The sequence below is a fragment of the Oncorhynchus masou genome, chromosome 13 (assembly GCF_036934945.1).
Source record: "Oncorhynchus masou masou isolate Uvic2021 chromosome 13, UVic_Omas_1.1, whole genome shotgun sequence".
NCBI lineage: Eukaryota > Metazoa > Chordata > Actinopteri > Salmoniformes > Salmonidae > Oncorhynchus > Oncorhynchus masou.
The window spans coordinates 23,689,741-23,832,066 of NC_088224.1; the positions used below are offsets into that span (position 1 = coordinate 23,689,741).

The 142,326-nt window shown below is 45.2% G+C and overlaps 8 protein-coding genes and 1 long non-coding RNA gene across 11 annotated transcripts in view; 2 read left to right on the top strand and 7 right to left on the bottom strand.

Moving 5' to 3' along the window:
* Nucleotides 1–3,502: 3,502 nt before the first annotated feature.
* On the bottom strand, nucleotides 3,503–23,887 carry LOC135551941 (SH3 domain-binding protein 5-like). Its single transcript, XM_064983234.1, has 9 exons — nucleotides 23,261–23,887; nucleotides 22,703–22,765; nucleotides 20,171–20,299; nucleotides 10,923–11,087; nucleotides 7,587–7,717; nucleotides 5,397–5,439; nucleotides 5,088–5,304; nucleotides 4,670–4,999; nucleotides 3,503–4,434 (listed from the first exon to the last, which is right to left on the bottom strand). The coding sequence occupies exons 1-9, from the start codon at nucleotides 23,339–23,341 to the stop codon at nucleotides 4,253–4,255; spliced, it is 1,341 nt and encodes a 446-aa protein (XP_064839306.1). The 5' UTR covers nucleotides 23,342–23,887; the 3' UTR covers nucleotides 3,503–4,252.
* Nucleotides 23,888–27,571: 3,684 nt separating this feature from the next.
* mturn (maturin, neural progenitor differentiation regulator homolog (Xenopus)) lies at nucleotides 27,572–35,768 on the top strand. Its single transcript, XM_064983235.1, has 3 exons — nucleotides 27,572–28,100; nucleotides 34,128–34,250; nucleotides 34,436–35,768. Exons 1-3 carry the CDS (start codon nucleotides 27,930–27,932, stop codon nucleotides 34,541–34,543), a joined length of 402 nt encoding a protein of 133 aa, XP_064839307.1. The 5' UTR covers nucleotides 27,572–27,929; the 3' UTR covers nucleotides 34,544–35,768.
* A 487-nt stretch (nucleotides 35,769–36,255) lies between these two features.
* LOC135551944 (E3 ubiquitin-protein ligase znrf2-like) lies at nucleotides 36,256–40,681 on the top strand. The gene is made up of 5 exons (XM_064983238.1): nucleotides 36,256–37,079; nucleotides 37,298–37,430; nucleotides 38,132–38,227; nucleotides 38,370–38,475; nucleotides 38,574–40,681. Exons 1-5 carry the CDS (start codon nucleotides 36,912–36,914, stop codon nucleotides 38,629–38,631), a joined length of 561 nt encoding a protein of 186 aa, XP_064839310.1. The 5' UTR covers nucleotides 36,256–36,911; the 3' UTR covers nucleotides 38,632–40,681.
* ggcta (gamma-glutamylcyclotransferase a) lies at nucleotides 40,463–42,615 on the bottom strand. Of its 2 annotated transcripts, none has more exons than XM_064983236.1 (4): nucleotides 42,305–42,615; nucleotides 41,775–41,923; nucleotides 41,507–41,639; nucleotides 40,463–41,333 (listed from the first exon to the last, which is right to left on the bottom strand). In XM_064983236.1, exons 1-4 carry the CDS (start codon nucleotides 42,461–42,463, stop codon nucleotides 41,208–41,210), a joined length of 567 nt encoding a protein of 188 aa, XP_064839308.1. In that variant the 5' UTR covers nucleotides 42,464–42,615; the 3' UTR covers nucleotides 40,463–41,207. The 2 variants fall into 2 exon arrangements, with proteins under 2 accessions (XP_064839308.1, XP_064839309.1); XM_064983237.1 differs by having other exon boundaries at nucleotides 41,775–41,920; nucleotides 42,305–42,614.
* Nucleotides 42,616–44,783: 2,168 nt separating this feature from the next.
* LOC135551945 (small nuclear ribonucleoprotein Sm D1) lies at nucleotides 44,784–48,078 on the bottom strand. Its single transcript, XM_064983239.1, has 4 exons — nucleotides 47,963–48,078; nucleotides 47,205–47,281; nucleotides 45,948–46,139; nucleotides 44,784–45,006 (listed from the first exon to the last, which is right to left on the bottom strand). Exons 1-4 carry the CDS (start codon nucleotides 47,974–47,976, stop codon nucleotides 44,930–44,932), a joined length of 360 nt encoding a protein of 119 aa, XP_064839311.1. The 5' UTR covers nucleotides 47,977–48,078; the 3' UTR covers nucleotides 44,784–44,929.
* A 4,771-nt stretch (nucleotides 48,079–52,849) lies between these two features.
* LOC135551946 (ankyrin repeat and IBR domain-containing protein 1-like) lies at nucleotides 52,850–73,944 on the bottom strand. Its single transcript, XM_064983240.1, has 21 exons — nucleotides 73,823–73,944; nucleotides 72,473–72,586; nucleotides 70,490–70,701; nucleotides 69,547–69,718; nucleotides 69,321–69,452; nucleotides 68,113–68,292; nucleotides 63,942–64,059; nucleotides 63,224–63,435; nucleotides 62,727–62,815; nucleotides 62,350–62,494; nucleotides 62,002–62,159; nucleotides 60,247–60,335; nucleotides 59,965–60,095; nucleotides 59,661–59,795; nucleotides 59,328–59,414; nucleotides 59,127–59,193; nucleotides 58,485–58,630; nucleotides 58,099–58,277; nucleotides 57,891–57,942; nucleotides 56,577–56,700; nucleotides 52,850–56,483 (listed from the first exon to the last, which is right to left on the bottom strand). Exons 3-21 carry the CDS (start codon nucleotides 70,675–70,677, stop codon nucleotides 54,466–54,468), a joined length of 4,422 nt encoding a protein of 1,473 aa, XP_064839312.1. The 5' UTR covers nucleotides 70,678–70,701; nucleotides 72,473–72,586; nucleotides 73,823–73,944; the 3' UTR covers nucleotides 52,850–54,465.
* A 205-nt stretch (nucleotides 73,945–74,149) lies between these two features.
* On the bottom strand, nucleotides 74,150–76,485 carry LOC135551377 (receptor-transporting protein 3-like). Its single transcript, XM_064982597.1, has 3 exons — nucleotides 76,260–76,485; nucleotides 75,903–76,068; nucleotides 74,150–74,790 (listed from the first exon to the last, which is right to left on the bottom strand). Exons 1-3 carry the CDS (start codon nucleotides 76,267–76,269, stop codon nucleotides 74,442–74,444), a joined length of 525 nt encoding a protein of 174 aa, XP_064838669.1. The 5' UTR covers nucleotides 76,270–76,485; the 3' UTR covers nucleotides 74,150–74,441.
* Nucleotides 76,486–104,359: 27,874 nt separating this feature from the next.
* LOC135551948 (uncharacterized) lies at nucleotides 104,360–117,203 on the bottom strand. Its single transcript, XR_010457393.1, has 6 exons — nucleotides 117,064–117,203; nucleotides 114,474–114,562; nucleotides 110,974–111,098; nucleotides 110,254–110,316; nucleotides 109,547–109,601; nucleotides 104,360–109,368 (listed from the first exon to the last, which is right to left on the bottom strand). It is a non-coding gene; the product is annotated as an uncharacterized LOC135551948 (long non-coding RNA).
* Nucleotides 117,204–117,479: 276 nt separating this feature from the next.
* The window catches only part of LOC135551949 (protein FAM83H-like), a 39,288-nt gene continuing 14,441 nt past the window's right edge, over nucleotides 117,480–142,326 (bottom strand). For both annotated transcript variants that reach the window (XM_064983242.1, XM_064983241.1), the window contains exons 2-13: nucleotides 141,035–141,191; nucleotides 140,803–140,937; nucleotides 134,482–134,679; nucleotides 128,649–128,813; nucleotides 128,055–128,179; nucleotides 127,526–127,927; nucleotides 126,992–127,129; nucleotides 126,518–126,766; nucleotides 125,699–126,323; nucleotides 124,630–125,596; nucleotides 123,944–124,452; nucleotides 117,480–123,243 (exon numbers count right to left, since the gene is read on the bottom strand). In XM_064983242.1, coding sequence (XP_064839314.1) covers nucleotides 123,223–123,243; nucleotides 123,944–124,452; nucleotides 124,630–125,596; nucleotides 125,699–126,323; nucleotides 126,518–126,766; nucleotides 126,992–127,129; nucleotides 127,526–127,927; nucleotides 128,055–128,179; nucleotides 128,649–128,813; nucleotides 134,482–134,679; nucleotides 140,803–140,937; nucleotides 141,035–141,157 — 3,657 coding nt within the window. In that variant the 5' untranslated portion in view covers nucleotides 141,158–141,191 and the 3' untranslated portion in view covers nucleotides 117,480–123,222. The remainder of the gene's footprint in view (nucleotides 123,244–123,943; nucleotides 124,453–124,629; nucleotides 125,597–125,698; nucleotides 126,324–126,517; nucleotides 126,767–126,991; nucleotides 127,130–127,525; nucleotides 127,928–128,054; nucleotides 128,180–128,648; nucleotides 128,814–134,481; nucleotides 134,680–140,802; nucleotides 140,938–141,034; nucleotides 141,192–142,326) is intronic.

The following is a 142,326-nucleotide window of genomic DNA, read 5'->3' on the forward strand; positions in this document are numbered from 1 at the left end:
TTGATGTTCAGTTGGGGTATGTACTGAGTAGAGGAGTTGAGTAGGGTATTGATGTGCAGTTGGGGTATGTACTGAGTAGAGGAGTTGAGTAGGGTATTGATGTTCAGATGGGGTATGTACTGAGTAGAGGAGTTGAGTAGGGGTCTTGATGTTCAGTTGGGGTATGTACTGAGTAGAGGAGTTGAGTATGGGTCTTAATGTTCAGTTGGGGTATGTACTGAGTAGAGGAGTTGAGTAGGGGCATTAATGTTTAGTTGGGGTATGTACTGAGTAGAGGAGTTGAGTAGGGGTATTGATGTTCAGTTGGGGAATGTACTGAGTAGAGGAGTTGAGTAGGGTATTGATGTTCAGTTGGGGTATGTACTGAGTAGAGGAGTTGAGTAGGGTATTGATGTTCAGTTGGAGTATGTACTGAGTAGACGAGTTGAGTAGGGGTATTGATGTTCAGTTGGGGTATGTACTGAGTAGAGGAGTTTAGTAGGGGTATTGATGTTCAGTTGGGGTATGTACTGAGTAGAGGAGTTGAGTAGGGGTATTGATGTTCAGTTGGGGTATGTACTGAGTAGAGGAGTTGAGTAGGGGTATTGATGTTCAGTTGGGGTATGTACTGAGTAGAGGAGTTGAGTAGGGGTATTGATGTTCAGTTGGGGTATGTACTGAGTAGAGGAGTTGAGTAGGGGTATTGATGTTCAGTTGGGGTATGTACTGAGTAGAGGAGTTGAGTAGGGGTATTGATGTTCAGTTGGGGTATGTACTGAGTAGAGGAGTTTAGTAGGGGGATTGATGTTCAGTTGGGGTATGTACTGAGTAGAGGAGTTGAGTAGGGGTATTGATGTTCAGTTGGGGTATGTACTGAGTAGAGGAGTTGAGTAGGGTATTGATGTTCAGTTGGAGTATGTACTGAGTAGAGGAGTTGAGTAGGGGTCTTGATGTTCAGTTGGGGTATGTACTGAGTAGAGGAGTTGAGTAGGGTATTGATGTGCAGTTGGGGTATGTACTGAGTAGAGGAGTTGAGTAGGGGTATTGATGTTCAGATGGGGTATGTACTGAGTAGAGGAGTTGAGTAGGGGTATTGATGTTCAGTTGGGGTATGTACTGAGTAGAGGAGTTGAGTAGGGGTATTGATGTTCAGTTGGGGTATGTACTGAGTAGAGGAGTTGAGTAGGGTATTGATGTTCAGTTGGAGTATGTACTGAGTAGAGGAGTTGAGTAGGGGTCTTGATGTTCAGTTGGGGTATGTACTGAGTAGAGGAGTTGAGTAGGGTATTGATGTTCAGTTGGGGTATGTACTGAGTAGAGGAGTTGAGTAGGGGTAGGACTGCCCGTTCCATGATCTCGCCATCACGGTTGACAACTCCATTGTGTCCTCCTCCCAGAGCGCTAAGAACCTTGGCGTGATCCTGGACAACACCCTGTCGTTCTCAACCAACATCATGGCGGTGGCCCGTTCCTGTAGGTTCATGCTCTACAACATGAGTACGACCCTGCCTCACACAGGAAGCGGCGCAGGTCCTAATCCAGGCACTTGTCATCTCCCGTCTGGATTACTGCAACTCGCTGTTGGCTGGGCTCCCTGCCTGTGCCATTAAACCCCTACAACTCATCCAGAACGCCGCAGCCCGTCTGGTGTTCAACCTTCCCAAGTTCTCTCACGTCACCCCGCTCCTCCGCTCTCTCCACTGGCTTCCAGTCGCATCCGCTACAAGACCATGGTGCTTGCCTACGGAGCTGTGAGGGGAACGGCACCGCAGTACCTCCAGGCTCTGATCAGGCCCTACACCCAAGCAAGGGCACTGCGTTCATCCACCTCTGGCCTGCTCGCCTCCCTACCATTGAGGAAGTACAGTTCCCGCTCAGCCCAGTCAAAACTGTTCGCTGCTCTGGCCCCCAATGGTGGAACAAACTCCCTCACGACGCCAGGACAGCGGAGTCAATCACCACCTTCCGGAGACACCTGAAACCCCACCTCTTCAAGGAATACCTAGGATAAGATAAGTAATCCTTTCACCACCCCCCTTAATGATTTAGATGCACTATTGTAAAGTGGCTGTTCCACTGGATGTCAGAAGGTGAATTCACCAATTTGTAAGTCGCTCTGGATAAGAGCGTCTGCTAAATGACTTAAATGTATTGATGTTCAGTTGGGGTATGTACTGAGTAGAGGAGTTGAGTAGGGGTCTTGATGTTCAGTTGGAGTATGTACTGAGTAGAGGAGTTGAGTAGGGGTATTGATGTTCAGTTGGAGTAATTAGCTGTTATTGAAGACTGATTTTTTTAACCATTCTTTTTCTATTATTGTAGTTGTATGATTAGAGTTTTTTAACCACATATATATTTGTATTTATTTATTACATGTTTCACCTTTTAGAAACATTTAGAAACTATTGTATTGTTTTATGAAGTTAAGACTACTTTTTCTTGTTATTAAAAGTGTTTCTCATAAAATGATATAGACATAGTGAAGCCCGAAGGAGGTTTAGGTGAAAGCCCCGAGGGTATCTTGAATTTACATTTATAATGCTGGCATGAATTTTTATAATAAACGAGAACTTGAATAAACTTTGCCTTGATGTTCCAAACCTGGAGTCATCAAAGTGCATGTTGTTGACTTACTTCTAATTCATTTGATCAATTGAGGATTTTGAGAATCTGATTAATTAATTGGAAATCATACATTTTGGAATAAAGGGACATAGTACATAGACATACATAGTACATAGACATACATAGTACATAGACATAGTACATAGACATACATAGTACATAGACATACATAGTACATAGACATAGTACATAGACATACATAGTGCATATTACATAGACATACATAGTACATAGACATACATAGTACATAGACATACATAGTACATAGACATACATAGTACATAGACATAGTACAGACTATAGTACTAGGACATTGGTTGGAGTCTGTGAAGGATTTAATCTAGGCCTTGCCAGACAGGAGAGATTATCCTTATAATGTCTAAAGTGAAAGCTCTGACCTGAACAGCAGGAAGCATGTTAGGTTGAGGAGTTAGACAGCATAGGCACTAGGCTCTGGGAATTGCCCGCTAAGGCCCTTATCGCCTAGGTTGAGATATAGTTCCTAGCTGTGGCCAGCCTGTTGATGAGGTTGTGCAGCCTCTATCAGGCCTTTAAGGACTGGGACAAGGTGTAACTGACTGATTTGGGATAGGCAGATCCGGGTTGGATTCTGGCCCAGAAAAGGGCACAAACACACAGACAGGGAGTCTCAGAGCTCTGACGCAAGTCATGAGATAACACTGCACCAGCTGAGAGTAGCAGGAAGAAAACACTCTCGCCAGTGTGTGTGTGTCAGGTAGTGTTTGTTTACATCCATTAGCATTGAGGGAGAGACACAATGGTGACTTTGGGGTTAAAGTGTGTGAGTGTGTTGGGGGGCAGGTTCCTGTTTGTGAGGCTACAGTGCGTCAGTGTCAGACACACACAGACACACACAGACACACACAGACACACACAATGAAGTGCCAGGACGTGTTTTATTCTAAGAACAGATACATAGTGTAGGTCAGAGACACAGAGCATAAACATAGACTCTCTCTACTGGAGTCAGGCTGTACTCTCCCCATACACCATACAGGAGTCATACACCAACACTACAACTGCACTGAAACAGTCTCTACACACACTGTCGCCCTACCTACCACGCATAGCGACACACACAAACTCGTACAACACATAGTAATTGCAAACAACCCCGGTCAGTCTATGTGAGGGAGAAAAACTGCAGTAACAACCCCAGTCACACACACACACACGCGCGCGCTGAGACCACAGTAACCTCTGCCCCTCACACACGTTGTGGGATCAGGGGAGCCGGGGGGCTCAACAGCCATATTTACATATCTCTTTCCAGGATCATTCCAACATGTCACAATAGTAGAAACTCCCCCCAGCTTACACCAATCAATAGCTTTTAAATCCATGACAGTGATTGTGCAAGTCCACCCTTTTTGGAAGATTGGGACACAGCCATAGCAATGTCTCTTTCCCCTTCCAGGTTATTCCAGATCAGTTCTGGGCAAGATCAAAAATGGCACCCTATTGCCACTATTCCTTATTTCCTATGCATGGAATAGGTTGTGATTTCAGATTTGTCCCTGGAGTGAATAAAACACATTGTAATGTTACTGAAGTTCATAGAAACGCTCAGTTAGAGTTTAGGCTTAAAGGTCATGAGTCAAGGGTAAGAGGTGAAGTTGTCTGTCCGTTAGGCGCTGTTGGTCTGGAGGATGGTAAGGTTGGGAATATGTGTTGTAGTGGCGGAGCTGGAGGTTGTCTTGGGGTCATCCTTGGAGTCGTCGTTCCCTGGATGAAGTGGGTGTGTTAGTGTTAGGGTCAGCTTACTTAGACCTGCCTCCAACTTCTGCTCCGCGCCCTCTGCTCTGTCCCCTACACACACACACACACACACACACACACACACACACACACACACACACACACACACACACACACACACACACACACACACACACACACACACACACACACACACACACAGAGTTAAAGGTGAATAAACTTATTTTCTAACATACAATCCTATAAACAGTAGCCCAACAATAATCCAAACAATTAACACATTTATAGACACAATGTCACTGGAAAAACACATACACACACACACCTCTTTCCTGGTCGCAGTCTGGGGAGGAGGCTCCACTGCACTGGGAGCGGGGACCGAGGAGAGGAGAACCACACCTCGACTCTGGGCTTAGCCAGCCGCCTGGACTGTGTCCCTCCATGGCATTGGGACAGGACGAGGACATAAGGGATGGACAGGGGGAGAGGTAGGCAGAGGGGGTGGAGAATGAGGAGGAGGGCAGGTCCAGGGGGGTGGAGGGGTAGGCATGGAGAGAAGAGGAGGGCATATCGAGGGGAGCGGAAGTGGAGTGTGTTTTTGTCTCTTCCTCTGATCCACCACAGTTTCCGCCTTCATCAAACGTCACAGATGCCACTGGAAAACACACACAAATTAACATACACACAAAGATACACACATTAAAACCTGGCTGTGTGCACGTATGTGTGTGTGTGACACTCACAGGACAGTCCGTCTGACTCCATCTTGAAGTTGGTGATGTCCTCATTTCCCCCCTCCCCCTCAGCCCCCACGCCCCTCCCTCTGGTTCCCATGGTGATGGAGTGTCGCCGGGAGTGGATCTCCTCGGAGATGGTCTCTAGGTTATGTAGCGTTGTGCTGTAGTCTGCCTTGGCAGCGGTCAGCTTGGCCTGAAACTTGTCTACATGTTGTCTTAGTTGCTGAGAGAGAAGAAGAGACGTTACAACACAGGGTGTTACAACACACAAACAACTTATTGTGTATCTATGGCAACAATAAACACTGTACATACCTCAAGTTGTAGGTAGTATTTTGCCTTCAGTTCAAAATATGGCCTGCAGGTGGAGAGAGAGGGAGCGGGGGAGAGAGAGAGAGGGCGGGGGAGAGAGAGGGAGCGGGGGAGAGAGAGAGAGTGGGGGAGAGAGAGGGAGCGGGGGAGAGAGAGGGAGCGGGGGGAGAGAGAGAGAGCGGGGGAGAGAGAGAGAGCGGGGGAGAGAGAGAGTGGGGGGGAGAGAGAGGGAGCGGGGAGAGAGAGGGAGCGGGGGGAGAGAGGGAGGGGGGGAGAGAGAGAGCGGGGGGGAGAGAGAGAGAGCGGGGGGAGAGAGAGAGGCGGGGGGAGAGAGAGAGGGCGGGGGAGAGAGAGGGAGCGGGGGAGAGAGAGAGAGAGAGAGGGAGCGGGGGGAGAGAGAGAGAGGGCGGGGGGGAGAGAGAGGGAGCGGGGGGAGAGAGGGAGCGGGGGAGAGAGAGGAGCGGGGGGAGAGAGAGCGGGGGAGAGAGAGAGAGGGAGAGGGCGGGGGGAGAGAGAGAGGCGGGGGGAGAGAGTGGGGGAGAGAGAGGGAGCGGGGGGGAGAGGGAGGGATGGCGGGGGGGGAGGAGAGAGAGAGAGGGGGGGAGAGAGAGAGGGCGTGGGAGAGGAGAGTGGGGGAGAGAGAGAGAGAGGGCATGGGAGAGAGAGAGTGGGGGAGAGAGAGAGAGAGGGCGTGGGAGAGAGAGAGTGGGGAGAGAGAGAGAGAGGGCGTGGGAGAGAGAGAGCGGGGAGAGAGAGAGAGAGGGCGGGGGAGAGAGAGCGGGGGGAGAGAGAGAGGGCGTGGGAGAGAGAGTGGGGGAGAGAGAGGGGGGGGGGGAGAGGGAGGGAGGGGGGAGAGAGAGGGCGGGGGGGAGAGAGAGGGAGCGGGGGGGAGAGAGTGGAGTGGGGGAGAGAGGGGGAGGGGGGGGAGAGAGAGAGCGGGGGAGAGAGAGAGAGGGCGGGGGGGAGAGAGGGGGGGGGGAGAGAGAGGGAGCGGGGGAGAGAGAGGGAGCGGGGGAGAGAGAGAGGGCGGGGGAGAGAGAGAGCGGGGGAGAGAGAGAGGGCGGGGGAGAGAGAGGGAGCGGGGGGAGAGAGAGAGTGGGGGGAGAGAGGGAGCAGAGGGAGAGAGAGAGAGAGAGCGGGGGGAGAGAGAGAGCGGGGGGAGAGAGAGGGAGCGGGGGGAGAGAGAGAGAGCGGGGGGAGAGAGAGAGCGGGGGTGAGAGAGAGAGATGGAGCGGGGGAGAGAGAGAGAGATGGAGCGGGGGAGAGAGAGAGAGCGGGGGAGAGAGAGAGCGGGGGGGAGAGGGAGAGATCAGAGGAGAGAACAGGGGGAGAGAGGGAAGGCGAGAGAGAGAGAGAGAGAGAGAAGAGAGAGAGAGAGAAGAGAGAGAGAGAGAGAGAGAGAGAGAGAGAAGGCGAGAGAGGAGAGAGAGAGAGAAGGCGAGAGAGAGAGAGGAGAGAGAGAGAGAGGCGAGAGAGGGAGAGAGGAGAGAGAGAGAGAGCAGGGGGAGAGAGGAGCGGGGGGGGAGAGGGAGAGATCAGAGGAGAGAACAGGGGAGAGAGGGAAGGCGAGAGAGAGAGAGAAGGCGAGAGAGAGAAGGCGAGAGAGAGAGAGAAGGCGAGAGAGAGAGGAGAGAGAGAGAAGGCGAGAGAGAGAGGAGAGAGAGAGAAGGCGAGAGAGGAGAGAGAGAGAGAAGGCGAGAGAGAGAAGGCGAGAGAGAGAGAGAAGGCGAGAGAGAGAGGAGAGAGAGAGAGAGATAGAGATTTGAATCACTAGTTCTTTCAGAGCGCTGTATAGTCGTTATAGCAACCATGAACCTCTGGAAAAATAACACTCCACCTCCAACAGCTGCTACATTCCACAGGCCCTTAAGGGAAACACACACTTCGCCCCCAAACTCACACACACACACACTACTCCAAAACTCACACATAGTACAAACACACACACACTACCCCCAAAAATCTCAAACACACACATACAATCACACACACATATACCTACACTATGCCCAAACTCATACACAACAGGCACAGGCCTTCCCGGCCAACATCTGCAGGTCATCACATTCAGCACTGAGGGGCCCAAGATAGGGGCGGCTGAGTGTGTGTATCGTTCCTTTATCTTCTCAGCTTGTCAGTCACATTAACAGGACCAAAACACACACACACACACACACACACACACACACACACCTGGACTTGTTGATGGTGCGTTTTAGTTTCTTCTCCAGCTGTCTCATATGACTGATACAGGCGTTATAGTGGTTCGCCGTCTTTCTGTGCTCTAATTCGCTACGAGTCCTCACCGTCTCCGCCTCCATCACCTGCAACAGCCAATAGGGTGACAGAGTCAGTCTAGCAGAGTCAGTCTTTGGTGTTTGTGCGTTGATCTATTCCACCAAGATCAAGCTACTACTACTACTAATAGTGACGCGCCTCTCACCATGAGGATCAGTCTTTTTCAGACATTCATTTCCTGTGTTTGAGGGGAGCAAAATCTACTTGTCTCTTATATCTTGCTGGATTGATTGCTTTCATTTTTCTCTGGCAATTCTTTCCCACTCTTCCTTGTGCCATTTGTTTTTCCCCGTTAACGTTACGATCACAGAAACGTTTGTAATGACCTGTCAAACACACTGGTAATGGCTAAAATGGGCTCAGTGGAATACATTGTCATTCCGCTGCATCTATATAAGAACGGAAAAGCTTAGTTGGGGATTTAACGCATCGTCTCTACACTTACATCACAAGAAAGAGAAGAAAGATCACTTTATTTTGGTGGCCGTTTTTTGTGCAATTAAAAAAAGTCCTAATTTAATGGAGTTGAAATGTTCACAAATGAGATGCGCTGAAATGAAAGCAACTTCCTGAAATGAACACTCAGGTTATAGTAGTATTATGTCTGATCTTGCAGACAATGTAAAGAATGTTTAGATAGGTGTAATCTAGAGCTAAGCCTGTTGATTTTTCATCTGAGGGTATCCTGCTTTTGACACACTTGTTGAATAATGCAACAGAACGTGACAACAAGAGTAATTAATGAGGCAGTCGAGACGGCGCTTGTGGGTGCAGGTAGGCCGAGACAGCGCTTGTGGGTGCAGGTAGGCCGAGACAGCGCTTGTGGGTGCAGGTAGGCCGAGACAGCGCTTGTGGGTGCAGGTAGGCCGAGACAGCGCTTGTGGGTGCAGGTAGGCCGAGACAGCGCTTGTGGGTGCAGGTAGGCCGAGACAGCGCTTGTGGGTGCAGGTAGGCCGAGACAGCGCTTGTGGGTGCAGGTAGGCCGAGACAGCGCTTGTGGGTGCAGGTAGGCCGAGACAGCGCTTGTGGTTGCAGGTAGGCCGAGACAGCGCTTGTGGGTGCAGGTAGGCCGAGACAGCGCTTGTGGGTGCAGGTAGGCCGAGACAGCGCTTGTGGGTGCAGGTAGGCCGAGACAGCGCTTGTGGGTGCAGGTAGGCCGAGACAGCGCTTGTGGGTGCAGGTAGGCCGAGACAGCGCTTGTGGGTGCAGGTAGGCCAAGACAGCGCTTGTGGGTGCAGGTAGGCCGAGACAGTCCAAGACTTTGGTGGCTGCAGCCCTATTTCACCCCTTTAGGTAAATTAACTTATTCATACAGTGCCTTGCGAAAGTATTCGGCCCCCTTGAACTTTGCGACCTTTTGCCACATTTCAGGCTTCAAACATAAAGATATAAAACTGTATTTTTTTGTGAAGAATCAACAACAAGTGGGACACAATCATGAAGTGGAACGACATTTATTGGATATTTCAAACTTTTTTAACAAATCAAAAACTGAAAAATTGGGCGTGCAAAATTATTCAGGCCCTTTACTTTCAGTGCAGCAAACTCTCTCCAGAAGTTCAGTGAGGATCTCTGAATGATCCAATGTTGACATAAATGACTAATGATGATAAATACAATCCACCTGTGTGTAATCAAGTCTCTGTATAAATGCACCTGCACTGTGATAGTCTCAGAGGTCCGTTAAAATCGCAGAGAGCATCATGAAGAACAAGGAACACACCAGGCAGGTCCGAGATACTGTTGTGAAGAAGTTTAAAGCCGGATTTGGATACAAAAAGATTTCCCAAGCTTTAAACATCCCAAGGAGCACTGTGCAAGCGACCGTCCCTCTAAACTTTCAGCTCATACAAGGAGAAGACTGATCAGAGATGCAGCCATGATCACTCTGGATGAACTGCAGAGATCTACAGCTGAGATGGGAGACTCTGTCCATAGGACAACAATCAGCCGTATATTGCACAAATCTGGCCTTTATGGAAGAGTGGCAAGAAGAAAGCCATTTCTGAAAGATGTCCATAAAAAGTGTTGTTTAAAGTTTGCCACAAGCCACCTGGGAGACACACCAAACATGTGGAAGAAGGTGCTCTGGTCAGATGAAACCAAAATTGAACTTTTTGGCAACAATGCAAAACGTTATGTTTGGCGTAAAAGCAACACAGCTCATCACCCTGAACTTACCATACCCACTGTCAAACATGGTGGTGGCAGCATCATGGTTTGGGCCTGCTTTTCTTCAGCAGGGACAGGGAAGATGGTTAAAATTGATGGGAAGATGGATGGAGCCAAATACAGGACCATTCTGGAAGAAAACCTGATGGAGTCTGCAAAAGACCTGAGACTGGGACGGAGATTTGTCTTCAAGCAAGACAATGATCCAAAACATAAAGCAAAATCTACAATGGAATGGTTCAAAAATAAACATATCCAGGTGTTAGAATGGCCAAGTCAAAGTCCAGACCTGAATCCAATCGAGAATCTGTGGAAAGAACTGAAAACTGCTGTTCACAAATGCTCTCCATCCAACCTCACTGAGCTCGAGCTGTTTTGCAAGGAGGAATGGGGAAAAATGTCAGTCTCTCGATGTGCAAAACTGATAGAGACATACCCCAAGCGACTTACAGCTGTAATCGCAGCAAAAGGTGGCGCTACAAAGTATTAACTTAAGGGGGCTGAATAATTTTGCACGCCCAATTTTTCAGTTTTTGATTTGTTCAAAAAGTTTGAAATATCCAATAAATGTCGTTCCACTTCATGATTGTGTCCCACTTGTTGTTGATTCTTCACAAAAAAATACAGTTTTATATCTTTATGTTTGAAGCCTGAAATGTGGCAAAAGGTCGCAAAGTTCAAGGGGGCCGAATACTTTCGCAAGGCACTGTATATACACAAATGAACCCGGTGTGTTTATGCAATTGAGGCACATATAACTTTATTTTAAGACATTTTTTTTAATACCTGAAACCACAAGAAAATGTATATTTGATTGCATTAAAAAAAAGATACATGTGAATTCCCACCAAAAACTCCCTTTCACTATTTGTCTGTGCCAGTAAAATGTTTTTATCTGCAATAATGCCGTCAATATCTGATGTATTTTAAAAATTCTAAAGGTTTTGATGACCATTGCTACTACAAATGCCTAATCAAGCTAAGCAAGCTAACAAACCCAGTCGGTCACAGTCTGCACACACTGTAGCTTTCCAGGACCAAGAGTGTGTGTTTACCCACCCTGTTGGTGGCGTGGTTGAGCATCTCCTGCCAGGCTGAATCAAACTGTCTGCTGTCCTCCTCCAGGAGTCTCTCCTCTGCCAGGGCGATGGTCTCTTTAGCCGCCCCCAGGATCTCCACCGCCCTCTGAAACTCCCCCGTCGCCCTCTGGGCCTCCAGCTGGGCCTGGGGGGGGGGTTATGAATGCTTTAACGTACTTTAATGAATACCTGAATACTTTATTTAAAGGGAAATGTACTTTGCACGATCCCTCTTGCAAAAATAGGTTTCTAACCTTCTGGTTATTATTCCTGGTTAAATAATGGTTATATAAAAAACAGACAGGACGGGGCGGAGAGGGGATGATGTTGGGGAGAAGAGGGGATGATGGTGGGGAGGAGAGGGAACGATTGTGGGGAGGAGAGGGGACGATGGTGGGGAGGAGAGGGGACGATTTTGGGGAGGAGAGGGGACGATGGTGGGGAGGAGAAGGGATATTGGTGGGGAGGAGAGGGGACGATGGTGGGGAGGAGAGGGGACGATGGTGTGGGGAGGAGAGGGGACGATGGTGGGGAGGAGAGAGGATGATGGTGGGGAGGAGAGGGGACAATGGTGGGGAGGAGAGGGGATGATGGTGGGGAGGAGAGGGGACGATGGTGGGGAGGAGAGGGGACGATGGTGGGGAGGAGAGGGGATGATGGTGGGGAGGAGAGGGGACCATGGTGGGGAGGAGAGGGGACGATGGTGGGGAGGAGAGGGGACGATGGTGGGGGGAGAGGGGACCATGGTGGGGAGGAGAGGGGACGATGGTGGGGAGGAGAGGGGACGGACTGGGAGGACTGGGAGGGGGGGAAGCAGAGGAGAGGACAGGGAGGGGGGGGAAGCAGAGGAGAGGACAGGGAGGGGGAAGCAGAGGAGAGGACAGGGAGGGGGAAGCAGAGGAGAGGACAGGGGAGGGGGAAGCAGAGGAGAGGACAGGGAGGGGGAAGCAGAGGAGAGGACAGGGAGGGGGAAGCAGAGGAGAGGACAGGGAGGGGGAGGAAAGCAGAGGAGAGGACAGGGAGGGGGAGGAAAGCAGAGGAGAGGACAGGGAGGGGGGAAGCAGAGGAGAGGACAGGGGGGGGAAGCAGAGGAGAGGACAGGGAGGGGGGGAAGCAGAGGACAGGGAGGGGGAGGGAGGAAAGCAGAGGAGAGGACAGGGAGGGGGAGGAAAGCAGAGGAGAGGACAGGGAGGGGAGGAAAGCAGAGGAGAGGACAGGGAGGGGGAAGCAGGGAGGAGGAGGACAGGGAGGGGGGAAGCAGAGGAGAGGACAGGGAGGGGGAGGAAAGCAGAGGAGAGGACAGGGAGGGGGAGGAAAGCAGAGGAGAAGACAGGGAGGGGGGCAGAGGAGAAGACAGGGAGGGGGGGAGGAAATCAGAGGAGAGGACAGGGAGGGGGGCAGAGGAGAAGACAGGGAGGGGGAGGAAAGCAGAGGAGAGGACAGAGGAGGGGGGGGCAGAGGAGAGGACAGGGAGGGGGAGGAAATCAGAGGAGAGGACAGAGAGGGGGGGGGGGCAGAGGAGAAGACAGGGAGGGGGAGGAAAGCAGAGGAGAGGACAGGAGAGGGGGGGACAGAGGAGAAGACAGGGAGGGGGAGGAAATCAGAGGAGAGGACTGGGAGGGGGGGGCAGAGGAGAAGACAGGGAGGGGGGAAGCAGAGGAGAGGACTGGGAGGGGGAGCACATCAGAGGAGAGGACTGGGAGGGGGAGCACATCAGAGGAGAGGACTGGGAGGGGGAGGAAATCAGAGGAGAGGACTGGGAGGGGAGGAAATCAGAGGAGAGGACTGGGAGGGGGAGGAAATCAGAGGAGAGGACTGGGAGGGGGAATGTGGGAGTAGAAGAAGAAAGACTGAGTACTTTAGTGTTCTGGATTCTCTGAAGCGAGCAGCTTCACTACACAGCTACTGTTGTAATAGGAATAGCTACTGTATTTAGGTCTATATAAACACACACACATACAGAGCAGAGCAGCTTCTCATAATTATTTAAAGTACTTAATCTCTTTCTGAACACAAGACGTTAGAGAGAGAGAGAGAGAGAGAGAGAGAGATGCTCAAGTTCAAACTCATTTCCATCACAAAGACCTGGTTTAATCAACCTCCATTCTTCTCTTTCTCTCCATCCCTGTTTCTCTCAACATCTCTCTCCGTACCTTTCTTTTTGTGTATATACAGAGCCTTCGGAAAGTATTCAGACCCCTTGACTTTTTCCACATTTTGTTAAGTTACAGAATTATTCTAAAATAGATGAAATAGTTGTTTTCCCTTTAATCCATTTTAGAATCAGACTGTAATATAACAAAATGTGGAAAAAGTCAAGGGGTCTGAATACTTTCCGAAGGCTCTGTATATACAAAACAATTCTTATAAAAAATAAATCTGCTGTACCCCCCCACTTCTAAAACCAAAGTTGCGCCCCTGGTGTATTCACTGTCTCAGTCACATTCAAAGGTCTCCTTCAGAGTCAGACACTCACATGTGTCTCGATCTATACCCACTCACCAACAAGAGTTCATACACTCCACCCCAAGCAGGCTGAGGGCCCTAGTGAAGTGCTCTTGAAATATACATACTATAGGAGTGATGGGTGTGTGAGTGAGTGTGTGAGTAGTTCTACAGTGTGAGAGTGCTAGGGTCTAAACAGAGCTTTCAGAGGTCGGGGTTTAAAGGTCAGGGGTTATCCAAACAGATAGCTAAGGAGAGCCATGATAACACTGTATGCCTAGGGGCGGGGACCCTCCAGCACTACCCAGCAGGCCCCCTCTGCCCCTACTCACTACCCCTCCCCAACACTCTAATAGGTGTTTTAACTCACTCACTCTGGGGTTAACAGGTTTAGCTTGAGCTATTTCTCACTCTGGGGTTAACAGGTTTAGCTTGAGCTATCTCTCACTATGGGGTTAACAGGTTTAGCTTGAGCTATCTCTCACACTGGGGTTAACAGGTTTAGCTTGAGCTATCGCTCGCTCTGGGGTTAACAGGTTTAGCTTGAGCTATCTCTCACTCTGGGGTTAACAGGTTTAGCTTGAGCTATCGCTCACTCTGGGGTTAACAGGTTTAGCTTGAGCTATCTCTCACTCTGGGGTTAACAGGTTTAGCTTGAGCTATCTCTCACTCTGGGGTTAACAGGTTTAGCTTGAGCTATCTCTCACTCTGGGGTTAACAGGTTTAGCTTGAGCTATCTCTCACTCTGGGGTTAACAGGTTTAGCTTGAGCTATCTCACTCTGGGGTTAACAGGTTTAGCTTGAGCTATCTCTCACTCTGGGGTTAACAGGTTTAGCTTGAGCTATCTCTCACTCTGGGTTAACAGGTTTAGCTTGAGCTATCTCTCACTCTGGGGTTAACAGGTTTAGCTTGAGCTATCTCTCACTCTGGGGTTAACAGGTTTAGCTTGAGCTATCTCTCACTCTGGGGTTAACAGGTTTAGCTTGAGCTATCTCTCACTCTGGGGTTAACAGGTTTAGCTTGAGCTATCTCTCACTCTGGGGTTAACAGGTTTAGCTTGAGCTATCTCTCACTCTGGGGTTAACAGGTTTAGCTTGAGCTATCTCTCACTCTGGGGTTAACAGGTTTAGCTTGAGCTATCTCTCACTCTGGGGTTAACAGGTTTAGCTTGAGCTATCTCTCACTCTGGGGTTAACAGGTTTAGCTTGAGAAGATATGAGATGGAGGGGGAAAGGATGAAGGGAAGATAGGAGGGATTGAGATGTTTTTCTCCTCTCGTAATTGACTGCGCACTTTCATTTTCTCTCCCCCCTCCCCCTTCTCTCTCTCCCCTTCTCTCGCTCTCCCACTCTGCCTCCCCCTTATCTCTCCCCTCTCCCCCTTCTCCCCCCCTCGCCCCCCTCCCCCTTCTCTCTCTCCCCTTCTCTCGCTCTCCCCCTCCCCCTTATCTCTCCCCTCCCCCTTCTCTCTCTTCCCCTCCCCCTTATCTCTCCCCTCCCCCTTCTCTCTCCCCCCCTCCCCCCTTCTCTCTCCCCCTCCCCTTCTCTCTCTCCCCCTCCCCCTTCTCTCTCTCCCCCCTTCTCTCTCTCCCCCTCCACCCTCCCCCCTTCTCTCTCTCTCCCCCTCCCCCTTCTCTCTCTCCCCCTCCCACTTCTCTCTCTCCCCCACCCCCTTATCCCCCCTTTTCTCTCCCCCTGCTCCCCCTCCTTCTCTCTCTCCTGGACTACTTTATGGTCTCAACTAAAGACACCAGACACACAGTCGTATATTTAACAGAGACTAACCTTCAAACATCACAAATGATAGACCCTAAAACGTTTATGCCTGTGTGTGTGTGTGTGTGTGTGTGTGTGTGTGTGTGTGTGTGTGTGTGTGTGTGTGTGTGTGTGTGTGTGTGTGTGTGTGTGTGTGTGTGTGTGTGTGTGTGTGTGTGTGTGTGTGTGTGTGTGTGTGTGTGTGTGTGTTGGGTAAAACACAAGCAAAGCATTCTCTCCCTAAACCACTGAAACTTTGTTAAGACAAATCTCACAAGCACAAATCCCACAATCTCCCAGCACAGGCACAGGAAGGGGCCAGGAACTCCCGCCTCTCTTGCTCTTACCTCAGGAAGTGTGTGTGTGTACACTACTGCATTACCATGTGAAGCACCTTGACACCCAATGACCTTGACAAAGCTATGTGTAAATTGCATCCTTAGTTATTTATTCTGTACAAATTCAGTATGCCTGCATGTCTCTAAGATGTCTCTAAGACACACAAACACACACACACACACACACACACATATCCCTTGTGACACATATCACCTCACGCACATCATACTCTCACTCCACTTCCATAATCAGACAAACACATACGCACTTCACCACAACACACAGATAACTGTTTGCCGGTTGTAGCCCCCCCCCCTCTCTGTCTCTTCCTTACTCTGAGACAGTCTGTTGGGCTGCACTAGTGTGTGAGAGAGAGTGACAGACAGACAAAGAGGGAGACAGCTTCGCTGAAAGAGAGCTATGAACCTTAAATATTAAAAGTCAGTACTAAAGGTCAAGAGGACTAAAGTCAATAGAGTACTAAAGGTCAAGAGCACTAAAGTCAATAGAGTACTAAAGGTCAAGAGGACTAAAGTCAATAGAGTACTAAAGGTCAAGAGGCCTAAAGTCAATAGAGTACTAAAGGTCAAGAGGACTAAAGTCAATAGAGTACTAAAGGTCAAGAGGACTAAAGTCAATAGAGTACTAAAGGTCAAGAGGACTAAAGTCAATAGAGTACTAAAGGTCAAGAGGACTAAAGTCAATTGAGTACTAAAGGTCAAGAGGACTAAAGTCAATAGAGTACTAAAGGTCAAGAGGACTAAAGTCAATAGAGTACTAAAGGTCAAGAGGACTAAAGTCAATAGAGTACTAAAGGTCAAGAGGACTAAAGTCAATAGAGTACTAAAGGTCAAGAGGACTAAAGTCAATAGAGTACTAATGGTCAAGAGGACTAAAGTCAATAGAGTACTAAAGGTCAAGAGGACTAAAGTCAATAGAGTACTAAAGGTCAAGAGGACTAAAGTCAATAGAGTACTAAAGGTCAAGAGGCCTAATGTCAATAGAGTACTAAAGGTCAAGAGGACTAAAGTCAATAGAGTACTAAAGGTCAAGAGGACTAAAGTCAATAGAGTACTAAAGGTCAAGAGGACTAAAGTCAATAGAGTACTAAAGGTCAAGAGGAGTAAAGTCAATAGAGTACTAAAGGTCAAGAGGACTAAAGTCAATAGAGTACTAAAGGTCAAGAGGACTAAAGTCAATAGAGTACTAAAGGTCAAGAGGCCTAAAGTCAATAGAGTACTAAAGGTCAAGAGGACTAAAGTCAATAGAGTACTAAAGGTCAAGAGGACTAAAGTCAATAGAGTACTAAAGGTCAAGAGGACTAAAGTCAATAGAGTACTACAGGTCAAGAGGATTAAGTCAATAGAGACCTAAAGGTCAAGAGGACTAAAGTCAATAGAGTACTAAAGGTCAAGAGGACTAAAGTCAATAGAGTACTAAAGGTCAAGAGGACTAAAGTCAATAGAGTACTAAAGGTCAAGAGGACTAAAGTCAATTGAGTACTAAAGGTCAAGAGGACTAAAGTCAATAGAGTACTAAAGGTCAAGAGGACTAAAGTCAATAGAGTACTAAAGGTCAAGAGGACTAAAGTCAATAGAGTACTAAAGGTCAAGAGGACTAAAGTCAATAGAGTACTAAAGGTCAGGAGGCCTAAAGTCAATAGAGTACTAAAGGTCAAGAGGACTAAAGTCAATAGAGTACTAAAGGTCAAGAGGACTAAAGTCAATAGAGCACTAAAGGTCAAGAGGACTAAAGTCAGTAGAGACCTAAAGGACAATGGAAATAGTGTTTTTTCTGTAATAGGGGATTAATGATCAATGGGTCAGGAATTTCAGGAATTGGAGGAATTTCAGACTCATACCTGCATGGCAAGTTCTCATTGGTCCAATTAATTGTTTATATATATATTGAACCTGAAATAGGACACTTGTTATTTGGTCATTGGCCCAGTTTTATTGCAAGGAATTCTAATTGGTCAACCACAGGCTAGGGTTGGGTTCTAAAACTACATCCTGCCTTTTGTTCAGGAGAGAATCACTGAGGACAGGGGAGAATGAACATCTACCTTTCAGCATAACATCTCCTCTTTGAACAAACCTATTTTTCTACCCCTGATTTGATTTGTAGTATGTGTTATTGAAGAGAAATGTCAACTGCTAACAACCTCCTGAACCTTCCACTCCTCTCCGTCTCCTCTCAGTCTCCTCTCCACTCAGTCTCCGCATCGGAATATCAGAGGAGAGACAGTAGTGGGCTGGGAAGTGGAGGGGGTAGTGGCGTGCGCTGGGGAGTGGAGAGGATAGTGCAGGGTGGTGGCGTGCGCTGGGGAGTGGAGAGGGTAGTGCAGGGTGGTGGTGTGCGCTGGGGAGTGGAGAGGGTAGTGTGCGCTGGGGAGTGGAAGGGTAGTGAGTGGTGGCGTGCGCTGGGGGCGTGGAGAGGGTAGTGCAGGTGGTGGGTGGCGTGCGCTGGGGAGTGGAGGGGATAGTGCAGGGTGGTGGCGTGCGCTGGGGAGTGGAGAGGATAGTGCAGGGTGGTGGCGTGCGCTGGGGAGTGGAGAGGATAGTGCAGGGTGGTGGCGTGCGCTGGGGAGTGGAGAGGATAGTGCAGGGTGGTGGCGTGCGCTGGGGCGTGGAGGGGGTAGTGCAGGGTGGTGGCGTGCGCTGGGGAGTGGAGGGGGTAGTGCAGGGTGGTGGCGTGCGCTGGGGCGTGGGCGTGCGCTGGGGGTGGAGGGGTAGCAGGGTGGTGGCGTGCGCTGGTGGGGCGTGGAGGGGTTAGTGCAGGGTGGTGGCGTGCGCTGGGGAGTGGAAGGGGTAGTGCAGGGTGCTGGCGTGCGCTGGGGGGGAGTGGAGGGTGTAGTGCAGGGTGGTGGCGTGCGCTGGGGGGCAGGTGGGGGTAGTGCAGGGTGTTGGCGTGCACTGGGGGAAGCTGGGGGTAGTGCAGTGCACTGGGGGGAAGCTGGGGGTAGTGCAGTGCACTGGGGGGAAGCTGGGGGTAGTGCAGGGCGCTGGGGGAAGCTGGGGGTAGTGCAGTGCACTGGTGGGAAGTTGGGGGTAGTGCAGTGCACTGGGGGAAGTTGGGGGTAGTGCAGTGCACTGGGGGGAAGCTGGGGGTAGTGCAGGGTGGTGGGGGGAAGCTGGGGGTAGTGCAGTGTATTGAGGGTAGTGCAGTGTACTGGGGGTAGTGCAGTGTATTGAGGGTAGTGCAGTGTACTGGGGGTAGTGCAGGGAATCTGGTGAGGGACAATATATGCCACTTAGCAGACACTTTCAGTTCATTGAATCCTAACATCTTTTAGTTTGTATGTGATGTGATCCCTGTGGGAGTTGAACCCACAACCTTGGTGTTGCAAGCGCCACGCACTTACCAACTGAGCTAAACAGAAACAGGATGAGATGGGGGGGGGGGAGAGAAGGAGGGAGGATGAGAAGAGTAGCTGTTGGATCAGCCTCCTCCATAAAGCAGGTCACATATGAAATATGAAATATTCAGACATGAATCATAACTCAACAATGGAAGGGTTTATCCCCAAGGCTCACTGTGGGCTGCTAGCTAGATAAGGCTGTGGCCTATTTATGTCACTCTCCTCTTTCATATACACACACAGCCACACAAATACACAGTACACTGCCACACACACAGCAAGTCAATGCATGTGGGTGTTTGTGAGCTGGTTCAGACCCTGCGTTGTGTCCCATCATATCTGAAAGCTCTCAATAATCCTGCCACACAGCTGAAGCTGTCATATACACATGCTGTACCTCTACATTGACCAGGCTGATGGAGAAAGTGAAACCTAGGACACACACACTCTGTCCGCTTGTACCCCCCAGCCAAACTCTTTCCCGTCAAAGCACAGACAGGTCAGCTACATTTTTAGTTGGCAGACACACACACACCAGTCATTTGTTGAATGACTGAAACGCTGCCCTCTCATATGCTGTTGCCAGGGGTGAGGAACCGAGCCCCCTGGGGGGTCTGAATATCTGCCATGAGCCAATCAGAGTAGCTATAGGAGGTGGGCGCGACAGGAGGGGCAGAGGACCTGTCTCAAAATACCCACAATACCCCTGGCTGGCCTCCTCTCCTGGTCTCCACACATCCCCCCCATCTCACGAACCCCCCCGCTCACTCACTCACACACCCACACACAGACAGACAGACAGACAGACAGACAGACAGACAGACAGACAGACAGACAGACAGACAGACAGACAGACAGACAGACAGATTAGAGAGGATACATAAAGAAAGGATTAAACACCTCCACCTGAGAGACTCGTCTATCCCCCTACTAACCCGATGACAGAGTGTGTGTGTGTGTGTGTGTGTGTGTGTGTGTGTGTGTGTGTGTGTGTGTGTGTGTGTGTGTGTGTGTGTGTGTGTGTGTGTGTGTGTGTGTGTGTGTGTGTGTGTGTGTGTGATCAGTCTGAGTTAGAGAACGGGAGTATGACAGAGTTATAAATAGACACAACGTGACTGCTAGTCTGGCTGTGAACTCCTTGAGTGTGTGTGTGTTCTCATTAAAACGTTCCTATCATGTACACTGTTGGACCCTTGCCTGTCTGGCTACCTGCCCATCTATCTGTCTGAGAATCTGTACTTCAGAAGACCACCGGCTCTACTCAAGGTCTAATGTAATGTTTGAATGTGTGTGTGTGTGCGTGTGTGTGTGTTAGTGTGTGTGTGTACCTGTCTAGCCACTCTCCTGGCCTCCCAGTAAGGTTTGGAGTCTTCTACAGCTCTGCCGATTCTCTTCACCTGCTCATCCAGCTTCACTGTGGCTTCTACCAGCACCGCACGGAACCTCTGGCGACAGTCCTACACACACACACACACACACACACACACACACACACACACACACACACACACACACACACACGCAAACACACACAAACACACACACAAACACACACACACACACACACACACACACACACACACACACATACACACACACATACACACACACACACACAAACACACACACACACAACCACACACACACACAGCAGTTAGTAAAGTATCAATAAATCTCCATATTCAAAGACCTTCCCTCAGGGATCCTATACTGAATGTATGACATCTTTTCCTGTTCTATTCTATTGTCACTACTGCATGTTAGCTCCACAGACAGGGGGTGCTCAGTTGTACACAGAGAGTGTATATTTAACACTGTATCAGTGTCTCTGTGTTCTGTTGTTATGGAAAGTGTTTTCGTTCCCCTCCTCTCCTCCTCACTTCTCCTCCTTTCCTCCTCTTCTCCATCCCAAATCAGAGAACTGAGATAGTCAGGCTTTGTGCTTTTCTCAAAAGAGCTGTGTCAACTAACTCAATACAACACTAACCCACTTAACCTAGCACACACAAACCACCAGCCTGCAGACAGGAACATTACCACTATGCTGTTATAAATTGTCTAAAATGGTCTAATGTCTAAAATTAGGGGCTGAGAAATGCATCTATCTCCCCGTCAAAGAGATATGTGTGTGTGTGTGTGTGTGTGTGTGTGTGTGTGTGTGTGTGTGTGTGTGTGTGTGTGTGTGTGTGTGTGTGTGTGTGTGTGTGTGTGTGTGTGTGTGTGTGTGTGTGTGTGTGTGTGTGTGTGTGTGTGTGTGTGTGTGTGTGTGTGTGTGTGTGTGTGTGTGTGTGTGTGTGTGTGTGTGTGTGTGTGTAGGTGTGTGTGTGTGTAGGTGTGTGTGTGTGAAGGCGTGTGTGTGTTTAGCACCAGCTTTGTGAATCAGATTTAGGTGCTGTAACACCTGCATCCTGTCGTCATATGAGAAAGGTAGGAGGTTACAAAGAGAGGGGTAGAGATGGATGGGGAAGAAGAGAGTGGGGAGGAGGGGGACTAGAGGGGAAACTAGCTTCCTGTGACCTCGTCACACTTCCGTGATTGTTTCTGTGGTGATGGAGGTATGATGCAAAGGTTTCTGGGACATCCACTGAGAGATGTTTAAAATAAACATGTTAATATTTGTGGCTCTGGAAAAGAACATGAACTAAAACAGTGGTCCATAAAGTTTCAAGCCTCCTGATACTGTGACGCACCACGACTAACAGCATTACAAATGTCTTTCTAATAGCTGATGGCCAGAGACAGAGAGAGCAAGAGAGAGAGAGAGTAGTCCCAGGGTTTAATGGTCAGCGAGAGAGGCCACTCAGGCTTGTCTACCCTACAGGGTCTTTAGACGGGGTCAAGCCAGTCTACCCTACAGGTTCTCTAGAGGGGGTCAGAGTCACCTTTGTTTATAACGTAAACAACTTGACATACCTAACATACCTCGCCTTCAGACATTCTCTTTCGATGGACTAGATTCCTAGATATATACAACACACTGTGTGTATAACACATGCCTTACATGTGGATGTGTATAATATATGTGTACTCTTCCCGAAACACAAGGAATATACTGACATTTCCACTAAGTACTCAACGTTTTTAGTAAACTCCCTCTCCCCATCTCCCTCTTTTTCTCCCCCTCTCCCTCCCCCCTCTCTCTCTTTCTCTCTCTGTCTCTCCCCCTATCTCTCTCTCTCTCTGCCTCTCTTTCTCTCTATGTCTCTCCCTCAAACTCTCTCTCTCCCTCTGTTGTTGTTTTAACCTCTCTGGGCTCAAAGGCAAGAGTTTGGAAGAGATCGTATTTCTAATGAAAACCAGAAAAGAAAAGGAGATGGTTTAGGACGAAATGAAGAAGTCAGTCTTGGAACATACTGCTAAAGGCTCAAAAACAGGACAGAGTTGTGTCCCTCCAAACCAGGAACAAGCTCCTCTTTTATCCAAAAACAACCTCAATTTAGCATTATAGAAACTTTAAATAGTGTGTTTATATCCGGAGTAGGGGGTAGGGCATAGGGAGTAGAGAATAGGGATGAATAGGGAGTAGGGAGGGGCAGTAGGAAATGTGCTGTGTGAGATTCTTTCTGACCAGAAATTCCATCCAGGAAAACTGTGACACGCATCACACAGGGACCGTGTCCCCTACAGATGTAGGATCTTAATCTGAGCCTGTTTGCTACAACAGGAAAATAATCCTGCAGCAATAGGAAATGTGAATGATTATCTGGATTATAATTGATGGACATTTTTGTAGGGGTTGATTCAGTTTTCGTCTGGGGAAAATCAAGTCTGAAATTTCAAAGTGGAAATTACAAACTTCAAAAGCCTTTTAAAATCCCAAATACACTACAAGTTTACAATTTCCTGCATTCCTGGCCTACCTCCAGCTCTGTCTCCCAGCGGTTGATGTCATCTGTAGACTGGTTCAACTTCTCCAACTCCCCCTGTTTACACACAACACACAGGAGACAGGGAGGAGGGAAGGAGGAGAGAGGATGATATAGGGTGGAAAGAGAATGTAGAGATTGGTAAGAGAAAGGATGGAGTGTGTAAATAGAGAGAAGAAGGAGAATGGAATGAGGAGAATAGAATTGGAGGGAAAGCGAAAAAGATGGAGGTATGAAAAGAAAAGCAGGGGAGTGTTAATTCAAATATGTCATGATCTCAGCCAGGCCCTAACACATCTGGAGATGGTTAAACGTTGAACGTGTGTGTGTGTGTGTGTGTGTGTGTGTGTGTGTGTGTGTGTGTGTGTGTGTGTGTGTGTGTGTGTGTGTGTGTGTGTGTGTGTGTGTGTGTGTGTGTGTGTGTTGCCTCTAGATAACCTTCACTTATCTTTACCACCTCATGTCCCATTGTCATTCCGACATGCATAATAACGTAATAACATCATCATATCTATCTTGCTACAATAATAACAGCTAGGCTAATCACTGTACCTGGATCCTGGGGTCCAACTCTTCCTCCTCGTGAAATTCACACTTTTCCTCTGATCTGTTTCCATTTTCCAACTTCTCCATATTTATTTGTTTTTGGGGGGGTTATTTGAACCAGGGTGCTATACAAAATGCGACCCCCGCCGAGATGAGACTTCAGCGGCTAGTTTAGTTCAGGCGGTCCGTTGCCTCTGACTACACCCGTAGAAGACTCAACAGTATGATAGAATCCACCGCAAGCTTGCAAATACACGAATATACTGCAGTTAGATAGAGAATGGGAGATGCAGGAAAACGTGTCTGTCTGTAGCTCATCATTGAAATGAATCCCACAGACACAACAGTCGGTTCTGCTGAAAGCGACTCTCCCCGACAGATACTGACCGTGTGAGTGAGTTCGAGGGATTCCACTAGTTACCAAAGCCAAAAAGTCATAATTGGCTATATCGTAAAAATTCGTGAAACAAAAATGTGATTTTTGGTCTTAATTTAAATTTAGTGTTGGGCATAACGTTAGCAGTGTGGTTAAGGTTAGGGTTAGATTTAAAATCACATTTTAAGAGGATACATTTCAGAAATAGGCGGGGTTTACGACTTTGTGGTTGTGGTAACTAGTGACGACCGCGTTATAGAGAGGCACGAGAGAGAGACAGAGAGATGAAGAATGCAAAAATCTAAGAAAGAAATCGAGAGACAGAGACACAGAAACCCTGAGCCTACGCCTTCCCTATGTTGAATCACTAAAACAATACAGAAATACCCTACGGGAAAAGAAGGAGCAGCACTTTAGAAAACAGCTCAATGTAATTGAAGAACCAATAGACTCTCACCACTCCTGAGAAAATTGGAACAAGCTAAATAAACAACAACAAGAATAGTTATCTATCCAAAACGGAGATGATTGGGTAAACCACTTCTCCAATCTTTTTGGCTCTATAACAAAGAACAAACAGCAAAAAAAATATACATGATCAAATACTAATCATAGAATCAACTATTAAAGACTACCAGAACCCACTGGATTCTCCAATTACATTGAATGAACTACAGATACAAACCCTCCAACCCAAAAAGGCCTGTGGTGTTGATGGTTTCCTCAATGACATTATAAAATATACAGACCACAAATTCAAATTGGCTGTACTTAAACTCTTTAACATCATCCTTAGCTCTGGCATCTTCCCAAATATTTGGAACCAAGGACTGATAACCCAATCCACAAAAGTGGAGACAAATTTGACCAATAACTATCGTAGGATATGCGTCAACAGCAACCTTGGGAAAATCCTCTGCATTATCATTAACAGCAGACTAGTTCATTTCCTCAGTGAAAACAATGTACTGAGCAAAAGTTAAATTGTCTTTTTACCAAATTACCATACGACAGACCACGTATTCATCCTGTACTTTACAAACTAACAAAACAAAGGCAAAGTCTTCTCATGCTTTGTTGAATTCAAAAAAGCTTTTGACTAAATTTGGCATGAGGGTCTGCTATATAAATTGATGAAAATGGTGTTGAGGGAAAAACATACAACATTATTAAAATCCATGTACACAAACAACAAGAGTGGCAAAAAACACACATTTCTTTCCACAGGGCCATGGGGTGAGACAAGGATGCAGCTTAAGCCCACCCTCTTCAACATATATATCAATGAATTTGCGAGGGCAATAGAACTGTCTGCAGCACCCGGCCTCACCCTACTAGAATCTGAAGTCAACTGTCTACTGTTTGTAGATGATCTGGTGCTTCCGTCCCCAACCAGGGAGGGCCTACAGCAGCACCTAGACTTTCTGTATAGATTCTGTCTGACTTGGGCCCTGATAGTGAATCTCAGTAAGACAAAAATTACAGTGTTCCAAAAAAAGTCCAGTCGCTAGGACCACAAATACAAATTCCATCTAGACACCGTTGCCTTAGAGCACACAAAAAACTATACATACCTCGGCCTAAACCTCAGCGCAACAGGTAACTTCCACAAAGCTGTGAATGAGCTGAGAGACAAGGCAAAGAGGACCTTCTATGCCATCAAAAGGAACACAAAATTAGACATTAGGATCTGTCTAAAAATACTTTAATTAGTTATAGAACCTATTGCACTTTATGATTGTGAGTTCTGGGGTCCGCTCACCAACCAAGAATTCACAAAATGGGACAAACACCAAATTGAGACTGTGCATGCAGAATTCTGCAAAGATATCCCCCGTGTACAATGTAAAACACAAAATATTGCGTGCAGAACAGAATTAGGCCGATACTCACTAATGATCAAAATCCAGAAAAGAGATCTACAACCACCTAAAAGGAAGCGATTCCCAAACTTCCCATAACAAAGCCATCACCAAGTCCCCTAAGAAAGCTGGTCCTGGGACTCTGTTCACAAACAAACAGACCCCAAAGAGCCCCAGGACAGCAACACAATTAGACCCAACCAAATCATGAGAAAACAAAAAGATCATTATTTGGCACATTGGAAAGAATTAACAAAAACACAGAGCAAACTAGAATGCAATTTGGCCCTAAACAGAGATTACACAGTGGCAGAATACTTGACCACTGTGACTGAACCAAACTTAAGGAAAGCTTTGACTATGTACAGACTCAGTGAGCATTGCCTTGCAACTGAAAAAGGCTGCCATAGGCAGACCTGGCTCTCAAGAGAAGACAGGCTACATGCACACTGCTCACAAGAGGAGGTGGAAACTGAGAATTTTAATAAACTCCCATATTTAATGGGTGAAATACCACAGTGTGACATCACAGCAGCAAGATTTGTGACATGTTGCCACAAGAAAAGGGCAACCAGTAAAGAACTAACACCATTGTAAAATACAACCCAAATGTATTTGTATTTATTTTCCCTTTTGTACTTTAACTATTTTCACATCGTTACAACACTGTATATAGACAAAGTATGACATTTAAAATGTCTTTATTCTTTTGGAACTTCTGTGAGTGTAATGTTTACTGTTAATTTTTATTGTTTATTTCAATTTTCTTTATTATCTACTTCACTTGCTTTGGCGATGTTAACATATGTTTCCCATGCCAATAAAGCCCTTAAATTGAAATGGATATTGAGAGAGAGGGAGCTGTGGCGAGAGATTAGATCAAATGGGAATTGGGGATAGTGTGCCCGTTTCTGACCATTAAGTTGAATGTAGAAGCAGGTGCGAGAGGATAAAAGAGAGCACAGAGAAGGTGAAAGGACTCACTGTATTATCATAGTCATACTGACGTGTTGTGTTATCATGTAGAAGTCATGAATAACCTTATATTGAATAAGAAAGGTATGTTCAGTACAAGTTCAAGGTGAACAAGTTATGTGATCAGGTTTAGAAGCAGCTGTGAGAGAGAGAAGATACGAGAGAAGAGAGAGAGAGGGAGAGAACTTTGTATAAAGCTCCTGCCCTCCAAACACACTCACTGGAATGGCACAGTGTGGTCAAGGGGTGGGAAGGACCGCCTCGCTCAAGTAGTACTTTACTGGGTGACTTTCACTTCTACTGGAGTCATTTTATATGAAGGTATCTTTACTTTTACCACTGGAAAATGTACCACACACACACACACACACACACACACACACACACACACACACACACACACACACACACACACACACACACACACACACACACACACACGAGGGATCACAATGTTCTCTCAACGGTGTGTATAGCATATATAGAGTATAGGTTTCAGGCTGCCATGTCTGTGATCATTGTATGAAAGGGGTCCAGTGGTTCATTTCACCAGAGGGACAATCTAGATAGGGTGCTGCTACCACCTAGCGGACCTCTGGACCTCTGTCAGCTAGCCTACACACTGTATAGTTTGTATTTATTGTAGCCTAGACAGTACACGCCCACATTATCTTTACTTAAGGTGTGTGAACTGAAAAGCCTGCCTCATTCATTCATGTTGGAATGAAGACAGTTGTAGAAATAAACTTCAGTATAAATCATTGGTAAATGGAGTTAGCCTAGTGTCATTGCAATAAGTAGGCTAGGCCTAGGCTGCAGCTTTAAGCCCACGTGTGATTACGCTTACTATTATATAACATTTCTAGACAGTGCCTATATAATACGATTAGGCATATAGGCCTACTGCTCTGTGTAGAATAACATTAATTTATATAGGGAATACAAGTGAAATGACACCCTATTCCCATTTATAGTCTTGAACGTTAGTCTCTGGCTGCTTGTTGAGAACGAAACAATAATTTCGTATGGAGGCACGGAATTTATCGATGACAGCAGTGTGCCGCGTCTCAGCCTGTCGTCATCGCGTTGAATCGTTAATGGGCGTAACGTTCCACAACGCGTGCGTAACGTATGTATGCGACCCCAGAACGGACTGCTCCCTGCTGATCTCATCGGTTAATGGACTAATGAAAGGATGAGGGTTTGAGAAAACACCTTATTGTTACCGAATACCGTGAAGCCAGTGTAATGCGATAGTGAAAAGATATTGTCTCTCTCACCACGCGCATGGCGCGTTAGGGGAAACTGCAGGCTACAGCTGTCTGTCCGGTCAGCTGTTTTTATTTACCGAGAGACAGCAGCATCAATAGGAGGGGGAGACCACAGACTTGTCTATACCGGCGCCCCGGACCCCCACAGACCAGACCACCAGGACTAAGAGAGAGGAGGGGAGAGAGAGAGGATGGAGTTTAAGCAGCTGGTGGAGGTGGCGGAAAAATGGTGTTCGTCTGTTCCGTTCGATCTGATCTTTGCGGAGGAGGATGATGAGAGGAGACTGGACTTCTACGCAGAACCGGGAATCTCCTTCTATGTCCTTTGTCCCGATAACATGACGGGAGGGACCGAGAATTTCGTAAGTGTGTGTGTGTTCGTGTATGCGTTTGTGTGGTTGCAGTGTTTTGGGGTTTGCTTCTCGGGTCCCCCGGCGCAGTGTGTGTGTGCGCAACGGGAATGATGTCACTGCAGTTTGATTTGGTGCACCGGACTATAGCACGCCTGGCGCGCATGTTGTTTTGGCCGCATAATATGCCGCGACCTCTTTTATCTGCAAACAGTTGGGATAAACCGCATTGAGCTGCTATGGGCATGCCGCTTGTCCTGCGCATATAGACACAGGCCTGCAATAGCAGTGCTGTTGTTGTTTTGTCCGCTGAGTGACTCTGTATGTGCATTACATATTTACATAGCAAATGTATACAACATGAGGTATTACTGCAAGTTGCCTATGGAGGGATGCACGGCCCTGACTCCCTATTGGCCCCACAATCGCTGCGATTGCTGACATAATCTATTTACTGCCGGGCGCCGCGCCAGGAGAACTGTGGTGTCCGCGCCCTCTGGCCAGCTGATGTAGAGTGGGGACTAGAGAGCTCCTGTATGGTGCAGATGTGTTTTCTCATGTAGGCCTGTTTGGTCTCTAGTCTGTTTACTGCACTCGGTCCTATCCCCACCATCTCTGCCACTTTCTCTCCCTCCTGTCTCTGCCTCTCTGATTCACTCTCTCACTATCACTCTCTCACACACACACACAAACTGTTTTGTTCCTCTATCCTCCTGGGGACCTGAAATGTATTTCCATTCCAAATATTATTTTCCCTATCCATAAACCTAAATGTAACCCCTTATCCTAACTCTAATTCTAACATGAACCCTAATTGTAACTCTAAACCTAACCCCTAAATTTAAAATATCCTTATTTGGGAAATGTCCCCACAAAGGCGAATTTACCTTGTTTTACTGTCCTTGTGGGAACTTTTGGGGATTTTAGGTCCCCACAAGGATAGAAGAACCAACCCACACACAGGCACAGTGCTGGGTAGTCCCAAGGGCAGACACTGGCAGTACCAGTCTGCAGTGAAATACGGTACCTCTCTCTCTCTCTGGCTGGCAGATTAGATCCTGTTACCATGCCAATCAATACTGCTATCAGCAGGGGGAGACACACACACATAGTGAATGCACCGCTTCCTCTCGGTCACAGGGGGACACTGTTTAGGGTTGGCCAATCCCTGGAGAGCTCATGGGAGTGCCAAGGCTTTAAGTTCAGGAGGCTAACACAGTCTTGTGGCACACAGATTCAAACCCCAGTCAGTTATACCTGTGTGATTCACTCACGTCCATGTCCAGTATCTTAAGGTTCTGTGTGTGTGCGTGTGTGTGTGTGTGCGTGCGTGTGTGTGCTTAACTACAGCAGTAGTTGTTCTAGTAACACTCCTACATGATATCCTGTCCTTGAATGTCTGTGTTATCTCGCTCTCAAATCTCTAGGTTCTACTTCTACTAGCTGTACTCTGACCTCATATAAAACTCAGTGTATCTACCCAACATCTACCATGTGTACAGTGGGGCAAAAAAGTATTTAGTCAGCCACCAATTGTGCAAGTTCTCCCACTTAAAAAGATGAGAGGCCTGTAATTGTCATCATAGGTACACTTCAACTATGACAGACAAAATTAGAAAAAATGTAGGATTTTTAATGAATTTATTTGTAGGATTTTTAATGAATTTATTTGCAAATTATGGTGGAAAATAAGTATTTGGTCACCTACAAACAAGCAAGATTTCTGGCTGTCACAGACCTGTAACTTCTTCTTTAAGAGGCTCCTCTGTCCTCTACTCGTTACCTGTATTAATGGCACTTGTTTGAACTTGTTATCAGTATAAAAGCCACTGTCCACAACCTCAAACAGTCACACTCCAAACTCCACTATGGCCAAGACCAAAGAGCTGTCAAAGGACACCAGAAACAAAATTGTAGACATGCACCAGGCTGGGAAGACTGAATCTGCAATAGGTAAGCAGCTTGGATTGAAGAAATCAACTGTGGGAGCAATTATTAGGAAATGGAAGACATACAAGGCCACTGATAATCTCCCTCGATCTGGGCTCCACGCAAGATCTCACCCCGTGGGGTCAAAATGATCACAAGAACGGTGAGCAAAAATCCCAGAACCACACGGGGGGACCTAGTGAATGACCTGCAGAGAGCTGCGACCAAAGTAACAAACCCTACCATCAGTAACACACTACGCCGCCAGGCACTCAAATCCTGCAGTGCCAGACATGTCCCCCTGCTTAAGCCAGTACATGTCCAGGCCCATCTGAAGTTTGCTAGAGAGCATTTGGATGATCCAGAAGAAGATTGGGAGAATGTCATATAGTCAGATGAAACCAAAATATAACTCAACTCGTCGTGTTTGGAGGACAAAGAATGCTGAGTTGCATCCAAAGAACACCATACCTACTGTGAAGCATTGGGGGGGAAACATCATGCTTTGGGGCTGTTTTCCAGCAAAGGGACCAGGTCGACTGATCCGTGTAAAGGAAAAAATGAATGGGGCCATGTATCGTGAGATTTTGAGTGAAAACCTCCTTCCATCAGCAAGGGCATTGAAGATGAAACGTGGCTGGGTCTTTCAGCATGACAATGATCCCGAACACACCGCCCTGGCAACGAAGGAGTGGCTTCGTAAGAAGCATTTCAAGGTCCTGGAGTTGCCTAGCCAGTCTCCAGATCTCAAGCCCATAGAAAATCTTTGGAGGGAGTTGAAAGTCCGTGTTGCCCAGCAACAGCCCCAAAACATTACATTTACATTTAAGTCATTTAGCAGACGCTCTTATCCAGAGCGACTTACAAATTGGTGAATTCACCTTCTGACATCCAGTGGAACAGCCACTTTACAATAGTGCATCTAAATCATTAAGGGGGGGGGGTGGTGAGAAGGATTACTTATCCTATCCTAGGTATTCCTTGAAGAGGTGGGGTTTCAGGTGTCTCCGGAAGGTGGTGATTGACTCCGCTCTCCTGGCGTCGTGAGGGAGTTTGTTCCACCATTGGGGGCCAGAGCAGCGAACAGTTTTGACTGGGCTGAGCGGGAACTGTACTTCCTCAATGGTAGGGAGGCGAGCAGGCCAGAGGTGGATGAACGCAGTGCCCTTGCTTGGGTGTAGGGCCTGATCAGAGCCTGGAGGTACTGCGGTGCCGTTCCCCTCACAGCTCCGTAGGCAAGCACCATGGTCTTGTAGCGGATGCGAGCTTCAACTGGAAGCCAGTGGAGAGAGCGGAGGAGCGGGGTGACGTGAGAGAACTTGGGAAGGTTGAACACCAGACGGGCTGCGGCGTTCTGGATGAGTTGTAGGGGTTTAATGGCACAGGCAGGGAGCCCAGCCAACAGCGAGTTGCAGTAATCCAGACGGGAGATGACAAGTGCCTGGATTAGGACCTGCGCCGCTTCCTGTGTGAGGCAGGGTCGTACTCTGCGGATGTTGTAGAGCATGAACCTACAGGAACGGGCCACCGCCATGATGTTGGTTGAGAACGACAGGGTGTTGTCCAGGATCACGCCAAGGTTCTTAGCGCTCTGGGAGGAGGACACAATGGAGTTGTCAACCGTGATGGCGAGATCATGGAACGGGCAGTCCTTCCCCGGGAGGAAGAGCAGCTCCGTCTTGCCGAGGTTCAGCTTGAGGTGGTGATCCGTCATCCACACTGATATGTCTGCCAGACATGCAGAGATGCGATTCGCCACCTGGTCATCAGAAGGGGGAAAGGAGAAGATTAATTGTGTGTCGTCTGCGTAGCAATGATAGGAGAGACCATGTGAGGTTATGACAGAGCCAAGTGACTTGGTGTATAGCGAGAATAGGAGAGGGCCTAGAACAGAGCCCTGGGGGACACCAGTGGTGAGAGCGCGTGGCGAGGAGACAGATTCTCGCCATGCCACCTGGTAGGAGCGACCTGTCAGGTAGGACGCAATCCAAGCGTGGGCCGCGCCGGAGATGCCCAACTCGGAGAGGGTGGAGAGGAGGATCTGATGGTTCACAGTATCGAAGGCAGCCGATAGGTCTAGAAACATCACTGCTCTAAAGGAGATCTGCATGGAGGAATGGGCCAAAATACCAGCAACAGTGTGTGAAAACCTTGTGAAGACTTAGAGAAAACGTTTGACCTCTGTCATTGCCAACAAAGGGTATCTAACAAAGTATTGAGAAACTTATTTTCCACCATCATTTGCAAATAAATTCATTAAAAATCTTACAATGTGATTTTCTGGATTTTTTTCTTCTCATTTTCTGTGTCATAGTTGAAGTGTACCTATGATGAAAATTACAGGCCTCTCTCATCTTTTTAAGTGGAAGAACTTGCATAATTGGTGGCTGACTAAATACTTTTTTGCTCCACTGTGTATATATACACTGCTCAAAAAAATAAAGGGAACACTAAAATAACACATCCTAGATCTGAATGAATGAAATATTCTTATTAAATACTTTTATCTTTACATAGTTGAATGTGCTGACAACAAAATCACAGAAAAATTATCAATGGAAATCAAATTTATCAACCCATGGAGGTCTGGATTTGGGGTCACACTCAAAATTAAAGTTGAAAACCACACTCCAAGCTGATCCAACTTTGATGTAATGTCCTTAAAACAAGTCAAAATGAGGCTCAGTAGTGTGTGTGGCCTCCACGTGCCTGTATGACCTCACTACAAAGCCTGGGCATGCTCCTGATGAGGTGGCGGATGGTCTCCTGAGGGATCTCCTTCCAGACCTGGACTAAAGCATCCGCCAACTCCTGGACAGTCTGTGGTGCAACGTGGCGTTGGTGGATGGAGCGAGACATGATGTCCCAGATGTGCTCAATTGGATTCAGGTCTGGGGAACAGGCAGGCCAGTCCATAGCATCAATGCCTTCCTCTTGCAGGAACTGCTGACACACCCCAGCCACATGAGGTCTAGCATTGTCTTGCATTAGGAGGAACCCAGGGCCAACCGCACCAGCATATGGTCTCACAAGGGGTCTGAGGATCTCATCTCGGTACCTAATGGCAGTCAGGCTACCTCTGGCGAGTACATGGAGGGCTGTGCGGCCCCCCAAAGAAATGCCACCCCACACCATGACTGACCCACCGCCAAACCGGTTATGCTGGAGGATGTTGCAGGCAGCAGAACGTCCTCCACGGCGTCTCCAGACTGTCACGTCTGTTACATGTGCTCAGTGTGAACCTGCTTTCATCTGTGAAGAGCACAGGGCGCCAGTGGCGAAATTGCCAATCTTGGTGTTCTCTGGCAAATGCCAAACGTCCTGCACGGTGTTGGGCTGCAAGCACAACCCCCACCTGTGGACATCGGGCCCTCATACCACCCTCATGGAGTCTGTTTCTGACCGTTTGAGCAGACACATGCACATTTGTGGCCTGCTGGAGGTCATTTTGCAGGGCTCTGGCAGTGCTCCTCCTGCTCCTCCTTGCACAAAGGCGGAGGTAGCGGTCCTGCTGCTGGGTTGTTGCCCTCCTACGGCCTCCTCCACGTCTCCTGATGTACTGGCCTGTCTCCAGGTAGCGCCTCCATTCTCTGGACACTACGCTGACAGACACAGCAAACCTTCTTGCCACAGCTCGCATTGATGTGCCATCCTGGATGAGCTGCACTACCTGAGCCACTTGTGTGGGTTGTAGACTCCGCCTCATGCTACCACTAGAGTGAAAGCACCGCCAGCATTCAAAAGTGACCAAAAGATCAGCCAGAAAGCATAGGAACTGGTCACCACCTGCAGAATCACTCCTTTATTGGGGGTGTCTTGCTAATTGCCTATAATTTCCACCTGTTGTCTATTCCATTTGCACAACAGCATGTGAAATATATTGCCAATCAGTGTTGCTTCCTCAGTGGACAGTTTGATTTCACAGAAGTGTGATTGACTTGGAGTTACATTGTGTTGTTTAAGTGTTCCTTTTCTTTTTTTGAGCAGTGTATATACACCTTTGACATTAGCACAGTATTACAGTGATAATGTGCAATGTGGCTACATGGGTTAGGTTAATAACATGTATGTGGGGTGGGGTGTGGTTTGTGTGTGTGTGTACGTCTACAGCATGTATGGAGTGAGAGTGAGGACTGCCTGCCGTTCCTACAGCTAGCCCAGGACTACATCTCCTCCTGCGGGAAGAAAACACTGCTTGAGGTCCTGGACAAAGTCTTCACTTCCTTTAGACCTGTAAGTAGCCTAACACTATTTAATAAAACAACTAGACTACTCCTAAAGAAAAGAACATAACAACTGTTAAATGTCATCCTCTCCCTCATCTCGGTCTATTTCTCCTTCTCTCTCTCCCCTTTTCTCCCCCTTTCTCTTTCTTTCTCACTCTCCCTCTCTCTCTCTCTCTCTCTCTCTCTCTCTAGTTGCTGGGTCTACCAGACATCGATGACGAGACGTTTGAGCAGTACCATGCAGGCGTGGAGGAGGAACCAGAGCCGGACCACCAGCAGATGGGAGTCAGCCAGCAGTGATGCCTACAGAAGAGGTGTCTGACCGGGCCACAATAATTACCCACACCTCTGGTTTCATCCCCTGCATCAATACACAGGCCCAACGACCCTGTAGCGACTATACAAAGTCATAATGTATACTCGGATTCATAATGTACACATACACACACACACACACACACACACACAGGACAGCTGGACAGCCAGCCTGCTGAAATGTACCATTGCATTCTTTAACTTATCAAAAGCTTTGCTCTCCAGATATTGCACTCCTTCTCATGTCACACACACACACACACACACACACACACACAGCTGTGTCATACAACATTATTATTAATGTCATTCATACAGCAGGCTACAACATTACTATAGTTTATATTACTAACCACTACCATGCTGGTTCTAGCATGATAAGCATGACGCTCTCCAACCTTGCTCAGCATATCCACATAAAGACAAACAATCAACTAGTCTAGCAGCAACAACATACTCCCTCCCCAGCCTGGCCACCCAGACATAGCAGAGCACTGTCACTGTCAACCATGTAACACCTGACTGGAACCATCCACTGTACCACACAATGCTAGCCAAACCAGCACATTGTTGTGACCTTGTAAAAATGTTAGCGGTAAAAATAGAGGGAGGAATAGAGCAGAAATGTAATCCTATGTTAGAAACTGTCCCTTATGTACTGCTTTGAAGTTGGCCAAGAGCTGCTGTATCTGTGTGTTTATTTCATTGTGTGTGTTTATTTCATTGTGTGTGTGTGTGTGTGTGTGTGTGTGTGTGTGTGTGTGTGTGTGTGTGTGTGTGTGTGTGTGTGTGTGTGTGTGTGTGTGTGTGTGTGTGTGCGTCACCACCATCAGTGCACTGCTACGCTTTTACTATCCCCACGGACCTGAAGGAGTAGGATGAAGTTGTGTTTAGACACTGATCCGAGGTCATTTTCCCCCGTTATTGGGATTGGGGAAAGGAAACTGTTCCTAGATCTGTGTCTACAGGCAATGTCTACCTGCAAGCAGCCTTCTTCCACCTTACTAAACTAGGCCTACACTTGTTACTCTCTCTGAACATGGCAACTACAATAGATGTAAGTCTCTCTCCGAATGCTTTAAAGTCTTTACTTATGAACATCATTTTTAGTTACATTATTTAACTGAATGTTTGTCATGCTAATGTGTGTTTTTATGTTCTGTCCTCCAGTGTGTGTGAAGGTATTCAATAAAACAAATGTGTGTAGGGAGCAGTGAGTCTGACTGGGTTTTTGAAATGCAAATATACATTTAACATTTTTAACATTTAACATTTAAGTCATTTAGCAGACGCTCTTATCCAGAGCGACTTACAAATTGGTGAATTCACCTTCTGACATCCAGTGGAACAGCCACTTTACAATAGTGCATCTAAATCATTAAGGGGGGGGGGGGGTGAGAAGGATTACTTATCCTTATGATGTACATATTACATATCTATATTAAGTATGACAATTATATATCTGCCTGGCTTTTTATAAACATCTGCTATGTCTATAGCCTAATCTGTGTCCATGCAACTTTTGCTGTTTTTCATGGGCTTGATGTCACTTGACCACACACACACACAGAGAAGGAGGAAGGCATTAGGGCAAACCTTTTGCATGGCCCGGTGTCCTGGTTGGGCGGAGTTTGTACATGTTAGACCATTCCATTGGTCTTTAAGCTAAATCTCCACTCATCTAGGAGACCGGGCCATTCAAAACGAAGTCGACCATTGCTTAGCTCCTGTCGACAATCGCAGTCAGCAGACGAAACTACAGCAGAGCAGATCGAGATCATAGTGACGCCGCTTTCGTTTCGACAGTCTGTAATCGAGAAATGTCGAGAAGGTGCGTACATAGTCACTAAAGTGGTCGGACCTACTGTCGCGGTGTGGGACTTGTTGTGCGGCAAACCGCCTTGATCTTAGCGCAAAGAATATTGGAATGATGCCGCGACGCACCAATAAACTTTCATATGGAGAATGAAACGATTTGGCAGTCAATTTTGTCCGTCGAGAATCAGTCCGTTATCCCATTTGATTTTACTTTGGACTTTTCAAGCCACTTTTATTTCTTTGGCTGTTTTGGCACAACTACTGGACTGGACACTGTCATACCTCTGTCTCTCTTGTGACATCGAGTTTCAGCGTTTCTTCTAGGCTATTTGTGGTTTATTTGAATAGTGACATGATATAAACACTGATATATAGATTAAACATCAATCTGAAGCTTTGCACATTGTGTAGGACCATTTTCAACACCTGTCCCTGATGGGCTTCATGAGAGAAGAGAACTTTCTCGGACTGTTCTGTTTTATAGACCTTATAGGACTTTATATCTTGGGGAAGTTAGAATAGGACAGGAGCCACCATGGGTGTCAGGCAGAGTAGCCCCGTGGCTGAGAGTCGAACCCGGGCGTATTCTAGCCCTGTTGAACCCTCTGGAAGCAGCACTACCCCCGGGTTCAGATACACAGCCAGTCCTGGCGGCCCCAGAAATCACTACACCGGAGGGACCCAACCCAGCTCCTACCACCAGGTGTGTGAAATGAAAGTGGTTTGGAAGCATACTTCCATGATGAGTAACTGCCTGAGACCTGAAGATTTGTGTTAGCACCCCAAGCTAATGCCAAGGCTTCAATTCAGGATGCTAACACAGTGTTGTGGCACACAGTTTCAAACCCCGGGCAGTTATACCTGTGTGATTCACTCACGTCCATGCCCAGTATCTTGACGTTCAGTGTGTCTGTCTACCAGACAGGGATAAGTATACCACATGGTGGCCGGAGCAGCAGTCTGGACCAGGAGGAGACAGATGGGGAGAGAGGAGGACAACACCAGATGATGATTGGCTCTCTACCACTTCACCTGTCCCCTCACCTACTGGGAGGTAGGCTAAAGTGTGTACGTGTTTTTCAGGTCCTGACTGTCTACATCAAGGTTTCCCTCTGGGTGCACATTTAGTTTTTTTGCCCCAGCACTACAAAGCTGATTCAAATAATCAAAGCTTGATGATGAGTTGATTATTTGAATCAGCTGTGTAGTGCTGGGGCAAAAACCAACACATGCACCCAGCGGGGACCCCAGGACCAGGTTTGGGAAACACTGGTCTACATGATATCTTATTCCACAACAAGAAAACGGTGTGTTGTTCTAAAGCCTCTCACTTGGCAGATAAGAAGAGGATATACAACAAATGTGCTTTCTCCCTGTGAAATACACATACACCCTCTTCTGTTGTGGGGCGAGAGGAGCACATTAGGCCACAGATAAGCATGTACTTCCTCCATGGCACATGTCTCACACACCTACACACAAACCTACACACACACAAACACACAAATATAGGTTTTGTACTGGAGAGTGAGTGTCTGTCAGTCTAACTTATTAAACTTTTCTTAAGGAACCATGAATGTCATCGTGATCATAAATTGACCTTTGGTCATTATGCAGACATGACCACATGGTTGACCTATTTTTACTCACTCACTCACTCACTCACTCACTCACTCACTCACTTTGTGATGAGACTGAGAAAAAGGTCTGGTTGGATGGATTGTGTGCTGACATGTCCTGCTCCATTTTTCCTAGGCTTTCTCTGTCCTGTGTGCAGTAAGTTTGTGGCGTCAGATGTGATGGAGATCCATCTGGTCATGTGTCTCACCAAATCACGACTCCGCTACAACGGTGAGTGTGTGATTGTATATCTCTCTGTGTACGCCCAATAATCTTGTTAGTCTGCCTGTTTGGCCTGCTGGTTCAGGATGCCTTCTGATTGGCTAGCATGGTATGTCAGGATGATGATTGATTTGTGTGTGTTGTGTCCCAGAGGATGTTCTGGTGAAAGATAGTGGGGAGTGTGCCATCTGTCTAGACGAGATGGAGCAGGGACACACCATCTCTAGACTCCCCTGTCTCTGTATATACCACAAAGGGTAACTACACACAAACACACACCTACCTGACTACAGTAAGATGCTGTTACTTCACTCGTGTCCCCCTCGCGCTCTCTCTCTCGTTCTCTTTCTCTCAGGTGTATAGACGAGTGGTTTGAGGTGAATCGTTCGTGTCCAGAGCACCCCTTGGACTAAGGGCTCAGATTCCCACAGAATATCTACCATCTATCTACTTCATCCCCATCGTCATGACATGCTGGCCTACGAATCTACTTCATCTAGATCTGTGTCTGACCTGCTGGTCTGTGAATCTACTTTACCTATCAACGTCTGACCAGTGACACGAGACTGTGAAGTTTAGCAGAGCTAGGAATTGCCAGGAACCTCATGATACAATATTATCACCATACTTACGTTTCTTTTTGTAATACTTTTAGTCATTTAGCACAGTGGTTCCCAGGGTGGGTGCGGGAGTCTCAGTCCAGCTTTAAACCTACTCTTGAAAGTTGTAATAGTAGAATGCACAAGGTGCAATTTAGAAATTTAGCAGTGCATCATCAGTCCTCTTGTCACGTTAGTCATTGCATACCTTAGAGAGCTATATATAACTTGTCAGAAATGTCCAGAAGAACTAGCCCATGTCAGCTAACAATTGTATTTGCACCATGACAAAATGTGTAGAATTGCATGAAATAAGCTTTAAACCTGCAAAATTCTCTCCACCAACAAGAGGGGTGTGAATCACCAAAAGTGATTGTGCCCATAGAAATAGACGTTGCATATGTGCACGCAGGGGAGGCTTGGGATATTCCCCACTGCTGGAAGTGGGGCCCTGAGTGAAAAGGTTTGGGAACCCCTGATTTAGCAGACAGTCTCATCCAGAGTGACTTACAGTTACTGCATTCATCTTAAAATAGCTAGGTGGGACAATCACATATCACAGGCATAGTAAGTACCCGTGGAGGTTGGTGGGAGGAGCTATAGGAGGAGGATGGGCTCATTGTAATGGCTGAAATGGAACAGTATCAAACACGTCAAAAATATGGAAACCATGTGTTTGACTCATTTCCATTAATTCCATTCCAGCCATTACAATGAGCCCATCCACCTATAGCTCCTCCCACCAGCCTCCACCGATAAGTACATTTTTCCCAAAGTCAGAGCTAGATGTGGGTGGGGGAGGGAGTCGAGTGCAAGTGTTGGTTCATAAACTACGTAGGTGCCAATACGATATGTATTGCGATTCTATATGTATTGTGATTTTAATTGCGATTTGATGTTCCAGACATATTGCTCAGCATATGTCTGCTGCAGAGAGATGAGAGAGCATGAAAACGAGTTTTGATCATTCGGTGAAATAAGAGCTGAAAACATGTTGGCTCAGTATTTAAAAAGAAGACCGAGAACAAGCTATAGGATGAAAAATATGTGAGTTCTGGTGCAGGTACAGCTGACTAGTACTAGCAATTATTATTATTTGTAAATCTTTTATTTTTTACAAATCAAAGCTTGGAGTCAAATATTGATAATATCGTCCAAAATATCACGATATACAACTGTATACATTTTCCCCACACCACTACTGGTTTGCCTCACTCACTTGCTAAAAGACTAAACGGGATAACCTGAATATACACTTAAACACACATTTAGAGACCATTATGGGTTATGGGTCTTCTGAGAGTGTTGGTGGACTGCTAAAAGAGTTCTGGTGCCCGACTGCAGTCGATGACGTGGCACGCAACCATTGGTTGAAGCATGCAACGTCTGAGCAGGGTGGCACGACCATCACCTCCAGTGATCTAATCCTCTCAGATTTGAGTGAGTAGGGTGGAATTTGGGATGGGGGGGGGCATACATTCATTGATTCATATTACTGTATGACAATGTAATAATGAGTTTGTTGATCATCAGCTGTACTGCTGCGGAGTGAGGGAATTTAGACAATTGTAAGCGCTGTGACTGAAACATGCTGCTAATTTTGAGTCTCAATTACACACATTTATGTCAATTATGAAATCACATCTTCTGTTGGTTCATTGCTTTATTTCTGTGGTTGTGTAAAATCTAGGTAGCATACAGCAAATCCAGCAGAAATGTTAACATTTGATTTAAAACACACCTTTAATTTACTCAAGCATCTTTGTTATATATATATATATATTTATTTTTTTTGCACACGTTTGTATTCGTTGAATTAAGTAAAAACTAAAGCACAAATAAAACTCCAGAATTTGTACTGGGACACTATGGTGATAATTATGTATATACATAGTTGTATGTTCAACGTCATTAATGACTACAAAATTATGTTTTGTTGAAAAGACAATTGGACCAGATACAGTTTGGGGAGCAGAGATCCTTCAGACGTTTCTTAAGAAACAAAGAATAACAACTTACATTAAATCAATTGATTTCTGAAGTAACTGATTTCATTCAGTATACATCTATTAAATACATTACAACATCTCCCATTTCTCTCAAAGGCCCCATTTCAATTGAACCATTCGTCATCAAATCTCTCCAAAGCCACATCACATGCATTAGTCTTTATGGTGCCTGTCTGTGTTTGTCCAAAATGGCACCCTATATAGTGCACTACTTTTGACCAGAGCCCAATAGGTTGTCATTTCAGATGGATTTTGGCTACGTTTACACAGGCAGCCCAATTCTGATATTTTTTCCACTAATCACATCAGATCTTTTCAGAGCTGATCCGATTGGTCAAAACACCAAATCAAAAGACCAATTCGTGGAAAAAAATATCAGAATTACTTAATGACCTGTGAGATCTTGTCCAGGATAGAAGGGCCGCTGTAGTTGTTGGTCTGAACCTCCTCTAGTCTCCTCATGTACTGCACTGGTAGACCGTTCTGCTGGGCTCCTAAACACACCACCTACACACACCCACACACGTTATTTCCTTTCACTTGCTTGTACTGCGGGGAGGGGGGCAGGCTTGTGTGTATGTGTGTGTACCTGTTTGCATTGTGGTGAGGGGGGACAGGCTTGTGTGTATGTGTGTACCTGTTTGCATTGTGGTGAGGGAAAACAGGCGTGTGTGTTTTACCTGTTTGTATTGTGGCGAGGGGAGACAGGCGTGGAAGCAGTTCATCTGGTACGTTCTACAGAGCAGCGCCCCGTTGTCTGTCTCCACTGTCACCTCTAAGGGGAAGTACATACCCATGTCCACCCCCTCCTGCCTACACACACACAACATGGAGGGATGAGGTCAAGTACAGGATGAAGACCATAGAATGTATGTTGCCATCAGATGAGACTAACTGGTGTGTGTGTGTGTGTGTGTGTGTGTGTGTGTGTGTGTGTGTGTATCTCACTGGTCCAGGCTGGCTAGGTGGTCGTTGCTCATCCTCCAGACCACCCCCCACACCTCTCCCCCCTCTTTCTGCTCGATGGTTGCTACTCCTCCATGCCAACGGTTATCAATGTGCTCCCCCCACAGACCAAAGTTCAATGTGTAGTTCTGCTGGGGAGGTTTAGGGGGGGAGGGGGGATGAGAAAGAGAGACCCTGTTAGAATACTATGACAATGCATTTTTGGATGTGTCACATAGCCTACTCTGTAACACCTTTTCACTGTGTGAGTGAAGACAATAGTATTCATTTTCTATTCGAGGTCATTCTATTCTCTATATAGACTGGGGGGAATTAATTTACTCCATGTAATTGAACTACTCGGGACGAGAACCCTCGGGCGTAGAATTATAGCGTCATCTTGCGGCTGGTTGGGCTATTGAACGCCATGAAAGAACGCCATGTTGCTTGTCTCCTACTAGCTACACCAGAAGAGTCCGAAATATCCAAACTAAAAGTAGCTTGCCTACTGGGGGCGCTGCGAACCTGATTACCTTCAGTCGGCCGGTGCAATGAAATATAGCTGAGGGGTTCGCCAGCTGAAGTCTCTCCTTCAACAAGTTGCTTCCAAAAGCAAAATACATGAAGTGATCTGCTGTTGCTGCCATGTTTCCTGAGCAAAACCTTGCGATATGAGCCAAGTTACCAATCATACGAGAATGTCAGCCTTTGAATTATATAAAAAGATCACCGGTTAAAATAAACGTGAAATAAATAGCGATATACTTAATCATTTACATATCAGCTACAGCCCATTATTACTCATGCAATCGGTTTTTTTCCGGGTAGTGTGTCCGACTCATCTCATTGGCTGGAAGGGGCTCAACCTGATAAAGACACAGTGCATTATTTTTGAACGTTCATGTTCGCTATCAAGACATTCTTAAATATAGCGTGCTTAATAGCTGAGTCTAAATCGGTTGGTTTGGAGCAGTGCAGAAAAAGACCGTCAAACGGAACAAACCAGTTTAAATGCATATATTTTTTAAATTATCACTTCGCTAGTCATATGACATCCCTGTCTAGTCTCAAGACACCATTCATATTACACCTATTTTACACCAAATATACCTGTGATTTTTCCCGAACAGTACGGTCCCACATAGTCGATCATCATGTGACATGATTGTTGTGTCATTCCCGAAAACTCAGCCTGTGTTGAATTCAATCCCAAAGTGATCCTTTAACATTTTACAGCTTTTTTTGTTTTAAATCATTTTCACATTTTACAATCATATTAGGCTAGTTCATATAAATACAATTCAGCTTTCACTTCAATACATAGGTTAATTTTTATATAACATGGTTTACAGATTTAAGTTTCCATGTAAGTTTTTGTAGGCCTGTTTTTTTAAGAGTCCAGTTTTTATAGTTCAATGTTTAATTAAAAATTGTGTTCGTGGGTACAAAAAGTTGTTTTATAGTCCTAATACATCTTGTCTTACAAAGCGCATTGTTCATTGTCCATAATTCTTTAATTGATTTGACATTTTACCATGCTGGTGAATTATTCACCTGTGGTACTACTGCTGGGTTACCATTGGTGATCATTTTGTAAATGTGTTGAACAAACAACTGTACATGTAATGTAGCGAAAACATTTATTTATAGGGTAAAGAAATCAGAAAACAATAAATCAAGACAAAGGAGATGATTGTGGACTACAGGAAAAGGAGGACCGAGCACGCCCCCCATTCTCATCGACGGGGCTGTAGTGGAGCAGAGTTTGAGAGCGTCAAGTTCCTTGGCATCCACATCACCAACAAACTAACATGGTCCAAGCACACAAAGACAGTCGTGAAGAGGGCACGACCACATGTTTCCCCCCTCAGGAGACTGAGAAGACTTGGCATGGGTCCCCAGATCGTCAAAGTTATACACCTGCACCAGAGAGCATCCTGACCGGTTTCATCACTACCTGGCAGGGCAACTGCTCAGCCTTTGACCACAAGGTACTATAGAGTGTAGTGCGTACGGCCCAGTACATCACTGGGGCCAAGCCTCCTGCCATCCAGGAACTCTATACCAGGCAGTGTCAGAGGAAGGCCCTAAAAATTGTCAGACTCTAGCCATCCTAGTCATAGACTCTTCTCTCCGCTACCGCACGGCAAGCAGTACCGGAGCACCAAGTCTAGGTCCAAGAGGCTTCTAAACAGCTTCTACCCCCAAGCCATGACTCCTGAACATCTAATCAAATGACTACCGACTATTTGCATTGCCCCCCTACAATGTTATCTATGCATAGTCACTTTAATAACTCAACCTACATGTACATATTACCTCGACACCGGTACTCCGTATATAACCATGCTATTGTTATTTTAATGCTATTTTTCTTTTGAAAGGTATTTTCTTAAAACTGCATTGTTGGTTAAGGGCTTGTAAGTAAGCATTTCACTGTAAGGTCCACACCCGTTGTATTTGGCACATGTGACAAATACAATTTGATTTGTTCAGTTAGCTAGTTACCTAGCGATGAGCATTCAGAGTTCAGTGAGCTGGATCATGTGGCTCCAGTCAGAAAAAATAACTGTTAATTTGGTTCTGAACCAGCTCTTCATTCAGAAGTGCCTCATGTAAAGCCTCAAGTTGTCTGCCAGATCGTAATAGGCATTCAAACACTAACCTTAATTAGATGGCTTATTAAAATATATATATATATATATAAACATCCCCACTGCAAAAATGAATGCGGACCAGAATGAGGCTCTCTCCTCACCATCGACTGTTCCTGCAGTGAGGAATTACCATCTTCAGAGAATGTTAGTACGCATCTACAGATAATCGTTATCTGGAGATCAAAAAGCAGTAGTAACAGTACGCAAATCAGGGAGTTGAATGGCTCTTAAATTTGTTCAACAAAGACATCATTCAAAAAGAGAGCCGTTAATTTGCAAACGACCCATCACTGCTAACAACTGGACCAACTACACAACAGCCAAAACAAGTATGATAATAAAGTACTCAAAACACTTCTGTTCATGTGGAACATCTTTAATATACAAAATAAGAAACAAGTCGGGCTCAGGATTCACAAAAGTTTCCTCAGAAAAATGACAAAACAAAAATGTTGTTGTACAAACAATAGGATATGACTGACAGCCGCGTAGTCATGGCAATCATCTCCTGGGCCCTCCCCTGCCTCGGCCTCTCCCCCTGCCACGCCCTCTTCCTCTGCCCCTTCCACGCCCAGCCACTAGAGAGAGAAATGGAGGGAGATTAAGGAAGAGGAGATGATTAGAGAAGTTACGCACCACAAATACTTGGACTCTCCCATCCTTGTCCACAGGACTTGTTTGTCAAGCTCATTGTTGGGAGCCGTTTCTTACGGAACAGCGTTTGCCTAATATTAAGTCGGCTGATTTGCTAGATTTAATTTGGGTCTGATGAAGCAAATGTTCAAAGGTGAGACCTCAGTCATCAGAAGCTAGGCATTATAAATGCTATGCAACTCACCCAACCCTAACTCAGACAGAACCACTGTGGATTTATGAAACCTCCAACCAGTGTGGCTACAAAACAGTTCACAACCTCAAACTTTCAATAAGGCTGCTGTGGCAGGCTCAAAACACCCAAATACCCAGTAGCACTCCAGAAGGAAGGTTGGCCACATTACGTCACCCCACATTCTAGTACACAATTACTCTCAACCTAGTTACAACTTTACAAAACGAATAGTTCAACAGACTGCTGGTCTTTGCTCATGGTCCTGAACAGCTGTAGTGTGTTTAAGTTCCAGCTAAGCAATAGAACACCTCACTGAAATAATCGAAAAGGTGTTGGCAAGCGAATTCTTACTGTGTCGTTTCTGGGATGGCTCGAAAGCCTACACACCCTGTAACTCTCCAGGATCAGGAGTGAACACTGATCTAGGCAAACTTAGGTTGAATGTCAAAAGTATTGCTGGCGTCCTCTCCCATTGCCTCCTCAAAATGTCAAAGGGAAGAGGAGAGGATTAGAGAAGAACCTCTGATATTCTACTGATATGCGGACAAGCACCACCCCCTCCTATCTTCCTAGTGTACTCACCAGCCACTCTATTCTTGGACTTGACCTTGGGTTTTATGTTCAGCTCCCTCCCCACCATCTCTCTACATCCATCCCTTGCCTTCACCCCCCCCATCCCTGTGTACTCACCAGCCTCTCTCTTCTTGCTCTTGACCTTGGGTTCTATGTCGACCAGCAGAGTGTCCAGCGGCAGGCTGTCCGGCAGGATGAAGTATCTGATGTTGTTCCCACGGATACTGAGGCTCTCCAGCTGGGTGGGCTCACGGTTCTTCAGAGTCATCTTTACCGCCTTCAGATGAGTGTTCATACTCACATCCACACCTGGGACACACAGTTAATGACTGTGATTATTAACAATGCAACATTGACATTATCCCACCCCTGGTTAGCCACTATTGGCTTAAAGAGCCAAACCTAACAATATCTGCCAATTAATTTCCAGCAATATTGCCCATCTGTGTGGTATGATACCAGTCTTGTGGGTTGACAGAAATAGTCTGCCCAAAACCTTCTCAATTAAATGTTAACTGCAAAGTAGGCTTACCTGGCAGAAGTACATCATGAGTAAGTATATCATTTGTATTTATTATTTGCAAACTTTCCCATGAAATGAGCAGCAGTAGAAACATCACTAGATGGCACATTCCTCACTTGCTAGATGTGCAAAAAAAAAAAAAAAAAAAAAAAAAAGGGCCAGATGCACAATTAAAGGGGAATTACACAATTTAAACATCTTAGTTTTCTTCAAAACCAAAAATAATCTTCTCATGTGATTTAAGTATTGGCACAACTCAAAACATCCAATTGAATTGTTTCTCTTCAAACAATTGTAATTATGAGTGGAAACCAGGAAAAATAAAACAGAAAACATAATTTTGGGGGGAATCAGATTTTATAGGGCCCCCTTAGTTGTTTATTAACCATTATTTTACCAGGTATATTGGCAGAAAACAGTACACTACTTCCTCTTTCACACTGGGGATCCTGAGTGGCGCAGCGGTCTAAGGCAAAGCATCACCACAAACCCAGGTTCGATCCCAGGCTGTATCACAACTGGCCATGATCGGTCCCATAGGGCGGCTCACAATTGGCCCAGCGTCGTTCGGGTTAGGGGAGGGTTTGGCCGGGGTAGGCAATCATTGTACATAAGAATTTGTTCTTAACCAACTTGTCCAGTTAAATTAAAAAACACATTTAAAAAAGGACCCGGAGAAGAATGTGCCAATTTAATGGCTAGGAAAAAATAAAATAGTAGCTCTTAACACGCTAGAAAAGGTTGAAGATCGCAGGTTTAGATTGTACCTGATACAACACCCTATACTTGACTGTCTTTGTTTATATTCGGAGGCATCTCAATAATCCTACTCAGACAGACAGGGTCTATACCTGTAATTGTTCCATGGACCTGGGTGCCATTCTTCAGCTCAATGGTCACAGTCTCGTGGCTGAGTTTCATCAAAAAGCTACAGGAGGAGAAAAGTCATGGATATTAGAGGCAATGTTATAATGAATGCAGTTTATCAAGTCTGTGAATACATACTAGCTTGCTAGTCATCAAAGCCCTATAAACAACATCGACACAGACAACTTCAATAGACAATGGGGCGGTACCTAGTAAGAACTACCTAGTTTGCAATGACTACAATGTCCAAAACAAACGAAAATGACAAACACCAACCGGATAACTTATGATGGAAACTGAACTTAAACAAGAACACATTGTTTTTGAACCATTGGTTGTTGTGGGTAATCTGTCAGGGCCCTGCCTACACACTGCAATGGTTAATGAACTAAACGCAAGTTAGCATATCGGTGGCTAGCAAACAACAGTTGTGCATACAAAGTAACTAGTTAGTTCTCAGCGGCAGATACGTAAATAATCGATGTTTATGGCGTATTCCGCGGCTAGAGGTCCATTCGTTAACGTTATAGAAAGTTGGCTATCTAGTCACTTCTGCACGTCGGTCGGTCGCTCGCTCGCTCATTCATTCATTCATTCATTCAATTCAGTTAGCCGCTTCCCGCCTCAGAATTTAGCGAACAGCTCGCACTCCAAATCTAAATCCATCCAGCGACACAAAACCCGTACTTTTCACCTTTCATCTAAGCATAAGACTAAAGATAATTTTGTTGAATATTCTTACCGTACGAGTTTCATGTTGGTGATGATTTGCAGAGACAAAATCTCCACCAAAGACAAAAAAATTACAGCGTAGAACTGAACGCACAGGCCGCTGTGTATAAAATACGTTTCGTCGCAGGAACACCGGCGTCATAAAAACGCTCCAGAACCAGGAAATGCATAAAGAAAACAGCTTCTTCTTTAATGCGGTTTAACAGCGGTTTGCATCCAATAAATGTTGCATTACCGCTACGTACTAGACTGGAGTATGACTCCCTTATACGTTGCTTGAATTTTTTAGTTGTTAAATACCCTACCATCTAACACTAAACTCACAAAGAATAAATCATAATAATAATAATAATAACTAAATACCATACTCCACTATTTAAATCAATTTAGTCCTACTTTAGGCCAACAGCCTGAAAGGATGGGACACCAGCACTTAACACACCCTGTAACTATTCAACTATTAATTCTTGCACAACCAAATACCACTCTGCAGCTGCCACCAAAACCTCTTATTTTGTGTGACTTTACATTCCATCAGTGCAGTACAGTTGAGAACCATTGCTATAAATCCCCCTCCCCTTAACCCATATTCCTCTACTTTCTTCAATGCCTCAGCATATGACAACTTCTGCGTTACTCTAACCCTGGAAACCTCAACCTGCCTCTCTCGCACGAGACATTTCTGATTCCCAGCCCCATGGGTACCCCTACAATTAACACATACCATTACTTTCCCCAATACTACACACTCCTTTGTCTCATGCCCTTCTGCACACCTAGGAACCTCCCTCCTACACACTGATGCCACATGCCCATAAGCTTGACACCTGTAACAACATAATGTATTTGGCACAAAAGTTCATAAAGGATAACTTATATTTCCTATCACTTTTTCGGGCAAGACTCGACATCAAAACTCAAAAGAACAGACAATATGACTCTTCTGTTTCATCACTTTCACCCTGTCTGCATCGCACCAAACAATGAGCAGCACAAACACTGGCAATCTCCCACTATATATATATATATTAACCTTTATTTAACTAGGCAAGTCAGTTAAGAACAAATGATTATTTACAATGATGGCCTACCAAAAGGCAAAATGCCTTCTGCGGGGATAGGGGCTGGGATTAAAAATAAAAATATAAGACAAAACACACATTACGACAAGAGAGACACCACAACAATACATAAAGAGAGACCTAAGTCAACAACATAGCATGGCAGCAACATATGACAACACACCATGGCAACAGCACAACATGCTAGCAGCAAAAAACATGGTGCAAACATTATTGGGCACAGACAACAACACAAAGGGCAAGAAGGTAAAGACAACAATACATCACACAAAGCAGCTGTCAGTAAGTTTCCATGATTGAGTCTTTAAATTAATAGATAAAACCGTTTGAGTGTTTTTTGCAGCTTGTTCCAGTTGCTAGCTGCAGCGAACTGAAAAGAGGAGCGACCCAGGGATGTGTGTGCTTTGTGGACCTTTAACAGAATGTGACTGCCAGAGCAGGTGTTGAATGTGGATGACGAGGGCTACAGTAGATATCTCAGATAGGGGGGAGTGAGGCCTAAGAGCGTTTTATAAATAAGTATCAACCAGTGTGTTTTGGGGACCTTTAACAGAATGTGATTGCCAGAGCATGTGTTGTATGTGGATGACGAGGGCTACAGTAGATATCTCAGATAGGGGGGAGTGAGGCCTAAGAGCGTTTTATAAATAAGTATCAACCAGTGTGTTTTGGGGACCTTTAACAGAATGTGACTGCCAGAGCAGGTGTTGAATGTGGATGACGAGGGCTACAGTAGATATCTCAGATAGGGGGGAGTGAGGCCTAAGAGCGTTTCATAAATAAGTATCAACCAGTGTGTTTTGGGGACCTTTAACAGAATGTGACTGCCAGAGCAGGTGTTGAATGTGGATGACGAGGGCTACAGTAGATATCTCAGATAGGGGGGAGTGAGGCCTAAGAGCGTTTTATAAATAAGTATCAACCAGTGTGTTTTGGGGACCTTTAACAGAATGTGACTGCCAGAGCAGGTGTTGAATGTGGATGACGAGGGCTACAGTAGATATCTCAGATAGGGGGGAGTGAGGCCTAAGAGCGTTTCATAAATAAGTATCAACCAGTATGTTTTGGGGACCTTTAACAGAATGTGACTGCCAGAGCAGGTGTTGAATGTGGATAACGAGGGCTACAGTAGATATCTCAGATAGGGGGGAGTGAGGCCTAAGAGCGTTTTATAAATAAGTATCAACCAGTGTGTTTTGCGATGGGTATACAGAGATGACCAGTTTACAGAGGAGTATAGAGTGCTGTGATGTGTCCTATAAGGAGCATTGGTGGCAAGTCTGATGGCCGAATGGTAAAGAACATCTAGCCGCTCGAGAGCACCCTTACCTGCTGATCTATAAATTACATCTCCATAATCTAGCATGGGTAGGATGGTCATCTGAATCAGGGTTAGTTTGGCAGCTGGTGTGAAAGAGGAGCGATTATGATAGAGGAAACTAAGTCTAGATTTAACTTTAGCCTGCAGCTTTGATATGTGCTAAGAGAAGGACAGTGCACCGTCTAGCCATACTCCCAAGTACTTTTATGAGGTGACTACCTCAAGCTCTAAACCCTCAAAGGCAGTAATCACACCTGTGGGGAGAGGGACATTCTTCTTACCAAACCACATGACCTTTGTTTTGGAGGTGTTCAGAACAAGATTAAGGGCAGAGAAAGCTTGTTGGACAGTAAGAAAGCTTTGTTGTAGAGTGTTTAACACAAAATCCCGGGAGGGGCCAGCTGAGTGTAAGACTGTATCATCTGCATATAAATGGATGAGAGAGCTGCCTGTGCTATGTTGTTTATGTAAATTGAGAAGAGCGTGGGGCCTAGGATCGAGCCTTGGGGTACTCCCTTGGTGACAGGCAGTGTCTGAAACAGCAGATATTCTGACTTTATACACTGCACTCATTGAGAGAGGTAGTTAGCAAACCAGGCCAAAGACCCTTCAGAGACACCAATACTCCTTAGCCGGCCCACAAGAATGGAATGATCTACCGTATCAAAAGCTTTGGCCAAGTCAATAGAAATAGCAGCACAACATTGCTTAGAATCAAGGGCAATGGTGACATAATTTAGGACAGTTAGGGTTGCAGTGACAAATCCATAACCTGAGCGGAAACCAGATTGCACACCAGAGAATACTATAGACGTCAAGAAAGCCAGTCAGTTAATTATTGACAAGTTTTTTCAACACTTTTGATAAACAAGGCAAAATAGATATTGGCCTATAACAGTTAGGATCAGCTTGATCTCCCCCTTTAAATAAAGTATGCACAATGGATGCCTTCCAAGTATTGGGAACCACCCCAGAGAGGAGAGACATGTTAAAAAGGTCAGAGATAGGCTTGGTGATGATAGAGGCTGCAACCTTAAAGATGAATTAACCTTCTGACCCAGAAGGTTATTTGGGGTCAAGTTTAAGGAGCTCCTTTAGCACCTTGGACTCAGTGACTGCCTGCAGGGAAAAACTTTGTAGCGGGGCAGAGGAAAAAGAGGGAGGGGCATCGGGGCATGGCTGAGTCAAATAGGAATCCTGACTTAATGAAGTGGTGATTAAAGAGCCCAGCCATATGTGCTCCTTGTTAGTAACAACCACATCATCAACATTAAGGGACATGGGCAGCTGTGAGGAGGAGGGTTTATTCTCCAGAACTCCTTGGGGTTAAACCCACAGAGAACAACTCTTTAAAGTAACTAACCTTGCTTGGCCTTATGGATAGCCTGAGTGCACTTATTTCCCTTCAGTTGGTCAACTTTCTCATTTACCACTACCCCAGTAATCACTCCATTCAATGGCACCCTTTTCTTGAGAGCAAAACAATTCACATCTCTTGCCCCCATTCGTTTAACACGGAGCGCCTGCTGTCTCTGACCAGCAGAAACACAAATAGTTATCACAAAACCACTTCTGGTTACCCTCACCGATTCCACAACACCCAACTGTGTTTTCACCCACCCTGAAACCACAAATGGATCATCCAAAAGGCAAGGGTCCACTTTTTCCACTCCTACTATCACACTCATCCTTATCCGGACCCTCGGTGCAAGCTCCTGGCTTCGAGAACTTCACCTTTCACCTCCGATACGTCGCCATCATTCACATCAATTTCTCCTCCTGTCTTCAACTAACTTCAATTTACAGCTTACACTTTCTACCATTCTTCTTTATCAAACATCTCCGATTTCCCGCCATTTTTAACCAACTCAAACTCACCTTCTTCCACCCTCTCTCTTAGTCCTCCTCTGCCTCTATTTTTCCCTCCATTCTTCCTCCGTGTTCTTATGATAATACTACACTTCTCCTGACATACATCTTGTTCTTGCCTTCTCGAGAGATGCCATTTAACCGGCTGTCACAATCTCCGTACAATCAGCTCGAACCCCTCGGGATGTAGCGCTCAACAGTGCATCCCACTTATAAAGCAGCTGCTTCGTCTTGATGTTCCTCTTTATAAAAAGCTACCGCAACACTTTTCCATTTCAAACAAGCACAATCTCTTTCTCCCGGATTCCTTGATTCATTCCTCAAACAACCACAGATAAAACAAGTTATACAAATCTTTGGAACATCTAGTGTTTGATAGAAAATCACAGAAATGCGTGACAGGAAAGATTCAGTCGATGTATGTTGAAACCCTTTGACAGAAGTACTAGCATTCCATTGTTAATGAGCAATTGTGTTGGTGCACCTTCCTTCATCGATAATGTTGTTTAATGAGGTTGTCCAACTCCCTTGTTGAAAGCCTTTTTACTGTATCATGACGCAAGAATTCTATAGTGACAAAATATGTAGTCAATATCATTGAAAGAAAAGTAAATTGAAAGAAATGTGTTTTTTTAAGTCTTTTTTTTATTGAGAGTAAACGTTTTACTAATACTTTCACTCCTTGGCCACACATCGAACGTCACTGTCTTTCATATGGACTGGGAATGTATCAAGTATCACCTATGAAAGTGCAAATAACAACAAGGTTTATGGTTGCCAGGGTACAGTAATATAAAAATCAGATGCCTGGGTTACAAACTATGACACAGCCACTGGCCTTGAAACTTTCAATTAAGTACCAAGAAAATACAAAACAAAGAAAACAAAAAGAAATCTAATAAAAACCTTAGTGTGAATAAAATTTGACTAAATAAACATTTATCGTAACTTAAAACAGTGGTGTTGTACAAAAAAATACACTCCAAATCCAGACTTCAGTGTTCCATTTCATGTTTTGTATGATCAGCGCACGTCACATCGCAACGCACCCTACTATAAACTAGTGCACTACTCCAGATGGTTGCACACTACACCCAACAGTTAAGTTAAACCATGGTTGCGTTTCTAAACGTTATTCTATATCCAATGACTACTTTGTTTAAGAAGCTTATTACAATTAAATAAGATAAATATGATTTTAGAAATTATATTATAAACTCTTGTAGACTGCAGATTCATCTCTATAAAGTTGACTATATTATAATCATCCTACCAGTGCTAACCATCTCTATAACACCAACACAAGAAAAATAACAGCTTCCTGTCCTGTACCTCGTCAAAGACCTGGGAGAGTAGAAGTGCTGATCTAGGATCAATTGAGCCTTTTAGATCATAATGAATAAGATTAAATAGACAGGAAGGACCTGGTCCTAGATCAGCACCACTACTCTGAGACGCTTGATACATATGACCACAGACCACAGCTGCTTCCAAAAACACATCTTATATCAAGAGGAAAGGAAACCTTGTCAAAAACAAAACAACCCTATAGTAGTAATAATAGTCATACTATTCTTTGCACGTTGCTTGAGGTTCCATATTAAAAAAAGGGGATTCTCAATAAAAATGAGGCACACTGATCAACTCAGCCGTGGACTGTTTCTAAAGAGTAGCCATGTCACGGTCCCTCTCTCTCTCTCTCTCTGTCATGGAGTTTTGATCTGGATAAATAAAGGTTGAATAAACAGTAAAACAACTCGCCCTGGTCTTAGGCTGAGGAGACCACATACAGTCAGTCCATCAGTAGTGGAATGGATATGGATGATAAAATCACTAAAGTCACTCATATTTGATTGTATTTAAACACATCTCATCTGCTCTGATCAACTCTGGTCACTGCATGACCTGATCAGACCTGGGTCACATGACCGGACCAGGCCTGGGTCACATGACCTGACCAGAACTTGGTCAAATATACTAATTAGCTTTCGGTGCCCAGCAAGCTAAATCAAGTGGACACCCCATGTTTAATGTCAGACTTTTCTCCTGTTCTTTCCTCTAAGTGCTTTTCATCCCCAAATCTTTCCGAAGCTCTTTCTCTGATAATGCTATTAATCACGCTCTCTTCCTCTCTTTTCTCTCTCAGCTTTTCTCTCCCTCATCTCTGTCACTGCTGCTTATCATTACGTCGATCCCACTCTCCTCTCTTCCTCCTGCTCTCAGTCATCTGTCTGTCTGTTGTCACACCAGGTGAACTTGCTCTTCCCACTCCGCGCGTGATTGGTCCTCCACTACCCAGGCGGTGGGGTTTGAGTCTGTCTTGGTAGGAGTGAGGTTGTCATCTCCACAGTGTGTGTGTGAGTGTATGTGTGTGTCCATTGCGTCCTGCGACAGGTCCGACACAAACCCTGTGACTACACACTCCACACAATCCTCACCCTCACAACACTCCAGATCCAGAGTGCTGGGTCTTTTAACCTCCAGACTGTCTCCAGGGCCGGGGGAGCCAGCCTTTCCCCTACCCGCCTCTCCCTCCTGGGCCTGCCGTAGCTCGGCTAGGGCCTCCCCGCTGAAACTGGCCTGGGTGTCAGGAGGGGAATCACTCCTGGGGTCCCCACCATCTTGGGGTGAAACAGTGGGTGAGTCTGTCTCTGTGTCCGGAGGTGAGTATTTCTCCGTGGGTGAGCCAGTCTCTGTGTCCGGAGGTGAGTATTTCTCCGTGGGTGAGCCAGTCTCGGAGCTAGCTGAGGGGATGAGGTCGATGTTCTGGGGGCTGTCCTGGGGGTGTGTGTGTTGGATCCAGGCCATGATGTTGTCCAGGAGCAGGGCTTCAGCTGAGGGGTCCAGGCGCTCCAAGCAGCCTGGGTCACTGGGGGTGAAGGGACCACCCGGAGGGACCACTGGGGAGAGGAGTTCTGGGTCTGGGGAGGGGAGCAGGAGGCCGTGGGGGTCTGAGGAAGAGCGGCATGGGTCAGGATTCGAGGTGTAGTCTGGGTTAGGGGTGTAAGGGTCCAGGTTAGGGTTGTAAGGGTCTGGGTTAGGGGTGTAATGGTCTCGGTTAGTGGTGTAAGGGTCTGGGTTAGGGGTGTAAGGGTCTGTGTTAGGGGTGTAATGGTCTGGATTAGGGGTGTAAGGGTCTGGGTTAGGGGTGTAAGGGTCTGGGTTAGGGGTGTAAGGGTCTGTGTTAGGGGTGTAATGGTCTGGGTTAGGGGTGTAAGGGTCTGGGTTAGGGGTGTAAGGGTCTGGGTTAGGGGTGTAAGGGTCTGGGTTAGGGGTGTAAGGGTCTGTGTTAGGGGTGTAAGGGTCTGGGTTAGGGGTGTAAGGGTCTGGGTTAGGGGTGTAAGGGTCTGGGTTAGGGGTGTAGTGGCTGGAGTGGCAGCAATGGTGGTGGTTCTGGTCAGGATGTGTGTCCTGGGTGCAAGAGATGGTTTGGTCTGGTTCAGGGTTATGGGGATGGCTGAACATAGCATATGGCTCTGGGTCTGAGGGGTAAAGGCTTGTGTGTTTAGGGCTAGAAGATGCTGTAAGGTCTGTGTGAGAAGGAGATGTTTTAGTGTAGAGGCTGGGTTGGCATTGAACAGAACTGTAGAAGGCATTGATAGTGGGATGGCCACGGTTTTGGTTTTGACCACAATTATGGTCGTGTTCTGGAGTGAAGGGAATGTTGATAGTGGTGTGGTCCTGGTTATGATCACAGGTGTGACCGTAGACGTGTGTATAAGGTGTGCTGAGGTCAGGTTCCAGAACAGCATAGCTGTGGTCAGTTGTATAAGATGTGTAGCTAAGGTCCTGACTCTGACTGTACCTGTGGGAAGGGTTGTAGTGGTCGTAGGTGTGATCTAAGCTATATGGCGTAGGGATATTAGTGTTGTCTAGGGTATATGGAGTAGTTATTTGTCCCAGTCTCATCAGACTTTCTCCTAGCTCTAACAGCTCAGCATTTAGCGACTGGTTAGGGTCTGGTCTAGGGAGGTTAGAGGAGCCACTGGCCCCCAGAGAACCACCCACACTAGAAGGGTCCTGAGGCTCACTGAGGCTCCCCACCCCTGGACCCATTACTGGCCCTATATCCAGACCGTGTCCAGACCCAAGCCCTGGGCCCTCAATCACACCAGAGCCTCTTTCCAGTCCTCCTCCCATCCCTCTCTCCCTCCGTGAGTCCTGTAGTGACAGTTGGATGGCCAGTAGAATGTTGGGGTCATCTTCATCCAGTGACCTCAGAGGCTGTCTCCGCCCCTCAACTCTCTCATGGAGGACCTCTGTCACACGTAACAATAACAACACAAGAAAACGTCAAAAAAACACAGGCCCTACTGATAAATGACTGTGTGGGTGTGTGTGTGTGTGTGTACCTGTATTCTCAGGGTTCTGGTTGGGCTCAGGAGTACTGCTGTTGCTCCTCAGACTGTGTAAACTCGGCATGTCTCCTCTACGACGCGGCCGGTGTCTCCGCCGGTACTGGAAATCAGCATACTCCTACAGGTAGTATATTTTACAGGTAGTACATTATACAGATAGTACAGTATACAGGTAGTACATTATACAGGTAGTATATTATACAGGTAGTATATTATACAGATAGTATATTATACAGGTAGTACATTATACAGATAGTACAGTATACAGGTAGTACATTATACAGGTAGTACATTATACAGGTAGTATATTATACAGGTAGTATATTATACAGATAGTATATTATACAGGTAGTACATTATACAGATAGTACAGTATACAGGTAGTACATTATACAGGTAGTATATTATACAGGTAGTATATTATACAGATAGTACATTATACAGGTAGTACATTATACAGATAGTACATTATACAGGTAGTACATTATACAGGTAGTACATTATACAGGTAGTATATTATACAGATAGTATATTATACAGGTAGTACATTATACAGATAGTACATTATACAGGTAGTATATTATACAGGTAGTATATTATACAGATAGTATATTATACAGGTAGTACATTATACAGATAGTACATTATACAGATAGTATATTATACAGGTAGTACATTATACAGATAGTACATTATACAGATAGTACATTATACAGGTAGTACATTATACAGGTAGTACATTATACAGGTAGTATATTATACAGATAGTATATTATACAGGTAGTACATTATACAGATAGTACATTATACAGGTAGTATATTATACAGGTAGTATATTATACAGATAGTATATTATACAGGTAGTATATTATACAGGTAGTATATTATACAGGTAGTATATTATACAGGTAGTACATTATACAGATAGTACATTATACAGGTAGTATATTATACAGGTAGTATATTATACAGGTAGTACATTATACAGGTAGTATATTATACAGGTTAGTTATTTTTTATTTTACCTTTATTTAACTAGGCAAGTCAGTTAAGAACAAATTCTTATTTTCAATGACGGCTTCGGAACAGTGGGCTAACTGCCTTGTTCTGGGGCAGAATGACAGCTAGGGATTCGATCTTGCAACCTTCTGGTTACTAGTCCAACACTATAACCACTAGGCTACCTGCCGTGTGGTAACATGGATGTTTGTGCTAAGATGGAGGATGTGGTTACAAATATGGACCTGTTGCTCAAATTCTCATAGAGAAACAGTATAAAAGCTTGACCATGGTGTTATGTGTAGTTACCTCAGGAGAGGTGAATCCCAGGTACTCCCAGTCCCATGATCCAGCAGGGAAACTGAAACACATTCAATATAGAGCTTTGTAAAGGAAGGCCAACCCTGTTCTGTCTACTGCCTGTTGGGAAAAAGATCTCTTTCTCTCTCTCTCTCTCTCTCTCTCTCTCTCTCTCTCTCTCTCTCTCTCTCTCTGTCAGTCTCCCTCCCTCCCTTACCTCCTCCTAGGTACTTCAGGTGAGTCGTTAGGGGCCACCCCTCTAGCCACCGAGGCCAGGAACTCCTCTCTCTTCTGCTGTACCAGACAGGCAGCGCTGACTATCTTATGACACGGCGTACGCAGGTAGGGACGGTTCACCTTCTGAGCCAAGTCCTCCACCGCCATCTCCAGATCAGTCTGAGGAACAGAGGGAAGAGTAGAAGGGTAGAGAAATAGGGAGAGTGGAGGGTGAGGAATTCATCTCTCTCTCACACACGCACGCACGCACGCACACACACACACACACACACACACACACACACACACACACACACACACACACACACACACACACACACACACACACACACACACACACACACACACACACACACACACACACACCTGCATGAGTTCAAATATCTCCTTCTGTGTGCTGTGAGGCTGGAGGAAGAATCCGTAGGGGTAGGAACACTTCAACACACGACGTGTCTTCAACAACTCACACACACCGTCCTCTATAAATCTGGTGTCTGGGGGGGAGCCCTCACCTAGAGGAGACACACACACTGCTGTTAGAAACACACAAACACACACACACTGCTGTTAGAAACAGAAACACACAAATACACACACACTGCTGTTAGACACACACGCACACACACTGCTGTTAGAAACATAAACACACAAATACACACACACTGCTGTTAGAAACAGAAACACACAAATACACACACACTGCTGTTAGAAACAGAAACACACAAATACACACACACTGCTGTTAGAAACACATGCACACACACTGCTGTTAGAAACAGAAACACACAAATACACACACACTGCTGTTAGAAACACACAAATTCACACACACTGCTGTTAGAAACACACAAATACACACACACTGCTGTTAGAAACACACAAATACACACACACTCACACACACACCATACGCAGGACACACCATCCTCTCCCTCCATCGTTATACAAGAGGAGAGGCAGGGACAGCCTCTGAGGTAGAAAGTAGAGTCAGGTAGGTCAGAGACTCACATCCAATGAAGGCTCTACTCAGCTGTTCCATCTTCTCTTTGGCTGTTTTCAATAGTCTCTGTTCTAACTAGAAAGAAAAAGAGAGAAGATACAGGGGGGTAGAGAAAGAGAGAGAGCAAGAGGGATAGGGAGAGACATCACATTTTAGAAAACAACATTGGTAGATATCATAAATACAATATCATGCTGTGTGTGTGTTACCTTATAGCTGTGTTCATGGTTCTTATAGCGGCTGTAGTAGTGCATGAAGCGGTCCAACTCCTGAAAACTCTTGTGCTTCTTTTCCGCCTGAAAAACACACACTCCTGTCAAATACTTAACGTAAAATGTCAGAGTGTGTGCAGTGCTAGTGTGTGTGGTATGTTGTTCTTCTATCCTTGTGGGGACCTGAAATCCACAAATATCCCCATTTTAAGCTTAGGGTTAGAATTAGGGTTAGGCGTTAGGGAAAATAGGATTTTTAATGGAAATCTATTTTAGGTCACAATGAGGATAGAAAAACAAGTATGTGTGTGTGTGTGTGTGTGTGTGTACCTCTCCAGTCATCTCTTTGGACTGCTCCTCTAGCTGTGTGATGACCTCATAGCGTGTACAGCGGTAGTATCCTCCAGTTGAAGAGCTGTGTTTCTTCCACTCTTCCAGACAGATCCAGCAGAAGTCATATTTACACTGCAGACATAGAAACAGGTGTTGTACATACATGGTAATAACCCTGTCTTATTGCTTTAATATGGTGTCCCACAGGCTCTATGTTGGGACTGCTTCAATATCTTCCTCAATGCCATTAAAATGTAGCAAAGCTGGTGTGTGTGTGTGTGTGTGAGGTGTGTGTATGTACCTTGGCACACTGCATGTGGTTGCAGCCCTCATTCTTCTGTATGGGAGACTTGCAGTTGGCACAGGGTTTAGAGTTGGTTAACAACCACAGACAGTTAGCTGCATCCTCATACGACTCCGATACACCTGCCACTGGATAAACACACACACACACATACAAACACATTCGCACATGTACACAAACATCAGCCAACATGCACGCACACACATACCAAGATCAGCATATACAATCATGCGTTTATTATGACATACTGTATATCTGTGTGTGTGTGTCTGTGCTCACACTCTTCTGGCTTCATCTCTGAGACTTTCTGCAGCCACATCCTCCATGTCTGACAGTCGCATGGCTCATGGGCCTCACCTAAACACTCCCTGGAGAGAGAGACAGATAAAGGAGAGAGAGAGAAGAAGAGGGAGAGAGAGAGAGAGGGAGAGAGAGAGAGAGAGAGAGAGAGGAGAGAGAGGGGAGGGACAGAGGAGAGACACAGAGGGAGAGAGAGAGAAGAAGAGAGGGGAGAGAGAGAGAGGAGAGACAGTTAGAGGAAGAGAGAGAGAAGAAGAGGGGGAGAGAGAGAGATAGAGTAGAGAGACAGATGGAGGAAGAGAGAGAGGAGTAGAGGGAGAGAGAGACAGATGGAAGACAGAGGGGAGAGAGAGGAGGGAGACAGATGGAGGAAGAGAGTAAGAGAGGGGGACGAATATAAATATACAGTGCATTCGGAAAGTATTCAGTTTTTTTCACTTTTTCCACATTTTGTTATGTTACAGCCTTATTCTAAAATTGATTACATTTGTTTATCCTCATCAATATGCACAATACCCCATAATGACAAAAACAGATTTCTAGAAATGTTTGCAAATATATATTTTTTTAAACCTAGAAACATCACATTTACATAAGTATTCAGACCCTTTACTCAGAACTTTGTTAAAGCACCTTTGGCAGTGAGCCTTGAGTCTTCTTGGCATACCTGTACTTGTGGAGTTTCTCCATTCTTCTCTGCAGATCCTCTCAAACTCTGTCAGGTTGGATGGGGAGCGTCACTGCACAGCTATTTTCAGGTTTCTCCAGAGATGTTCGATCGGGTTCAAGTCCGGGCTCTGGCTGGGCCACACAAGAACATTCAGAGACTTGTCCCAAAGCCACTCCTGCATTGTCTTGGCTATGTGCTTAGGGTTGTTGTCCTGTTGGAAGGTGAACCTTCGCCCCAGTCTGAGGTCCTAAGCGCTCTGGAGCAGGTTTTCATCAACGATCTCTCTGTACTTTGCTCCATTCATCTTTCCCTCGATCCTGACTAGTCTCCCAGTCCCTGCCCCTGAAAAACAACCCCACAGCATGATGCTGCCACCACCATGCTTCACCGTAGGGATGGTGCCAGGCTTCCTCCAGACGTGACGATTGGCATTCAGGCCAAGAGTTCAATCTTGGATTGATCATGATCTGAGTCCTTTAGGTGCCTTTTGGAAAACTCCAAGCGGGCTGTCATGTGCCTTTTGCTGAGGAATGGCTTCTGTCTGGCCACTCTACCATAAAGGCCTGATTCGTGGAGTGATGATTGTCCTTCTGGAAGGTTCTCCCATCTCCACAGAGGAACTCTGGAACTATGTCAGAGTAACCATCGGGTTCTTGGTCACCTCCATGACCTTAATATAGACAGGTGTGTGCCTTTCCAAATCTTGTCCAATCAATTGAATTTACTACAGGTGGACTCCAATCAAGTTGTAGAAACATCTCAAGGATGATCAATGGAAACAGGATGCACCTGAGCTCAATATCCAGTCTCACAGCAAAGGGTCTGAATACTTATGTAAATGTCATATTTCTGTTTTTTACTTCTAAAAACCTGTTTTTGCTTAGTCATTATGGGGTGTTGTGTGTAGATTGATGAGGAAAAACATTCATTTAATCCATTTTAGAATAAGGTTGTAACGTTACAAAATGTGTAAAAAGTTAACGGGTCTGAATACTTTCTGAATGCACTGTATCATTCTCTACGTTTGAGACTTTTCCCCATGAGACGGTCTGATGTGTGTGTACCAGCAGAAGAGGTGACCCTTGCCACAGTCAACTGCAGGGGAGGGCAGCAGGGGGAACCCCAGGTGGTTGACCCCCGGACCAGGTCTGGTCAGTCTGACCGCTCTCTCACACCGCACTGCCGGGCACCACCGGATAGATGGGTTGTTCTCCACGAACGCCTAGAGAAGATACACGCAGGCAGGCAGGCAGGCAGGCAGGCACACACACACACACACACACACACACACACACACACACACAGACAGACAGACAGGGAGGAGAGATAAGATGCTTTGAGAGCGACATAGTGTGTGTGAGTGTGCATGTGTGTGCGTGCGTGTGTGTACGTGTATGTGTGTGTGTGCGTGCCTTGATGTCGAACTGCAGGTATCGTTTGTCCATCTCTCTGGAGACAACACTCTCTATAACCTGAACAGGCACCAGCTGGTAACAGTCACAGGCAGGACAGAAGATGTTATGAGCCTCACCCTCCTGGATCTTCACATTCAGAAACCTGAAACAAATCACATCCAATTCAATCATTATTGGATGTACAGTCAATATTTAAATTGATATGGCTTGCTCTTGCCATTTATACTGTGCATTACTTCCTTCCAGATTGTGTGTATTTTTCTATTCAGTTTATACGTCTGTATTGTAATATGTGTCGTATAGGCCTGTGACAATTGAATTTCCCATGAGGATCCATCGTGTTTAATTCAATTCAAACAGTGGAAGTGACGTACCCTTCCCAGCAGCCTCGGCAGAACTCATGACCACAGGACATGTCTATTGGGTCTTCAAACACTGAGATGGAACACAGGCAGATCCCACACTGGAGGGAAAGAGACACCCCACACAGTCAGAGGTATACACTACATCACACACAAACACGCACATATGTATTACGGATGTCACGTTGCTTAGCAAGTACCACTCTCAAGCTCGTTTCGGTTCATACCTGGCTGGAACTCGAGACCTCTACTTTGCTAACACACATGACCGCCCTCCTTAACAATGTTCCAATGGTTGGAGACACCCAAAAGGTACTAATTGGATGGCTCCATTCTCAACATTTCAAGCTAGCTGTGGAGTGAGCTTACGGTACGTTCTTAACTCTGTTACACACTCACACAGGCAGCCAGGGCTTGATGATTGGTTGGTTAGTAGAATCAGGTGTGCTCGTGTTGGGGTAGAACAAAAATGTGCAACCTGTCCTGGACCAAAATGTCATGTGACTCACCGTAGTCCCTCCCTCCTCCCCTGGGGTGAGGCAGCTGTCAGTGAGGGAGGTGAGGGTTAGGGTGAGGGGGGAGCGAGGGGTGCGCGGGGAAGGCAGGGTGTCCCAGGCATTGCACCCGCTGGGCGGGGGTGTGGGCATCAAGACCCCAGACCGCTGGCAGCACTCCTCAGAATCACTCATCCAGGCTTCCAAAAGCTTCTCCCTGTCCCAGTCTGTTACACACAGAGACAGAGAGGTAAGAGCGACACACACACACACACACCTTCATCAGCTCCTACGTGTCCCAATTAGATACACAGAGACAGTACACACACACCTTCAACAGCTCCTACGTGTCCCAATTAGATACACAGAGACAGAGAGGTTAGAGCGACACACACACCTTCATCAGCTCCTACGTGTCCCAATTAGATACACAGAGACAGTACACACACACCTTCAACAGCTCCTACGTGTCCCAATTAGATACACAGAGACAGAGAGGTTAGAGCGACACACACACCTTCAACAGCTCCTACGTGTCCCAATTACACACACACACACACACACACACACACACACACACACACACACACACACACACACACACACACACACACACACACACACACACACACACACACACACACACGTTCAACAGCTCCTACGTGTCCCAATTAGATACAGAGACAGTTTACACACACACACACACACACACACATGAAACACACACACACACCGTGTGCTCTGAGCAGTGCCTCAGCGGTGAAGAGAGGAGCCTGCAGCATGTCAGCTGTCTCCACTATCAACATGTCCTTCAGTCTCCTCAAGTCCTGCAGCTTCAAACCCTCATAGGGCTGGGAATGAGAGGGGAGGGAGAGTGGGGAGAGATAAAGAGAGAGAGGGAGAGAGAGATTAAGAATTGAAAAAGCTAGGAAAACATTTTTATCTAAAACCATAACAGTATGCTTGTCCCTCTGTGGCTACTCTTCACAGGAAATGCATCTCTGATTTAAAGTGTGTTTGTGTGACTTGATTTATTTCATTATTATAGTGTCTTGCATCTTCAAGATGACCAGCCCACATTGGCTTACAAGACACTGTATCTGCAGTAGCAAAGACTTTTTTCCACATTTTATTGTGTTAATAAAAAATGGATGAAATTGAGATTTTGTCACTGCCCTCCACACAATATCCCATAATGTCAAAGATGATGCAATCTCAATCGCACTCCACACTGCCCTTTCCCACCTGGACAAAAGGAACACCTATGTGAGAATGCTGTTCATTGACTTCAGCTCAGCATTTAACACCATACTGCCCACGAAGCTCATCAATAAGCTAAGGACCCTGGGACTAAACACCTCCCTCTGCAACTGGATCCTGGACATCCTGACGGGCCGCCCCCAGGTGGTAAGGGTAGGCAACAACACGTCTGCTACGCTGATCCTTAACACTAGGGCCCCTCACGGGTGTGTACTTAGTCCCCTCCTGTACTCCCTATTCACTCATGACTGCATGGCCAGGCACGACTCCAACACCATCATTAAGTTTGCTGACGACACAATAGTGGTAGGCCTGATCACCGACAATGATGAGACAGCCTATAGGGAGGAGGTCAGAGAATCGGCAGTGTGGTGCCAGGACAACAATCTCTCCCTCGATGTGAGAAAGATGAAGGAGCTGATTGTGGACTACAGGAAAACAGAGGCCGAACAGGCCCCCATTAACATCGACGGGGCTGTAGTGTAGCAGGTTGAGAGTTTCAAGATCCTTGGTGTCCGCAACACCAACAAACTATCATGGTCCAAACACACCAAGACAGTCATGAAGAGGGCACGACAACACGTTTTCCCCCTCAGGAGACTGAAAAGATTTGGCATGCGTCCCCAGATCCTGAAAAAGTTATACAGCTGCACCATCGAGAGCATCCTGACCGGTTGCATCACCGCCTGGTATGGCAACTGCTCGACATCTGACCGTAAGACGCTACAGAGGGTAGTTTGTACAGCCCAGTACATCACTGGGGCCAAGCTTCCTGTCATCCAGGACCTCAGTGTCAGAGGAAGGCCCAAAAAATTGTCAAAGACTCCAGTCACCCAATTCATAAACTGTTTTCTCTGCTACCGCACGGCAAGCGGTACCAGAGCGCCAAGTCTCGGATCAAAAGGCTCCTTAACAGCTTCTACCCCCAAGCCATAATACAGTTGAACAATTAATCAAATGGCCACCGGACTATTTACATTTACCCCCCCACCTCTCTATTTGTTTTGTACACAGCTGCTACTCGCTGTTTACTATCTATGCATAGTCACGTCACCCCTACCTACATGTACAAATTACCTCAACTAACCTGTACCCCCGCACACTGACTCGGTACCGGTACACCAGGTACACCCTGTATATAGTCTCGTTATTGATATTTTATTGTGTTACTTTATATTATTTTTTTACTTTAGTTTATTTGATAAATATTTTCTTAACTCTTTCTTGTTGGTTAAGGGCTTGTAAGTAAGCATTTCACTATAAGGTCTACACATGTTGTATTCGGCGCAGGTGACAAACAAAGTCACCTGCACCGAATATGATATGAAATATGTTTTTAGAAATCTTTAGAAATTAATAAATTTTTCTTTGTAGCTAAGCATTCACTTGTGTTTGATCATGTTGACATCGTAACTTCTTTCTAAATATGTGTCGTAGATTCGCTTCCTTAAAAATGGAATTGAGTTCTTTTGTCCATGGGTAATTAATTTCCTTTGTCCATGGATAATTAATTTCCTTTGTCCATGGGTAATTCATTTCCTTTGTCCATGGGTAATTCATTTCCTTTGTCCATGGGTAATTAATTTCCTTTGTCCATGGGTAATTCATTTCCTTTGTCCATGGGTAATTAATTTCCTTTGTCCATGGATAATTACGTTCCTTTGTCCATGGATAATGAATTTCCTTTGTCCATGGATAATTACTTTCCTTTGTCCATGGATAATTAATTTCCTTTGTCCATGGATAATTAATTTCATTTGTCCATGGGTAATTCATTTCCTTTGTCCATGGGTAATTAATGGGTAATTGTGTTCTTTTGTCCATGGGTAATTAATTTCCTTTGTCCATGGGTAATTAATTTAAAAGCAACACAGCCCATCACCCTGACCACACTATCCCCACTGTCAAACATGGTGGTGGCAGCATCATGGTTTGGGCCTGCTTTTCTTCAGCAGGGACAGGGAAGATGGTTAAAATTGATGGGAAGATGGATGCCAAATACAGGACCATTCTGGAAGAAAACCTGATGGAGTCTGCAAAAGACCCGAGACTGGGACGGAGATTTGTTTTCCAACAAGACAATGATCCAAAACATAAAAGCAAAATCTACAATGGAATGGTTCAAAAATAAACATATCCAGATGTTAGAATGGCCAAGTCAAAGTCCAGACCTGAATCCAATCGAGAATCTGTGGAAAGAACTGAAAACTGCTGTTCACAAATGCTCTCCATCCAACCTCACTGAGCTCGAGCTGTTTTGCAAGGAGGAATGGGAAAAAATGTCAGTCTCTCGATGTGCAAAACTGATAGACATACCCCAAGCGACTTACAGCTGTAATCGCAGCAAAAGGTGGCGCTACAAAGTATTAACTGAAGGGGGCTGAATAATTTTGCACGCCCAATTTTTCAGTTTTTGATTTGTTAAAAAAGTTTGAAATATCCAATAAATGTCGTTCCACTTCATGCTTGTGTCCCACTTGTTGTTGATTCTTCACAAAAAAATACAGTTTTATATTTTTAGGTTTGAATCCTGAAATGTGGCAAAAGGTCGCAAAGTTCAAGGGGGCCGAATACTTTCGCAAGGCACTGTAATTTCCTTTGTCCATGGATAATGAATTTTCTTTGTCCATGGGTAATTGTGTTCCTTTGTCCATGGGTAATTAATTTCTTTGTCCATGGGTAATGAATTTCCTTTGTCCATGGGTAATGAATTTCCTTTGTCCATGGGTAATTCATTTCCTTTGTCCATGGATAATTAATTTCCTTTGTCCATGGATAATTCATTTCCTTTGTCCATGGGTAATTAATTTCCTTTGTCCATGGGTAATTGTGTTCTTTTGTCCATGGGTAATTCATTTCCTTTGTCCATGGGTAATTAATTTCCTTTGTCCATGGATAATTAATTTCCTTTGTACATGGATAATTAATTTCCTTTGTCCATGGGTAATTAATTTCCTTTGTCCATGGGTAATTGTGTTCCTTTGTCCATGGGTAATTGAGTTCCTTTGTCCATGGGTAATTGAGTTCCTTTGTCCATGGGTAATTGAGTTCCTTTGTCCATGGGTAATTGAGTTCCTTTGTCCATGGGTAATTGAGTTCCTTTGTCCATGGGTAATTGAGTTCCTTTGTCCATGGGTAATTGTGTGTTTTATCCCAGTTGAAGACCTTTTTTCTTATCCTGTCCTCTGGCATGTCGATAAGGCACCCAGCCCATGTCCTATTTCATAGGGCGCCCAGCCCATGTCCTATTTCACAGGGCACCCAGACCATGTCCTATTTCACAGGGCACCCAGCCCATGTCCTATTTCACAGGGCACCCAACCCATGTCCTATTTCACAGGGCACCCAACCCATGTCCTATTTCACAGGGCACCCAACCCATGTCCTATTTCACAGGGCACCCAACCCATGTCCTATTTCACAGGGCACCCAACCCATGTCCTATTTCACAGGGCACCTAACCCATGTCTCCTTGAATAGCCAGGCTTGGAACAAACTTATGCATTCCAAGGAAATGTTGTATGGCTCTATTTTGAATAAAGTTGTTTAGGATTATTTTGTGTGTGTGGTGCAGCATTCTGCATTCAGTGACGAAGTGCAGTTTCGCGGCAGCGGCTGCTCTGTGTCGGTGGTGTGTAACTCACCTCTTTATGGCGCAGCGTGCTGCTGGGTGTCTGTGTCTCGGTGTGTGTGTGTTGTGAGAACACCATCATGGCTTCGAGGCGCAGGGCCAGGTGTGTGTGCTGTTGTCTCTCTGCGTGGTCACACGGGGTTAACTTCTCCTCGTCCTCCACAAACAGGTCTGACCCAGCCTGGACCAGGAGCTAACACACACACACACACACACACACACACACACACACACACACACACACACACACACACACACACACACACACACACACACACACACACACACACACACACACACACACACACACACACACACACACACACACACACACACACACACACAGGAGAAGTGGGAGGCAAAAGGGAAAGAGAGAGGAATAGTTAAAAGATGAGAGAAGACAGTCTCTCTCTCTCTCTTACCTCTACACAGTCTCTCTCTCTTACCTCTACACAGTCTCTCTCTTTCTCTTACCTCTACACAGTCTCTCTTTATCTCTTACCTCTACACAGTCTCTCTCTATCTCTTACCTCTACACAGTCTCTCTCTCTCTCTTACCTCTACACAGTCTCTCTCTCTCACCTCTACAGTCTCTCTCTTTCTCTTACCTCTACACTCTCGCTCTGTCTCTTACCTCTACACAGTATCTCTCTCTCTCTTTCCCTGACCTCTACAGTCTCTCTCTCTCTCTTACCTCTACACAGTCTCTCTTTCTCTTACCTCTAGTCGCTATCTCTCTCTCTATCTCTCTCTTACCTCTACACAGTCTCTCTCTCTCTCTCTCTTACCTCTAGACAGTCTCTCTCTCTTACCTCTACACAGTATCTCTCTCTCTCTTTCCTCTACACAGTCTCTCTCTCTCTCTCTTACCTCTACACAGTCTCTCTCTCTCTTACCTCTACACAGTCTCTCTCTCTCTTACCTCTACAAGTCTCTCTCTTTCTCTTACCTCTACACAGTCTCTCTCTTTCTCCTACCTCTACACAGTCTCTCTCTCTTACCTCTACAGTCTCTCTCTCTCTCCTCTACAGTCTCTCTCTCTCTCCTCTACAGTCTCTCTCTCCTCTACAGTCTCTCTCTCTCCTACCTCTTCACAGTCTCTCTCTCAACTCTACAGTCTCTCTCTCTCACCTCTACACTCTCTCTCTCTCTTACCTCTACAGTCTCTCTCTCTCTCTTTCTCGTACCTCTACACAGTATCTCTCTCCCTCTCTCTCTTACCTCTACACAGCTCTTCATGCCAGCAGCAGCAGCGTAGTGTAGACAGGTGCTGTTCCTGTTGTCTGTAGCATTAATGTTAACCCTTTCATACTGTCCTCTGTCCAGCCTAGCCCCGGTCCAGCTCAGGATCATCTGGACACACACACAATATTGTTAGCACTCTAATGTATTTGTGTGTGTGTTCTTTGTGTGTTTATATTATTTGAGTGTGTCTGTGTATCTATACCTGTAGGCAGTCTGCCCTGCGTTGTTCGTCTCTCTGTGGTCTGGCCAGTCTGGGAGACAGTGCCCCCTCTGGCAGCAGCAGGATGTGCGCTCCCTGACACAACGCATGCAGACATGTCTCATTCTGCACGTTCCGCTTGTTAGGGTTCCCTTCTTTACTGAAAAGGAACGACCTGGAGGGGATGGGTGAGTGGGAGAGCGAGAGAGAGAGAGAGAGAGAGAGAGAGAGAGAGAGAGGTTTACCATCTTTACAGAAGAGGAACCGTCCTTTCATAGCATATTTTCAAAGCAGAGTGGACAGATGACAGACATTCCAGTTCCAAGTCAACATTATGCTGGGGCTGCAGTCCTCAGGTAGTTTATATTCAACATCTCTGTCTGTCTACAGATCCATTTACTGATTACCTCTCCTTCATCATCTACTCCCTCTCCTCTCCCCATCCCACTCTCTTCCTCCACCTCACGGCTCTCTACTCTCCCTCCCCTCTGCTGAATCTGTGAGAAACAGCATTTATCACACAGCAATAACCACTGTAGCAATAATCGCATAATCTGACACACAGGCAGAAAGACAGACTGAAATACATTCTGCTAAGTACACATCAGATAAGCGCACACTTCGGTCAAGTGCACTCAAACAGATGACTGAATGGAAGAGTAATTTGATAGGCAGGAAGGTACCGAAATAGACCTGCAGTTAGCGACCTGGCCTTTAACACACACACACACAATTAGCTGGCCTTTTCAACCCACTTCCTCTGACCCCTGTAATCACCCAGAGAGAGAAAAGAAGGAGGGGAAGATCAGTGAAAGGAAGATAAAAAATAGGCTCATTAACAGCCTGTCATCTCCTCCCAGGGGTCAGACTGCTAACACACTTGAACTCTCTCTTCTTCTCTCTCCATCGCTCCCTGTATCCCTGAAACATATCTAAGGGGTGTTACCTGAGCAGGCGTGTCATGGCGTGCCTGCAGGTGTAGTGGAGGGGTGTGTTGTGTTGGTAGGTCTCTCCATAGGACGCGTTGGGGTCCAGCCCCTCTCTGAACTGGCTGTTGCCCTCGTACAGTTGCCATGCCAACGCCTCATCCCCGCTGACTAGAGCCTTCCGGAACTTAGTGGCTGTGTTCCCCATCACTGCCCTACAGGGGGCGTCGCACTGGAATCATTCAGCACAATTAATCACCTTTATCATTCAGAATTTATATATATATGTGTGTGTGTGTGTGTGTGTGTGTGTGTGTGTGTGTGTGTGTGTGTGTGTGTGTGTGTGTGTGTGTGTGTGTGTGTTAATAACATACAGTACCAGTCAGAAGTTTGGACACACCTACTCATTCAAGGGGTTTTCTTTATTTTTACTATTTTCTACATTGTAGAATAATAGTGAAGACATCAACACTATGAAATAATACATTTGGAATCATGTAGTAACCAAAAAAGTGTTAAACAAATCAAAATATATTTTAGATTCTTCAAAGTAACCACCCTTTGCCATGATGACAGCTTTGCACACTCTTGGCATTCTCTCAACCAGCTTCATCTGGAATGTTTTTCCAACAGTCTTGAAGGCGTTCCCACATATGCTGAGCACTTGTTATCTGCTTTTCCTTCACTCTGCTGTCCAACTCATCCCAAACCATCTCATTTGGGTTGAGGTTGGGTGATTGTGGAGGCCAGGTCATCTGAGGCAGCACTCCTTCACTCTCCTTCTTGGTCAAATAGCCCTTACACAGCCTAGAGGTGTGTTGGGTCACTGTTCTGTTAAAAAACAAATGATAGTCCCACTAAGCGCAAACCAGATGGAATGGTGTATTGCTGCAGAATGCTGTGGTAGCCATGCTGGTTAAGTGTGAATTGAATTCTAAATAAATCACAGACAGTATCACCAGCAAAGCACCCCCACAACATCATACCTCCTCTTCTATGCTTCACGGTGGAAACCACACATGCGGAGATCATCCGTTTACCTACTATGCGTCTTACAAAGACATGGCGGTTGGAACCAAACATCTCAAATTTGGACTCATCAGACCAAAGGACAGATTTCCACTGGTCTAATGTCCATTGCTCGTGTTTCTTGGCCCAAGCAAGTCTCTTCTTCTTATTGGTGTCCTTTAGTAGTGGTGTCTGCAGCAATTTGACCATGAAGGTCTGATTCATGCAGTCTCCTCTGAACAGTTGATGTTGAAATGTGTCTGTTACTTGAACTCTGTGAAGCATTTATTTGGGCTGCAATTTCTGAGGTTGGTAACTCTAATGAACTTATCCTCTGCAGCAGAGGTAACTCTGAGTTTTTCTTTCCTGTGGTGGTCCTAATGAGAGCCAGTTTCATCATAGCACTTGGTGGTTTTTGCGACTGCACTTGAAGAAACTTTCAAAGTTATTGAAATGTTACGGATTGACTGACCTTCATGTCTTAAAGTAATGAAGGACTGTCGTTTCTCTTTGCTTATTTGAGCTATCCATGCCATAATATGTACTTGCTATTTTACCAAATAGGGCTATCTTCTGTATACCAACCCTACCTTGTCACAACACAACTGATTGGCTCAAACGCATTAAGGAAAACAATTCCACAAATTAACTTTTAACAAGGCACATCTGTTAATTGAAATGCATTCCAGGTGACTAACTCATGAAGCTGGTTGAGAGAATGCCAAGAGTGTGCAAAGCTGTCATCAAGGCAAAGGGTGGCTACTTTGAAGAATCTCAAATATAAAATAGATTTTGATTTGTTTAACACCTTTTTGGTTACTACATGATTCCATATGTGTTATTTCATATTTTTGATGTTGTCACTATTATTCTACAAGAAAATAGTAAAAATAAAGAAAAACCCTGGAATGAGTTGTACTGTATACGGAATAATACAATACATTCATGTAATAATTCATCACTAATTTGAATCTTTGATAATAATAAACACTTACCTCCGCTATTCAGTCCTCACCTCCTCTTCCTCTCCTACACCTCCTCTTCCTCTCCTACACCTCCTCTTCCTCTCCTACACTACTCACAGCTCAGACATGGCCCACACCCTCACCCTGCAGAGAGAGAGAGAAAGAGAGGGTGGGGGGGGTCAATTAATCAATCAACTAATCTATCCATTTATGAAACATCCAACATGACTAAGTTACTGATTAACTGAATAGGGTTGATATTAATTGCCATGTCTACTATATAAGCTACAGTATCTGGATCCACAGACCCCATCATTTATAAACAGTCTCTGTGTTCCACCATTTTCTGCTCCAGTAAGTCTGCTGTAGACAGGGAGGGTGTGTGTGTGTGTGTGTGTGTAGGTGGGGGGCTACTGATAGTTTATAGGTCACGCTGTCTGTTCTACTCTCAACTCCACACAGCTTCAGCTGCTTCCAGCACACTTCGCCTCCCTCTCTCCCCTCACATTATTGCAGCATCCTCAAACCAATAATCACAGTTTTCCATTGACAAAAAATATAATTAACAACCACTGGCTTTTGGTGGCATGTTGTGTTTATAACAGACAGCTTGTGTTTATAACACATAGCTTCATAATACAAAATGTATCACACACAAAGTGTTTATACGCGTATTATAATGAAGTTGGCTAAACACAATAAGTTGCCAGCCAGCTACTTACATTTTCACACCAGGGATAAGTACCAGGAACAATACACTGTGTAAAAGTGTCAGACTCAAGACAAAGAGAAGTTAGCTGGCTAGTGCACATAGTCTGTCAGCCTGACTTCTCTAACGTACTGTAGCTAGCTATATCGTCGTCTGTCTATGCGGCCACCTGCCATGTAGCCTACGGCTATACCATTAACTTTGGCTGGTGGCTTTATTTGGTGCTGTCTGGCTCTTTCACCAGGTCAGTATGGACAGACTTGCTCACTTGTTCGCTAGCTACGACCTAGCCATTCATGACGAGCTAACAATAATAGCTAGTCATAGCTACATGGCTAGCTGCCACCGTTCTGCTAGCTAGCTACATCTGGCTGACGTGAATGTCTGTAGGGTAGTTAAACGCGATGCCAAGTTATGCTGGTTCAAGCTGATGCTAGAGCTGTGGTTTATTTTAACAGCTAGTGTCTGTCTTGGTGGGCCTCAATTCAGCCTTGTCAAATCATTATAATTCTAGCTACTTAGCTACAATTGGCTAACAGCTAGCTAGCTAATGACAGCAGTGGAAGCATCTAGCTGATAGCTAACACCCATCATTAGCTACTTAGCTATCAAGCTACTTACAAACATCGATTCACTTGGACATCAGTTGGACATACAAACATTCATAATACCGTTATTTCATAATTTTCCTTCTCGACTCCCCACCATCATCTCCTTCTTTCTTTCTCTCTCCAATCTCAGTTCTTCTCAGTGATGATGCGAGATGCTGCTGTTTCTGTTGTTGCTGGCAGGAAAAGGCATCATACGCATGAGCAGCACAAGCTGTCGCTGGCCATTTACACCTGATTGTTCAATACATGTCTCTGTCTCCTTGTCTTCCTTTATCAGAGATGGGTTGAAAAGTTGTTTTAAAAAATGCCCCAAATTTGTCCAAATCGTTCAAATTTGCAAACTGTAGAAGTAAAAAAAACACTCAAAGCACATGAAAGTCTTCCTATTTTGTTTATTACACATAATACATGTTTATTATACAACTCTAACGTCCATAGCACACCATTATAGATAGTGCTGTTTTTAATATTTTTACAATGAATTCTAGACAACATTAGGCTATGTGCCCCCCCCACTCAAAGCACATGAAAGTCTTCCGATTTTGTTTATTACACATAATACATGTTTATTATACAACTCTAAAGTCCATAGCACAACATTATAGATAGTGCTGTTTTTAATATTTTTACAATGAATTCTAGACAACATTAGGCTATGTGCCCCCCCTCTCTCTCTCCTCTACAGTTCTTGACAGCAGATGGCCAGTCTGCAGGCCTCACACAGGGCTTTCTCATGGGGCCTCTTCCACACCTTCTCTGATCCTTCTGACCCTTCCTCCTCCTCCTCTTCCTCCTCCTCCTCTCCGTAGCAGTTCTTCCTAATCTTTACAAACAGCCGGAGCAGTGCCTCTTCCACCTCATTCTTTGAAAAGCCTGGAAGTTCAAACTCTTCCCGGCAGCGTCTGCATGCCTGGCCGAAAGGCCGCATCAGGACGGTCCCCCGGCCTGTCTCATCCAACAGCCGATAACGGAACACTACCACCACCCGTGCCGACGGCCATGTCTTAGAACACTCACCACACTGGAACCTGAGGGAGAGAGTTAGAGGGGGGAGAGAGAGAAGGAGGGAGCATTACAATGAGTGCATATCTATTGGCATGGAGTTCCATCATGTCCAAGTCAACAGAAGGAGTTGAAGACAAGTGGTTTGTTTCCACATTGTGGTGCTGCAGTGCCAATCTTCTAAATCTGTGAGCTGCTGAGCTCTTTGTGGAACCAAGTCGGGGCAAATCCATAGAGATTGATAGAGGGCTCATCTTTGTAACTGTGTTAGAGTTGTCAGATTGTCTGTTAGTCAATTCTGAACTTTTTGCTCTCAGAGCGTTCAGAGCACACACTGGACGCTCTGGACGAGGAGGAGGGTTCATTCGAGCGTTCTGACCTCACAACCGCAGACAAACCCCCAAGCTAACTAGCAAAAATGTGTCTACCTTGCTAGCTACTTCCAGACACAAATGAGAGAACACTCACACTGGCCATTTTACTCACCTAGCAGAGCTGGTTAAGCCTTCATGTTATCTAGAGCATTAGTGACTGTAACTGTGCTGCTGGCAACAATTTAATGATGTTTTTTTGCCGATGTTTAATGACACCAGTCATATTCAGGTGTTGCGCTTCCTAAATTCATCAATTATTCTGCGCTCTGGTACATTCAGACCAGAGTGCTCTGAAATCAGAGTAGATAGCCAGTGTGAATTTACAAACGCACCAGAGCCGCCATGAGCAGAGTGCATGCAGAGCGACCTGCCTGTGCGGAGGGAGCGAGTGACAGATATAGAGGAGCAGCTAATGGAATGACTAATGGTGGAAGTTATCTCTGTATTTCGGGTTTCGGGCAGGGCCGGGCTTTAAATTTGGCAAAAGCAATCGGGACTGCGTAGGGCAGGGCCTGAATGTCACAGGCATGTGTCGGGATCGGGCTTAAAATGCATGCACGTGCAGGGCTCTACAACAGGGTCACCAGGAGGGATCAGCCAATGAAGTTGGAAGCCCCACCCAGTTGTCTAGATTAAAATTAGGGAAGCCCTCAATGGCGCTGCCCATGCTAATAAGGCATTTTGGCAACTAGAGGCTTCTGTCATTCTCTATGGGCAAATCACAGGCCTATTATAATTATAATTATAGTAAGGGAAAAACGTACTGTCCGTTGGCACAGTGGCTGTACACCCGCCATCTTCTCCTCCTCTCCTCCTTGGTGAGTGTTTCTGTCAGGCCGTAGTTGAAGTGGAAAGCCCACTGGTCACTGCTGCCCAGCTCCTCATCCAACATTTCCTCAAAACACTCTGACCACAGGGTGGGCATCCAGTCTGCCAACATAAACACGCACACACACACACACACACACACAGATCAGGACTGGTCAGAATGTGCAGATGGGGCTAATTAAATAACTTTCCAGATGAATGCACATGCATATGCCTAGGCCTACTGCCATTATGTAAATAAACAAACAAAAACTATACAGGATAAAATAAATTAAAAGTATTGCCTACAGTACCTGTATTCATGGTCCTCAATGTTGGAGAACAAATGCTAAAGAATGTTGAAGAACAAAATAACAAAATGCTGTTGAAGAACAAATTACCCGTTGGTGTTGTTATATTGCTCGGTATGAGCTGGGAATATTTATATGTTCCCGGGTGCTATGGCCTTGACGTTGGGATTTAGAAACTGAAATTTAACGGCTACTTTCGCTGAGGATGTGTATGCGGTCCAGGGTACTATTGCCCTGACGTTGCGATTTGGAAACCGAAACTTACCGTCTACTTTCACATTTTGCTGGCCAAGTTCATGGCATGCTGCCCACTGTACCCTGTCTCCCATTGTCACTGAGCGCAACTGAAGACCAGCACTCGAGAGACAACATTTTTTACAAACCCCAGAAACTTTACTGTTACTTAAATAGAGCCATGACTATATGGAACTCTATTCCACATCAAGTAAGTGATGCAAGCAGTACATTTAGATTTAAAAATCAGATTTAAAAATACACTTTATGGAACAGCAGGAAGTGTGAAGCAACACAAACAGGTGTAGACACATGCATTACACACACAATAACATACGGACTATACACACACATACACACGGATTTAGTACTGTAGATATGTGGTAGTGGTGGAGTAGGGGCCTGAGGGCACACAGTGTGTTGTGAAATCGGTGAATGTATTGTAGTGTTTTTAAAATGGTATAAACTGCCTTAATTTTGCTGGACCCCAGGAATATGGATCCATAATAAATACAAATACATGTCAATTCAATTAATTATGGCCTAATCGATGGATTTCACATGACTGGTAATATAGATATGCATTTGTTGGTCATAGATACCTTTAAAAAAAGGGTGTGTGGATTCAAAATACCAATCAGTATCTGGTCTGATCACCAGACATGGCGGGAACTGGAGCAAGCTGTCGTACACATCGATCCAGAGCGTCCCAAACATGCTCAATGGGTGACATGTCTGGTGAGTATTCAGGCCATGGAAGAACTGGGACATTTTCAGCATCCAGGAATTATGTACAGATCCTTGCGACATGGGGCCCTGCATTATCATGCTGAAACACGAGGTGATGGTGGCAGATGAATGGCACAACAGTGGGCCTAAGTATCTCGTCAAAGTATCTCTGTGCATTCCAATTGCCATTGATAAAATACAATTGTGTTCGTTGTTCGTAGCTTATGCCTGCCCATATCATAACCCCACCGCCACCATGGGGCACTCTGTTCCCAATGTTGACATGAACAAACCGCTCACCCACACAACGCCATACATGTAGCAGTTGTGAGGCCAGTTGGGCGTACTGCCAAATTTTCTAAAACAGGTTTGGAGGTGGCTTATGATAGAGAAATTAACATGAAATTCTCTGGTAACAGCTCTGGTGGAAATTCCTGCAGTCAGCATGCCAATTGCATCTGTGGTATAGTGTTGTATGACAAAACTGCACATTTTACGGTGGCCTTTTATTGTCCCCAGTAAAATGTGCACCTGTGTTTAATCAGCTTCATGATGTGCCACACCTGTTAGGTGGATGGATTATCTTGGCAAAGAAGAAATACTCACTAACAAAGCTGTAAATAAATTTGTGCACCAAATTTGAGAGAAATTTGGACAATTTCTGGGATGTTTTATTTCAGCTCCTGAAAACACTTTTACATGATGCATGGCTATTTTAGTTCAGTGTAGATTGGACTACTATACAACATAGTATTTATGTTCATTTTATTCAGGAAAACAAGGACCAAAACAAGAAGCAGGCAGATAGTAATAGCAGGCGCGGTAGTAGTTGCCCTTGTCGTTGATTTCTGAGGTAAGATAGGAATGACAGTTAACATTTTGTTCTGTAAATAGTTTTTCTGTACCCCTAATAACATCTTGCTCTGCCTCAGAGTATACTTCCTGAAGTACCTTCTCATGTCCAGTTTAACAGTAGGCCTATGTTCCTATGAGTCTTACCAAGTATCCCAGGTGGATAGGCCTGGGCCAAGTACCCACAGGGGAACACTGGTATGTGGGAACACCAACCCCATGTTGAAAACCACTGCAGTAATAAGCAAAAGGATTCAGTGAGTCAAAATGGCATTTGTCATACCTGTTTATTCATGTGGCTCAGTAGGTAGAGCACTTGCAATGGCAGGGTTGTGGGTTCAATACCCACGGGGAACCAGTATGAAAAAATACAAAAATGTATGCACTCACTACTGTAAGTTGCTCTGCACCAAAGCTGTGGAACAATAGTATGTAAAGGAGAGGAACAATTGATCGTTCTTATTCATAATATATTGTTCATTATTTATTATTGTAAGCTGAAAAACAATGAACATTTAGTTTTTTCCTGTTTGAGGAAGAGGAAGCCTGGACCAGAAGTTCACCAGTTCAAATTCCCACTCGCCCACATAATGACATAAATACAATTTCCAAACAACCACTATAGTCTCCAAAAGTCTTAAGAACTATTTTTCACATTGGTGAATTTAAGATCACCTGAGTTTATGGAATGATTATGATAGCATAATCATAACATATGTTGTTCTAATGAGGTTGGTTTATTACTGGACTATATTCCCGTTACCTTGTTTATGCAATTAGTATTTTAAATGATCCGTTAGCTGTTGCAGTTTCCTGTGGACTGCATATTACCTGATATAATTATAAATACATCACATAGCACAGGGCACAGACATTAATTCAACGTCTACTCCACGTTGGTTCCAAGAAATGTTATTGAAATGATGTGGAAACAACATTGATTCAACCAGTGTGTGTCCAGTGGGACATACATGTATGATAATCAGAGCCACATATTTTAGTAATTAAAAAGTGAAGAATGATTGACCTACAATCGAAAGTCATTCAAAGAATTCTTTAAAATATAGAAATGTTTATTAATGACAAATGTGAAACCACACACACACGCACACACGCACGCACGCACGCACGCACGCACGCACACACACACACACACACACACACACACACACACACACACACACACACACACACACACACACAGCCCCTAGGAGCCCAAGGTAATGAGTGGGTATGGCAACTGACTGATTCTGAGTGAATAACACAACAGGATCCAAACATATGAAAACATCCATGCAAACATGTTCTAGGGCTTGATTCAATCAGATTAGCGTTGGTTGACACCCGCCTAGCGGTTGTTTTGGCGGTTTCGGAGGTTGAACTACAACTCTGGTGTAACCTTATTGCCTACACTGCCATTGGATGCAACGAAACCACCTGACTTTACATCCGACAAATCCCATGCCGCCACGTTAGAAGTTCCTACAGCCGTGTTACAAGATCAAACACATGAATGGTTGATGTTCTATTATAGGCCCTACTGATAGGCTTTAAATCGTCCCCATCCAAATTAAACAGAAAATGATCCAATAGCATACACTTTCTATCGCTGGTTGATTCAACCAGTGTGTGCGCAGTGTGAAGGAAGGGAGTGATTTGTGACACACAAGAGCAACTGTGGATTTATGCTCGATCTGATTTTAAAAAGATAAAAAAGGTCTGGAGTACAGGAGAGTCTATATGGAAACTAGTGACGCGTTGCCACTTATCATACAAATCAAGTTTTATGCATGGTTGGAGTTGGCTGGCATCAGACTGGGCTGTGGGTGAAGCAGGCCAGGTACTGGTGGCAGCAGATTTGGCACTGGAGGTGGTGGTAAAGTAATCCAGAAGACTACCAACTGTGGGGTCAATTGCATAGTGCTCAAAATTAGTCTCCTAGTCTGGGTCCATTTCCTCCTGCATGGTCTTCCCAGTCGGCCTGAGGTAGTCCACACCCCACCAGCTCTCCTGAAAATGAAAAACAGAACAGAATGCAAAACAAGACAGCAGAGAGACAGCAGAGGCAGAGGTGGTCTTCACAGAGGCTGTAGCAGAGCCGGCTGTGCCCTGAGAGACAGCAAAGGCAGTGGTGGTCTTCACAGAGGCTGTAGTAGAGCTGGCTGTGCCCTGAGAGACAGCAGAGGCAGTGGTGGTCTTCACAGAGGCTATAGCAGAGCTGGCTGTGCCCTGAGAGACAGCAGAAGCAGTGGTGGTCTTCACAGAGGCTGTAGCAGAGCTGGCTGTGCCCTGAGAGACGGCAGAGGCAGTGGTGGTCTTCACAGGGGCTGTAGCAGAGCTGGCTGTGCCCTGAGAGACAGCAGAGGCAGTGATGGTCTTCACAGGGGCTGTAGCAGACCTGGCAGTGCCCTGAGAGACAGCAGGCAGAGGCAGTGGTGGTCTTCACAGAGGCTGTAGCAGAGCTGGCAGTGCCCTGAGAGGCAGCAGAGGCAGTGGTGGTCTTCACAGAGGCTGTAGCAGAGCTGGCAGTGCCCTGAGAGACAGCAGAGGCAGTGGTGGTCTTCACAGGGGCTGTAGCAGAGCCGGCTGTGCCCTGAGAGACAGCAAAGGCAGTGGTGGTCTTCACAGAGGCTGTAGCAGAGCTGGCTGTGCCCTGAGAGACAACAGAGGCAGTGGTGGTCTTCACAGGGGCTGTAGCAGAGCTGGCAGTGCCCTGAGAGGCAGCAGAGGCAGTGGTGGTCTTCACAGAGGCTATAGCAGAGCTGGCTGTGCCCTGATAGACAGCAGAAGCAGTGGTGGTCTTCACAGAGGCTGTAGCAGAGCTGGCTGTGCCCTGAGAGACAGCAGAGGCAGTGATGGTCTTCACAGGGGCTGTAGCAGAGCTGGCTGTGCCCTGAGAGACAGCAGAGGCAGTGATGGTCTTCACAGGGGCTGTAGCAGAGCTGGCTGTGCCCTGAGAGACAGCAGAGGCAGTGATGGTCTTCACAGGAGCTGTAGCAGAGCTGGCTGTGCCCTGAGAGACAGCAGAGGCAGTGGTGGTCTTCACAGGGGCTGTAGCATAGCTGGCAGTGCCCTGAGAGACAGCAGGCAGAGGCAGTGGTGGTCTTCACAGAGGCTGTAGCAGAGCTGGCAGTGCCCTGAGAGGCAGCAAAGGCAGTGGTGGTCTTCACAGAGGCTGTAGCAGAGCTGGCAGTGCCCTGAGAGGCAGCAGAGGCAGTGGTGGTCTTCACAGAGGCTGTAGCAGAGCTGGCAGTGCTCTGAGAGATAGCAGAGGCAGTGGTGGTCTTCACAGAGTCTGTATTAGAGCTGGCTGTGCCCTGAGAGACAGCAGAGGCAGTGTTGGTCTTCACAGGGGCTGTAGCAGAGCCGGCTGTGCCCTGAGAGACAGCAGAGGCAGTGGTGGGCTTCACAGAGGCTGTAGCAGAGCTGGCTGTGCCCTGAGAGACAGCAGAGGCAGTGGTGGTCTTCACAGAGGCTGTAGCAGAGCTGGCTGTGCCCTGAGAGACAGCAGAGGCAGTGGTGGTCTTCACAGAGGCTGTAGCAGAGCTGGCTGTGCCCTGAGAGACAGCAGAGGCAGTGGTGGTCTTCACAGAGGCTGTAGCAGAGCTGGCTGTGCCCTGAGAGACAGCAGAGGCAGTGGTGGTCTTCACAGGGGCTGTAGCAGAGCTGACTGTGCCCTGAGAGACAGCAGAGGCAGTGGTGGTCTTCACAGGGGTTGTAGCAGAGCTGGCTGTGCCCTGAGAGACAGCAGAGGCAGTGGTGGTCTTCACAGGGGCTGTAGCAGAGCTGAACAGAGAAAAAGGGGAAATGGAAGAAGATTATTGTATAACCTGATATGAAAATGATTTGAGAGTAAACAGTAAGGAAATAAAGAACAAAAATGTATATGAATCCCGACAATACAGTCATGTGATATTTAAAACACGACACACAATTGTTTTTCTCCATCATATTTTGATTGATGTAAGTTCTCTGTATTAGTTCTAAAATGACAACAGTGCATGATGTAGTAGGTCAAATGCCACTTACAGACACAGGTGCAGGGATTGGGGCACTCACAGAAGACGGGTAGGGACACTTACAGAGGCCAGAGGAAGGGTTGAGGCACTCACAGAGGTCGGTGCAAGGGTGGGGGTACTGACAGAGGCTGTTGACAACTTGGCCGGGCTAAATAAAAAAATACATTTAGTTGCATTAACCCTTGTGTAGTCTTAACATTCTGTATACTCCCCTTGTCCTAAGGGTAAAAAATGAACCGCCTTCACTAAAACCCTAATATAAAGCAGCTTAATTGAATTTTAAACACCAAATCTATTTTGCATGAAGAAACAACCTGTCATTCATCACAAACTTTGCGAATATTTGGGTTTTCCCTCTTCACAATGTAGAAAGACTGTATTTAATCAGTGGACACCACTTGTTTTTATTACAACACACCATGTCATTACCATGTCATAATTATTTTCTTTACTAAAGTAGAGGTTTATTTGTCAGGATTTGGCCAGGGTTGTTCCGGGTTTTGGTGACTAGATGCCCCCATTGTGCTTTTTGACCTTATGTTTTTTCCCTTGTTCCCCATTATTATTTGCACCTGTGCCTCGTTTCCCCTGATTGTATTTAAACCCTTAGTTTCCCTCAGTTCTGTGCTCTGTGTTTGTATGTTAGCACCCAGCCCTAGTGTTCTGTGTATTCTTGTCGATTCCGGTGGATGCTCTTGTGGAATTCTGTTTTTGTTTTTGAGTATCTCTTAAGGCTTTTTTGTGCTATTCCTACCACCTTTTGGATTTACCATTTTTGTATGGAAGGACTTCTCCTTTTTTACTTTATTAAATACACCGTCTTAAGTACTGCTGTGTCTGCCTCATCTTCTGGGTTCTGCTGACTATTCGTGGCTCAGTTGGTTAAGTGACTGTTTCTCACTCCGGAGACCCAGGTTCGTAACCGGGTCCTGACAGAAACACAGAGCCATAAATGAACCCAGAGGCAGCCAGTTCCCAGGACCTTTTTGCCATGCTGTCCCACCACCAGGAGACTGTCCAACGCCACGAAGCCGCCCTGGTTCAGCAAGAGGCCTTAATGGCTAGACATTCTCATCTTCTGTCGGAGATGCTGACTTCCATTAAGCAAATATCTGATCGTCTTACCCCGGCAACAGTTCCAGTCCCAGTACCTCAGATTCACGTACCCATGGCAGTTAACCCCCTGGCTGAACCTCGTCTTCCACCTCCCCAACGGTTCTCAGGTGATCCAAGTGCTTGTAAAGGGTTTCTCACCCAATGTTCTCTCTCCTTTGAGCTACAACCCTCGTCGTTTCCCACCGACCGGTCTAAGATCGCTTATATCATCACCCTGCTGTCGGAAAAAGCCCTGGCCTGGGCTACTGCTGTGTGGGATGCCCATAGTTCCTGCTGTGCCAGCTACTCTGCCTTTGCTGAGGAATTCAAACGAGTGTTTCAAGGCCCAAGCAGTGATTCTGACTCAGCCAAACAGCTCCTGACTCTCCACCAAGGTTGGCGCAGCGTGACGGACTATGCCATCCAGTTCCGCACGGTGGCAGCAGCAAGTGGCTGGAACAACGAGGCGCTCACGGTGTGCTTTCTGAAAGGCCTTTCCGACACTATCCAAGATGAACTGGCCACTCGGGAACCACCGGACAATCTCGAGTCCCTGATCAAGTTGGCCTCACGCATTGACCAGCGTCTGAGAGAGAGAGAACTCAACCGTAGACCTCGAGCCCCTATCAGTCCCAGCTCCGAGTCCCCACCTTTATCCTCGCTGGCTCCATCGGAACCCATGCAGATTGGACGCATCTCCCAGGCTGAGAGAGACCGCCGGATGAGGGAGCGACGCTGTCTATATTGCGGCAAACCGGGCCATTTCCGTTCCACGTGTCCCGGGCTCCAGGGAAACGCTCTGTCCCGTACAGACCGGGGGAACTGTAACGGGAAACATAACCTCCTCCCATCCGTCCAACTCCCGTCTGCTCATTCCAGTCACCCTCTCCTGGGACAACCACAAGCTTCACCTTCAAGCCTTGGTAGACTCTGGAGCCGCAGGTAACTTCATGGATGGTGTCTCGGCGAAGGAGAATGGCGTTCCCTCTGAACCTCTAAGTGAACCCATGAGGGTCACTACATTGGATGGAAGCCCTTTGGGATCTGGACTTGTCACTCATGTCACTACCTCCTTGCGACTTTCAGTTTCACAACACCAGGAATTGATGAACTTTCATTTGATCTCCTGTTCCGAGTTCCCTCTCGTCCTTGGATACCCCTGGCTTCACAGCCATAACCCTCACATCGACTGGTCTGTGGGCACTATCAAGCAGTGGGGTCCTACGTGCCAAGCTACTTGTATTTTCCAGAATTCCCCGAGTTCTACTCCCGAGTCTTTAGAATCCATCGACCTGACCCGAGTTCCCGAGTGTTACCATGACCTCAAACTGGTGTTTAGCAAACAGAGGGCCACCATGCTACCACCCCATAGACCTTACGATTGCCCCATCGACCTGTTTCCGGGCACTTGCCCCCCCAGGGGTCGGATCTTTTCCCTATCTCCACCCGAACGAGCTGCTATGGATACCTACATCAAGGACGCTCTGGAAGCAGGCCTCATGCGTCCATCCACCTCCCCGGCGGGAGCAGGGTTTTTCTTTGTGGCCAAGAAAGACGGTGGATTACGTCCTTGCATCGACTACCGGGGACTCAATGCCATAACCGTCCGTAACCGTTACCCGCTACCCCTTATGGCCACAGCCTTCGAGCTGCTCCAGGAAGCAGTTGTTTTCACTAAGCTTGACCTGCGGAACGCATACCATCTTGTGCGGATCAGACCTGGTGACGAGTGGAAGACCGCTTTCAACACGCCTACTGGTCACTATGAATACTTGGTGATGCCCTTCGGCCTGACCAACGCCCCAGCGGTGTTCCAAGCGCTCATAAACGATGTGCTTAGGGATATGCTTAACATATTTGTGTTCGTTTACTTGGATGACATCCTCATCTTTTCGAGCTCCCTTCAAGAACACACTAAGCATGTCAGACAAGTACTCAAACGCCTCCTGGACAGCCATCTGTACGTTAAGCCGGAAAAATGTGAATTCCATTCATCCCGAGTACAATTCCTGGGATTTGTAGTGGAACCCGGTCGAGTCCAAATGGACCCCAGGAAGGTAGGGGCGGTAGCGGATTGGCCCACCCCCAAATCCGTTAAGGAAGTTCAGCGTTTCCTGAGCTTCACAAACTTTTACCGCAAGTTCATCAAGAACTTCAGCTTGGTGGCAGCCCCTCTCTCAGCTTTAACCAAGGGTGGCAATGCAAGGTTTTTGTGGGGAAGAGAAGCTGAGACGGCCTTCCAAGGACTCAAGCAGCGCGTTCTCTCTGCTCCCATCCTGATACTACCGACTACGGATGAACCATTTGTGGTGGAGGTAGACGCATCAGAGGTTGGTGTTGGAGCTGTCCTGTCTCAGAGGGGTGAAGACAAGAAGCTTCATCCGTGCGCTTTCTTCTCACACCGGCTTACCCCGACTGAGAGGAACTACGATGTGGGGGATCGTGAACTCCTAGCGGTTAAGATGGCATTGAAGGAATGGAGACACTGGCTCGAGGGGGCTTCTCACCCGTTTCAAGTGCTTACGGACCACAAAAATCTGGAGTATATCCAGCAGGCGAAGCGGTTGAACTCTAGACAAGCTAGATGGTCTCTTTTCTTCAATCGATTCCAGTTTATCCTCACCTATCGGCCCGGGTCGAAGAATCTCAAACCGGATGCCCTGTCCCGAGTCTACGCTCCTGCCATTCGAGATGACACGGACATGCCTGTCCTTCCTGCTGCTAAGATTGTGGCTCTGATCTCGTGGCAAGTTGAGGATACCGTGAGACGTGCTCAAGCTAGCGAACCGGACCCGAAAGGAGGTCCTGCCAATCGGTTGTTTGTCCCCAAGGCAGTGAGGACTCAGGTCCTTCTGTGGGGGCACTCCTCTCGCCTCACCTGTCATCCGGGCGTAGGTCGCACCTTGGAGTTCATCCAGCGTAAGTTCTGGTGGCCTACCATAAGAGAAGACGTTGCCACTTTCGTCAATGCCTGTCCCGTGTGCTGCCAGGGCAAATCTTCTCACCTCCGCCCTCAAGGACTCCTTCACCCTTTACCTGTTCCCCACAGACCCTGGTCCCATATCTCATTGGACTTTATTACTGGACTTCCTCCATCCCATGGCAATACTACTATCCTAGTCATAATCGACAGGTTTTCAAAGGCGGCCAGGTTCGTCCCTCTGACTAAGTTACCTTCTGCCAAGGAAACGGCTGAGTTGGTAATTAATCATGTGTTCCGAGTCTTCGGCATTCCTCAAGATATGGTTTCTGACAGAGGTCCCCAGTTCGCCTCAAGGTTTTGGAAGGCCTTCTGCCAACTCATGGGGGCTTCTGCCAGTCTATCTTCAGGGTACCATCCGGAGTCCAACGGCCAAACAGAGAGGATGAATCAAGAGCTGGAAACCACCCTCCGATGTATGACTCGTGACAACCCGTCCACATGGTCATCCTTTATTGTTTGGGCTGAATACGCGCACAACACCTTGCGCTCCTCCTCCACTGGTATGTCCCCGCACGAGTGTCAGTTTGGCTATGCTCCTCCATTGTTCCCGGACCAGGAGGCAGAAGTCAGAGTGCCTTCAGCCTTGAAGTTCGTCAGACGCTGTCGGCTTATGTGGAGGAAGACCCGTCTTAATCTTATGCGTTCCTCACAGAGGTACCAACAACAAGCCAACAGACGTCGCCGTCCCGGGCCTACCCTGCGCCCCGGCCAGAGAGTCTGGCTCTCCACAAGAGACTTACCTCTACGGGTGGAGTCTCGCAAGCTGTCCCAAAAATACATCGGTCCCTTCAAGGTTGCCAGGAGAGTTAACCCAGTTTCTTATCGCCTACACTTACCCAGATCCCTTAAGATTAATCCCACATTTCACATTTCATTGTTAAAACCTGTTGTTTTTTCTCCCCTTGTCCCGGCAGACAGACCTCCCCCTCCGCCTCGTGTCATTGGAGGCCAGCCGGCTTATACCGTCCATCGGATACTGGATTCCCGCCGGGTGCAGCGGTCCTGGCAGTATCTGGTGGACTGGGAAGGCTACGGTCCCGAGGAGCGCTCCTGGGTTCCTGCCAAAGACATCCTGGACCCTGACCTCATTCGTCAGGTCAGGGCCCTCCACCCTGAGAGAGCTGGTAGGAACGTCAGGAGCCGTTCCTAGGGGGATTCTGTCAGGATTTGGCCAGGGTTGTTCCGGGTTTTGGTCACTAGATGCCCCCATTGTGCTTTTTGACCTTATGTTTTTTCCCTTGTTCCCCATTATTATTTGCACCTGTGCCTCGTTTCCCCTGATTGTATTTAAACCCTTAGTTTCCCTCAGTTCTGTGCTCTGTGTTTGTATGTTAGCACCCAGCCCTAGTGTTCTGTGTATTCTTGTCGATTCCGGTGGATGCTCTTGTGGAATTCTGTTTTTGTTTTTGAGTATCTCTTAAGGCTTTTTTGTGCTATTCCTACCACCTTTTGGATTTACCATTTTTGTATGGAAGGACTTCTCCTTTTTTACTTTATTAAATACACCATCTTAAGTACTGCTGTGTCTGCCTCATCTTCTGGGTTCTGCTGACTATTTTTGGCTCAGTTGGTTAAGTGACTGTTTATCACTCCGGAGACCCAGGTTCGTAACCGGGTCCTGACATTTATTATTATTATTATTGCTAAAGGTACTGCATATGTGTAAAAAAAAATAGCAAGTTATAGCACTTAGAAAGTAGCATAAATGTGTAGAAAGTAGTTTTGAATGCATTTTACTGAAGGGAAACAATAACAGTCATGAACCTTTTTGGCAACATAGTGATATGTTCTTATATACTGTACAATTAGGAATTCAACTACAACATACTAGTCTTCTCCCATTGTTTTAACCATTGCCCCCACCCATATGGTGTATAAACAACAACAATAAATAAGAAAAAAATAAGATAGATACAAAATAAAAACATGAAGATCATGATGATATGATATTACAGCAATACATAATAAAATGAACAGTGAAAATAACTTACATTACAGATATAAAAATTAACCTCTGAATGGAACCAGTTGCTCATCCACTGTTACTTCAGGCCCAGGGTTGTAGAGGAATGGCAGACGCTCCACCCACTCCTCCCAGACCTCTCTTATGGCTCCACCCACTCCTCCCAGACCTCTCTTATGGCTCCACCCACTCCTCCCAGACCTCTCTTATGACTCCACCCACTCCTCCCAGACCTCTCTTATGGCTCCACCCACTCCTCCCAGACCTCTCTTATGGCCGCCAGTTTGTCTCTCACATGTCTTTCAGGTCTTGCCTCATGGTTATCAAATCGTTGCATTCTTTAGAAAGTGTGAAAGACTTTCAGTGGCATCGTGGCACAGAAAATCGCCCTTCCAATCTCTGTATCCCAGAGACTACATGTAGCCTCGCCTTGGGACCTATACACACCATTAAGATTAGCAGCCCTATGTAGGCACGCAGGTCAATCTCATCCATCCTATTCCAGTTGTCTCCATGTTATCGGAAACGCTCTGAATTTTTCATCTCCAGGATGATTTTTCCGATGGCTGGTGTGATGAACATGTAGAATATTGAGGCGATGTCCTGGGCATGGGTGACTGCATGTCTTGTGGGCCCTGGGGTCAAACATAGTGGCGGGTCATTTGTGACCCTTAAGACAACACATAAAGATTATTGAAGATTATACTGTTATAAAAACAGATCAATACAAACCAAGCTTTTTACAGGCTGTATTTAGTCTGTATTTTATTTACTTGAGCAGGCTTCCTTGCCAAGTTAAGGTTTGGTCTTGCTGCTGACACATAAGAGCACCCAAAACCTTTGCTTATTGAACTGCAAAAGAGAGAGAAAAACCTAATAGTCACAATGAATTGAGGAGAAAATCCTTTTGACAGGTGACTTGGTTATCTGAATCAGTGTTCTATCACGCTAGCCATAGTAGTTGTGACATTTTGTTTTACATTTAACATTGACAAACAGTTCAATGCAGTCCTCAATGGAGGAATCTGAACAGCAGAAACACGCTGGCAGAGTAGGTGCTGGCCCGGCAAGTCCACCGGTAGAGATCTGCTTAAAATATAGGGGGGAAAATACAGACACTATTTTTATTTGTATTTCACCTTTATTTAACCAGGTAGGCTAGTTGAAAACAAGTTCTCATTTACAACTGCGACCTGGCCAAGATAAAGCAAAACAGTCGACCCATACAACAACACAGAGTAACACATGGAATAAACAACTATACAGTCAATAATACAGTAGGAAAAAATGTCTATATACATTGTGTGCAAATGAAGTAAGATAAGGGAGATAAGGCAATAAATAGGCCATGTTGGCAAAGTAATTACAATATAGCAATTAAACACTGTAATGGTAGATGTGCAGAAGATGAATGTACAAGTAGAGACACTGGGGTGCAAAGGAGCAAGATAAATAAATAAATACAGTATGGGGATGAGGTAGTTGGATGGGCTATTTACAGATGGGCTATGTACAGGTGCAGTGATCTGTGAGCTGCTCTGACAGCTGGTGCTTAAAGTTAGAGAGGGAGATATGAGTCTCCAACTTCAGTGATTTTTGCAATTCGTTCCAGTCATTGGCAGCAGAGAACTGGAAGAAAAGGCGGCCAAAGTAGGAATTGGCTTCGGAGGTGACCAGTGAAATATACCTGCTAGAGTGCGTGCCACGGGTGGGTGCTGCTATGGTGACCAGTGAGCTGAGATAAGGCGGGGCTTTACCTAGCAGAGACTTGTAGAGCCAGTGGGTTTGTCGACGAGTATGAGGCGAGGTCCAGCCAACGAGAGCGTACAGGTCGCAGTGGTGGGTAGTATATGGGGCTTTGGTGACAAAACCGATGGCACTGTGATAGACTGCATCCAATTTGTTGAGTAGAGTGTTGGAGGTTATTTTGTAAATGACATCGCCGAAGTCGAGGATCGGTAGGATGGTCAGTTTTATGAGTGAAGGATGCTTTGTTTTGCGAAATAGGAAGCCGATTCTAGATTTAATTTTTGGATTGGAGATGTTTACACTAGAGAATGGTATCTAATTTCAGTAAATCAGGAAAGAGAATACATGTTGTTTTAGCTTATAAGATGTACTAATGTACCTCCTGGGGGTGAAATGCACAGGCACATCTCTGAAGCCCTCCGAGCAGAGTTGTCCACGGACCTGCATTGTTTTTTATCTATCTGTAACAATACATAAGGAAGCCTGTGTTAGGAAGTACCCTGCTGGTGCCTTCAACATCTCACAGCACTCTCAAGCAGCTCTCCTCCCACACCCAAAACCGGGAGTCAAGAGGTGATGACCTCTTGCTCTCTCTGGAACTATCCTTAACCTGTTGTGATTGGTTGACAAGATCAAAGGTTTGGACTTTGACACTGTGTATAGTCTCTTTGTTACAATATGCCATGACAATTTGATGGCCAAATATTATAATAAAGTTGCTGTTCATTAGTAGTAAAGGACTACATTAAATGACAGGTATTTCTAGTAATACAGTATGTTTTCTAGATGACCACAGTTCAAATGTCATAGACCTATGCATGTTTTGCCATTATCTTATCATAATACATACGTTCTAAATCAAATCAAATCAAAATCAAATCAAATTTTATTTGTTACATACACATGGTTAGCAGATGTTAATGCGAGTGTAGCGAAATGCTTGTGCTTCTAGTTCCGACAATGCAGTAATAACCAACAAGTAATCTAACTAACAATTCCTAATCTACTGTCTTATACACAGTGTAAGGGGATAAAGAATATGTACATAAGGATATATGAATGAGTGATGGTACAGAGCAGCATAGGCAAGATACAGTAGATGGTATTGAGTACAGTATATACATATGAGATGAGTATGTAAACAAAGTGGCATAGTTAAAGTGGCTAGTGATACATGTATTACATAAGGATGCAGTCGATGATATAGAGTACAGTATATACGTATGCATATGAGATGAATAATGTAGGGTAAGTAACATTATATAAGGTAGCATTGTTTAAAGTGGCTAGTGATATATTTACATAATTTCCCATCACTTCCCATTATTAAAGTGGCTGGAGTTGAGTCAGTGTCAGTGTGTTGGCAGCAGCCACTCAATGTTAGTGGTGGCTGTTTAACAGTCTGATGGCCTTGAGATAGAAGCTGTTTTCAGTCTCTCGGTCCCAGCTTTGATGCACCTGTACTGACCTCGCCTTCTGGATGATAGCGGGGTGAACAGGCAGTGGCTCGGGTGGTAGATGTCCTTGATGATCTTTATGGCCTTCCTGTAACATCGGGTGGTGTAGGTGTCCTGGAGGGCAGGTAGTTTGCCCCCGATGATGCGTTGTGCAGACCTCACTACCCTCTGGAGAGCCTTACGGTTGAGGGCGGAGCAGTTGCCGTACCAGGCGGTGATACAGCCCGCCAGGATGCTCTCGATTGTGCATCTGTAGAAGTTTGTGAGTGCTTTTGGTGACAAGCCGAATTTCTTCAGCCTCCTGAGGTTGAAGAGGCGCTGCTGCGCCTTCTTCACGATGCTGTCTGTGTGAGTAGACCAATTCAGTTTGTCTGTGATGTGTATGCCGAGGAACTTAAAACTTGCTACTCTCTCCACTACTGTTCCATCGATGTGGATAGGGGGTGTTCCCTTTGCTGTTTCCTGAAGTCCACAATCATCTCCTTAGTTTTGTTGACGTTGAGTGTGAGGTTATTTTCCTGACACCACACTCCGAGGGCCCTCACCTCCTCCCTGTAGGCCGTCTCGTCGTTGTTGGTAATCAAGCCTACCACTGTTGTGTCGTCCGCAAACTTGATGATTGAGTTGGAGGCGTGCGTGGCCACGCAGTCGTGGGTGAACAGGGAGTACAGGAGAGGGCTCAGAACGCACCCTTGTGGGGCCCCAGTGTTGAGGATCAGCGGGGAGGAGATGTTGTTACCTACCCTCACCACCTGGGGCGGCCCGTCAGGAAGTCCAGTACCCAGTTGCACAGGGCGGGGTCGAGACCCAGGGTCTCGAGCTTGATGACGAGCTTGGAGGGTACTATGGTGTTAAATGCCGAGCTGTAGTCGATGAACAGCATTCTCACATAGGTATTCCTCTTGTCCAGATGGGTTAGGGCAGTGTGCAGTGTGGTTGAGATTGCATCGTCTGTGGACCTATTTGAGCGGTAAGCAAATTGGAGTGGGTCTAGGGTGTCAGGTAGGGTGGAGGTGATATGGTCCTTGACTAGTCTGAAAAAGGTCCTACTGTACCACAGTTTGCCTGTTGCCTGTATTGGCAGGTCAAACCCCTGTGGTGGCAAATGTCCACAACCAGGACATCCACTGATTTATGGGCCTTATGGGACCTTTAAACATCTGAAGCAAACAAGATGTATGTTTCACGCTACCACAAGAAAAATGTGCAATACATAGCAAACCTCATGTAAACCAGGCTAATACAGTCAGCCTTTAAGAATACATAGCGTGATTGGAAAATTTGTCAGTATTCATGCAAGTAAGCTAATCAAGCATTATGGCAAATTAGTCAACTTTGGCTTTATCAGCTAAGCTATATGATGGACCGACTAATTTTAATTAATAAACAAATACATCGGCATATAGGTAATGTTAGCTATGGCTAGACATGTTTATAACAAAGTTTGTCCCCTGGATATCAAAGCATTATCTAACTTAGCTGGCATAATATAGCTACCATCTAAAAAGTCTAAAGAAAATCAACTGATACCAACAAATAGCTCCCCCTATTTGAAAGTGAATGCTATGCTACTGTAACGTTACCAAATGATATGCGTGACCGTACTGTAAGCTGTTTACATAGCTAGATACAGTAGCAAACGTTAGCTAGATAGCTAACGAACGTAGCTAGCTGAATGGCATTTACTAAAATGGGCAATAACTTAACCTTGGTAACATAAGCAGATTGCATAATATTTTAGATCTCACCAATTTTGACACTTATCTTACCTATGAAAACGAATGCTAGTAGCTAGAGCTGTGCAGTCGTGGCGGCCAAAAGTTTTGAGAATGACACAAATATTAATTTTCACAAAGTCTGCTGCCTCAGTTTGTATGATGGCAATTTGTATATACTCTAGAATGTTGTGAAGAGTGATCAGATGAATTGCAATTAATTGCAAAGTCCCTCTTTGCCATGCAAATGAACTGAATCCCGCAAAAACATTTCCACTGCATTTCAGCCCTGCCACAAAAGGACCAGCTGACATCATGTCAGTGATTCTCTCATTAACACAGGTGTGAGTGTTGACAAGGACAAGGCTGGAGATCACCCTGTCATGCTGATTGAGTTTGAATAACAGACTGGAAGCTTCAAAAGGAGGGTGGTGCTTGGAATAATTGTTCTTCCTCTGTCACCCATGGTTACCTGCAAGGAAACACGTGCCGTCATCATTGCTTTGCACAAAAAGGGCTTCATAGGCAAGAATATTGCTGCCAGTAAGACTGCACCTAAATCAACCATTTATCGGATCATCAAGAACTTCAAGGAGAGCGGTTAAATTGTTGTGAAGAAGGCTTCAGGGCGCCCAAGAAAGTCCAGCAAGCACCAAGACCGTCTCCTAAAGTTGATTCAGCTACGGGATCGGGGCATCACCAGTACAGAGCTTGCTTAGGAAAGGCAGCAGGCAGGTGTGAGTGCATCTGCACGCACAGTGAGGCAAAAACTTTTGGAGGATGGCCTGGTGTCAAGAAGGGCCAAAGAAGCCACTTCTCTTCAGGAAAAACATCAGTGACAGACTGATATTCTGCAAAAGGTACAGGTATCGGACTGCTGAGGACTGGGGTAAAGTCATTGTCTCTGATGAATCCCCTTTCCGATTGTTTGGGTCATCTGGAAAAAAGCTTGTCAGGAGAAGACAAGATGAGCGCTACCATCAGTCCTGTGTCATGCCAACAGTAAAGCATCCTGAGACCATTCATGTGTGGGGTTGCTTCTCAGCCAAGGGAGTGGGCTCACTCATAATTTTGCCTAAGAACACAGCCATGAATAAAAAATGGTACCAACACATCCTCCGGCTACTTTGAAGAATCTCAAATATATTTGTTTAACACTTTTGACTGGTATTGTACATTTTGTTCTCGCCTTGTCAAGAGACGCCATTTAAACGGCTGTCACAATCTCAGTACAATCAGCACGAACCCCTCGGGATATAGCGCTCAACAGTGCATCCCACTTACAAAGCAGCTGCTTCGTCTCGATGTTCTTCTTTATAAAAAGCTACCGCAACACTTTTCCATTTCAAACAAGTTCGCTCTTCTAACCACGCTTCACTTGCTTGATACCCTTTCACGTCCCTGTGTCTTCTTCTTCTGTGGGTTTTATGGCTGACTAAAACCCAAAATGGTGTATTGTCGCCACCAATTGGATGGGTTGAAACACCCCCAAAACGTTAAAAAGATATCTGTACGTAATAGGGAAACTAACTTAATCCACCGTAATAAAAAATTGTACATTGCCAAAACAAACAAATCTCTAACTTCTTCCATCTTTTAATTCTCCATATCTACCTTCTCAGGATCTAGGACCTGAGAGGGTGGTATGGCTCTAGGACCCGAGAGGGTGGTATGGCTCTAGGACCCAAGAGGGTGGTATGGCTCTAGGACCTGAGAGGGTGGTACGGCTTGTTCCAATATTCCATGTAACTCCTTCGCTGAGAAATCTTTCAGCCCCAGGAACCGCTCCGTCTCATCCACTATGATTTCTATCTTCCTGGACCTTCTCTCCACCTTGGCAGTGCCATTAATTACCATAGCTATAAAGGCTAAATTCCACCTTCTTAACCTTTAAAATGTCAGGAGCCGGCTGGTGAAAGGCAACCTCTGCATCCTGCAGTGCAGGCCTACCCACCACCATGGACTCTTCTGGTGCACCATTCAACCCCTCAACCCTTTCACAGCTGCTGCATACGAAACGTTCTGTACAACCCTGACTTTGGCCACCTCATTCTTTTTCCCCCTTGTGGGGCATTCGAAAGATGTGGCTTCATCGACTTCTCCCTTCTGCAAACATTTGATGCATGACCAAAAGCTTTACAACGATCACACTGCATTGGTCTTGGGATAAATGCTCTTACTCTCTAGTTAATATACCCTACAGCACTTGAGTAGGGAGACTCCATATCAAAAAATAAAAGAACAGATACTCTTCAATTTTTCACCACTCACCACATGATTCATCCGACGTCCTTCAATCACTCCAGGAATATTTTTAATCTCTTCAAAATCGACTTCCCACGAGAAGCCAGATATAACCCCCTTGAGGGGTGCCCTGTTCCGAATCGACACACACGACACTTCAAACTTAGCAAATCGGTTAAGACACAACTCACGTTCCTTCTGATCCGCAGAAGCGTGTCAACGGTTGGCTGTGTCAACTGGGCTTGCAGTTGACGTACAACGCCTCCTGGCGGCCATGTTGGAAGACCACCGCATGAATTCTTCGTTTCGACAACAGCAGAGTGGCAACCCCAAACTGCATGATAACAGTGATGACTAAAACTAGTTTATTCATGGTCATTTTCTGTGGAGTAGTTGGCTGCTCTAACAAGGCATGAAAGGCAACATGAAAAATACATTTTTCGAAAGATGGAGAGGTGTGACGCTATTGTCCTTCTTCCAAAGAATGAGAAGCTATTCATGATTGGCTTTTGAAACATGTACATGGAGATGATGATTGGACATGGTTAACACCCTAACTTGAGTAAAATAGCGCCAAAGCTCCAAGAGCTTCTGCTAAATGACTAAAATGTAAATGTAAAATTTCATTCAACACTGGAACATTTAACCCACAAATTATGCAAAAACAAACATAAACCAAGCCAACTGGAAAAGGGAGAATTAATTAATTGATAAATTAATATTATATAAAAGACAAGAAAAAAAGTATTCCATGTTTAAGCACAGCAGACATAACATAGAGTAGACAGCCTATAAGGAGGAGATCAGAGACCTGGCCGTGTGGTGTGTAACATTTATTTAACTAGGCAAGTCAGTTAAGAAAAAAATATTATTTACAATAATGGCCTACACCGGACGACGCTGGGCCAATTGTGCGCTGCCCTATGGGACTCCCAATCACGGCTGGTTGTGATACAGCCTGGAATCGAACCAGGGTGTCTGTAGTGACAGCTATAGCATTGAGATACAGTGCCTTAAACCACTGCATCACTCGGGAGCCCTGATGCCAGGACAACAACCTCTCCTTCAACATGATCAGGACAAAGATGATGATTGTGGTCTACAGGAAAAGAAGAACCCGGCACACACCCATTCTCATCGACGAGGCTGTAGTGGAGCAGGTTGGGAGCTTCAAGTTCCTTGGTGTCCACATCACCACAAACTATCATGGTCCAAACACACCAAGGCAGTCGAGAAGAGGGCATGACAAAACCTATTCCCCCCCAGGAGACTGAAAGATTTGGCAAGTTTGGCATTCAAAAAGTTCTACAGCTGCACCATCGGGAGCATGCTCCAGCTGGTTGCATCACTGCCTGGTATGGCAACCGCTCAGCCTCCGACCGCAAGGCACGACAGAGTGTAGTGCGTATGGCACAGTACATCACTGGGGCGAAGCTTCCAGCCATCCAGGACCTCTATACCAGGCGGTGTCAGAGGAAGGCCCTAAAAATTGTCAAAGACTCCAGCAACCCGTCATGCATAGGTGTAATAGGTGGCAGGGAAGTCAGGCGCAGGAGAGTCAAATTGAGTGTAAAATGGAGTCTTTTAAATAAAGTTCCACGAGTATGCTCCATAACAATAAATATACAAACAAACCAAACATGGGTACGAGGACCCGACGCGCACCTATGCAACAATCACACTATACTGACAATAAAACAATCTCTGACAAAGACATGAGGGGAAACAGAGGGTTAAATACACAACAGGTAATGAATGGGATTGAAAATAGGTGTGTGGGAAGACAAGACAAATCCAATGGAAAATGAAAAAAGGATCAATGATGGCTAGAAGACCGGTGACGTCGAACGCCGAGCACCGCCCGAACAAGGAGAGGCAACGACTTCGGCAGAAGTCGTGACACAACCCTAGTCATAGACTGTTCTCTCTTGTTATTTTACTGCTGCTCTTTAATTAGTTGTTACTTTTATTTCTTATTTTTTACTCATCAATTTTTTCTCAACACTTATTTTTCTTAAAATTGCATTGTTGGTTAAGGGCTTGTAACTAAGCACTTCACTGTAAGGCCTACACCTGTTGTACTCGGTGCATGTGACAAATAGAATTTGATTTGATTATACCATTCTTTCATGGCTGCAGCAGAGTGACCAATAGCAGGGCTTCGGCTCCCATCAAAAGACCTGTGAGTCAAAGGAGAAACAAAGTGATAAATACACTGAACAAAAATATAAACGCAATGCAACATGTAAAGTGTTGGTCCCATGTTTCATCAGCTGAAATTAAACAATCCATAAATGCTCCATACAAGCTTATTTCTCTCAAATTTTGTGCACAATTTTGTTTTAATCCCTGTTAGTGAGCATTTCTCCTTTGCCAAGATAATCCATCCACCTGACAGGTGTGGCATATCAAGAAGCTGATTAAACAGCATGATCATTACACAGGTGTACATTGGACAATAAAAGGCCACTCTAAAATATGCAGTTTTGTCACACAACACAAAGCCACAGACGTCTCAAGTTTTGAGCAAGCGTGGAAATTGGCATGCTGACTGCAGGAATTTCCACCAGAGCTGTTGCCAGAGAATTTAATGTTAATTTCTCTACCATAAACTGCCTCCAACATCGTTTTAGATCATTTGGCAGTACGTCCAACAGCCTCACAGACCACATGTAACCACGCCAGCCCAGGTTACAGCGTGCTCCAGTTCCCGCCAGTATCGAGAAACTTCACACAGCCATTGAAGAAGAGTGGGACAACATTCCACAGGCCACAATCAACAGCCTGTGCAAAGGAGATGTGTCGCGCTGTATGAGGCAAACGGTGGTCTCACCATATATGATCACTACATATACTGTAATGATCACGCTTTTTGATCACCATATACTGACTGGTTTTCTGATCCACGCACCTACTTTTTTAAAAATGTATCTGTGACCAGTCATGTGAAATCCAAAGAGTAGGGCCTAATTAATTCATTTAAATTGACTGACTTCCTTGTATGAATTGTAACTCAGTCAAATATTTGAAATTGTTGCATGTTGCGGTTATATTTTTGTTCATTTTACAATTGTTTTGTTTTAGCTACAGTACCAGTCAAAAGTTTGGACACACCTACTCATTCAAGGGTTTTTCTTTATTTGTACTATTTTCTACATTGTAAAATAATAGTGAATCATGTAGTAACCAAAAGAGTGTTAAACAAAACAAAATATATTTTAGATTTAGATTCTTTAAAGTAGCCAACCTTTGCCTTGCTGATAGCTTTGCACAAGCTTGACATTATCTCAACCATATTTCCCTGGAATGCTTTTCCAAAAGTCTTGAAGGAGTTCCCACATATGCTGAGCATTTGTTGGCTGCTTTTCCTTCACTTTGCGGTCCAACTCATCCCAAGCCATCTCAATTGGGTTGAGGTCAGGTGATTGTGGAGGCCAGGTCATCTGATGCAGCACTCCATCACTCTGCTTCTTGGTCAAATAGCCCTTACACAGCCTGGAGGTGTGTTTTGGGTCATTGTCCTGTTGAAAAATAAATTATAGTCCCACTAAGCGCAAACCAAATGGGATGGCGTATTGCTGCAGAATGCTGTGGTAGCCATACTGGTTAAGTGTGCCTTGAATTCGAAATAAATCACAGCAAAGCACCCCCACACCATCTCCTCCATGCTTCACGGTGATAACCACACATGCTGAGATCACAAAGACACGGCGGTTGGAACCAAAAATCTCAAATTTGGACTCATCAGACCAGATTTACACCGGTCTAATGTCCATTGCTTGTATTTCTTGGCCTAAGTAAGTCTCTTCTTCTTATTGGTGTCCTTGAGTAGTGTTTTTTGCAGTAATTTGACAATGAAGACTTGATTCATGCAGTCTCCTTTTGATGCTGAGATGTGTCTGTTTCTTGAACTCTGTGAAGCATTTATTTGGGCTGCAATTTCTGAGGCAGTTAACTCAAATGAACTCATCCACTGCAGCAGAGTTTGGGTCTTCTTCTCTTCCTGTGGCGGTCCTCATGAGAACCAGTTTCTTCATAGCTCTTGATGGTTTTTGCGACTGAACTTCATGAAACTTTCCGAAATTGAATAATCGTCACGTCTTAAAGTAATAATGGACTGTCGTTTCTTTTTGCTTATTTGAGCTGTTCTTGCTATAATATGGAGTTGGTCTTTTACCAAATAGAGCTATTTTTTTGTATACCACCCCTACCTTGTCACAACTGATTGGCTCAAACGCATTAAGAAGGAAAGAAATTCCACAAATGAACGTTTAACAAGGCACACCTGTTAATTGAAATGCATTCCATAAAGCTGGTTGAGAGAATGCAAAGAGTGTGCACAGCTGTAATTATTTTTATTTATTTAACAAGGCAAGTCAGTTAAGAACAAATTCTTCTTTACAATGACGGCCTACCCCGGACAAACCCTAACACAGACAGCAATCGATTTCATTTTTGAAATCGGACACGATGGGTAGATTAACAAGATGTTTATCTTTCTTTTTTTGTATTGGACTTGTTAATGTGTGAAAGTTACATATTTCAAAAAAATAATCGCAATTGTAAATGAGAACTTGTTCTCAACTTGCCTACCTGGTTAAATTAAGGTGAAATAAAAAAAATCAGTGTACCAATTTTTGTAATCTATCAGGTTATTTAATTAGCTATATCTTTGATAATTCTCCAAAATTTTCCCAGACTGCACTTGGACATTCCTCCCAATGAATTACAAAAAGTATTTTCTTTTTAGGGACAGATTGCAATATACTGGGGGGAGGGGTGGTCCAAAATAGGGGAGGGTTGTCAAACATATTATTTTGCTTTGGGGTGGGTTGTGTTGTAGTCTACCAGTCTAATGGTCTATCCTGCCCTCTATCCACCATTCACAGTGACAATGGTGATAGGTGGATTGTTTGTCCAGGTCTGCAATAGGCTAACTAGCAATCATACCACACATAAAAACATTCAAAGCTGCATACATTTTCAGTATGAATTGACAAGAACAAATAGGAATAGCTGATAGGCAGCGGAGAGGCCATGTGCAACAATGCACGTTTCAGAGCAATGCAGACATGAGACACATTGCTCAAAAATCTCCCAGAATTATCTTGTTTAGGGACAATACAATTATCCTCCCTAGACTAATTAATAATTGCATTATTGTTTTCAAGTGAGTACAAAATTCTACTCTAGGCTGCAGTGAAAATGTCATTTGAATAACTGTGCAAAATCCCTGTGAAATGAAATGTTTCAATTGACTTGGATCAGTTGTGGGTCTATTCTCTACAGTTTACGAGGTCTAGAAAGGCACAGTAGCAGACCAGTCTGGCTATATTTTTACTTCTGATACTGAATGCGCACTCTGTTCCGGATCATCATTCTCCGAAGTCCTCCTATAACAATGTGGCCACATATGCTCCCGGTAGGGCCAGTTATTCAGGAATGCTTAAAACTTCTAGGGGGCGATATTTTCACGTCCGGGTGAAAAGTGTGCCCAAAGTAAACTGCCTGCTACTCAGGCCCAGAAGCTATGATATGCATATTATTAGTAGATTTGGATAGAAAACACTCCGAAGTTTCTCAGAGTGTTTGATGAATGATGTCTGTGAGTATAACATAACTTATTTGGCAGGCGAAACCCAGAGGACAAACCATCCAAGAACTTTTTTGTTTGAGGTCACTCTTTTCAATGGGTTTTCATTGGGAATCTAGAATTGGCAGTTGCTTGCAGTTGCTTGCTTGCAACACTCAAAAGCAGTTGCTTGCAGTTCCTATCGCTTCCACTGGATGTCAACAGTCTTTAGAAATTGGTTAATGTTTTTCCTTTGCGAAATGAAGAAGTAGCCCTGTTCAGAACGAGGGTGGAGTGAAGTGTACTGTTTGATAGAGGCGCATGACCTGAAAAGCACACTCCACATTATTTTCATCCGGTATTGAAAGCAGCAAGATGAACAAGAAGTTCACCTTTAAACCAGTATATAACATTTGTCTAATTTATGAATTATTATTATGAGTATTTATGTTTTTGAATTTGGCGCGCTGCTATTTCACTGGGTGTTGGGGATTGGCGCTTGAAGGGATCACTAAGAGGTTGCGCACCTCCTCTAAAATCTGAGCTACACTTCAATATAGCTTAAATATTTATCATTTAACTTTTAAAATGTATTACCTTTTATATGTGGCATTAACTCAACCTGTCACAATGTTTTAATCTGATTAGGCTACTTAAAAATTATCCCGTAGGAATGCGCACAATCATCGAAAATATAATTCCACATCCTCAAAATGGCTTGACATTAATCAGGTTTCCATACAACCTTTTTATGTGAGTAAAGTAGCCTACATCATGGGAAAGCATGCAGTTTATTAGGCTCCAGATTAAATCAATTATGATGAACTTCACAGGGTGGTGAAAGTGCACTGTGATGAGTTTGATGCTCCTTTTAATAAATATTGAGGGTTTTATTCTGGTGACATGACGATTGATGCTTGGCTGCCATTTGACAAATAATTATCTCATCATGTAGAATGCTATACCTGCACTGTATTTGCATGCTGTTGGTTAGAGTGCAAGTGCCAATACCAGTGGGCACATTTGCTCTATCTATGCATTATTTTTTTGTGACAAGACCATATAGGCCTAGAGTTGCCAGCTGGACGGTATTTCCTCCCCCCTGACACATTTGTTCGGCTGACTTCTGAGTTAAGAGAGCAGTGTGTCAAGAAGCAGTGAAGCTTGGCAGGGTTGTGTTTGGAGGACGCATGGCTCTTGATCTTCGCCTATCCCGAGCCTGTAGGGGGGTTAAAGTGATGGGACAAGACTGTAACTACCAATTGGGGAGAAAAGGGGGGTAAAAGTACCAAACAAAATGTGTTGGAAACTCATCTAACTTGGACTTTTTTTATTCCGAACATGGGAATTTAACCTCAAAAGTTATTTTTAAGTGCACTACATATTTATGCACAGACTTGTAACTTCAACAAGTAAATTTGATGAAAACACAACTCAGATGGGAAAATGCGGCAGGTAATTATTGGCTTTTGGCTGATAAAAATAAATAAAATTGTAGCCAGGACAGGCTGTCTATCATAGCCTACATCCAGAATTCGAGCTTCAGCACCATTCTCTCACACCTGAGTCTGCTGATAAGGAGAGAGAGAGAGAGAGCGAGAGAGAGAGAAAGAGAGAGAGGAGCCTTGGCCTAGACCACTGTTGATTGTGAAGATGGAGGCATTTTTCATTGAGGTAAAACTAAAGTTAGAGGAAAAGGTGTATGATTATAGTGAAAAACCTACAAGGGGAATTTAATATAAGTTTGAATACTGTAGTGGACTAAGATGAAAGGAAGGTTGGCATGGCGGCAGGGTAGCCTAGTGGTTAGAGCATCTAGTAACCGGAAGGTTGTGAGTTCAAACCCCCGAGCTGACAAGGTACAAATCTGTCATTCTGCCCTTGAACAGGCAGTTAACCCACTGTTCCCAGGCCGTCATTGAAAATAAGAATTTGTTCTTAACTGACTTGCCTGTTTAAATAAAGGTAAAATTAAAAATGGCCAAATGCAGGCTCCTGTGCAACTCCCTATTCAGGTAGGATGCAATTTTGAAACTTAAATGTATTTATAATAATTTGCTTTATCATTATTATTGTATATAATTGTTATTATTGTAAGCTTATTTATGAATCAAAATATTAATTCATTAAATATGCAACATCTATTTTGTTTAATTCCTTCGAGACATTTTCATTGGCTAAACTAAATCCGATCTGTTAATTGTATCTAGTTTAAGATGGTAAGTAGGTCTGTTGTAAAATAAAAAATAAAATGTATGTTATTTGTTGGGTATGGTAGGCACTCTCCTTTGTTGGTAATTGCTGTTGTAGCCTGTTCAAAGTTTTTATGAAGGTTTAAACCAGTTCGCATGTGTTTTGTTTCATTCTGTTTCAGCAATGCTGTGTGTGCCGGAATATAATAGCCTGCACATAATTTCCCTATAAGCAATGGCTTGACTTACTTTTGGTATTACCCTAATAAAGTTTTGAAACTTTTGTGAAGGTTTGGTGTGGCTGTTATTAAGCTTTAGCTACTGCAAGCCTATGCAATGAAGGCAGTGGGCACCGGTACTCCAACTGACTCAGACAGTTTAATTTGAGGTGAGGAATGTTTCAGGCCTACCAGAGTTACTCCTATAATCTAACAATTTAATGCTTATCTTTATAACAAATATGATGATCGAAATTTTACGAATTAGCCTCCTTCTGTAAGTCTATATCTGTATAGCATACACAGTAGCCATCTGACATAAAGAAATGCATATAGGTATCATAGCATTCCGTCAGCATATCTTCATCTCTCAATTATCTATCTGGGGCTAGGCCTAAATTTCTCTTCTTTTATACAGACGATATATATTTTGAATATTACTATCATACAGTGGACACCTACGCCTATAGACCTATGCACGCAATGCCCCGATGCATTTAGTGCTCAAATCTACGACAGCTGAACCATGAGGCGGACAATTATTGTTTTAGGAAAGTAGCCTAAAAACCAATAAAATGATAGGCTATAAAGTGTTTGAATATGCTACACATCGAAAGACAAGGAATAGCGTTTTTGTCATTTGCTATAAGGACAAGTAAATGTGGCTCATTTTGTCAATATCCCTCGTCCGAAAGGTCGGATTTCATTACACATAATGGTTCACCAGCAGCCCCAAACATCTAAAGAATAAACTACAGACTAGAGTTTACTATTTTCCTAGTATTTTACAAACTTTCCATCCCGAGAAGAATCACTGGTATTTCCCGCCCAAACCGAAAGGGTCATTCTAAAGTATATAAAGAATAAAAATAGGTCTGGATTTGATTAGAGCCTTGACCAGCATAAAAAGTCAAGTCTGATGCTGCCTGAGCTTGATGAGCCATACTTAAAATACATTTTATGAGCCCGGTTTGGGCTCATTTTATGAAAAAGACTGATTGAAAAAAATGATTGTGCCCTTATCCAATACATAGCATGATATGATATAGGCTACCGCACATTACGTACGACAGAAAACCATAAAACCCATAGATGCAGCTATGCTCTCCTGTGTAAGTAAATGAAACAAACTCCAATAAACTCATCTTTTTGAGTGTGGTAGTATTGTATTAAACTGTATTATATGGACTGGGATTAAGCACTCTTTCAGACCAAGAATCTGGGAGAGAACGTGTGATGCTGGTGCAGGCGGCCAACAACGTTACAATTATAGGCTAACACATTTGATTTAAAATGTTGAAATATAATAAAACGTATAATTAGTAGGCTGAGGCATGCATACCTTTCATATCCCCCCTAATGTTGTGCGATGTGCGTATTAGCCTGCCTCCTCTTTCTATTTCTTCATTCCTTACTCGCTTTCAACAGTTACATTGAATACGTTTTGTTTTCCTTATCTTCATCATTGTAATGACATACTTGAATAATATAGGACTAGAATGAGATGTAGACGGAAATATTTTATCTTCGCTAAGATTTAATGATTACGGGTCTGAACAAATAACTGCTACAGCCTACCGCCATCCCACGTTCTCTCTTCTATCAAACTCCTCGGCCCGTGGCTGTGAGTTCTATTGGCTTGTATTTAACATTCAGCAAACAAGAGCTAGCATCCCTCTTCCAATAGTCAATTAGTATAAGGAATGCAACAACAACAAAAAATCTAGTCTTGTTTTTCCTGAGACAGCTAAGGAGCGTTTTTAAGCAAAGTCAGCACAATAACTGTTTTGTCGGGAGCTTCATGAAATTGGTTTCCATCGGCTGGAGTGGTGTAAAGCTCGCCAACCATTGGACTCTGGAGCAGTATAAACGCGTTCTCTGGAGTGATGAATCACACTTCACCATCTGGTAGTCTGAATGACGAATCTGGGTTAGGCGGATGCCAGGAGAACGCTACCTGCCCCAATGCATATTGCCAACTATAACATTTGGTGGAGGGGGAATAATGGTCTGGGGCTGTTTTTCATGGTTCGGGCTAGGCCACTTAGTTCCAGTGAAGGAAAATCTGAATACTACAGCATACAATGACATTCTAGATAATTCTGTGCTTCCAACTTTGTGGCAACCATTTGGGGAAGGCCCTTTCTGCTTCAGCATGACAATTACCCCGTGCACAAAGCGATGTCCATACAGAAATGGTTTGGAAGAACTTGACTGGCCTGCAAAGAGCCCTGACCTCAACCCCATCGAACACCTTTGGGATGAATTGGAATGCCGACTACGAACCAGGCCTGATTGATCAACATCAGTGCGTGAAATCACTAATGCTCTTGTGACTGAATGGAAGCGAGTCCACGCAGCAATGTTCCAACATCTAGTGGAAAGCCTTCACAGAAGAGTGGAGGCTGTTATGGCAGCAAAGGGGGTAGCAACTCCATATGAATTAATGCCCATTATTTTGGAATGAGATGTTTGGCAAGCAGTTGTCCACAAATTTTGGTCTTGTGTAAACTTTTGGTAGTGTAAATATAAGGCTAATAACTGGCTAATTACATGAAAGAGGTAGGCTAGTACATATATATACAGTTGAAGTCGGAAGTTTACATACACTTAGGTTTGAGTCATTAAAACACATTTTTCAACCACTCCACAAAGTTCTTGTTAATTTTAACAAACTATATTTTTGGCAAGTTAGTTAAGACATCTACTGTGTACATGACACAAGTAATTTTTCCAACAATTGTTTACAACTGATTATTTCTCTTATAACTCACTGTATCACAATTCCAGTGGGTCATAAGTTTACATTCTGTCACTGTCACGTTCTGACCTTTATTCCTTTGTATTGTCTTTATTTAGTATGGTCAGGGGTGAGTTGGGGTGGGCAGTCTATGTTAGTTTTTCTATATTTTCTATTTCTGTGTTTGGCCTGATATGGTTCTCAATCAGAGGCAGCTGTCTTTCGTTGTCCCTGATTGAGAACCATATTTAGGTAGCCTGTTTCCTTTGTGTTTTGTGGGTGGTTATTTTCAGTCTATGTGTGGTATGCATCAGACAGAACTGTTTCGGTTGTCACTTTGTTGTTTTGTATTTTTGAAGTGTTCAGTTTCTTATTAAAAAGATGAACACTAACAACGCTGCACTTTGGTCCTCTCCTTCTTCCACCGACGACAACCCTTACAGAACCACCCATCACAAAAGGACCAAGCAGTGTGGTAACGCGTAGCAGCGACTTTCAGGACTCCTGGACATGGGAGGACGTTTTGGGCGGCAAGGGTTGCTACACATGGGAGGAGATCCTGGCTGGAAGGGATCGCCTCCCATGGGAACAGGTGGAGGCAGCTAGGAGAGCAGAGGCAGCCGGAGAGAGGAGCCAGCGATACGAGGGAACACGGCTGGCAAGGAAGCCCGAGAGGCAGCCCCACAAATGTATGGGGAGTGTGGCACACGGGGAGTGTGGCTAAGGCAGGTAGGAGGCCTGCGCCAACTCCCCGTGCTTACCGGAGAGCGAGAGGGACCAGGCAGGCACTGTGTTATGCGGTGGAGCGCAAGGTGTCCCCGGTGCGTGTGCATAGCCCGTCGGCCGGGCTAGAGTGGGCATCGAGCCAGGTGCCATGAAGCTGGCTCTACGCATCTGGTCTCCAGTGCGTCTCCTCGGGCCGGCGTACATGGCACTAAAACCTTGAAATCAGACCTTGCCTTGACAGGAAGCCAGTGTATGGAGGCTAGCACTGGAGTAATATGATATAATTTTTTGGGTTCTAGTCAGGATTCTAGCAGAAGTTTATTTAGTGCTTTATCCGGGTAGCTGGAAAGTAGAGCATTGCAGTAGTCTAACCTAGAAGTAACAAAAGCATGGATTAATTTTTCTGCATCATTTTTGGACAGAAAGTTTATGATGGCTTTAGAAGCTTCTGAAATCATTTGAGTCAATTGGAGGTGTACCTGTGGATGTATTTCAAGGCCTACCTTCAAACTCAGTTAATATTAGCTTGACATCATGGGGAAAAAAAAAAAAATCAGCCAAGACCTCAGAATTTTTTTTTGTAGACCTCCACAAGTCTGGTTCATCCTTTGGAGAAATTTCCAAATGCCTGAAGGTACCACGTTCATCTGAACAAACAATAGTATTCAAGTATAAACACCATGGGACCACGCAGCCGTCATACCGCTCAGGAAGGAGACGTATTCTGTCTCCTAGAGATGAACGTACTTTGGGGTGAAAAGTGCAAATCAATCTCAGAACAAGAGCAAAGGACCTTGTGAAGATGCTGGTGGAAAACGGTACAAAAGTATCTATATCCACAGTAAAACGAGTCCTATGTCAACATAACTGGAAAGGCCGCTCAGCAAGGAAGAAGCCACTGCTCCAAAACCGCCATTAATAAAAGCCAGACTACAGTTTGCAACTGCACATGGGGACAAAGATCTTACTTTTTGGAGAAATGTCCTCTGGTCTGATGAAACAAAAATAGAACTGTTTGGCCACAGTGACCATCGTTATGTTTGGAGGAAAAACGAGGGAGGCTTGCAAGCTGAAGAACCACCCTCCCAAACGTGATGCACGGGGGTAGCAGCATCATGTTGTGGGGTGCTTTGCTGTAGGAGGGGCTGGTGCACTTCACAAAATATATGGCATCAGGAGGCAGGAAATTATGTGGATATATTGAAGCAACATCTCAAGACATCAGTCAGGAAGTTAAAGCTTGGTCGCAAATGGGGCTTCCAAATGGACAATGACCCCAAGCATACTCCCAAAGTTGTGGCAAAATGGCTTAAGGACAACTAAGTCAAGCTATTGGAGTGGCCATCACAAAGCCCTGGCCTCAATCCTATAAATTTGTGGGCAGAACTGAAAAAGCGTGTGCAAGCAAGGAGGCCTACAAACCTGACTCAGTTACACCAGCTCTGTCAGGAGGAATGGGCCAAAATTCACCCAACTTATTGTGGGGAGCTTGTGGAAGGCTACCCAAAACGTTTGGCTCAAGTTAAACAATTTAAAGGCAATGCTACCAAATACTAATTGAGTGTATGCAAACGTCTGACCCACTGGGAATGTGATGAAATAAATAAAAGCTGAAATAAAGCATTCTCTCTACTATTATTCTGACATAACACATTCTTAAAATAAAGTGGTGATCCTAACTGATCTAAGACAGGGAATTTTTACTTGGATTAAATGTCAGGAATTGTGAACAACTGAGTTTAAATATATTTGGCTAAGGTGTATGTGTATTGGTATATTTTGTTTATTGGTTGTGTGGTGCATTGGCACAGAAATATTTTGGTGGAGAATTAGTTGCATGTATTTTATATAATTATAAATATGACATCAAAATGTTGAAAATCTGATTCCCTCCTTGCTGATCATTGTCTACAACCGGCTCTGATCGTGAAGTAATGAAACAGGCAGGGAGAGTGAGCTCCTCTGTGGTGGTCGGTCGAACCCGCAACCTTCTGGCCCATAGCCCTGCGTGGCATCGACTGTGCCACGAAAGCATGCTGAAGTGGCAAAGCTGATATCAATGTTTATAAATACAGGGTCACTACAGTTCTTGTTATTTGTGGTCATTAACATTATTTTGAGATAATTCTATTAAAGAGGAGGGTGTTACATTTATTTTACAGTACAATTGGAGGGTCTTGTAAAAATATTTTTAACATTGGGGAGGGGGTGCATTTTTTTAATGACACCTTGAGTTGGACCAGTGTCCCCCACCCCCCAGTAAATTTAGATCTGTCCCTTAAATGCACAAAGAGAAATGAACAAGTGCACACTAAAATCAAAAGGGCTGGAGTAGTGATGAGTCAAGAGCGACCTCCCGGTCGCCTCAGGAGGGCCGAATATGATGTGCGCCTGACAGGTGTTGTTCCCAGCATCTTCCTTGGTGACATTGTTGATTACCAGGGTGGTCCAGCTTTCCCCACTAGTCAGATTGTAACCTGGTTCCAGCTTGAAGGTGCTGTCAGCCCAGTAGGCAATCTGTCTTTTATCGTGTTCCCACCTGATGCGGTTAGCATTCTCCACACCATGTTCCCATCTCAACCTGCCCTCCTGACCAACCATGGCTTTCAATTCGAAGGCTGCAGCTACAGGTGACAGAAAAACAAACAGAGATGGAGGGGTGCTGCATATCTACAGAGTTGAAGTTGATAGTTTGAGCATCTATAGACCATACTGTATATAGGTGACTATCCAAATAGTGGAGCAGCAAACCTTTCCCCCACAATGGAAGAGCACTAATCTGACAAACACACAGAGACTTACCCGTGAGAGAGACTCCCAAAATTAGTACCAGGATGGTTATCTTCATCTCCATCTCCTGTGACGAGAGTCAACACAAAAGCTACAAGATATGTCAATATATCAGAAAACATATAGACATATAAGTATCCTTCTGCCGGAGGTTATGCAATGACATCTTCCTCTTTCACTCTGTGACATGTCCGTAGACTGTTGGCAGCACCAGGAAACTATGAGGCTTTGAGACCTACTGCTGATTATTGTCTTGGAGCTGTTTATGCTGCATTAGTTTTAGGGCCACAACCACAGACAAAGCAGAAGCTACTAATGTAGTTAGCCACCACATAAATCAGTTGCAATAGAGAATCCTGAGAAACGATAGACTACACACAACAATATTCTAGCCTGTGGCTTCAAGGCTTCTTTATATGTGAAGCCTGTTTATAAATCGTTCAAATTGTACCCTTTAAAAATATTGGAATCTGTAAACATCTCCTAAAGTGAGTTTACACAATTTGTCTTACACCAGTGCATTCATTTTATCAGACTCCTAAGGAGGAAGGAGCGAGTGTATTTTAGAGAAAGTCACACTGTAGGAACTGCCAATGGCAATAGGACATATTGACCACAATTTCAAAATAAACCTCTGGACCCCAAGACTAAACTGTCTACTACGGTCTACCTATGTAAATAGTTCAGATAGATCGATAAGCCTCAAAATACAAACGTACTGCAACATATGATAGGTAGTCCTAGTCTTCTGGTGTGTTCTGTTGCATAAATTAGACTTATTTCTGTAGGAAGAGGAGAGATCAGTGTTTGGGAACTTTGTGCTGTCAATCAAATGTTGCAGAATGAACACAGGTATTACATTGCCTTCTCTTCTGTACAGGACCACAACCCCAGACAGGAAATTACAGTGAGATGAAACTTGACGAAGTCTTTACCTAAACTTTTAGCCTTTTAGTAACACATTACATGACCTCAACCACTTCATCATCTAACCTCTGCTGTACTGTCTAGGTGAGAACTAGTAGAGAAGAGTTTGGAGGGGATTAAACATGAAATAAAAATGGAAGTTACGAATGTAACTATGGTTCTACTTCATACCTTTCAGACTGTCAGTACAGTTTAAAGTATGGATTATATCCCTTGCACTCCGCGCAGGTCGAGTAATAATAACAACTATGTCACGCAGGTGACGTGACAGCGTGGGAGGACGTGCCCCCACGGTTCATATAAAACCCCATGTCAGACCACGCACTGTTGTAGAGAGTCTTCTCGCCCATAAGATTCAGAGTGACAGAAAAGTAGTGACGGTCTTACAGGTATACGTAGAACCATATTTACATTCCTAACTTCCGTTTCACTTCATACATTTCAGACCGTCAGTACGGTTGAAAGTACGGATGACTCATACCAACAGGGTCATGCGGAATAGCACTACTAACCTCTGATTAATGCACCACTACCACTGGAAGAACGGCAGAGCTCATGGTGTGGCAGGATACGACGTTGACCTTGTAAAATCTTCAGAAGGTGCAGGGCATGTCAGGACCCGGTTACGAACCTGGGTCTCCGGAGTGAGAAACAGTCACTTAACCAACTGAGCCACGAATAGTCAGCAGAACCCAGAAGATGAGGCAGACACAGCAGTACTTAAGACGGTGTATTTAATAAAGTAAAAAGGAGAAGTCCTTCAATACAAAAATGGTAAATCCAAAAGGTGGTAGGAATAGCACAAAAAAGCCTTAAGAGATACTCAAAAACAAAAACAGAATTCCACAAGAGCATCCACCGGAATCGACAAGAATACACAGAACACTAGGGCTGGGTGCTAACATACAAACACAGAGCACAGAACTGAGGGAAACTAAGGGTTTAAATACAATCAGGGGAAACGAGGCACAGGTGCAAATAATAATGGGGAACAAGGGAAAAAACATAAGGTCAAAAGGCACAATGGGGGCATCTAGTGACCAAAACCCGGAACAACCCTGGCCAAATCCTGACAGGGCAGCTGTGCGTATCTCATTCAGTGGGACGCCCTTCAGTGTGCCCCCGCAGTTCATATGTGTTCAGATGTGGCGACACTTCTGGTCGAGTGACATATCACACCTTCTGGGACAGGGAGCCCTACACCCTTGTAGGCCGGAGTGATGAAATCCACAACCCACTGTGAAAGCCTCTGCTTGGACAATGCAAGGCCTTTTGACTTCCCACCGAAGCACAGAAACAGCTGATCTGACTTAGTGTTGTGCTCCGAGGCTTGCATATAGCGTTTTTTGGGAAAGGACCCGACACTGGAGCGAGCAAATCTCCTCCGCAGCATTCTGGAAAGGAGGGGGGCAGTAGGCTGCCAGCTCGATGGCTTGATTGATGTGAAGGGGTGATAAAACCTTAGGCAAAAAAAGCTGGATTGGGCCATAAGGGATTGCCTAGGTCATCTGCCTTCCATCGTAGGCAGACAGGATTCGTATAGAGAAAGTGGAGCTCACTCACATGTTTCGCTGATGAAATAGCTAAGAGGAAAGACGTTTTCAGAGATAACACTTTTATGTCCAACTCCGTATGCTTGAAATGAGGTTTTTGTCAAAGCCTTCAATATTAGTGGCAGATCCCAGGATGCCACGTGGACGGCCCCCTGTGGGGGATGCAGACGGTGGACACCTTGTAAGATTTGGCATATGAGTTAGTGGGCCGCTGCCGATTTTCCATCAATGCGTAAATGGTTAGCCGATATGGCTGAAGCTCTCAGTGCAATGTCTTGATAATAGCAGGATCGCAGCCGATCAGAAGAGGGTCAGGCTCTATGGAAGCCATGCCCATAGCTGTAGTTGGTCTGGTCTGATCTAGGATGCCATATCCTGCCATCCAACTGTGAGAGCAGGTCCTGTCTGTGAGGGAGCTGCCATGGCTCTCCCTCCAGAAGACTAAGGGTTGGAAACCAGGGTCTCTCTGGCCATCTGGGGGCTACAAGCAGCATCCTGTGCCAAGCCTGAGAGACCCTGTGCAGCAATGCTAAGATCAGGGGGGGTCGGAGCGAAAGCATACAGTAGGCCCTCTGAACCGCTGCCATATCATCTTCACCATTTGTGGGTGAAGTTACCATTCCCCCGGGGACAGTTTCTGTCGCGACAAGAAGTCTGCCACATCGCACACCTTGCCTGGGAGATGCATGGCTCGTAGGGAGGCCAGTTGTGGTAGGGCCCATATCAAGAGTTGTTGGGCCACTTGTAGGAACCGTACAAACCTTGTTCCCCCTTGATGATGGCTGATGTGGAACACTGTCAATGTACAGTATTGTCTGATTGAATCAGGACATGTTTGTGTTGGAGAACTGGCAGAAAGTGATTCAGGGCTAGTTAAACTGTCTGAATTTCTAGCACATAGATGTGCTCTTTCCTCCCAAGCCTGTTAATGAAGTGTCGGTCGTCACTACTTCCCGCCAATGCGGAATTGATCCGAGAGGGACACCTGTAGTCAGGTAGGCTCTCTTCCTCCATGACAGCGGAGTAGAGTAGCACTCCCTTGTCATCCGTATTTTGGTGCTCTGTCCCGCTTGGGGTCTAAGCGGAGGTCATTGAACCGCACCTGTAGTGGCCTTAAAGACAGCAGGCCTAACGGTGTCACTGCGGAGGCTGCAGCGAGCATGCCCATCAGTTGTTGGAATGTTTATACCTTCACCAATGCATTCAACTGGAGTTGTTGCAGAAGAAGAAGAATGCTGTCCATGTGCTGAGATGTTATACTGTACATGTCCTCATAGTGTGAGAGTTCAGAGCCATGCCAATAAAGTTGACCTTTTGGCTTGGCGGGAAGTTGCTCTTTTCACTGTTCATGGTAAGACCCAGTGCGGTGACGTGGGTCAGTGTCAGTACTGTGCCCTTGGCCACACACTTACAAGAGGTGGCGCAGATGAGCCATAGAGGTAAGGAAGGATATTGATCCCCTGTAGGTTGAGGGAGCTCAGGGCTGCCCTCACTCATCTTTTTAAAATTTATTTTACCTTTATTTAACTAGGCAAGTCAGTTAAGAACAAATTCTTATTTTCAATGACAGCCTAGGAACAGTGGGTTAACTGCCTGTTCAGGAGCAGAACGACAGATTTGTACCTTGTCAGCTAGGGGGTTTGAACTTGCAACCTTCCAGTTACTAGTCCAACGCTCTAACCACTAGGCTACCCTGCCGTCTTGTGAAGATGTGAGGAGCCAGAGAGAGACCGATGAGTAATACCTCAAACTGGTATGCCTGGCACTGGAAACTCATGCGTTCCGGCAACAGAGGAACATGAAAGTAAGCATCCTTTAAGTCCAGGGACGTGAACCATTCCCCTGCGGCTGCAGTCTGGAGAACGTCGACTGCCCGCAACATGTGAAAGAGAAGAACTTTTAGGAAAACATTGAACCATTTTAAATCCAGAACTGGATGGAAGCCTCCGTCTTTCTTCAGAACCAGGAAATAGATTGAGTAAAAGCCATCTTGCTGTTCTAATGCTTTTACTCTTGTGATCGCGCCCTTCTCCAGGTTGAGGTTCTGGGGCTTTCTGGGGTTCTGTGACAAGTCATTCTGAACCCTGAAAATGGTGGGAGCTGGCATCGGAACTGCAGCCTGTACCCTTGTGAGAGGGTCATCACCACTCATGGGTCTGAGGAGTCTGATGACCAGTAGGTCAGGTTCTGCTGGGTAAATCGGTCGACAGCCGACCCCTGCCATTCAGTTTCTGTCCCCACTCCTTTTTGTGGGATTGGGAGAACGCTGCCCACAGCCACGGCCTCTTGGGGGTTGGGGGTATGGCTGCAATGCCATCTGGGTCTGGAGAATACCTGTGTTAGGCTGGTTGTAGGACCAAGGGCGTGTGCAGGGCTGGGCCGAGTGAGAGCAGTAAGGTTCCTCTACCGTCTTTTATGACCGAAAAGAGCTTCTGGACATCAGAACTGGGATAACTCACCTCAAATTGGACGAGGAGTTCTTCTTCAATGAGTCGGACGCGAGGGATATACTATGGACACCCGACCAGGCCCAGAGCCCCGTGATTCGCTGGAAATGGAAACATAGTTTGAACTACTCCCCTCTGGGCACAGGTATAGGGCACCCCTCAGCAGGAAAAACAGAACTAGACAATCATTTGTGCCAGGTGTGATATCCCTCCAAATAGCTCGGGCTAATGTTCCTGTCAACCCAGTAAGGCCAGCAGGCTAATGTTCCTGTTGACCCAGTAAGGCGAGCAGGCGTGGACTAATTTTCATTATCCAATTACATGTTCATGTATTTAACCCTCTGTTACCCCATGTTTGTTGTGCGTGATTATTCCTATGTTCAGTTCGGTTTATGATGGCTGGTTTTTTGACGGGTGCTGTGTTCACCCGTGCATAATATTCCCGTTGGTTATTGGTCAAGTATATTTGTTTACCTTGTGCCTTTATTTTTTGAGTAAAGTACGTTGCTCACTCATTTTGCTCTCATGCTCCTGACTTCATGCACCAGCTACACTCACCTTCTGACAGTATGTAAACTTCTGACCCACTGGGAATGTGATGAAAGAAATAAAAGCTGAAATAAATCATTCTCTCTAGCATTATTCTGACATTTCACATTATTAAAATAAAGTGGTGATCCTAACCGACCTAAAACAGGGACATTTACTAGGATTAAAACTGAGTTTAAATGTATTTGCCTAAGCTGTATGTAAACTTCCGACTTCAACTGTACCTCTGCAACAGAATCCTGAACTTCCTGACGGGCCGCCCCCAGGAGGTAAGGGCAGGGAGCAACACATCTGCCACGCTGATCCTCAACACGCGGGGCCCTCATGGGTGCCTGCTTAGTCCCCTCCTGTACTCCCTGTTCACCCATGACTGCGTGGCCAAACACGACTCCAACGCCATCATTAAGTTTGCTGACCACCCAACGGTGGTAGGCCTGATCACTACAACGATGATACATTTATTTGGAAGAAGGTCAGAGAACTGGCAGTGTAGTGCCAAGACCACAATCTCTCCCTCAATGTGAGCAAGACAAAGGAGCTGATCGTGGACTACAGGAAAAGGCGGGCCGAACAGGCCCCCATTAACATCAACAGGGCTGTAGTGGAGCAGGTCGAGAGTTTCAATTCCTTGGTGTCCACATCACCAACAAACTATCATAGTCCAAATACACCAAGACAGTCGTGAAGAGGGCACAACAAAACCTTTCCCCCTCAGGAGACTGAAAAGATTTGGCATGCGTCCCCAGATCCTCAAAATGTTATACAGCTGTACCATTGAGAGCATCCTGACCGGTTACATCATCACCTGTTATGGCAACTGCTTGGCATCTGACCGTAAGGCGCTACAGAGGATAGTGCGTACAGCCCAGTACATCACTGGGGCCAAGCTTCCTGTCATCCAGGACCTCTATACTAGGCGGTGTCAGAGGAAAGCCCAAAAAATTGTCAAAGACTCCAGTCACCCAAGGCGGTACCAGAGCGCCAAGTCTCGGACCAAAAGGCTCCTTAAACCCCCAAGCCATAATACAGCTGAACAATTAATCAAATGGCCACCTAGACTATTTACATTTTATTTTTTATTTTACCTTTATTTTACTAGGCAAGTCAGTTAAGAACAAATTCTTAATTTCAATGACGGCCTAGGAACAGTGGCTTAACTGCCTGTTCAGGGGCAGAACGATAGATTTGTACCTTGTCAGCTCGGGGATTCGAACTTGCAGCCTTTCGGTTACTAGTCCAACGCTCTGGCCACTAGAGCGTAAAGTTTGATTAGATTTGTTCTTCGAGCTCAGAATGTGAAAATACATTATTAATTATAAATATAAAATATTTCTTATGCAATATAATACTAATATAATATAATATAATATATACAAATTCATCAAATGAACTAAAATAATAGTAACCGGAGACGGGATACAACAGCTACCACAATACAGGGTAGAGAGCTACAATAATTTCGCAATATAATTTCGAGTGAGCCTCGCTATGACCACAGGGCTGGAGCAGGAAAGATATCATGTTTGTAGGCTTATTTATGCGAAACATGCACAAATGGCCGTCGTTTGGTAGCATGCTAGTGATACCAGGGGAGAGGAATGCCTCGGGGAGGCAATCCGAAACTCACGTTTTATAGCTGGTTAGGCTAACCTTCCTAGATGTGTTTATCTAGGGAAGAGACCCGTTTGTGTTTTAAACAGTTGAAGGACAAGTAGTACCCGGTGGCCTTGATAACAACCACAGCAGGGATATATTGACAAGGTTAACACCGGAATACGGTGGCCAACACACACACACCAACTGTTGGGCTAAATGAGTACAAGACAAGGAAGCCTGATATCCTTATATAAAAGGGATAGGTAGGGGAACCTGTCACACAGCCTTGTAGGGCGAATTTCGCACTCTGACCCACAGGTCACAGGCTGTTGGTGACAGACTGACGGTACACACAACTCACAGTTTAGTTTACGGGAGAAGCGCAGCAGTCAACATGCGCGACACAGCTAAACCAACTGCGAGAAAGATATTAGAGACAGTGCGTGGTCTGACTTACGGTTTTATATGTCCTCCCACGCTGTCACGTCACCTGCGTGATTTAGTTGTTATTATTACTTAACCTGCGCGGAGTGCGAGGGATATAATCCATACTTTCAACTGTACTGACAGTCTGAAAGGTATGAAGTAGAACACACACACTACTACTACTACTACCAGTAGATGGCAGTACTTTTCATATTTAATGCTAGCTGGACGTTGCTCTGAAATGTGTTGTGTGTATACAGTATCATTGTTTGGCTGTGTTGAGTTTGTTAGCCTTTATACTCTGGGGCCCAGGACAGCTTGGCTGGTGTGTTTTACACCCTAATACACTATATCATACCATTCAGTCAGTGAATCTAAGTCAGCGCTCCCAAAGACACACACGTGTGTGTACGCTCACACAGACACATACACACACACCAGTCAGTGTCAGCTTTAGCCACATTAAGACTTTATTACAATATGTTTTTTTGTTAAACATGACATCATAAAATACAATAGAGTTGTAAAAGAAAACATTTCCCTACTGTGCAAAATCCCTTTAATTCTGATATTCTGATTGTCTTACTACAGTCATTAATTATGTTAATAAAAATGACACAACACGTTATTTAACAGCCTGGTGATAGGCTATCATTTGTCACTTGTTACAGTATCAACAACAAACCCTTTTTATCTATACCAGTATTTACACTAATATATCCCTTATCGGTGTTGTAGAACTCGTGACCATCTCGCAGTGTCTGCTTGCCACCAGACACTGAGAGATTAATTCACCTTTCAGCAGGACAATAACCTAAAACCGAAGGTCAAATCTACACTGGAGTTGCTTACCAAGAAGATAGTGAATGTTCCTCGAGTCCATTCTCGAGACCACATATTGAGTGTCTCGGTCTTGTCTTGTACTCCCTCTTGACTCTGTCTCAGACAGTGAGGTATCAAAATGTCTTCCCGAGACCAGCAGAGTCAAAAAATGAATAATTATCAGCTCCCATTCAGTCAGGGCATAAAACCACTTAGCCAGGTCAAATATATACAACACTCCTTTCTTGAACCATTGATACAGTATCTTAACAGCCTTTATACCTGTTATAGACATGGTGCGCAATGGTGAACCTATAGATCTTCAGAATTTAACAGGTTAGTACAGTGGTGAACCTATAGATCTTCAGAATTTAACAGGTTAGTACAGTGGTGAACCTATAGATCTTCAGTATGTGACAGGTTAGTACAGTGGTGAACCTATAGATCTTCAGTGTGTGACAGGTTAGTACAGTGGTGAACCTATAGGTCTTCTGTATGTGACAGGTTAGTACAGTGGTGAACCTATAGATATTCAGTATGTGACAGGTTAGTACAGTGGTGAACCTATAGATCTTCAGTGTGTGACAGGTTAGTACAGTGGTGAACCTATAGGTCTTCAGTGTGTGACAGGTTAGTACAGTGGTGAACCTATAGGTCTTCAGTGTGTGACAGGTTAGTACAGTGGTGAACCTATAGGTCTTCAGTATGTGACAGGTTAGTACAGTGGTGGACCTATAGGTGTATGTGACAGGTTAGTACAGTGGGAACCTATAGGTCTTCAGTATGTGACAGGTTAGTACAGTGGTGAACCTATAGATCTTCAGTGTGTGACAGGTTAGTACAGTGGTGAACCTATAGGTCTTCAGTGTGTGACAGGTTAGTACAGTGGTGAACCTATAGGTCTTCAGTATGTGACAGGTTAGTGCAGTGGTGAACCTATAGGTCTTCAGTATGTGACAGGTTCGAATCGTAATACCAGCGCACTAATGTAGGAGAGTACACTTTTTGTAAAACACAAAGGGCCAGTGGTCTAGTTGCGGGTATACGCAGGTATAAGCCATATACCCACTTTTGTTTTAGTGGGCATTGCTTCTACTTAAGCTTTAAGGCTCGAGTGGGTGTGTATATGGCCAATATACCACGGCTAAGGGCTGTTCTTATGTTATTTTTCAGATGTTGCCCTACCGGAGTTACACAGTAATAGCGTCACTGCTCTTAGCTTCACGACATACATACTATGGAACACCGTTTGGGTCTTTGCGTGTCAAAAAAATATACAGTGGCATTGTCAAAGCTGTACAAAAAGTACACCGGCCATGAACAATGTGTTTACAATACCGCGTTGGTAATAAAGCATAACGTTAATTTGTTTGACCTTCTGGGGTAGCTAGCTTTAGCTATAAGAACTGTCTTATAAATTAGGGTTATTTGAGATGATGACACCTAGCTCTATAGTTAGTTAGCTAATTATAACTACTGAAATAATAAAAATTGCATCCATGAGCTAGCTAGCTTTTTTTATAACCAGCACTGTTGGTGCGCGAGACAACTTTACCAGCATCATAGCATACGTATCGATTAATCATTGTGACATATGAAATACGAGTGATAGTGTAATAACTACGTAAAAACATTATGAATGCGTTCAATTATTATGTGATGTGCAGTCACATTCAGGTCCTGATTGGTAAACAAGCTTATTTGACACATCAAATACTGTTATTTGACGTGTATCTTTTTTGACACGCAAAGACCCAAACGTGTTCCATAGAAATCCTGGTTGAGAGTGAAATGACTGAACAAATGAACAACGAAACAGCACAGCACAGAAAGTAAGTTAAATAAATCGTTTTTGATGATGTTTTACTGGTAATGGGGACATACGTAAATGCCAACAGAATAACTTTTTGGTCAGTGGTGTGTGTGTGTGTGTGTGTGTGTGTGTGTGTGTGTGTGTGTGTGTGTGTGTGAGTCTGTAACCTTTATTTAACTAGGCAAGTCAAATATTTTTTTACAATGGCGGCCCGGACGACGCTGGGCCAATTGTGCGCCGCCCTATGGGATTCCCAATTACGGCCGGATGTGATACAGCCTGGAATCGAACCAGGGACTGTAGTGACGCCTCTTGCCGCGTCCATGTGAGTGTGTGTTAACTATTTAACTGTACTAGAATGCTTAAAAAGCGGCTAAAATGTTAAATATTAGTTATCGGTATCAAGTTTTTTGGCAAGAAAGATATTAGATATCGGTATGGCCAAAAATGTCATACCGGTGCATCACTAGCTTCAACTACAAACAGACAATCATAATATCAGTAAAACATATACAATTCCCACTTGATGCTACAAAACCAACTTTATAAAAGGTTTTAAAAATAGGTTAAATTTGACTCAACGTTCCATGATGCAGTTCAATGCATGATTAATGTAATTCACCAAAACATTTCTTGGTAGTTCAAAAAATATTGCTATCAGGTTGTAAATCACAGCTGGCCTGGTACATTGTTTGCTGCCTCCATTCGGGATGCAACGTTTCAGTTTCAATGACTCAATATTCTGGACAAGAACTGACAAATGTAACTAAGACCACCCCACATAGACTGGTTCCTCTCTAGGTTTCTTCCTAGGTTTTGGCCTTTCTAGGGAGTTTTTCCTAACCACCGTGCTTCTACACCTGCATTGCTTGCTGTTTGGGGTTTTAGGCTGGGTTTCTGTACAGCACTTTGAGATATCAGCTGATGTACGAAGGGCTATATAAATAAATTTGATTTGAAGACTAAGAATGTCAATAGAATCTAACTAGTCAGTCATAACGTGGCTATAGGCTAGCGTATCAAGCTAAAAAATATGGAGCCTAACGTTAGCTAGCTGCTAGGAGGATGTCATGGAGTGGGTGAGTGACAGACTTTCCCCCTCATATCGTTTTTTCTGTGACTATACACAGCTAGAGATGATTTGACAAAATTACTATCATGGTCTTGACTTTGTCTCGGAACCCCTTGTCTCCCTCCTGGTCTTGATCTTGGCTTCCGAGTGGCGCAGCGGTCTAAGGTACTGCATCTCAGTGCAAGAGGCATGACCACAGTCCCTGGTATGAATCCAGGCTGTATCACATCCGGCCATGATTGGGAGTCCCGTAGTACGGCACACAATTGACCCAGCGTCGTCCGGGTTTGGCCCGGGGTGGGCCGTCATTGTAAATAAGATTTTTTTCTTAACTGACTTGCCTAGTTAAATAAACTTCTCGATCTTGAGAAGGACTCAATTTGCTACGGTCTAAATCTTGAAACAGTCACGCTTTAGGTGGTCTCGAACACAACACTGGCATTAATTAATTATTCATAACTCCTATTCCCTCACTAAGTATTTTTACAGAGTGTGTTCATGTACTTGGAAATGTTCTTTCCACTTCTGGTGTAGTGGACAGAGACAAACTGACAGACTCAAGGGTGAAAGTTTTTATACTCTTGTATAAAATACAACATTTTAGAAATGCATCCTTCCTTCCTTCTTCCCTACGTTTCTTCATCAAAGATGTCTGACCTGACTTGACCGGATAGGTGAAGGTTTTGTGGTGGAAATATCACTCAGACCCTATCCAACTCACTACGTTTTCCAGGTACCTGCATCCACACAGGGCTGCAACGAAGCAGTCTCAATCTCAACTTGTCTTCTAAGGTACTGGTGATTTAATTAATAAATACAAAATTGTAAAGACCTGCAAGCCATATACCCAGTATCTAATTATCTTACCCTGTTGGTCCATCTCTTTCCATCTCCTTTCCCAGCTAGCACATACAATTCTGAGAACAATATGTTTCTTAGAGCTTGGTGAGAGTGTGGTTGTACTATGGTTATTTTGCATTCAACCTTCAAACAAAGTTCTTGGAATGGTGCAGGATACCCAGCTAGCACATAAGGTTCTGAGAACAATATGTTTCTTAGGTGGAATTCCAGTGCTTAAGTGTAAAGTTTTCTGCAGGTTTCCTCATGGTTCTATTTAAAGTAATGTTTTCAGAATGTTCAGAGAACATTAAGAAACAACAATCTTCTGTGGGAATTTCAGTACCTCAGCATAACGTTTTTTGCAGGTTTCCTCATTGTTATATTTAAAGTCATGCTCTAAGAACATTAAGAAAACTTTCCATAAAAAACACAAGAAAACATTAATCGCTTTCAAAGATCATTCTAAGAATGATATTTAAAAACGTATACATTCAGCATCAACAAAAGTATTTTAAACCTCATGGCTAGAGAACATAAGATCATAGGTTTGAATCTCACTGACGCCATAGCACAATAAACAATACATGCGTTTGCATGATTGAAACATGTTCTCAGAACGTTATTTAATTACCTTCAAATAATTAATAATTTCCGTTCGCAAAACATTAATAAAATCTCGCAAGAAAACCTTCCGGGAACCACAGTAAAATGTTCTCAGAACCTCCCTGCAACTTAAAAACCTTCAGGGAACCACAGTAAAACGTTCTCAGAACCTCCCTGCCACTTAAAAATGTTCTCAGAACAGGCAAAATGTTCACTTCCGTTCTCAGAATGTTTAAAAGATGTTCAGTTTTACCAGTCAGGAAACGTATAGCTTTGTTCCGAGAACCAATGGAAAACAAAAAACATACATTCCCACAACTTCCAAGGAACCAAATGTGCTAGCTGGGTTAATCTGTATTTTTCCTCTCTCCCTCTATCATTTTCTCTCTCTCCCCATCTCTCTCCCTCTCTGCTGTCTTTAGTGTGGAGACTGGTTAATAATAGTTCTCTGGGTTTGACGAGACGTGGCGCTCCGTTGGCACAGTGTAAACCCAGACATACTTTCAGCATTACCAGTTTCCACACACACACACACATACATACGACTGGCACAGGGAGTGTGCTGTTCTGTACAGGCATGTTTGATGGCTGGGCATGTGTTCAGTTGCTTTCTTGCAGTAAAACATGCACACACTACACACACTTTCTTTCACACATACACTCTCTCTCACTCTAGGCGTGGACGAAGGGTTGTGGTGAATCGGTGAAAAGTTGTCCCATGAAGTCCATATAAGGCAAAAACCAACCAGACAACGCTTGCCTTATATGGGTACAGTTTCATCTCATGTTTCATAGTCAGTCTTTTAAAGGTTTAGTACAGTATCGTCTGATCATCCGCGAAGCCTGCAGTCTGAAGTCACAGGAGGTATCTGCTGTTCTTGTGTTCAGTGTATTCTCCCTCTCTCTCTGGTCTTCTGATGATGTGTTTGGCACATATATTGCTGAATGTGAACGATGTGTGTGTGCATGTTGGTGTGTGTTTGCACGTCCTCCACACACACACTCAGCTTCCAGTCAATATGTTCCTCAGCCATCTTTAGTTATCCCAGGTTATTCCCCATCTGTTAACAGAACATCAGGAATGACAGTGAGTGGAATACGATCTGACTCACTCTCTCATACTCCCCCTTTCCCTCCCTCATGCTCCCCTCCTCCCCTCTCCCTCATCCTCCATTTTCTCCTGTCATCCCTACCTCTCCTCTCCACTCATCCCTACCTCTCCTCTCCACTCATCACCCCCTCCTCCCCCCTTGGTATCACCTTTCAGTGTAAAAGATCTCTTTAGGTACTAATGTGCTTCATTGTTCACATGGTTTTAATGGTAACTTCAGTGGTAACTTAATTAAGAGCCAAACTAATGTCCCTATGACATATCCACAAAATTAAAACTCACTGAGTCTGTGCACTATGTACAAATATCCTAAACATTTTTTGTTAGAAATCCTTATCAAAGTATCGGGAAACAAAATAAATAAAATGTTGTGTCACATCTTTAAATAGCAGCATCAAATATATATTTCACATTAATGGCTATAATTCATAACATGTAAATGTCTCTTCTATTTAGTCAAGGGTCTGCTAAATGTCATATATTATTATTGTTAATATATTATTTGACCTCCTGGACATAACCAGTAAAGGTGTGTATTTACTCCTCTCTACACTCCCCCTATCCTCCTCCTCTCCCTCTAACTCCTCTCTTTCCCCTCTCCTGTAGCCCTCCTCCTCCCTGCAAACCTCCTGTCTGCTACGGTAGAGTACCTCAAAGCGGCTGTAGACCTTCTTGTCCTTCCTCATGCTCTCGATCCTCTTCAGGAGGCTATCTCTCTCCTGAGGGTTGGCCTGGGGCCTCTGGAAGCGGTTCTTTTTAAGCGTTGGCTCCCTCTCCAGCCCTCCTTTCTCCCCTGCTACGTCTACATCCTTCTCCCCTCCAGCCTCCTCTCCTCCTCCTCGCTCCAGACGGTTCTTCTGGCTGTTGGCAGAGATCTGTTCCAGGATGACCTTGGTGTCGTCTCTCAGGTTGCTACTGAACAGAACTGAGCCACTGGAGCTCTGGTACCGAGACAGACCTGTCGTTTTGGACGCAGCTTTGTGATTGGCTGCAGAGGTGACATAGTCTGTGGCTTTAGCATCGGCGGTGGAGCTCAGGTTTTTAGCGCCGATCACAGGCTCCTCTGAGGTTTCGGGCACAGTTCTCATGGTCTTTTCGTCTCCGTTGGATGCCGATGTCGCACCACCGGAGCTCTTCTTGTCCTTGGGTCCCAGGAAACCTTTGAATGAATGAATGTTTTAATTAATAATTGAACTAATTAATTAATTCAAACCTTTTTTGCTCCGAAGGGAATTTGCTGTATACATCATGAGCACAGCAATTACATTTTTAAAATTAAAACCCAGTAAACATGGACGTAACAATCCGTGACAGATACACAGACAGTACAACATACCTTTGAGTCTTTGGGTCTGCTTCTTGAGGAAGTCTAGAGGCTTAGTGTCAGCCTTTCCCTCCCCTCCCAGGGTGTTGAGGGAGGTGTTGGAGCCCAGGTTCTTGTGGAGCCCCTCCTTAGACTCAGTCTGTGACATACTGGACGAGCTTTTGGAGCGAGACTTCTTCAGCTCGCTTTTCTCCGCGTCTGTGGCGTCCGTTGTTAGCATTTCCTCATCACAGGAGACGTGGCGTGGGTTGGAGCTCTTGAACGGCTTCAGAGTGTCCCTCTTGAAGATCTTCGGAGAAGGGAATGGCTTTAGAATCTTACCGGGCTCTTTCCTCTGTGACTCCGAGCTGCTGTCTTTTCTCTGTGCTGTGGTAGAAGCGGCAGGCTCTGAGATTTTGAAACTTGAGGTTTGAGGTTTACATTTTAGCTCTGGTGTGGCTGCGACTTGTGGTTTCTTTGGGGCAGGCTCTGGAGCAGTCACGAAAAATGAGGGGACTTTGGGGACCGAGGTGATGGCGGTCGTGCTGGAAGAAGGAGTGTCTGGAAGGCCTGGTTTCTTCTGAGGAGGTTCTTTTATCACAGCCTCTTTAGATGCGTTCCTCTTAGCAGCCAGCTCCATGAAGTACTGCAGTCTATTGGAAGGGTTGTTCATGTTAAATGACTGGGGTTTGGGGAGATCTGCAGATGCTGGGGTGTCTTTTGTGGTCTCCACCTCAGCCAGGGGGTTCTTAGACACCTCTCTGCTGGCTGAGGTTACTTTGGGGGGCTCTTTCTTTGGCTCAGCCTCCTCTTTCAACCAAGCCTCTTTCTTTTCTTTCTCTTTCTCCTTCTCTTCTTTCTCCTTCTCTCTCTCGTTCTCCTCTGCCTTCTTCCTCCACTCAAAGGGTTCCCGGGTCAAAGAGCGTCGCTTCTCCAGGATCTGTTGGACGATGGAGGTGGTGCGGAGCGAGTCGGAATTCTCGTCCTCCTCGTTGGCCACCTGCATCAAATCAAATTAAACTTTATTTGTATGGCACATTTCAAAGCAAGGTTGCAATTCAATGTAAAAAAAACCTCAGATGATATGAAAGGTAATATAGACCTTCATGCCCAGGCCTCCCATGTGGGTCTCCGTCTTGGAGGAGGAAAAGATGAGGGAGGAGCGCAGCCGGGAACTCCTCTGGAGCATCGGGTTGACCCGCATCCGGACCGTCTCGTGTTTGGAGATCGAGACTTCCCCCGGAGCCTCCCTCGACGACGGCAACTCCACGTCTGCCCCCACCTCCCTCCCCCCCACCGCCCGCTCTTTCTCTCTCTCTCTCTCCCACTCGGTGGTCCATCGGTCAGCCCTGTCCTTCCCCATACTCTCAGGCATGAAGGGCTTGCTGTAGTGCAGCGGTCGGATATCCAGTCTAGGCTTGGAGGGGACATTCGGAGGCTCTCTTGCCTCATGGGCGTACAATTTCCCATCAGACTCAGGGTCTTGGAAAGCATCAGGGCCCAGAGGTTGGAGCAGCCCCTCCTCTCCTGTGTCCCCGTAGGCGCTGAGGTAGGAGTTGATTCTCCAGCTGCGGAGGCCCTGTCTGACGTTGGGGTCCTGGTCGTGGTCTGTCTCCGCTGGGACGGGGAACACCTGCTTCTCTGGGGGGTGCGGATGGGTGGGGGACGACAGACAGGCATAGGGCTGGCCCACCGTCGGCCTCTTGTGGCCACTGCCACCTCCGTACCTAGACAAAAGAGAAGGTGTTACATTAGTATAGACACATTTTGAGGGTCGTGGTTGATACTTACACATTAACCTTATTGAAACATTGTGTGCGTATCACTAAAAGTTTAATTTAAGAACTCTAGTGGGAGCAGTCAACAATGAACAGACAATACTGATTATTCTCCAGTCCAGTGGACTGTCTCTACCACGTACCTTCCCCCTGCTGGTTGATGTCCCGGGTCATGTTTCAGGTCCTCAGAGGAGAAGTAGTCTCTGCCGTAGCCCTCTGGACCAGGAGGTTCCTCATAGGGGTAGCCTGAGTCAGAGTACTGGTCCAGTGCTGGTCTGTTCCTCAGCCTGTCGTAGTGTCCATGGCCTGAGCCAGGTCCTTCTAGCCCCGTCCCAGGTCCTAACCCAGGTCCCTCACCACCCTGGTAGTAGTGGCTAGACTGGCTCTGCTCCCTAGAATACAAACATAAATCATAAATCATCATCAGCAGCAGAATCATCATCCTCATCATCAGAATAACGATCATAAAAACCCAACATGCTTTACGTATCACAGATCATTTTTTTAAAGATTATAACTAGGGCCAAGAGTTTTGCCTGATCTGATCACAATATTAAGTCAAGCTGATGAAGACAACATAAACTAACTAACTAACAAATGAACTAACTAACTAGTACCTGTGGTAGTGCTGCTCTGTCTCATCCAGGTTGTTCATAACTCTGTGCCTCATGTACTGTCTGGACGCGGAGTAGCTCTCCTGGGTTCCCTCTGTGTAGCTGTGCCTCTTATAGTCACTGGCGCTTATCTCCATCTGCCTGGGAACACAGGAAACACAAACAAAACCATTTAAATGTTAACAGAGGACACATAAAAAATGTAATACAATAAGTTAACTGTTTATGGGTGAAGTTCCCCAGAAATCGGTTGAATACTTATGATTGACTTTGGTACTCTATTCCAAGTATACACTCTTAGAAAAGGGTTCTTTGGCTGTCCCCATATGACAACCCTTTGAAAAACCCCTTTGGGTTCCATGTAGAACCCTTTCCACAGTGATTGCTACATGGAACCAAAAAAGGTTCTACCTGGAACCGAAAAGGGTTCTCCTACAGCCAAATAACCCCTTTGAAACCCTTTTTTCTAAGAGTGTAGTGAATTATAGGGTTCTACATAAAATCTAGTTTTACATAAATATACGTGCACCAACCCACCTGGAGACCATGGAGTGGGCCTGCTGCATCCTGAACTGCTGTGACACTGCAAACTTCCCAAGATTCAGTCCTCCTGGGTCTATGGTATGTCGGAACATGTCATCTCTTCGGAACGCAGAGCGCTCGGAATCTCCTCCTCCGAAAGGGTAGGCCGGAAGTTCAGGGGTGTGTCGTTGGAAACCCAGAGGGTTTCGCAGGGACTGGGTCCGCTTCAGGCCAAACTGGTTACCATAGTAACTGCTGCTGCTGCTGTCAGAGGAGAAAGGCACTAGGGCGTGGTCAACAGTGAGGGGCTGTGATTGAGCGAACAGGATGCGGAACTCCTCGTCAAAGGTGGTGACCAGTTCTCCCAGGAAGAGATGAGCGATGCAGCGATGCAGCTTCTCATAGGACCACATGAAACTACAGGAAACAGGATATGACACGTTAACTTCTGCGACTAAAGAAGTATCTGATATCTGTTCTATCTGGTGTGTTTCGATGCTCAACTATAGTTGAGTGTTGAAATCTGTTATATTTCTATGTTCACCTGTAGTTTCCACTGAGCACGGCCCTGCAGTCAGCCAATAGAAAGCGGTTTTTCACCTGTCCTTTAAATGACTTCCCTGTCCGACAGAAATAGGTCACTCCCGCCACCGTCCGCACACGCATCATCTGCAACACACACACGCACACACTAAATAGTTATTCAGAGTCACAAGGGGTTAATGAAAAATGTTATTCTTTAGTGTGTTCTAAGGGTGAATCAAACCAGTTTCTCCGCTCTGTTGAGATTTATGTAACCAAGCTCAGGTGTAGTCAGTTAGACATCATGTAAATATGTAGGTAAATAAATGACCTTACTGCTATGAGACAGTGGCCTGCTGCCAGTCAACACAGAAACACTGGAATACTATCTGTTAGAGTGTCGGCTCAAACCATGTGTTTTTCAAACTATTAATAACTACTGTTATTTTTTTAGCCCTGTGCTGTTTGTGCTAGTGCTGGGATGGATCAAACCCCTGCACACCCAGTAGGCTTTCAGGAACAGCATTAACCTGAGTTATGGGGAAAACCGAGTTAAGGCGTGGAGAGTCACCCCGCTTAAAATAGTTCAATCTAGGCCAAAAACATAGAGACTCACGTGGACAAGGTCCAAGTTGACCTTACAGTTGATCACCATGGAGACGAAGTGATGGGCATTCTGTTCGTCCAATAGAATGTATACGGGGACTTGACGCGACGCGGCATCCAGCAAGTCAGAAAACAGATCCACGTCTGTAAACATGTCCATCACCACAGCGATGACCTAGCAACGCCCAATGAGAGAGGGGGAAATATCACATTAACCAATTAGAAACTAGAAAATATCACATCAGGTTTAGGATTATTTAATTTAGTTGGACATGAAACACACACACAGAAAGGGGGGTAGGACAGTAACAGAGACATGGCCAGTCTGATTAACAGGTTTGTCAACCCTGTTGACATTTAGACACACACATACACAGAAAAGTAATTGTATTCTTTTGGTTGAGCTGAGTGCAAGTCATTCATGTTCAGAGACAGGGTGTGGTGGATAAGCAGGGCAAAGCAGAGCGGGGGCAGACTGACTGGCAGAGTTTAACACAACAGCGTCCATAACTGACAAATAATCATGAACATAACTCTATCTGCAACACTGGATCCCTGTCTGAGGGATAGTGACTGAGTAAAAAATAACATAATAGATATTCAACAGGATGGGAATGCTATCGTGTTAACGGTGTGTTGCTGGGTGGACAGGGGTGAGAAGGCCTGGGTCTGGGAATCTGTAACTGTCAGTTGAACTCCACCCCTCACTGCTGGAACATACACTACCAGTCAACATTTTTTGAACACCTACTCAGTTTTTATTTATTTTTATTATTATCTACATTGTAGAATAGTGAAGACATAACACATATGGAATCATGTAGTAACCAAAAAAGAATTAAACAAATCAAAATAAATGTGATATTCTTCAAAGAGCCACCCTTTGCCTTGACAGCTTTGCACACTCTTGGCATTCTCTCAACCAGCTTCATGAGGTAGCCACCTGGAATGCATTTCAATTAACAGGTATAACTTCTTAAAAGTTGATTTGTGGGATTTATTTCCTTCTTATTGCGTTTGAGCCAATCAGTTGTGTTGTAACATATGGTAGAGTTGGTATACAGAAGATAGCCCTATTTGGTTAAAAAAAGTCCATATTATGGCAAGAACAACTCAAATAAGCAAAGAGAAACGACAGTCCATCATTACTTTAAGACATGAAGATCAGTCAATACGGAACATTTCAAGAGGTTTGAAAGTTTCTTCAAGTGCAGTCGCAAAAACCATCAAGTGCTATGATGAAACTGTCTCTCCTGAGGAAAGGAAGACCCAGAGTCACCTTTGCTGCAGAAGATACGTTCATTAGAGTTACCAGCCTCAGAAATGGCATCCCAAATAAATGCTTCATAAAGTTCAATTAACAGACACATCTCAACATCAACTGTTCAGAGGAGACTGTGTGAATCAGGCATTCATGGTCGAATTGCTGCAAAGAAACCACTACTAAAGGACACCAATAATAAGAAGAGACTTGCTTGGGCCAAGAAACACAAGCAATGGACATTAGACCGGTGAAAATTTGTCCTTTGGTCTGGAGTCCAAATCTGCGATTTTTGGTTCCAACAGCCGTGTTTTTGTGAGACGTGGTATGGGTAAACTCCGCATGTGTAATTCCCACCGTAAAGCATGCAGGAGGGGGTGTTATGGTGTGGGGGTGCTTTGCTGATGACACTGTCTATGATTTATTTAGAATTCAGGGCACACTTAACCAGCATGGCTACCACAGCATTCTGTAGCGATACGCCATCCCATCTGGTTTGGGCTTAGTGGGACTATCATTTGTTTTTCAACAGGACAATGACCCACACACCTCCAGCCTGTGTAAGTACTATTTTACCAATGATAGTGATGGATTGCTGCATCAGATGACCTGGCCTCCACAATCCCCTGACCTCAACCAAATTGAGATGGTTTGGGATGAGTCAGACCGCAGAGTGAAGGAAAAGCAGCCAACAAGTGCTCAGCATATGTGGGAACTCATTCAAGACTGTTGGAAAAGCATTCCTGGTTGAGACAATGCCAAGATTGCCTTGATGACAGCTTTGCACAAAGGGTGGCTATTTGAAGAATATCAAATATCAAATATATTTAGATTTGTTTAATACTTGGTTACTTCATGATACCATGTGTTATTTCATAGTTTTGATGTATTCACTATTATTCTACAATGTAGAAAATAGTAAAAAATAAAGAAAAACCCTTGAATGAGTAGGTGTGTCCAAACTTTTGACTGGTACTGTATGTAAAATGTGTGTAAAATGTTTATGTAACAAAAAACCTTTGTCCTCCAAAGAAGATGTGAGATGGTAGAGGTTTAAGTCGCTCTGGATAAGAGTGTCTATTAAAATGTGGGTGTGTGGATGAGTGGATGGGTTGTTTTGTAGCCTATAGTGTGGTGATTAGCTGTCTGATGAGTGTGCATGTGTTTTGTAAACTTCCACACACACCTAGAGCTATAGGTAACCAGTTACGTTATAGCCCTGCCCACTGGATCAAAGGCTGGCTGTAGTTTACTCAGCAGCAGCACTGTGACTCACCTGCAGCCTGCTAGTCAAGACTGCTAGCCTACGGCTAATGAGTAGGTGTTCTAAAACTTTTGACCGGTAGTGTATGTGGGCAAGACAAAGGAGCTTATCGCGGACTAAAGGAAACAGAGGGCTGAGCACGCCCACATTAACATCGACGGGGCTGTAGTGGAGCAAGTCGAGAGCTTCAAGTTCCTCGGTGTCGACATCACTAAGGACCTATCATCATGGTCCAAACACCCTAACACAGTCGTGAAGAGGGCACGACAACGCCTCTTCCCCCTCAGGAGGCTGAAAAGATTTGGCATGGGCCCTCAAATCCTCATTGAGAGCAGCTTGACTAGCTGCATCACCACTTGGTATTGCAACTGCTCGGCATCCGACAGAGGGGAGTGTGTACGGCCCAGTATAACACCGTGGCCAAACTCCATGTCATCCAGGACCTCTATACCAGACTCCAGCAACCCAAGTCATGGACTCTTCTCTCTGCTACCACACTGCAAGCAGTACCAGAGTGCCAAATCTGGGACCAAAAGGCTCCTGAACAGCTTCTACCCCCAAGCCATAAGACTGTTGAACAGTTCATCAAATGGCCACCTGGACTATTTACATTGACCCCTTTATTATTTATTTGTCTTATCTGAATTGTTCTGCACTTACTCTCCTTCACACACACTCACACTCTAACACTCACACTCACACACACATGCTCACACACACACATATTGATGGCACACACACTCCAAGGACACATTTTCACACTTCACATATGCTCCTGCTACTCTGTTAATTATCAATCCTGATAAGTCACTTTTACCCCTACCCACATGTACATAATGTATTACCTTAACTACCTCGTACCCCTGCACATTGACTTGGTACTGGTATACTTACTGGTTAACCCACTGTTCCTAGGCCGTCATTGAAAATAAGAATTTGTTCTTAACTGACTTGCCTAGTTAAATAAAGGTAAAATAAATAAATAAATATAGCATCGTTTTTGTTTTTATTGTGTTAGTATTTCTTTTTTTATTCAGCAAATATTTTTCGTACTTTTTAACTCTAAATTGTTTGGAATAGGCTCGCCTGTCACGCCTTGACCGTAGTATTCTTTGTTTTTCTTATTATTTTGGTTAGGTCAGGGTGTGACATGGGTGACATTGTCTATTATTGGGTGTTTGTACTGTCTAGGGTTTTTTGTAGATTTATGGGGTTGTTTCCATCTCTGTGTTTATGTAGGTCTATGGTTGTCTAGATTGGTTCTCAATTAGAGGCAGGTGTTTATCGTTGTCTCTGATTGGGAACCATATTTAGGCAGCCATATTCTTTGGGTATTTTGTGGGTGAGTGTTTCCTGTGTCAGTGTTTGTGCAACACGGGACTGTTTCGTTTCCATTTCACTTTGTTATTTTGTATTTGTATCATGTTCAGTCGTTTCTATTAAAACATGGACACTTACCACGCTGCGTATTGGTCCGATCCTTGCTACACCTCTTCAGACGAAGAGGATGAAATCCGTTACAGAATCACCCACCAACCAAGGACCAAGTGGCGTGGTAACGGGCAGCAGCAGCAGCAGCGAACACAAGACTCCTGGACTTGGGAGGAGATATTAGACGGCAAGGGACCATGGGAAAAGCCAGGTGAATATCGCCATCCCAAGGCAGAGCTGGAGGCAGCGAAGGCAGAGAGGCGCAGGTACGAGGAGGCAGCAGGGCAGCGCGGCTGGAAGCCCGAGAGGCAGCCCCTAAAATTTCTTGGGGGGTGGCACACAGGGAGTGTGGCGAAGCCAGGTAGGAGACCTGCGCCAACTTCCTGTGCTTACCGGAGAGAGGGACCGGGCAGGCAGCGTGTTATGCGGTGGAGCGTAGTTTCCCCAGTGCGGGTGCATAACCCGGTGCGGTACATTCCAGCTCCGCGTATCGGCCGGGCTAGAGTGGGCATCGAGCCAGGTGCCATGAAGCCGGCATTACGCATCTAGTCTCCAGTGCGTCTCCTCGGGCCGGCGTACATGGCACCAGCCTTACGCATGGTGTCCCCGGTTCGCCAGCACAGCCCAGTGCAGCCTATTCCACCTCGCCGCAATGGTCGGGCTACGGGGAGCATCCAACCAGGTAAGGTTGGGCAGGCTCGGTGCTCAAGAGCTCCAGTGTGCCTGCACGGTCGGGTCTATCCAGTGCTACCTCCACGCACCAGCCCTCCGGTGGCTGCCCCCCCGCACCAGGCTGTCTCTCCGTCTTTTGCCTATAGGTGCTCCCGCCTGTCCAGCGCTGCTAGAGCCTTCCTCCTCTCCAGTGCCGCCAGAGTCTCCCGTCTGTCCTGAGCCGCCAGATTCTCCCGTCTGTCCTGAGCCGCCAGATTCTCCCGTCTGTCCTGAGCCGCCAGAGTCTCCCGTCTGTCCTGAGCCGCCAGAGTCTCCCGTCTGTCCTGAGCCGCCAGAGTCTCCCGTCTGTCCTGAGCCGTCAGAGCCGCCAGGAGCTGCCAGAGCCGTCGGCCAGCCAGGAGCTGCCAGAGCCGTCGGCCAGCCAGGAGCTGCCAGAGCCGTCGGCCAGCCAGGAGCTGCCAGAGCCGTCGGCCAGCCAGGAGCTGCCAGAGCCGTCGGCCAGCCAGGAGCTGCCAGAGCCGTCGGCCAGCCAGGAGCTGCCAGAGCCTTCGGCCAGCCAGGAGCTGCCAGAGCCTTCGGCCAGCCAGGAGCTGCCAGAGCCTTCGGCCAGCCAGGAGCTGCCAGAGCCTTCGGCCAGCCAGGAGCTGCCAGAGCCGTCGGCCAGCCAGGAGCTGCCAGAGCCGTCGGCCAGCCAGGAGCTGCCAGAGCCGTCGGCCAGCCAGGAGCTGCCAGAGCCGCCAGCCAGGAGCAGCCAGAGCCATCTGCCAGCCAGGAGCTGCCAGAGCCGTCAGTCAGTCCGGAGCTGCCCCTCAGTCCGGAGCTGCCCCTCAGTCCAGTGGGGCCCTTTAGTAGGGTTGCCAGTCATAGGTTGGCGGCGAGGCTCGCCGTTCCTAGGAGGCCACAAAAGTGGACTAAGACTATGGTGGAGTGGGGTCCACGTCCAGCACCCGAGCCACCACCGTGAAAGAGGCCCACCCAGACCCTCCCCTTTAGATTAGGTTTTTGCGGCCGGAGTCCGCACCTTTGTGCCTTTCACAGCAATGTCAACACCTGTTGTGTTCGGCACATGTGACCAATACAATGTCATTTGACATACGGTACACTTCCCCTTTACACCACTTCGACCTGAACAGGTGTGTGTGTGTATGTGCCTCTGTAAGTGCTGTGTGTGAGTCTGTGTGAATGTACATCCCTTCTCCCCGCCCCTCCACTTACGTGCTGTGCATTCTTGATGAGTCGTCTGGCCTGCTCCTTGATGCTTGGCATGTCGGGCTCGCTGGGGTTGACCAGGGTCGTGACCTCGGTGGGGCCGATAAAGCTGTGTGCCTGGAGGGGCCAGCCCAGGTCCAACCCCGGGGCTGCTGTGTCAGAGTGCATCGGCCAGTAGGTGTCAGACGAGCCGTCGGCGTCTGCCTGGGGGAAACCGAGCAGGCTGTTAACTATATTTACACTATGACAACAGGAAAATATGAATATACACTACCGGTCAAAAACTTTAGAACACCTACTCATCCAAGGGTTTTTCTTTATTTTACTATTTTCTACATTGTAGAATAGTGAAGACATCAAAACTATGAAATAACACATATGGAACTCTGCAATTTCTGAGGCTGGTAACTCTAATGAACTTATCCTCTGCAGCAGAGGTAACTCTCATGAACTTATCCTCTGCAGCAGAGGTAACTCTCATGAATGTATCCTCTGCAGCAGAGGCAACTCTAATGAACTTATCCTCTGCAGCAGAGGTAACTCTAATGAACTTATCCTCTGCAGCAGAGGTAACTCTAATGAACTTATCCTCTGCAGCGGAGGCAACTCTAATGAACTTATCCTCTGCGCAGAGGCAACTCTAATGAACTTATCCTCTGCAGCAGAGGTAACTCTAATGAACTTATCCTCTGCAGCAGAGGTAACTCTAATGAACTTATCCTCTGCAGCAGAGGTAACTCTAATGAACTTATCCTCTGCAGCAGAGGTAACTCTAATGAACTTATCCTCTGCAGCAGAGGTAACTCTAATGAACTTATCCTCTGCAGCAGAGGTAACTCTAATGAACTTATCCTCTGCAGCAGAGGTAACTCTAATGAACTTATCCTCTGCAGCAGAGGCAACTCTAATGAACTTATCCTCTGCGCAGAGGCAACTCTAATGAACTTATCCTCTGCAGCAAAGGTAACTCTAATGAACTTATCCTCTGCAGCAGAGGTAACTCTGGGTTTTCCATTCCTGTGGTGGTCCTCGCGAGAGCCAGTTTCATCATAGTGCTTGATGGTTTTTGCGACTGCACTTGAAGAAACTTTCAAACCTCTTGAAATGTTCCTTATTGACTGACCTTCATGTCTTCAAGTAATGATGGACTGTCATTTTCTCTTTGCTTATTTGAGGTGTTCTTGCCATAATATGGACTTGGTCTTTTACCAAATAGGGCTGTATACCCCCCCACCTTGTCACAACACAACCGATTGGCTCAAACGCATTAAGATGGAAATAAATTCCACAAATTAACTTTAAAGAAGGCACATCTTTTTTTTCTTAAACAAAAAATATATTTTTAACTAGGCAAGTCAGTTAAGAATACATTCTTATTTACATTGATGGCCTACCCTGGCCAAACTCTCCCCTAACCTGTGCGTCACCCTATGGGACTCCCGATCACAGAGGATGAGGATGGCTGCCGTTTTACATACCCGTAATCAATTGTGCTATTTTGTTAGTTTTTTTTGCAATGTTTGTAACTTATTTTTAAATTATTTTGTGCATAATGTTGCTGCTACTGTCTCATATGACCGAAAATAACTTCTGGACATCAGAACAGCGATTGCTCACCACTAACTGGAAGAAGCTTTTTCTTTAACGAGTCAGACGAGAAAGAGAGACTGCTCTCCCGGGAACAGGCCCAGATCCACATCATTTACGTGAAGAAAAGACAAGAGGAAAAGAGGATGCAGATCAGGCTGCCTTTTGAGAATCAGTAGGCGAGTGAGTAAACTCCCAATGCCATCTATTCTACTTGCTAACATGCAATCATTGTAAAATAAAATGGATGAGACAATTACGATTGCCCTACCAACGGGACATTAAGAACTGTAATATCATGTGTTTCACAGAGTCGTGGCTGAACGACGACACAGACAATATAGAGCTAGAGGGATTTCCAATGCACCGGCAGAACAGAGAAGCTTCGTCTGGTAAGATGAGTGGTGGGGATGTGTGTCTTTTTGTCAATAACAGCTGGTGCGCAATGTATAATATTAAAGAAGGCTCAAGGTATTGCTCACCTGAGGTAAAGTACCTTATGATAAGCTGTAGACCACACTATCTACCAAGATAGTTCTCATCTACATTATTCGTAGCTGTCTATTTACCACCACAGACCAATGCTGGCACCAAGACCTCACTCAACCAACTGTATAAGGCCATAAGCATACGTGAAAATTCTCGCCCAGAAGCGGCACTCCTAGTGGCTGGGGACTATAATGCAGTCAAACTTATATCAGTTTTACCAAATTTTTACCAGCATGTCACATGTGCAACCAAAGGGGAAAAAAACTCTAGACCGCCTTTACTCCACAGACAGAGATGCATACAAACTCTCCCCCACTCTCCATTTGGCAAATCCGACCCATAATTCTATCCTCCTGATTCCTGCTTACAAGCAAAAACTAAAGCAGGAAGAACCAGTGACTGGCTCAATATGGAAGTGTTCAGATGGTGCAGATGCTACACTACAGGACTGTTTTGCTAGCACAGACTGGAATTCTTCCAATGGCATTGAGTAGTATACCACCTCAGTAATCGGCTTCATCAATGAGTGCATCGACGACGTCGTCACAACAGTGACCGTACGTACATATCAAATCAAAGTTAATTTGTCATGTGTTCCGAATACAACAGGTGTAGACCTTACAGTGAAATGCCTTATGGCTTAGGGATAAAAGCTGTTGAGAAGCCTTTTGGTCCTAGACTTGGCTCTCCGGTAACGCTTGCCATGTGGTAGCAGAGAGAACAGTCTATGACTGGGGTGGCTGGGGTCTTTGACAATTTTTAGGGCCTTCCTCTACTCTCGATGCTCCAGTGGAGCAGGTTGAGAGTTTCAAGTTCCTTGGTGTCCACATCACCAACTATCTATCATGGTCCAAACCCACCAGGACAGTCGTGAAGAGGGCACGACAAAACCTTTCCCCCTCAGGAGACTGAAAAGATTTGACATGGGTCCTCAGATCCTCAAAAAGTTCTACAGCTGCACCATCAAGAGCATCATGTCCAGTTGCATCACCGCCTGGTATGGCAACTGCTTTGGCATCTGACCGTAAGGCACTACAGAGGGTAGTGCGTACAGCCCAGTACATCACTGGGGCCAAGCTTCCTGCAATCCAGGACCTATATAATAGGCGGTTTCAGAGGAAAGCCCATAAAACTGTCAAAGACTCCAGTCACCCAAGTCATAGACTGCTCCTTAACAGCTTCTACCCCCAAGCCATAATACTGCTGGACAATTAATCAAATGGCCACCGGACTATTTACATTGACCCCCCATTTGTTTTTTACACTGCTGCTACTCACTGTTTATTATCTATGCATAGTCACTTCACCTCTACCAACATGTACAAATGACCTCTAACCTGTACCCCCTCACACTGACTCGTTACCGGTGCCCCCTGTATATAGCCTCATTATTATTATGTTATTGTGTTACTTTTTATATTTTTTACTTTAGTTTATTTGGTAAATATTTTTTTAAATCTTCTTGAACTGCACTGTTGGTTAAGGGCTTATAGGTAAGCATTTCACGTTAAGGTCTACACTTGTTGTATTCGGCGCACGTGATAAATAATGTTTCATTTGATTTTTTAAAAATTGGATATGTTCACCATATCATATGGAGATAGAAACATAAACTTTTACCTTATCATAAGTAGACATAATTGCAAATGATTAAATCCTTCCAATAGAAAAAAACAAAAACAATTTAGTTTAAATAAATGGGTTGACTCTTCACATGGGATGATTTCATTGAACAACAAAAGGGAATATTGAATGATCCCCAATGATCCATCGCATCTCCAAAAAACGTTTTCAACTATCATCTGTAAAATGATAGTCTAGAAACTAAAGCTTTGGTTGTCTTCCTCTCAGGCTTCCATGTCTTCTCCCTGAACCTCCTCAATGTCCACCTCTTGAACATCAGACTCTGAGGCCTTATCTTCACTGTCACTTTCCAACCTTATTGAGGATGGCTCGTTGTCAGGCTCAAAAAGCCTCAAATTTGCCCGAATGGCCACCAATTCCCCTCCAGGAGACTGTCAAACATGATGACAACACCACCCCAACAGGTGTTGCTGGGCAGATTCAATGTGGTGCTCTTAGGTAGATTGCTGCTATAACTTGATGACCCTTTACATACCAAACCATTTCCTTGGCTCTCTTGTAGAGTGTATCCATTGTTTTCAGTGCCTTTATTGTCCTTGAGGAGCAAACTCAATGCATGAGCAGCACAGCCAGGACTCCTCCACTTTAGACTAAGCAGACTTCATGTTCGCAGCATTGTCTGTCACCAGTGCAAATACCTTCTGTGGTCCAAGGTCATTGAGGACTGCCTTCAGCTCATCTGCAATGTAGAGACTGGTGTGTCTGTTGTCACTTGTGTCTGTGCTCTTGTAGAATCCTGGTTGAGGGGTGGAGATGATGTAGTTAATTATTCCTTGCCCACGAACATTCAACCCCCCATCAGAGATGATTGCAATACAGTCTGCTTTCTCTATGATTTGCTTGACCTTCACTTGAATTCTGTTGAACTCTGCATCCAGCAAATGAGTAGGTAAGGCATGTCTGGTTGGAGGGGTGTATGCTGGGCGAAGAACATTCAGAAATCTCTTCTCATACACTTTGCCTGTGAGCATCAGAGGTGAACCAGTTGCATACATAGCTCGAGCAAGACATTCATCAGCATTTCTCTGACTACGTTCCTCCATTGAGTCAAAAAAACTTCTGATTCCAGGAGGACCATGAGCTGTTGCTATCAATAAGGTGTCTGATTAATAATTGTCACCTCGATTAGAAGTAGAGGCTCTTTTGTGAAGAGGTTGCTTGTTGTGAGCGCTGAGGGAACGTTATGCACTTGGTCAGATGATTCTGCATCTTTGTTGCATTCTTCACATATGATTTGGCACAGTATTTGCAAATATACACAGCTTTTCCTTCTACATTAGCTGCAGTGAAATGTCTCCACACATCAGATAGTGCCCATGGCATTAACCTGTAAAGATTAGATTTTTTTTGTAAAAAAACAACAAATACAATTCCATGTGCAGGTAAATAGTTAAGCAGGTAGATTAAACAACTCCTTTGTGCGATAAATGTTTTAAAATTAAACATGCATGGAAACAGGTGAACTAACACTTCTCAGTTAGCAGGCTCAAGCAAGCTAAAACCCACATGGTAGCAAAAACTAACTAGCAGAACAAGTTATAAATAATTTAAACACACTTTGCTGTAGGCTACTATTTACTAGTTAACAAAAAATAATGTATGTCATATAAAATATATTCACCCCAACCTATTGTAATCAAAACTTACCAGAACTCATGTAGTCCTGGGCTCAGACAGTGTAGTAGTGTGGGCTCAATAGCATCTCATTAGTGTGCAAGATCTTGAGTCAGCTGTACATGTGATGGAAGGATGCACTGTGCATTCAGAGGGTTGAAATTCCATTGAATTGGGGATAGTTTAACCAAAATATGCCACAAGACCTACAATTGTCTTATGTGTGTCCCACAAAAGGAAACACCGTGCACCTGGCAACCTTGGTTAGCGTGCACTGCACCCGGTCCGCCACAGGAGTCGCTGGTGCGCAATGAGACAAGGATATCCCTACTGGCCAAACCCTCCCTAACCCGGACGACGCTTGGCCAATTGTGCGTCGCACCACGGACCTCCCGGTCGCGGCCGGTTACGACAGAGCCTGGGCGCGAACCCAGAGTCTCTGGTGGCACAGCTGGCACTGCAGTACAACGCCCTTAACCACTGCGCCACCCGGGAGGCCTTTGGTTAAATATTTTGATGAATTTAAGCTAAATTCCCCAAATTCCGGATGAATTCCGGAAATTTACAGTAAAGTTTCCGACCCTTTGGTTGAGAGAATGCCAAGAGTGTGCATAGCTGTCACCTAGGCAAACAGTGGCTATTTGAAGAATCTCAAATATAACATTTATTTTTGATTTGTTAAACACTTTCTTTGGTTACTAGATGATTCCATATGTGTTATTTAATAGTTTTGATGTCTTCACTATTATGTAGAAAATAGTCCAAATAAAGAAAAACCCTTGAATGAGTAAGTGTTCTAAAACTTTTGACCGGTAGTTTTGACAATAGTATACAATAGTATACAATAGTCTCCACCTCTATTTTAGTGACATCAATTAATTAATCACTCAATCAAATCATTTGCAGATTCCTGTCACCTGAAAACACACATTTTTACTATGATGCCTTCATGTAGCTCAGACTGTCATAAATCTTTATCATCATTAACGCTACCTCATGATAGGGCAGCTCCGGTATGTTCGAGGTCGGGGCCTGGTTGGGTGTCTGGATCGTGGTCTTGATGTGTTCGATTTCCGGTTGACAGAGAAAGTTGACCACATCTGCTTTCTGAATAAATTCATAGTAGCCCTGGAGAGAGAGTACACACACTGAGTTCACACACAAACACAAACACACACACACACACACACACACCACACACACACCACACACATTCCTCCTGTACCTGTAGGTCTGTCTCCACCAGAGCATCAATGGCGAGACGGTATTCTTCTCTGTAGTGGGGGGGCAGGAAGTTAGGGTCCAGGGGGTTGTCCCCGATGTCCGAACTCTGGGACCGGTGGGCCATGATGGGGTCGGGGTTAGGGGGAAGGGACTCAAACCTTTCGGAGAAAAATGTATACATTATTTTTTTGCAGATAGATTGTAGCTTCCATAATTTTTTACTTGATTTAGTAAGGTTCCTCTTATAGTGATAGAGTACCCTAAACAAAGATGTGTATTCACGTGACAGAGCAAACACTCTTCCTAAAACAATATGTTGCCTAGTGTATACCAACATAACACCAAAGATAGTACAGTATGAAGATATGCAAAAACTGCTTCTCCAATAGAAATTCCTGATCACACTTGTAGGCGATGTCCTGGTGACATTGGCTAGCATGTGCAGAAACACATCATTAGGTCTAACGGTCATGTTGCGATGAACTGCGCATGTGTACTCCGTTGTTTTGGAGAAAAAAATGTACATGCCAGTTTGTCACTTTCACGATGTTGTAGTAATGACTGGTTCAGCTACTTAAGACATTGGCTCCAATCTACTGCCATTAGATTTCGACAAAATTAACAACTACGGGCACATTTTTCACTTCTCCCATTGACCTGCAAACTCCAGTTTGGTCTGTCGAGTCTGCTTCGCAACGAATTCCCGGAAGTGTCAATGGTTGCGCCTCTGGGGAAAACTCTATGATAACACTCTCTATCAAAAAGCAGCACACAAAACCCATGCTGTACCCAGAGAGGGGCAGGTAGAGAGAAATAGATTATAAAGAGAGCAATGGGTCGTAGGATAGAGATAGGGTGAGAGAGACACAGGGCAAGATAGAGAGAGAGGGCGAAAGCATTCCCTCCCACATATGCCCCCCTAGACACATACAACAACATAACCAACAAAAATGTGTCACAACTCCTGCAGCTCTGTCGCACACTGGGTATGTACTAGAGGTCGACCGATTAATCGGAAAGGCCGATTCATTAGGGCCGATTTCAAGTTTTCATAACAGTCGGAAATCGGTATTTTTGGGCGCCGATTTGCCAAATTATTTTTATTTTTTATTTATATACCTTTATTTAACTAGGCAAGTCAGTTAACCTGTTGAAACTCTGGGGGAGCTATATAATTTTTGGATAAAAAGACGTGCCCGTTTTAAGCGCAATATTTTGTCACAAAAAGATGTTCAACTATGCATATAATTGGTAGCTTTGGAAAGAAAACACTCTGACGTGTCCAGAACTGCA

Coding starts and splice junctions, on each gene's coding strand:
- LOC135551945 (XM_064983239.1), bottom strand. Junction 46,140..47,204: donor GGTCCATGGAACAATTACAG/GTATAGACCCTG, acceptor TGTGTGTCCCAG/GTGTGGATGTGAGTATGAAC. Junction 45,007..45,947: donor GAGCAAGAAGAGAGAGGCTG/GTGAGTACACAG, acceptor TTCTCTCTCTAG/TGGCTGGGCGTGGAAGGGGC.
- LOC135551377 (XM_064982597.1), bottom strand. Junction 74,791..75,902: donor AGCCACTGTGCCAACGGACA/GTACGTTTTTCC, acceptor TCTCTCCCTCAG/GTTCCAGTGTGGTGAGTGTT.
- LOC135551946 (XM_064983240.1), bottom strand. CDS start 70,677: ATGGGGAACACAGCCACTAAGTTCCGGAAGGCTCTAGTCAGCGGGGAT. Junction 69,719..70,489: donor GCCATGACACGCCTGCTCAG/GTAACACCCCTT, acceptor CATCCCCTCCAG/GTCGTTCCTTTTCAGTAAAG. Junction 62,816..63,223: donor GGGAGGAGGGAGGGACTACG/GTGAGTCACATG, acceptor CTTTCCCTCCAG/TGTGGGATCTGCCTGTGTTC.
- LOC135551944 (XM_064983238.1), top strand. CDS start 36,912: ATGGGTGTCAGGCAGAGTAGCCCCGTGGCTGAGAGTCGAACCCGGGCG. Junction 37,080..37,297: donor AACCCAGCTCCTACCACCAG/GTGTGTGAAATG, acceptor TCTGTCTACCAG/ACAGGGATAAGTATACCACA. Junction 38,228..38,369: donor ATCACGACTCCGCTACAACG/GTGAGTGTGTGA, acceptor GTTGTGTCCCAG/AGGATGTTCTGGTGAAAGAT.
- mturn (XM_064983235.1), top strand. CDS start 27,930: ATGGAGTTTAAGCAGCTGGTGGAGGTGGCGGAAAAATGGTGTTCGTCT. Junction 28,101..34,127: donor CGGGAGGGACCGAGAATTTC/GTAAGTGTGTGT, acceptor GTACGTCTACAG/CATGTATGGAGTGAGAGTGA. Junction 34,251..34,435: donor TCTTCACTTCCTTTAGACCT/GTAAGTAGCCTA, acceptor CTCTCTCTCTAG/TTGCTGGGTCTACCAGACAT.
- LOC135551941 (XM_064983234.1), bottom strand. CDS start 23,341: ATGGAGAAGTTGGAAAATGGAAACAGATCAGAGGAAAAGTGTGAATTT. Junction 7,718..10,922: donor TCAACCACGCCACCAACAGG/GTGGGTAAACAC, acceptor TGGCTGTTGCAG/GTGATGGAGGCGGAGACGGT. Junction 5,000..5,087: donor GGAGTCAGACGGACTGTCCT/GTGAGTGTCACA, acceptor TGTGTTTTCCAG/TGGCATCTGTGACGTTTGAT.
- ggcta (XM_064983236.1), bottom strand. CDS start 42,463: ATGATTGGTAACTTGGCTCATATCGCAAGGTTTTGCTCAGGAAACATG. Junction 41,924..42,304: donor ATTGCACCGGCCGACTGAAG/GTAATCAGGTTC, acceptor AAACCTCCCCAG/CAGAACTACACATTGAACTT. Junction 41,640..41,774: donor CACCTAGCCAGCCTGGACCA/GTGAGATACACA, acceptor GTGTGTGTGTAG/GCAGGAGGGGGTGGACATGG.